This window comes from Salmo trutta, chromosome 13 (assembly GCF_901001165.1).
Source record: "Salmo trutta chromosome 13, fSalTru1.1, whole genome shotgun sequence".
Lineage (NCBI taxonomy): Eukaryota > Metazoa > Chordata > Actinopteri > Salmoniformes > Salmonidae > Salmo > Salmo trutta.
In genome coordinates, this window is record NC_042969.1 from 27,743,370 (window position 1) to 27,885,013 (window position 141,644).

Here is a 141,644-nt window from a genome sequence, read left to right on the forward strand (position 1 = left end):
GTATATTATCACAGCATATTACAGCTAGTATATTACCACTAGTACATTATCACAGTTTATTACAGCTAGTATATTACCACTTGTACATTACCACTAGTATATTACGACTAGTATATTACCACAGTATACTACCACTAATATATTACCACAGTATATTACCACTAGTATAGTACCACTAGTATATTACAGCTAGTATATTACCACAGTAAATCACCACTAGTATATTACCACAGTATATTACCGCAGTATAGTACCACTAGTATATTACCACTAGTATATTACAGCTAGTATGTTACCACAGTTTATTACCACTAGTATATTACCACTAGTATATTACAGCTAGTATGTTACCACAGTATATTACCACTAGTATATTACCACTAGTATAGTGGGGCTCCCAAGAGGCGCAGCGGTCTAAGGCACTGCATCTCAGTGCTTGAGGCGTCACTACAGACCCTGGTTCAATTCCAGGCTGTATCACAACCGGCCGTTATTGGGAGTCCCATAGGGCGGCCCAGCGTAGTCCGGGTTACGGTTTGGCCAGGGTAGGCCGTCATTGAAATAAGAATTTGTTCTTAACTGACTTGCCTAGTTAAAAAAATGATAACTCAAATAAAAAATAGTACCTCTAGTAAATTACATCTAGTATATTACAGCTAGTATATTTCCACTAGTATATTACCACTGGTATTTACCAGCTAGTATATTACCGCTAGTATATTACAACTAGTATATTACCACTAGTATATTTCCACACGTATATTACATCTAGTATATTACCACTAGTATATTACCACTAGTATATTACCACTAGTATATTTCCACTAGTATATTTCCACTAGTATATTACCACTAGTATTTACCAGCTAGTATATTACCGCTAGTATATTTCCACTGGTATTTACCAGCTAGTATATTACCGCTAGTATATTTCCACACGTATATTACATCTAGTATATTACCACTAGTATATTTCCACACGTATATTACATCTAGTATATTACCACTAGTATATTACCACTAGTATATTTCCACTAGTATATTACCACTAGTATATTTCCACTAGTATATTACCACTAGTATATTACCACTAGTATATTTCCACTAGTATATTACCACTAGTATTTACCAGCTAGTATATTACCACTAGTATTTACCAGCTAGTATATTACCGCTAGTATATTACCACTATTATATTGCCACTAGTATATTACAACTAGTATATTACCACAAGTATATTTCCACACGTATATTACATCTAGTATATTACCACTAGTATATTACCACTAGCATATTTCCACTAGTATATTACCACTAGTATTTACCAGCTAGTATATTACCACTAGTATATTTCCACTAGTATATTACCACTAGTATTTACCAGCTAGTATATTACCGCTAGTATATTACCACTATTATATTACCACTAGTATTTACCAGCTAGTATATTACCGCTAGTATATTACCACTAGTATTTACCAGCTAGTATATTACCACTAGTATTTACCAGCTAGTATATTACCGCTAGTATATTACCACTAGTATTTACCAGCTAGTATATTACCGCTAGTATATTACCACTAGTATTTACCAGCTAGTATATTACCACTAGTATATTTCCACTAGTATATTACCACTAGTATTTACCAGCTAGTATATTACCACTAGTATATTTCCACTAGTATATTACCACTAGTATTTACCAGCTAGTATATTACCACTAGTGTATTTCCACTAGTATATTACCACTAGTATTTACCAGCTAGTATATTACCGCTAGTATATTACCACTAGTATTTACCAGCTAGTATATTACCCCTAGTATATTACCACTATTATATTGCCACTAGTATATTACCACAGTATATTATCACTAGTATATTACCACTGGTATATTACCACTAGTATATTGCCACAGTATATTACCTCAGTATATTACCACTAGTATACTACCATAACTATTTATACTCTGAGTCTACCAAACATTAAGAACACCTTCCTAATATTGAGTTGCACTTGCACACTCCTTTAGCCCTCAGAACAGCCTCAATTCAATGGGGCATGGACTCTACAGGGTGTCGAAAGCGTTCCACAGGAATGCTGGACCATGTTGACTCCAACCACTCCCACAGTTGTGTCAAGTTGGTTGGATGTCCTTAGGGTGATGGACCATTCTTGATACACACGGAAAACTGTTAAGGGTGAAAAATACAAATCACTGCACATCTCCACAGCTGCGTCTGGCACCTACTACCAAACCCCGTTGAAAGGCACTTAAATATTTTATCTTGCCCATTCACCCTCTGAATGGCACACACACAATCCACATCTCAATTGTCTCAAGGCTTAAAAATCCTTCTTTAACCTGTCTCCTCCCCTTCATCTACACTGATTGAAGTGGATTTAACAGGTGACATCAATAAGGGATCATAGCTTTCACCTGGTCAGTCTATGTCATGGAAAGAGCAGGTGTTCTTAATATTTTGTACACTCAGTGTATAGTCCAGCTACCAGTCACTTTTCAGCCCTGTTTACATATCACGCCTACACTGACACTCTGGCACACACACTCACCACCACTTATGCTGCTGCCATACTGTTTACTATTATTTTTATTATTATTTATCCTGCTACCAGTCACTCCTAAACTCCCACCTACATGTAGATTTCTACTCAGTACTCTAGTATCTCTGCACATTGTAAATGTGGTATTTGCACTGACCCTGTCTATAGCTTCCTCTCTTATGTCTAATGTTTTCTTTATTAAACAGTGCATTTGGAAAGTATTCAGACCCCTTGACTTTTTCCAAATTTGTTTACGTTACAGCCTTATTCTAAAATCGATTACATTTTTTTTTTAAATAATCAATCTACACACAATACCCCATAATGACAAAGTGAAAACAGGTTTTTAGAAATGTTTGCAATTTTATTAAAAATAAAAAACAGAAATACCTTATTTACATAAGTATTCATACCCTTTGATATGAGACTCGAAATTGAGCTCAGGTGCATCCTATTTCCAATGATCATCCCTGAGATATTTCTAAAACTTGATTGGAGTCCACCTGTGGTATATTTAATTGATTGGACCTGATTTGGAAAGGCACACACCTGTCTATATAAGATCCCACAGTTGACAGTCCAACTGAGCAATCGGGGGACAAGGGCCTTGGTCAAGGAGGTGACCAAGAACCCAATGGTCACTGACAGAGCTCTAGAGTTGGGAGATGGGAGAACCTTCCAGAAGGACAACCATCTATGCAGCACTCCACCAATCAGGCCTTTATAGTAGAGTGGCCAGACGGAAGCCACTCCTTAGTAAAAGGCACATGACAGCCCACTAGGAGTTTGCCAAAAGGCACCTAAAGGAGAAACAAGATTCTCTGGTCTGATGAAACCAAGATTGAACAATTTTCCTTAACGCCGAGCGTCACATCTGGATGAAACCTGGCACCATCCCTATGATGAAGCATGGTGGTGGCAGCATCATGCTGTGGGTATGTTTTCAGCAGCAGGGACTGGGATACTAGTCAGGATCGAGGGAAAGATGAACGGAGCAAAGTACAGAGAGATCCTTGATGAAAACTTGCTCCAGAGCACTCAGGACCTCAGACTGGGGCGAATGTTCCCTTCCAACCGGACAATGACCCTAAGCACACAGCCAAGACAACGCAGGAGTGGCTTCGGGACAAGTCTCTGAATGTCCTTGAGTGGCCCAGCCAGAGCCCGGACTTGAACCCGATCGAACATCTCTGGAGAGACCTGAAAATAGCTGTGCAGTGACGCTCCCCATCCAACCTGACGGAGCTTGAGAGGATCTGCACAGAAGAATGGGAGAAACTCCCCAAATACAGGTGTGCCAAGCTTGTAGCGTCATACCCAAGAAGACTCGAGGCTGTAATTGCTGCCAAAGGTGCTTCAACAAAGTACTGAGTAAAGGGTCTGAATGCTTATGTAAATGTGATATTTCAGCTGTTGTGTTTTTATACATTTGCAAACATTTCTGCAAACGTGTTTTTGCTTTGTCATTATGGGGTATTGTGTGTATATTGATGAGGGAAAATGTTGTTTTAATACATTTTAGAATGAGGCTGTAAAGTAACAAATCGTGGAAAAAGTCAAGGGGTCTGAATACTTTCCGAATGCAATGTATCTGTGACCAACAGATGCATATCTGTATTCCCAGTCATGTGAAATCCATAGATTATGGCATAATGAATATATTTCAATTGACTGATTTCCTTTTATGAACTGCAACTCAGTAAAATCTTTGAAATTGTTGCATGTTGCGTTTATATTTTTATTCAGTGTAGTATATCCTCTTCGCTATAGGGGGCAGTATTTTCACGGCCAGATGAAAAACGTACCCAATTTAAACAGGTTACTACTCTGGCTCAGAAACTAGGATATGCATATTATTAGTAGATTTGGATAGAAAACACTCTGAAGTTTCTAAAACTGTTTGAATGGTGTCTGTGAGTATAACAGAACTCATATGGCTGGCAAAAACCTGAGAAAATTCCAAGCAGGAATTCCAAGCCTGTCTGAGAATGTGTAGTTCTTCTTTTGGTTCTCTATCGAAACTACAGTATCTGTGCTATTACGTAGCACTTTCTAAGGATTCCATTGGCTCTCTAAAGCCTTCAAAAAGCGGATTGAGGTGTCTCCTGTCTCTGGGCAGAGTATACTAGCACAGTTTGTCAGTGGTCTGCCTGGTGACTAAGAGATTGGATATGCGCATTCACGAGACCATGCTGTTTTTTCCTTTGAATGAATACACTATTGTCCGGTTGGAATATTATCGCTATTTTACGAGAAAAATACCATAAAAATTGATTTTAAACAGTGTTTGACATGCTTCTAAGTACGGTAAAGGAACATTTAGATTTTGTCTCGAAATGCGCTCGCGCGTTACCCTTTGGATAGTGACCTGAACGCATAAACAAAACGGAGGTATTTGGACATAGCTATGGATTATTTGGAACAAAAACAACATTTCTTGTGGAAGTAGCAGTCCTGGGAGTGCATTCTGACGAAGATCAGCAAAGGTAATAACATTTTTCTAATAGTAATTCTGAGTTTAGTGAGCCCCGAACTTGGCGGGTGTCAAAATAGCTAGCCGTGATGGCTGAGCTATGTACTCAGAATATTGCAAAATGTGCTTTCGCCGAAAAGCTATTTTAAAATCTGACATAGCGATTGCATAAAGGAGTTCTGTATCTATAATTCTTAAAATAATTGTTATGTATTTTGTCAACGTTTATGATGAGTAATTTAGTAAATTCACCGGAAGTTTTGGGTGGGAATGCATGTTCTGAACATCACATGCTAATGTAAAAAGCTGTTTTTGGCTATAAATATGAACTTGATTGAACAAAACATGCATGTATTGTATAACATAATGTCCTAGGAGTGTCATCTGATGAAGATCATCAAAGGTTAGTGCTTCATTTAGCTGTGTTTTGGGTTTTTGTGACATATATGCTTGCTTGGAAAAGGGCTGTGTGATTGTTTTTGTCTATGTACTCTCCTAACATAATCTAATGTTTTGCTTTCGCTGTAAAGCCTTTTTGAAATCGGACAATGTGGTTAGATTAACGAGAGTCTTGTCTTTAAAATGGTGTAAAATAGTCGTATGTTTGAAAATTTTTAATTATTGCATTTTTGAGGTATTTGTATTTCGCGCCACGTTCTTCCATTGGATATTGGCGCCGCGTTCCGCTAGCGGAACCCCTAGATGTAAGAAGATATTTAGTCTACACGTTTACTAGGCCTGTTTTTGTGAGTCTTCGGAAATGAAAGGTTCACATTATAGTTGCATCAATCACCTATTTGGGTTACAGTATGGGATAAGTTCTGTCCCTTTGGATCGGACAGGTGCACCTCCCCGTCTACTCTGCTGAAAACCACTCTGTTATGTCAACCTTCAATCAGCAGAGAGCAATCTTTGCCTACAGGTATACAAATGTGGTTCATTCCAAGAGCCGTTTTGGTTTAGGTCTACAGTAACTTCTTTGTTCTCTAGATCAATTCTATAATTCATGTTTTCTCACTGCACAACAAAGGTCAGAGTATTTCAAAGGGGATTGTTCTCTAATTGTGTAGGTGGAGCAACATTCTCCTGCCTAGAGAGCAAGATAAACAAACCCCTAAAGCGCCACTTTACCCCCTTGGGCTTTTCAAGGTGCATACAATTTAAGGGAGAGATAGAGTTGAAATGTAAACATTTTGAGTTTGCATCCCAATATTATTGTCACGTCCTGACCAGTAAAAGGGGTTATTTGTTATTGTAGTTTGGTCAGGGCGTGGCAGAGGGTGTTTGTTTTGTGTGTTTCTGTGTTTTTGGTTTATGTTCTATGTTATCTATTTCTATGTGTTTATCTAGTTTTCTAGTTCTATGTTGGGGTTTTGGCAATGACCTCCAATTAGAGGCAGCTGGTTGTCGTTGTCTCTAATTGGAGGCCATATTTAGTTGGGTTAGTTTTCTCTTGTGTTTTGTGGGTGGTTGTTTCCAGTATAGTCTGTGCACCTTACTGGACTGTTTTCGTTGTCAGTTTATTTTTGTTTAAGTGTTTTCGTTAATAAAGAAAGAAGATGAGCACTTTACCCGCTTTGGTCCAATCCTTACGACGCACAAGACAATTATACTTTATATACATCACAGAAGAATGAAATATAACAAAACCGTTTGACATAGAAACACTGGATTTTCTGAGGGTTTTTTAAAATGATGTTTATTAGTTATGAAATTATGAAAAATAGGAATCCATGAGGCCACTAGGTCGTTTGACTGCAGGAAAGAGCTATGGCCTCTAGAAGTGCCAATGATATAAAACACAAAATATTCACTAATATGCTGTAATGTTTGTAAACACTTTACCTAGCAGCCAACCTGCTTGCACCAATCCCTTGTAATTACAGTAAAATACTGTGAAATATAAACCTCCCCCTTCTACTAATTTCATTCAGTCATTCATTAATTGATTCATTCCAATTATGGTAGCATTTACTTTTTTACAGTATAATACAGTACATTGTACATTGTACACAGTACTTGCTTTGATACCATATTCATATTACAGGTGTACAGTAATATAAAATACAGAATTTTACTTGCCACCAAGCTGCCTGTAAGCTACTGTCAAAATCACAGTAACCCCTTCACAATGTATGTCCCCGATAATTACATGGTCAGCTCGAGCTGGCCATCAGTCCAGCCAAGGGTTAAAGAGGTGTGGTGTGTGTGTGTGTGTGTGTGTGTGTGTGTGTGTGTGTGTGTGTGTGTGTGTGTGTGTGTGTGTGTGTGTGTGTGTGTGTGTGTGTGTGTGTGTGTGTGTGTGTGTGTGTGTGTGTGTGCACAGAGGGAGGGAGGGAGTTAGAGAAAAGGAGAGAGATTGTGAAAACTTCAGAAACAACAAACTCATGCAGACAAACAATGGGCGCTGTGCAATGGTAGTGTATGTTCCATTCCCAATGCATAAATGATTCACACTCAGACTCCCATCATTCCAGAATGCTGCCCCCATATATCTGTTTTCAAATGTACCCTGTGTGTAATAAGAAACAGTCACAGTCACAGAGTAAAAATGTAGAAGTTTCATTTCATTCCTATGAAATATCAACATGTCCTGTTCATATCAAAAACATAATTATTTTATTGCGCATCCTTGAGTTAATTATTCAACAGTGAGCGTGTGAGCCCTCATGACAAAAACGTCTGAGATATGCTGTAAATGGTCTGAGATAACCAGTATGTGTAAAGTGGATCTGAACAAATAGTGAGGCCAGGGCTAATGCACATCAGATCCTTAGGACGGGGAGTGGGTCCAAGCTCTGTTTTGTAAGCATATTCCCATAGTTTAGCCACATATTGACCCCTCCCACGGCAGCCCGCCTTGATATAAAAGGCAGCTGTAAACAGTGAAGAGTTGGGCTTTGTGCCAACTTCAACCTGAGTGGACAGTCAGCCTGGGTCAAGGACCGCCGCGAGCGCAACAAGCAGCAAGCAGCCGCAGCAAGAAGCAAAACCACCCCGAGAAGAAAAATGCCTCCCCTTCGAGAAATCTATGGAGCTGATGCCTTTCAAGCTAAGAAAATACCTTGGTTGGTGCTTCTATTATAGTCTATTGTTCTATTCTATAGTCATTCTAGTGGTCTATAATAAAGTGGTAATGTTCTTCTGTTATGCTTTTTCGAGTTACAAGAAAACATGAAGTGTGCAGTATTTGTATTAAATTCCCAAACAAGTTACCTGTGAGTAATTTTGCTGCTCTTAACATTATGGTAAATTATTGCGTCCAATCAAATGCAAGGAATGTTAACATTTGTCTATTTGTGTGCTGTAACTGCAAAGGTGATCGTAGAGCGTTACCCCCATGAGATGACCCTTCACCTACTGGACAAGACCAAATTCCTGGTTCCATTCGAGCTGACCTTGGGTCAGTTCCTCTGTCTACTCAGGTGAGCACTGGTTGGGTGTGTATGAAAAAGGATGTGTATTATGAGGAAATCAAAGTGCATTTGTTGACAGTCTGTGTGTGTGTGTGTGTGTGTGTGTGTGTGTGTGTGTGTGTGTGTGTGTGTGTGTGTGTGTGTGTTTTCTGAGATTATTGTGTGTGCACATGGGATTGACCATGTCTTCATGGGAGCCCTGTGATAACCCGCTTCCTATCCTTAGGGCCAGATTAAGAAATCATAAATGACATTTCCAGATGCACACTGACACACCTAATGATGAAGATGAAGCCATAGGCTACTCACTGCGATGGCGGATGCGCTCGTCAAGGCAATAGCCTATCTCAAGATGATCTACTTTGAAAAACAGTGCTGCTGTTAGATACAATTTGGCAGTTGTTGAGAAAATATTTTTCTATTGGTTCTACAGACAGATTCGTCTTCTCTTTTCAGCAGTAGGCATTTGCTTACAATTGTATTTTGAAATCTGCAAAAGGCAAACTGACAGCCGCAACCAATCATAGAAATATAAACCATAGAGGGCAGTTTCCATTCAAGTCAGGACTGGCATCCATTGCTAGTTTAACAGTCATATTGCCAGGGTTAGAGGTTACAAAATCCTTCAATGGAATATTTGTCTATGATCATGAAGGAACAAGCTGTAGCCTATAGCTAGCATGCTGCCCAAGCTGCGGCCTTCCCAACTATAGACATACCGGAAACTGCCAAAATAAAGGAAACACTTGAGTTAACAAGGGATAGAAAGTATATGTTATGGTGTGGGGTGGGGTGCATTTTTCTGGCATGGTTTAGGTCCACTTGTAGAATCTATGCCAAGGCGCATTGAAGCTGTACTGGCAGCTGGTCATGGCGCAACACCCTTTTTAAGACACTTTATGTTGATGTTTCCTTAATTTCGGCAGATACCTGTATGTGCTTGTGATAAACTTAATTCACAGCAATTTTTTATAAACTATTGATCCTCTGTGGCTAAATGATGCTCTCTGGTGTATTTTGAACATTGAGAGTGGGCTCCTGTGGTTGGATAGAAAATGAGAATAAAACAAATAGCATCATTTGTATTTGTTTTGCCTCTTGGGCCCAGCCCCTGACTCACATAATTGACCAGTCACATTTATTTATTATGCAGTTTAATAAATAAAAAAATATGAATCAGTTTCCCAATCAAGGCAGTTACCCACGTGCCCCCCCTACCTCCTCTCCTCCCCCCATCAGATGATTAGCAGAGCGGCCGCAGGCTGCAGCAGGCTGTCTATACTCATTGATAGCGTGCTCCTGAGTCCTCCTGTGGTTGTCGGTTCAGTGAAAAAACTGAAATATATACTACATATATAATATATACAGTATATTTTTCCTAAATAATTAAGTGTTCATTTTTTTCTGTCTTTTGGGTCCTCCACGGTAAGCCCCTGCATTAAACAGGCCCTTTCTGTTCTCTACCTCTCCTCAGGAGTAAGATTGACTTGGAGTCCACCCAGGCTATGTATCTGTTGGTGTCGGAGAGGAGCATGTCCTGCATGTCGTCCAGTATGGGAGAGGTCTACTTCCTGTAACGTCTGCTTCCAACTCACACTCTCAAACACGTAGATCCCCTGAACACCGCTCACTCTCCAGATCCCAATCACCTGAATTCTAATCCCCTGTTCACACACCTGTATGTCATTATCACACACTATTTAGTTCAGTTCTTTGCACACCATCATTGTGAGGTATTGTTTGTTTTGTGACACACGTCTTTCAGAGCGCTGGTTTTCCCGTAATTTACTCCTCCCGTGTATGATAGTTTTTGCCTGCCTCACTAACGACGCCTTATGCCTATTCCCTGCCTGTACTTTAGCCTATCGGTTTTCCTGGTATCAACCTATTGTCTGATCTCCCGGATGACGTTACAAGCCTTTTCCCTGCCTGTACTGTTGCCTTTTTGGACCCTCTGTATATGACCTTCTGTCTGTCTCTGGACCCAGCTACCAGCCTCCTCCTTTGTATGACCTTCTGCCTGTCCCTGGACCCAGCTACCTGCCTCCTCCTGTGGTCCTTTACCAATAAACACCTGCTGTGCCCTGCGCTTGAAACCAGCTCTCTGTCTCCCATCATGTTCATTACACTCCCAGTACAGCGACCCAGATGGCGTCCTCTTCATCACCTACACCTCACAGGACATGTCCAGAGGGGATGCGGATGCTACCCATCCCCGCTGAGCCCAAACTATGGGCTCCTTCTTAACTGTCTGAAAAATCTGTCCTCTCCTTGCTTCCTCTCTTTCCCTGCAGTCCAGGTAATGATGAGCTTCCACCATATTGTTTTCACCTGTCAAGTCTTTGACGATAAAGTGACAGTGTAGGGGAGGAAAGGTTGGATTTTCAATCAACTGAGATGAAACTATGGGTTCTGTTCTCCCACCCTTCTACCTGATGAATGGCCTGTGAATCACTGTACTGCACCTCCGTCCTTCTCTTGGTTAATTTCTGACCACTTCCTGCTCTGCCGGAGTTGGACTGAGATGATTGGACTCTATTTGATTTATTCAATGAGATTTAAGAAATAGAAAGAAACCTCTATAATAACTCTGTAATAATTGAGCAAAATATCAATAGAGATCATTAGCGTAACAGCAGAGAGAAATAGGTTGAAGAGGGATGTCCTACCTTGTGGGTACTGACCCTGACATAAGTGAAATTCCACCTGTTGGGATTTTGTATCACCTCCAGGAACCACTGAGGTCTGTTGGGTGCTCTGGGGTCCCTCCCAAAGAAACATGTTGAAACTTGCATACTCCTTGTGTCCTTGCTCCTCGTCTCCGTCTCAAAACCCATTGGAAGAGAAGGTCAGAGGGGAGGGACTTCTGGCTTTAAAATTAAATAGGCTTTGAGAAGGAGATGAGGAAATAGGACGCGAGGAGTATGCAATTAAGATCTTCCCATAGTCTGGTATTACGTCTTAGCACTTAGCTCCTTTAAGCTCTTCTTTCTGTCTTCCTCATAAAACATTATCATTCCTTTTTGTCTTCCTCATAAAACATTATCATTCCTCTGTCTTCCTCATGAATCATAATCATTCCTTTCTGTCTTCCTCATAAAACATTATCATTCCTTTCTGTCTTCCTCATAAAACATTATCATTCCTCTGTCTTCCTCATGAATCATTATCATCCCTTTCTGTCTTCCTCATGAAACAGTATCATCTTCCTCGTGGAACGTTGTCATTCCTTTCTGTCTTCCTCTGTTATTACACACGTTACAAGTTCGACAAAGTGTTACATGTGTTATTAAAGACTTAGATGTTTTTATGTTGTATATCTGTGTTCGGTAATATCCAATATAATTTAAATTCCCAAATAAACTCCCTGTCCTTTTAGTGTATACTATGGTTAGATTTCTGGCTAGTCAAACAAGCTTGTCATTTATTATTCTCCATCCTAACAGCCGTGTGATCATGTAATAGCATGTCTTTTTTTGTTCAAGGACACAAAGTCATGACTTCACATGCATCACTCGAATCTCAGTAACTTCAGAGTCATATTAGTCATGCATGGGAAAGAGGGATACCTAGTCAGTTGTACAACTGAATGCCTTCAACTGAAATGTGTCTTAATCGGCACCCGGGAAACAGTGTGGTTAACTGCCTTGCTCAGAACTACAGATTTTTTTATCTTGTCAGCTTTGGGATTCGATCCAGCAACCTTTTTGGTTACTTGCACAATGCTCTAACCACTAGGCTACCTGCCGCCCGTATGGTTACAGGAACTAGAGATTATCTCTATCTCTATCTCTATCTCTATCTCTCTCTCTCTCTCTCTCTCTCTCTCTCTCTCTCTCTCTCTCTCTCTCTCTCTCTCTCTCTCTCTCTCTCTCTCTCTCTCTCTCTCTCTCTCTCTCTCTCTCTCTCTCTCTCTGTCTCTCTCTGTCTCTCTCTCTCTCTCTGTCTCTCTCTCTGTCTCTGTCTCTGTCTCTCTCTGTGTCTCTCTCACGCTCTCTGTCTCTCTCTCTCTCTCTGTCTCTGTCTCTCTCTGTGTCTCTCTCACGCTCTCTGTCTCTCTCTCTCTCTCGATCTCTCTCTGTGTTGCAGTTCATCTTTTGGGGCCCACACTGAGAGAAGGACAGAAATGGGCTCCAGTGAGAGTGAGCTCAAGGCTGATGCTGCCTGGCCTACCTGTCTCGAAGGGCATCCTGCCAGTGACTAAATATAGACGCCTGCACAAGATTAGGGGAACAGAGGGAGAGAGGGAGGAAGAGAGAGTGACTCATCCATCAGGAGACAAGGATTCATCTCTTCTGTTTTTGTTGTAAAAACGTTGTCTACTCTCTGAATATGCCCCAGAACCTTGTCATGTTGGTGAAGAGTAATATTGGAACTTACTGTGTCTGCTACGATGGTGATGCCCCTGAGAACCAATGACTTGTGATGTGTCCCTGAAACTCCTCATCCTCCTCCCTCTCTCTCTCTCTCTCTCCTCTCCTCTCTCTCTCTCTCTCTCTCTCTCTCTCTCTCTCTCTCTCTCTCTCTCTCTCTCTCTCTCTCTCTCTCTCTCTCTCTCTCTCCTCTCTCTCTCTCTCTCTCTCTCTCTCTCTCTCTCTCTCTCTCTCTCTCTCTCTCTCTCTCTCTCTCTCTCTCTCTCTCTCTCTCTCTCTCTCTCTCTCTCTCTCTCTCTCTCTCTCTCTCTGACATAGCACCTTTCTACATATAGCTGTGTTACAAAAACCCCTGGCTGCCTCTAGTGCCCAAAATCCTGTTTTAGCATGGGCAGCGCCATTGAGGACTTTCACCATTTTGAAGTAGTCAACTGGGTGGGATTTCATATGGGTTAAGGACGGATCACATAATTCCATCCAGGTCATCAGGAGGGATCAGCAAATGAATTATACTGGTGAGGAAACATTCCATAACTGCAGGTGGCAGTAAATCGCCAACCTTGGCTTTATACCTGTTCTAACAACACATTATAGATGGCAGTGGACCCTTTCAGTTGATTTGCCAACTCATAGAAGTAGTAGAAGAAGAAAATGTATTTCTTTCAAAATGGTGTGCAACATCAATGGCCTCAATGGCATTGCCCATGCTCTCACAGACGGCATAATGGGACAGATACAATGTTGCGATGTCTATCTAAGTCTATGGGGCCGAGGTATTTTCAGAGAAGCACAGAATGACAGTGACCCAGAAATGGACTGATGGAGGTAGAGAGAAAGAGATGGAGAGAGAGACAGGTATAAAAAGAAAGGGGAAGAGAGAGAGGCAGTCGGAGGATAAGGGTTGAGTTAAGAGGAAGATATGCACATCGACTCACTTCACACCACCGTGGCCATTCTAGCACCCTTTGCACAATGTGTTCTAAAACTGGAATACTGCTTTTGAAGAGGTTTAAACCGGACAACTGGTGGGTCTCTCTCGGCTGTACATTCAGGCCATGGTGGAGTCAGTGTTATGAGTGGCAAGGTTATTTTTGACATGCTGTACTGTGCAAGGCATGCAATCTGTTCTATTTAATCAAGTGTGTGAAAAACACAGAGCGATGCTAAGGAAGACGTGTGAAATGGCTAATTAGTGTCGTGTCACATGGCTTACATAATGTGCTGTTGGTTTACTTTAGAATACTGATAGCTTTATACTACTACTGATATTATGGTGACTTTGAAGTATGGAAGCAAGATCATTTGAGCTGTTAACAGATTGTTCTAGTTTGTGTGCTGTACAGATACTTTCAACACAGACATACAGTAGCCTATTACAAACACGCCACACAAGCACTGGATTGATGGAAACTTTTGAAACAGTATCTCACACATATCCATTACTCACAAGAGGAACTATAGCATTTACAGGTCAGTCAGTAGTACAGTAACATATTTACCGTGTGTAGGAATAACTCAAGAGATTGACCAAGTCCCAATCAAAATAAAAACAGGGTAAACCAGTTCAAACCTAATCCTGTCTCACCAGAGGCATGTTGTGGAGATCATGTGGAACAGGGTCAGCGCATGACAGAGTATCACACAGTCTGAGTTTCATGCTGGGCCCCTATCTGAGGGTTTGACACAATGCGTGTGTGTTTGATGCTAGCCAAAGATAACATAAACCCCAAAAATCAGGTTCTAAAGGGGATAAAGATGCAGACAAATTCCAAGCTGTCATGGAGACACAAAGGAAACATAGAAGAAATCAAGTGTCGTCATCATTGTGTAGTAGGTATAACCTTTGTGTGTACTAGGCATCAAGTTCAAATATTAAGAGGTGCAACAGAGCACAAAAACAAGCTTCAAGGTGTACAGACACATCTGCTTCGACAGATGTAAAACAACCCACATGCTGCATTCAAACAGCAGACGAGCCTGCTATACAGTAAACATGCATGCACAGACTAACACACAGGAAATCAGATCAGGGTACCTCTGCATAACTCACATTCCTGTCCCTGGCCTATTCTCCATTAGCTAGATGTCATTTGAGTGCCATGCATGAAGAGAAAGATCTATGATCACCATAGAGACAAGGCATTGGGGGAAAAACAACTAGGCGGGGTTGGGGGAGGCTGTCATCATAATGGTATGGGAGTTGTGAAAAAGCAAACATTGTCAAGTGCAATCAATCAAGTAAATAAATTCAGCAAAAAAAGAAACGTCCTCTCACTGTCAACTGCGTTTATTTTCAGAAAACTTAACGTGTAAATATTTGTATGAACATAAGATTCAACAACTGAAACATAAACTGAACAAGTTCCACAGACATGTGACTAACGGAAATTGAATAATGTGTCCCTGAAGAAAGGGGGGGTCAAAATCAAAACTAACAGTCAGTATTTGGTGTGGCCACCAGCTGCATTAAGTACTGCAGTACGCACAGAACGAGCAGTATGGCTGGTGGCATTGTCATGCTGGAGGGTCATGTCAGGATGAGCCTGCAAGAAGGGTACCACACGAGGGAGGAGGATGTCTTCCCTGTCACGCACAGCGCTGAGATCGCCTGCAATGACAAGCTCAGTCCGATGAAGCTGTGACCCCGCCCCAGAACATGACGGACCCTCCACCTCCAAATCGATCCCGCTCCAGAGTACAGGCCTTATTCATTCGACGATAAACGCGAATCCGACCATCACCCCTGGTGAGACAAAACCACGACTCGTAAGTGAAGAGCACTTTTTGCCAGTCCTGTCTGGTCCGATGGGTTTGTGCCCATTGGCAACGTTGTTGCCGGTGATGTCTGGTGAGGACCTGCCTTAGAACAGGCCTACAAGCCTTCAGTCCAGCCTCTCTCAGCCTATTGCGGACAGTCTGAGCACTGAGGGAGGGATTGTGCGTTCCTGGTGTAACTCGGGCAGTTGTTGTTGCTATCCTGTACCTGTCCCGCAGGTGTGATGTTCGGATGCACCGATCCTGTGCAGGTGTTGTTACACGTGGTCTGCCATTGCGAGGACGATCAGCTGTCCGTCGTCTCCCTGTATTGCTGTCTTAGGCGTCTCATAGTACAGACATTGCAATTTATTGTCCTGGCCACATCTGCAGTCCTCATGCCTCCTTGCAGCATGCCTAAGGCACGTTTACGCAGATGAGCAGGGACCCTGGGCATCTTTCTTTTGGTGTTTTTCCAGTCAGTAGAAAGGCCTCTTTAGTGTCCTAAGTTTTCATAACTGTGACCTTAATTGCCTACCGTCTGTAAGCTGTTAGTGTCTTAACGACCGTTCCACAGGTGCATGTTCATTAATTGTTTATGGTTCATTGAACAAGCATGGTAAGCAGTGTTCAAACCCTTTACAATGAAGATCTGAAGTTATTTGGATTTTTACAAATTATTTTTGAAAGACAAGGTCCTGAAAAAGGGACATTTCTTTTTTTGCTGAGTTTAGTTTGTTGAGTGGAAGTGTAAACATTTGGTTACTCTCGAGTGCTCGCAGTTTGAATCAAAGATATGGAAATAAGAGAATTTGAATTATGCTAAACTGGCACATCTAGACATGCCAACAATATCTGGGGTTGAGGTGAAACCAGTCTAGTAGTTTAAAACCTGCTTTTGAAAGCTTCAATAGTTTAAAAGTTCAACTCAACATGTTTGTCTCTCTTTATTATGTGTCAAAGTTCTGGAACTTTCTCAACTGTGCTTCCAGCATTCTAAATGATATCCACATGTTCACCATGGATGTTCCAGAATCTCATAATCACTTCCGTCTTTCTTGCAGTTCCTTCTTTCTCAGTCAGTATCTTCAGTAGGCCAGGTACAGCTGTATCTCTCCACCCTTGGTCAAAACATATTTAAAAAGCAGATACACAAGTGGAGTCCTGTCCTCAGGTGCTTGCGTCCAGCTCAGCTGACAGTAACCGGTTCTCACCTACAGGGGGCACTTATGTATTCAATTCAATTACAGGCAGACATTTCAAAATAAGAGTTTCCAACATACACTACTTAATTGGGATAAATATTACATTTTTATTAATCTGAGAAAATAATAAAACGGAAGAACTTGAAAACATCTCATAGTAAACAGACAGGAAATACAAAAATATAGATAAAACAATTCTAAGTTAGAATCTTTTTTCTCCAAAAAGAACAAGTTCATTAAGTTTCTTTGGATCAACATATGGACAGTATATTTTAAAATGTTTTTAACACGTTTCCCATCCCCTCACGCAGCATCAACACGTTGCATTAATGTCCATTCATCAGTTCCAACTCTCCACCTGCCCAACCCTCCCTCAGCAAATATTCAGAAACATTTCCCCCACAACTCAAAACAAGCCCTCCCTAACCCAGCCCTCTCCAGGTTCATCAGATTGCGTTTCCCCCCCTTCCTCCCAGCCCCACATCACTCTCCCATATCAATCTCCTGGTGGCGTTTAGAAGGTGGCACCAGGTGTTCCGGAAGCTTACCCGGCAGCTCATGTCCCTCCAGCTTCACTCTGATCAGGTGATTGGCCAACGCAAACTCCTCGTCGTCTAGGTAACCATCCTTATCCACGTCGGCCAGCTTCCAGATCTTGCCCAGGACCGTGTTGGGCAGCTTGGACTTCACCATCTCCTTCTTGGCTGCTGCGCCCGACACTTTACCGTTGATCGGTGACAGCGTGTAGAAGATCTCATCGTACGAGGGTTTGTCCCGGGCCACCACCCACTCCAGCTCGTCGATGCCTTCCCCGGCTCCCTCTCCGTAGCCATGACCGAAGGGGCCGGACATGGCGCCTTCGAAGGCACCTCCGTGTACAGCCTGGCTGGGCATGGCGGCTTCCTCCTGGCGGACCAGGGTCATGAGGCGAGCGATGTCGTTGGCCAACATGTCCTCCACAGCCTCCAGTAGCTTGGGCTTCATGGTAGGGAACTTCGAGAAGTCGTGGCCAGCCAGGAGCTCCTATAGAGACGAGGGAGAGGGGAGATGTATACTATGTTAAAGGTCTGAGGTCATTAACAATATGTTCATCATTGGATGGTCTTCATTACTTCAACAACATAATACAGAGGATGGGATAAGACTTCAGTTTGTAGAGTCACATTGATTAACCTCTGGTGTGGACGTGTGTATGGAAACTATTCCAGCAACATTTCTCTGAGGAGACAAAGGCTACACTAGATATGGATTCAGGGTCTCCATCTCACCTGCATCTTCTTGAGTTTAGGGAAGTCTCCAGGGGAGATCTGATGTTCCCTCTCTATCTTCAGGTACGTCTCTCCCAGGTTGGCGATCAGCTCCTTCTTCTTGTTCTCCTTCCCAAACACACTGGGCATCTCCTTCTTCAGAGAGATGATGATGTAGGCATGGACCTGGAGAAAGGTTCAAAGTTCACACAACCTTTAGAAACAAGCTATTGACCAGACTGATATTCTGTCATAATAAACCATCTAGTTGAGGATGTAGACATGGACAAGGGTTCAAACATCCTCGAGAAACTACCTGTTGGCCCACAACAAAATACTACTAGCTTTGACGCTGCTCCTCTCTGCTAAAGTGCCCTCTTGGATATTCCCTTATTCCTAGTCACATTCTTTTAATTTAGCTTAAATAGAACAGCGAGTTAATAATGGTGAGCGAGTGTTGCACCTTTTCAATAATACTTCCTCTTTTCCTATACCCCCATACCTTCCTACAAACATCTGGACCCTCCCCTCACCTTAGCCAGCCGTGCCCTTTTGATGAGGTCGTTGAGTTTCCGTATCGCTGCGTTCCGGGGCAGCCCCTGGATGTCCTGGAACAAGTCCTGTTCCTCAGCCTCAAACAGCTTCCTGTTGTCAGGGATCAGGAGAGGCTGGGCCCAGAACGACCCGATGTACACCCTGACCACCTAAGGATGACAATACACATAAATCGACAAAGACAAATAAATATATGGGCTCCTGAGTGGTGCAGCGGTCTAAGACACTGCATCTCAGTGCTAGAGGCGTCACTACAGACACCCTGGTTTGATTCCAGGCTGTATCACAACTGGCCATGATTGGGAGTCCCATAGGGTGGCGCACAATTGGCCCAGCGTCGTCCGGTTTAGGGTTTGACCGGGGTAGGCCGTCATTGTAAATAAGAATGTGTTCTTAACCGACTTGCCTAGTTAAATAAATCAAATATATATACACACACAGACCGTACAAGTCAAAAGTTGGACACACCTACTCATTCAAGTGTTTATTTTTACATTTTCTACATTGTAGAATAATAGTGAAGACATCAAAACTATGAAATAACAAATATAGAATAATGTAGTAACCAAAAAAAGTGTCAAATCAAAATATATTTTATATTCTTCAAAGTAGCCACCCTTTGCATTCTCTCAACCAGCTTCATGAGGTAGTCACCTGGAATGCATTTAAATTAACAGGTGTGCCTTGTTAAAAATTAATTTGTGGAATTTCTTTCCTTCTTAATGCGTTTCAGCCAATCAGTTGTGTTATGACAAGGTAGGGTTGGCATACAGAAGATAGCCCTAATTGATAAAAGACCAAGTCCACATTATGGTAAGGACAGCTCAAATAAGCGAATAAGAGAAATGACAGTCCATCATTACTTTAAGACATGAAGGTCAGTCAATCTGGTAAAATTTCAAGAACTTCGAAAGTTTCTTCAAGTGCAGTCACAAAAACCAAGCGCTATGATGAAACTGGCTCTCATGAGGACCGCTACAGGAAAAGAAGACCCAGAGTTACCTCTGCTACAGAGGATAAGTTCATTAGAGTTACCAGCCTCCGAAATTACAGCCCAAATAAATCCTTCAGAGTTGAAGTAACAGACCTCTGAACAGTTAATGTTGAGATGAGACTGCGTTAAATCAGGCCTTCATGGTCAAATTGCTGCAAAGAAACCACTACTAAAGGACACCAATATAAAGAGACTTGCTTGGGCCAAGAAACATGAGCAATGGACATTAGAGACAGGTGGAAATCTGTCCTTTGGGCTGATGAGTCTAAATTTGAGATTTTAGGTACCAACCAGTGTCTTTGTGAGACGCAGAGTAGGTGAACGGATGATCTCCGCATGTGTGGTTCCCACCGTGAAGCATGGAGGAGGTGGTGTGTGTGGGGGCTTTGCTAGTGACACTGAGGGTGATTTATTTAGAATTCAAGGCACACTTAACCAGCATAGCTACCACAGCATTCTGGTTTGCTTAGTGAGACTATCATTTGTTTTTCAACAGGACAATGACCCAACGCACCTCCAGGCTGTGTAAGGGCTATTTGACCAAGAAGGAGAGTGATGGAGTGCTGCATCAGATGACCTGACCTCCACAATCACCTGACCTCAACCCAATTGAGATAGTTTGGGATGAGTTGTACCACAGAGTGAAGGAAAAGCAGCCAACAAGTGCTCAGCATGTGGGAACTCCAAGACTGTTGGAAAAGCCTTCCTGGTGACTACTTCATGAAGCTGGTTGAGAGAATGCCTTGACAGTTTTGCACACTCTAGGCAAAGGGTGGCTACTTTGAAGAATCTAAAATATATTTTGATTTGTTTAACAGTTTTTTTGGTTACTACATGATTCCATGTGTTATTTCATAGTTTTGATGTCTTCACTACTATTCTACAAATGTAGAAAATAGTAAAAATAAAGAAAAACACTTGAATGACTAGGCGTGTCCAAACTTTTGACTGGTACTGTGTGTGTGTGTGTGTGTGTGTGTGTGTGTGTGTGTGTGTGTGAGATAGAGATATAAATAAGTACTCAGATCCAGACTCATTGAGAAGAAACTAACATCCATGGGTGTGGGGTAGCATTTGGCCGTAGCAAGGAGTCTGGGTAGCCAGGCACGGCCCCAGAAGGACCACAATGGAAATAAGTTGGTAGACTTTACGGTACACTTCACATCCTTAATGTTTATGCTGTAGTCTGATGACTAAGACAACTCTATATGCATTTTAAATTGTCTGCATCTGAAATGGCACCCTATTCCCAAAATAGTGCGCTAATTTTGACCATGGCAAAGTAGTGCACTATATAGGGAATAGGGTGCCATTTGAGAGGCCTATGTGGACCCTGTTTAAAATAAGTGCACTATATAGGGAATAGGGTGCCATTTGGGAAGCACATTTGTCAAAATGAATAAAATAATAATTCACCTCTGGGGTGTTAATGATCTTTCCCAGCGACCACATGAGGGCGCCGTAGACTCTCATCAGCTGCTGTGTGTTGATCTGGTCAGCCTTGTTCAGCACCACGCGCATCTTGTCCTCGTGGTTCTTCAGGGCGCGGATCACCTCAGAGAACTCGTCTGAGATGTCCAGCTTATGGGCGTCAAACAGGAGGATGATGCGGTCCACGCGTTCCGCAAACCACTCCAGTACCGCCGCAAAGTCATACCCTGGAGAAATGCAACGGGAGGGGGGTTATGGTGGATTTACACACACACACACACACACACACACACACACACACACACACACGCACACACACACGCACACACACACACACGTCTGGACTGTGTCTATCAGCAAGAATTATGTTGAGGAGGAACCCCAAATGAGACTGAGGAGGAAGATGAGACGGTGGAGAGAAAAAATAAAGAGGAAAAGTAGGTTTGGGGTTTTGGATTGTGGTGTATTCTGAGGGTTGGACACGAGCATGATCCTATAATTGACAATTACATACTGAAACTATAGACACTATGCAACGTGTTTCAAAACGTTGCTGACGCAGCGATGAGACAAGATCGTAATTGGGAGGGGAAAAAAATGGGGGTAAAATTCAACAAAACAAAAACAAAAAATATATATATATAAATAAATAACGTATTCAGTTCCATCCTCTTTAACCCACTTAAAAAAACAAACAGGAAACAGATGAGGCTGAAAAACAATTGGAACAGAGGCTTTTTGCTGTTCTGAACAGAAGCCTGCAGAGTTCTGGCACAGCGAGCCGAGGCTCTTTAAAAAGGAAAGAAAGATACAGAATGCTGGTTTTGATTAGTGCCGGTGTCATCTGAACGAAGAAGAATGCAGTCAGTGTCTAAAAATCTCATCTACGCGGCTGACCACACAATCAGCACCAGCTCTGCTGCACACGCATTGCAGGGGGAGACTTTGTGCGTGCGTGTCATGGGGGGGGACCAGGGAAAGAGTGTGTGGGAGACAGTCTATCAAGTGTCCCCACAATGACAACTACACAACTCTACAGTCCACCCATGTTCAGGCCTTCCCCACTATCGCCGCACAATGCCAAGTGTTGCTTCTAACCCAGTCCCCGGCACTGTCATACTGCTGATGAACAATACAGTCATCTCTGTGTGTGGAATCATAGCCGTCTGAGGTAGGGATGCAGTATCACATCTCCCCCCCCCCCCCTTAGGATCTCTGCCCAGCTCTCCCTCTCAACCTTTCACTTGTAGGGGGAAAAAACTGACCCAATAAAAGATGATTTTACAAAATATTAAAAATCAGCAGAATGAGCCAATAAGGAAAATATTGCCTGAGCATTATCAGAAGAATGTGCAAAATAGGGGTTATGGGGAGATTCACAGTCATCTCAGTTCTAGTCAGCTTCCCTTTCTAGGACCCCAAATGTCATACAAGACAGTTGGATTAGATGCACTTCTCTTGACAGGAAATATAAGTATTTCATACCATTCTCTCCTCTTTGGTGAGTTTTAAAAATGGCCTGTGTTACCTCTGACCCGCTTTGAGTGGTTGACAGTGTCAGGCTTAACACATTTATTGAGATAACGGTGATATATTCGTTTGTGTGTGGCTGACCTCTGCTTATCCTCTGTTTCTCTCCTGACAAGATTCCAGGGGTATCGATGATACTGATGCTCTCCAGGACTGGGTTGGGCATCTGAGCACACATAAATCTGCAAGGAGAGAGAGGGAGAGGCAGAGAGAGAGGTGAGGATGTTGAAACTAAGCTAGGCATTAATGTAGGCCCAAACAATGCTTCCAGTCAACCTGTCACAGCTGGAAATGGAAACTGAATGGTTTGACTGGAAGTGGAACAAAGCTCAATTCAAACAAGGAGAGAACTGTTTTCTGTGCAAGTTGAATGCTGCATAATTTCTTCAATTGTCCATAGAATAACCTTGACTCACTGTCCAAGCCCATACAACACATTATGTTGTCATCTTGCATTAGTCACCCCAAACATAAAGGTTTTTCAACAAAGTTGGAGCAAACCATGACAGACAGATAATCACGGTTTTTATCTGGAGAGAGAGGGCAAGGTCGGTCAAACAGAAAACAGCAGTTTCCTCAAGCAGGAACAAACGGGAATGTTACGCTTTACAATTTATATTCATTCTCAACCCAGAACTCTGCTGTCCCACCGCTCCCACGGGAACTAATATCCCGGACACCGCTCCCACGGGAACTAATATCCCGGACACCGCTCCCACGGGAACTAATATCCCGGACACCGCTCCCACGGGAACTAATATCCCGGACACCGCTCCCACGGGAACTAATATCCCGGACACCGCTCCCACGGGAACTAATATCCCGGACACCGCTCCCACGGGAACTAATATCCCGGACACCGCTCCCACGGGAACTAATATCCCGGACACCGCTCCCACGGGAACTAATATCCCGGACACCGCTCCCACGGGAACTAATATCCCGGAACACCGCTCCCACGGGAACTAATATCCCGGACACCGCTCCCACGGGAACTAATATCCCGGACACCGCTCCCACGGGAACTAATATCCCGGACACCGCTCCCACGGGAACTAATATCCCGGACACCGCTCCCACGGGAACTAATATCCCGGACACCGCTCCCACGGGAACTAATATCCCGGACACCGCTCCCACGGGAACTAATATCCCGGACACCGCTCCCACGGGAACTAATATCCCGGACACCGCTCCCACGGGAACTAATATCCCGGACACCGCTCCCACGGGAACTAATATCCCGGACACCGCTCCCACGGGAACTAATATCCCGGACACCGCTCCCACGGGAACTAATATCCCGGACACCGCTCCCACGGGAACTAATATCCCGGACACCGCTCCCCGGGAACTAATATCCCGGACACCGCTCCCCGGGAACTAATATCCCAGACATTATGCTACAGGCATTAGGTCACAAGACTACTAGAACTAATCTCTTAACTCACATTTTCCCAGGAGAGCAGATCTATCCTACAACTGGAGAGGGGGAGAAAGAGGACCTTTAAGGCCAAACAACAAGTCAAAGAAATAGGGGGGTGGGGGATCCTGTGGTAGAGTAGTATCATATTACAACGGGAATATTTGCCAAGTATAACAAAAACGTTCATTTTTCCACTTGGGCTTTTTGTATGTCATACATTCTGCGGCACTCTGTCCAAGCCTTCCCGTTTATCTAACATTTTCCACACAATTGGGCTCTCTCCATCACACACTCAAACAGTAACTCACATCCCGCTGTCCCCCTCTTCACCCCGAGCCCCCACCAGGCAGACCAACTTCCCAAAGTGATGAAATACTATCAGCATTGCCATTCATTGTATGAGCAATGGGGACATGGTGGAGTGCACTTCTGTGCAAGACAAGTAGGCCTACGAACTTTACAACACATTTCCCTTTGAGATGTTACTGGAAGCCCACATGCAGTAATGTGCAGTCAGTGTCCTGAAATAACAGGCTGAGTTCAACACAATCCCGCTGACTCTTACTACTCCCTCTCGGTTACAGTCATCAGTCTTGTTGTGAAACAGCCCATCTCATGGGCCTTGTGATGCCTTGTTCATCTCATCAAATAGCCTCTAATTATCAATTGACCCTCATTGACTTTCTCTGCTATGAGTCAACAAAAATCAATTGTACGTATGCATCCTGGGTAATGTAGTACCCTAGAACAGGGATGAGGAGTTTAATCCAGCATCAGTGTTGACCCATGCGTCTTGAGCTAGCATATGGCGGTGTGTGAGGCACCACAGCTAATCTGGGGTTGAGGAAATCCCCTATCGCCAGGTTGAGCACATGACTTCCTCTAAAACCTGTAGTCAGTCAGTCTGTGTCTCTCCAACATGGAGAGAGAGACAAGGCAAGGTTTATCGGACCATCTGTTTAAGTGCTGTGCATTGTGAGTGCCAGCCAAGCACTCACAGAGGGGAGATGGACCTTCTCTCTAGAGGATACTTCAGCAAAGGACACTACAATAAAACAACCTTGAAGGATTGTGTGTTTGAAGCCACAGAACAGACAGACTAATTGATTGCTGTCATAATGCCACGTTGAACTACTGACTGTGTTGTCAGACTGCGCCATAGAGCAGTCTGGATTGCTGAATCACTGATGTGTCATGATAATGAGTAACTGAACACACAAGAAGACCAGCTGGGTACTGAGTAGCCATAGCCTGGGTACTGACTGACTGCTGTCACACTACCATAAAGAACATACCAGCACTGCAATTTGACTAGGATTTCCTAATGCCTCAGAGCAGGCAGAAGCCTCAGCGAGAGTTGGCCAGCTGTTACTGATGTGGCTACTGTAGCCTGCCCTGGGGTGTGCAACTACGGAGAAGACATAACACACTTTTGCCTGGCTACTGAAAACACAATCCATTCTTTTCCATTTACCCTACAGTGCTGCTGCAGGCTAAACAATGCTGCCAGACGAGGACGTGAGGATAGTTTAGATTAGGTATTGTTACACTGTTCAAATAGCCAAGGGGAAAAGGATGACTCAACTTGGCAGGGTGACTTTCACAGGTGGGTTAACAACAGGTATGGTAGATGGAACACATACTACAGTCTGTGGTGATGAAATAACGGGGAATGACAGGAGGAACAGTAGGGATGGTTTTGTTTCAGAGTCCCTACATGCAGAGGCTTGTGAGGGAGGTATTGTGGAATGTTGAGAGGTGTTACCATAGAGATCCTATTAAATTCCTCATGTATGGGTGTCACCTGACAGGCATAAGCTCCCCTAGGGCCTGGGAATTTGGCGTGAGTATTTATTTACCTGTTGAGGAACGCGTTACCAAATGCGTTGAGTTTGCGGAAGGGTTTTTTGGGGTCAACAACCAAGGCGTTTCCAGGTATCATCCCGTCCTGGTCACCGTGCATCACGGCTATGAATGAGTCTGTCGTCGGCTCGGGCCCTATCCTCATACCGGGGAAGTCCTGCTCCATCAGGTGCCGAATAAAGGTGGTTTTCCCGGTCGAGTACTGACCGACCAAGAGAACCATGGGTTTGTTGTCGAAGTCCGCATCTTCGAGCGACGGTGAGTGAAAGTCGTGGAATTGGTAGGTGTCCTCCAGGGGAAAGAGTTTAGTCCGATATAGTTTTTTCAACCCTTGCGAAACATCCTGGAACGGTTCGGGCGTTTTTTTGTCCCTACTGCGGAACATGGTGGGCTGTTGAGCTGGTTTGACACAGCAGTGTCGCTTTCGATCTGAAAACAACAGAGAGAGATGGCGAAGTAGCTAGCGCAACTCTATCACATACAACAGTAGTAGAGTAACATTAGCTAGAGATGCTAAAGTAGGCGAGGTGTTGATCGTCCCTCCTTCCTGACTAGCCAAACACGCCCCAGCTAGTTATAACTAGTAGCCAATCAACCGCCAAGCACAAATCCCTCTCCATTAACTTGAGAATTAATGTATCTAGCCAGCTATCTTTTGTAGGAGTTGAGAGCGTAATTTCTCATAAACGTTGAATAATAAACACACTCTATCCGTTAAAAGGAGGAAAACATCACTTTTACCTGTCCGTTTGTGTTCCGAGGCCGCGTTCACCGGCTGGCTGACTGACACTTGCGTGTGTGTGAGACACGCAGGAAGTGGAATGTGAACTTCAAAATAAATGTCCCAGCGAAATAATGAAGTGCGTAGGCCTATGATCGCTCAAACTGTTTCAGATGATGGTGAGGAATCAAGATGAAGTAACAGCCAATTAATACCTGACTTCTCGTTATCTCACCCAGTCTTGTGACAGCTGCTGCACATTGCTGGTTTGGCCTCATTATTCTGCAATTCATTAAAAGATGGACTCAGCTCTATAGTGGCCCATCTGATAGCCAAAGAAAAATCTGCTGTGTGTATGATTGTGTGTGTGTTCATTGTTGGCCCAAATATGTGGTAGGCTGTGTTAAAGACCAGATACTGTGACAAGTACAGACAATTACCATAAATACCAGTATCTTTATTGTGAAAATAAACACTATACAAATACATGAGAATTGAAAGGCCTATTCAAGTACATAGACAACATCACATACAGTAGATTCAGGCCAACACCGTGCATCCAGGGTGACGACCAGAGGTGTCTCTCCGCCCATAACAGCAGCTCCACTGGAACCCTGAGCTATTCCATATGGAGATGCTGTTACAGCCAGCGACCACCAGACACTGGAGCTACACTGCACCTTATCACACAGCCATAAACCCACATGATTCAATAGTAAACCATTTAAGTACTGTATCACAAGTCTCAAGGAGTCATGTCATGTAGTGTGAGATTAGACTGCCTCCTGTTGGTCAAGGGGAATTACAACACAGAGCTTCAAAATTGATACATAGTTCATGTTGTTACTTATTGCTTATTTTCAGTACAGATTGTGTATCACTTATTATGGCAATAAAATCATGGTGATTATCTGAATGAAAGAGTATGACTAAAGGGCAAAGTGATTATCTGAATGAAAGAGTATGACTAAAAGGCAAAGTGATTATCTGAATGAAAGAGTATGACTAAAAGGCAAAGTGATTATCTGAATGAAAGAGTATGACTAAAAGGCAAAGTGATTATCTGAATGAAAGAGTATGACTAAAGGGCAAAGTGATTATCTGAATGAAAGAGTATGACTAAAAGGCAAAGTGATTATCTGAATGAAAGAGTATGACTAAAAGGCAAAGTGATTATCTGAATGAAAGAGTATGACTAAAAGGCAAAGTGATTATCTGAATGAAAGAGTATGACTAAAGGGCATGGTGATTATCTGAATGAAAGAGTATGACTAAAAGGCAAAGTGATTATCTGAATGAAAGAGTATGACTAAAGGGCATGGTGATTGTGCCCGCCAGCGCAATGTTCTCAAAGGGTTGGTATCGTTCAGCACATAGGTAGTCTGGGAGTCCTGCAAAGGGGGTTCAGTTATTCAACTTCAATCAATGAAATACTTTTTTATGCATTCATGATTGAATTTCAATTACATTTGTTGAATTGAGAGGATTTCAAACAGTATTGAACTTACTATTTACATTTACATTTAAGTCATTTAGCAGACGCTCTTATCCAGAGCGACTTACAAATTGATAAACATAGTATAAATCCTAGACCTTCTCTAGTTCCAAAATATTAGGCCTTCTCTTTTTTCGCTGTCCTTCCCAGAATCTCTCTAGACTTTGACTCACTGATCTTTACCCCCCACCCTTCCAGCTTTGCAAAACTAAAACAATAAAAAAAACTCATAAGAGAGTGACTTTGGACCCCTACTGCCTCCTTCAACTTTGTTCACCTTTCTGTCTTACATGTTGCTCTCTTTCTATATTTTTGCATTCATTTGAGTTTCTTTGTCTGATCAGTGAATTCACATATCACAAAATATAATCATGTAATCATTTAGAATTACAAGTACTTAATCCGTTAAATCAAGTACGGAAACAAGTTTGGAAATTAGTTGACTTTCTCTGTGCCTGTCAGTTACAAGAAGAGAAAACCACAAGATGAAAGGCTACCAGTGTCCTAAATAAAACTGACTATGGATGGAATGATCTATTGCACTTTACTACATTTCTTCATCTCATAATGTAGACAGGTTGAGATTTAAACATAAGAATTTGAAAACAAACTGAACTCACTCACCCTCAGGAACTGAAGTTCAGTAAAGGACTGGTCAAGGAAGTGAGTGAGGGCTGCTTAAGGCTGTAAGAGGGAGAGATAAATGAATAATTATATGTACAGTAAATATGTAACAGGCCCTGCCCATAAACTCTGCATCCTGTTTGAATACCAACAGGTATACAGTCATACAGTAAGACCTTAGCAAACACACAAAGCCTACACACACACACACACACACACACACACACACACACACACACACACACACACACACACACACACACACACACACACACACACACACACACCACAATCACACAATCACACACACCCTAAACCCAAATAGTATCAGTAAAAGCATGCTCAGGAATCAGATATAACTTTATATATAATACAGGGGGCAAACAAAAGTGGAGCTTACCCATAATGAAACTCTGTGTGTGTATAAATCACACAGTGTTCAGAAAAGGTTATAAAGACCCTGTTAGTGTAGGTTACCCCATTCACATCGCTCCAGCCAACTGTTTCTTCTCAGTGAAGAAGGTGTAAGGTCCACTAGACAGGGAAGGTGTAAGGTCCACTAGACAGGGAAGGTGTAAGGTCCACTAGACAGGGAAGCTGTAAGGTCCACTAGACAGGGAAGGTGTAAGGTCCACTAGACAGGGAAGGTGTAAGGTCCACTAGACAGGGAAGGTGTAAGGTCCACTAGACAGGGAAGGTGTAAGGTCCACTAGACAGGGAAGGTATAAGGTCCACTAGACAGGGAAGGTGTAAGGTCCACTAGACAGGGAAGGTATAAGGTCCACTAGACAGGGGAAGGTGTAAGGTCCACTAGACAGGGAAGGTGTAAGGTCCACTAGACAGGGAAGCTGTAAGGTCCACTAGACAGGGAAGGTATAAGGTCCACTAGACAGGGAAGGTGTAAGGTCCACTAGACAGGGAAGGTATAAGGTCCACTAGACAGGGAAGGTGTAAGGTCCACTAGACAGGGAAGGTGTAAGGTCCACTAGACAGGGAAGCTGTAAGGTCCACTAGACAGGGAAGGTGTAAGGTCCACTAGACAGGGAAGGTGTAAGGTCCACTAGACAGGGGAAGGTGTAAGGTCCACTAGACAGGGAAGGTGTAAGGTCCACTAGACAGGGAAGGTATAAGGTCCACTAGACAGGGAAGCTGTAAGGTCCACTAGACAGGGAAGGTGTAAGGTCCACTAGACAGGGAAGGTGTAAGGTCCACTAGACAGGGAAGGTGTAAGGTCCACTAGACAGGGAAGGTGTCAGGTCCACTAGACAGGGAAGGTATAAGGTCCACTAGACAGGGAAGGTATAAGGTCCACTAGACAGGGAAGGTGTAAGGTCCACTAGACAGGGAAGGTGTAAGGTCCACTAGACAGGGAAGGTGTAAGGTCCACTAGACAGGGAAGGTATAAGGTCCACTAGACAGGAAAGGTATAAGGTCCACTAGACAGGGAAGGTATAAGGTCCACTAGACAGGGAAGGTGTCAGGTCCACTAGACAGGGAAGGTGTAAGGTCCACTAGACAGGGAAGGTATAAGGTCCACTAGACAGGGAAGGTATAAGGTCCACTAGACAGGGAAGGTGTCAGGTCCACTAGACAGGGAAGGTATAAGGTCCACTAGACAGGGAAGGTGTCAGGTCCACTAGACAGGGAAGGTGTAAGGTCCACTAGACAGGGAAGGTGTAAGGTCCACTAGACAGGGAAGCTGTAAGGTCCACTAGACAGGGAAGGTGTCAGGTCCACTAGACAGGGAAGGTGTAAGGTCCACTAGACAGGGAAGGTGTCAGGTCCACTAGACAGGGAAGGTGTAAGGTCCACTAGACAGGGAAGGTATAAGGTCCACTAGACAGGGAAAGTGTAAGGTCCACTAGACAGGGAAGGTGTAAGGTCCACTAGACAGGGAAGGTATAAGGTCCACTAGACAGGGAAGGTGTAAGGTCCACTAGACAGGGAAGGTGTAAGGTCCACTAGACAGGGAAGGTGTAAGGTCCACTAGACAGGGAAGGTATAAGGTCCACTAGACAGGGAAGGTGTAAGGTCCACTAGACAGGGAAGGTATAAGGTCCACTAGACAGGGAAGTTGTAAGGTCCACTAGACAGGGAAGGTATAAGGTCCACTAGACAGGGAAGCTGTAAGGTCCACTAGACAGGGAAGGTGTAAGGTCCACTAGACAGGGAAGGTATAAGGTCCACTAGACAGGGAAGGTGTAAGGTCCACTAGACAGGGAAGGTATAAGGTCCACTAGACAGGGAAGGTATAAGGTCACTAGACAGGGAAGGTTGTAAGGTCCACTAGACAGGGAAGGTGTAAGGTCCACTAGACAGGGAAGGTGTAAGGTCCACTAGACAGGGAAGGTGTAAGGTCCACTAGACCGGGAAGGTGTAAGGTCCACTAGACAGGGAAGCTGTAAGGTCCACTAGACAGGGAAGGTGTAAGGTCCACTAGACAGGGAAGCTGTAAGGTCCACTAGACAGGGAAGGTGTAAGGTCCACTAGACAGGGAAGGTATAAGGTCCACTAGACAGGGAAGGTGTAAGGTCCACTAGACAGGGAAGGTGTAAGGTCCACTAGACAGGGAAGCTGTAAGGTCCACTAGACAGGGAAGGTGTAAGGTCCACTAGACAGGGAAGGTGTAAGGTCCACTAGACAGGGAAGGTGTAAGGTCCACTAGACAGGGAAGCTGTAAGGTCCACTAGACAGGAAGGTAAGGTCCACTAGACAGGGAAGTGTAAGGTCCACTAGACAGGGAAGGGTGTAAGGTCCACTAGACAGGGAAGGTGTAAGGTCCACTAGACAGGGAAGGTGTAAGGTCCACTAGACAGGGAAGGTATAAGGTCCACTAGACAGGGAAGGTGTAAGGTCCACTAGACAGGGAAGCTGTAAGGTCCACTAGACAGGGAAGGTGTAAGGTCCACTAGACAGGGAAGGTGTAAGGTCCACTAGACAGGGAAGGTTGTAAGGTCCACTAGACAGGGAAGGTGTAAGGTCCACTAGACAGGGAAGGTATAAGGTCCACTAGACAGGGAAGGTATAAGGTCCACTAGACAGGGAAGGTGTAAGGTCCACTAGACAGGAAAGGTGTAAGGTCCACTAGACAGGGAAGGTATAAGGTCCACTAGACAGGGAAGGTGTAAGGTCCACTAGACAGGGAAGGTATAAGGTCCACTAGACAGGGAAGGTGTAAGGTCCACTAGACAGGGAAGGTATAAGGTCCACTAGACAGGGAAGGTGTAAGGTCCACTAGACAGGGAAGGTGTCCCAAGGTTTCCACTAGACAGGGAAGGTATAGGTCCACTAGACAGGGAAGGTGTAAGGTCCACTAGACAGGGAAGGTGTAAGGTCCACTAGACAGGGAAGCTGTAAGGTCCACTAGACAGGGAAGGTGTAAGGTCCACTAGACAGGGAAGGTGTAAGGTCCACTAGACAGGGAAGGTGTAAGGTCCACTAGACAGGGAAGGTGTAAGGTCCACTAGACAGGGAAGGTATAAGGTCCACTAGACAGGGAAGGTATAAGGTCCACTAGACAGGGAAGGTGTAAGGTCCACTAGACAGGAAAGGTGTAAGGTCCACTAGACAGGGAAGGTATAAGGTCCACTAGACAGGGAAGGTGTAAGGTCCACTAGACAGGGAAGGTATAAGGTCCACTAGACAGGGAAGGTATAAGGTCCACTAGACAGGGAAGGTATAAGGTCCACTAGACAGGAGGTAAGGTCCAATAGAGGTAAGGTCCACTAGACAGGGAAGGTATAAGGTCCACTAGACAGGGAAGGTGTAAGGTCCACTAGACAGGGAAGGTGTAAGGTCCACTAGACAGGGAAGGTGTAAGGTCCACTAGACAGGGAAGGTGTAAGGTCCACTAGACAGGGAAGGTGTAAGGTCCACTAGACAGGGAAGGTGTAAGGTCCACTAGACAGGGAAGGTGTAAGGTCCACTAGACAGGGAAGGTGTCAGGTCCACTAGACAGGGAAGGTATAAGGTCCACTAGACAGGGAAGGTGTAAGGTCCACTAGACAGGGAAGGTATAAGGTCCACTAGACAGGGAAGGTGTCAGGTCCACTAGACAGGGAAGGTGTAAGGTCCACTAGACAGGGAAGGTGTAAGGTCCACTAGACAGGGAAGGTGTAAGGTCCACTAGACAGGGAAGGTGTAAGGTCCACTAGACAGGGAAGGTGTAAGGTCCACTAGAAAGGGAAGGTATAAGGTCCACTAGACAGGGAAGGTGTAAGGTCCACTAGACAGGGAAGGTGTAAGGTCCACTAGACAGGGAAGGTGTAAGGTCCACTAGACAGGGAAGGTGTAAGGTCCACTAGACAGGGAAGGTGTAAGGTCCACTAGACAGGGAAGGTATAAGGTCCACTAGACAGGGAAGGTGTAAGGTCCACTAGACAGGGAAGGTATAAGTTCCACTAGACAGGGAAGGTGTAAGGTCCACTAGACAGGGAAGGTGTAAGGTCCACTAGACAGGGAAGCTGTAAGGTCCACTAGACAGGGAAGGTATAAGGTCCACTAGACAGGGAAGGTGTAAGGTCCACTAGACAGGGAAGGTATAAGGTCCACTAGACAGGGAAGGTGTAAGGTCCACTAGACAGGGAAGGTGTAAGGTCCACTAGACAGGGAAGCTGTAAGGTCCACTAGACAGGGAAGGTGTAAGGTCCACTAGACAGGGAAGGTGTAAGGTCCACTAGACAGGGAAGGTGTAAGGTCCACTAGACAGGGACGGTGTAAGGTCCACTAGACAGGAAGGTGTAAGGTCCACTAGACAGGGAAGGTGTAAGGTCCACTAGGACAGGGAAGGTGTAAGGTCCACTAGACAGGAAAGGTGTAAGGTCCACTAGACAGGAAAGGTTGTAAGGTCCACTAGGACAGGGAAGGTGTAAGGTCCACTAGACAGGGAAGGTGTAAGGTCCACTAGACAGGGAAGGTGTCAGGTCCACTAGACAGGGAAGCTGTAAGGTCCACTAGACAGGGAAGGTGTAAGGTCCACTAGACAAGGAAGGTGTAAGGTCCACTAGACAGGGAAGGTGTAAGGTCCACTAGACAGGGAAGGTGTCAGGTCCACTAGACAGGGAAGGTGTCAGGTCCACTAGACAGGGAAGGTGTAAGGTCCACTAGACAGGGAAGGTGTAAGGTCCACTAGACAGGGAAGGTGTAAGGTCCACTAGACAGGGAAGGTGTAAGGTCCACTAGGACAGGGAAGGTATAAGGTCCACTAGACAGGGAAGCTGTAAGGTCCACTAGACAGGGAAGCTGTAAGGTCCATCTAGACAGGGAAGGTGTAAGGTCCACTAGACAGGGAAGGTGTAAGGTCCACTAGACAGGAAGGTGTCAGGTCCACTAGACAGGGAAGGTGTCAGGTCCACTAGACAGGGAAGGTGTAAGGTCCACTAGACAGGGAAGGTATAAGGTCCACTAGACAGGGAAGGTGTAAGGTCCACTAGACAGGGAAGGTGTAAGGTCCACTAGACAGGGAAGCTGTAAGGTCCACTAGACAGGGAAGGTATAAGGTCCACTAGACAGGGAAGGTATAAGGTCCACTAGACAGGGAAGGTATAAGGTCCACTAGACAGGGAAGGTATAAGGTCCACTAGACAGGGAAGGTGTCAGGTCCACTAGACAGGGAAGGTGTAAGGTCCACTAGACAGGGAAGGTATAAGGTCCACTAGACAGGGAAGGTATAAGGTCCACTAGACAGGGAAGGTGTCAGGTCCACTAGACAGGGAAGGTATAAGGTCCACTAGACAGGGAAGGTGTCAGGTCCACTAGACAGGGAAGGTGTAAGGTCCACTAGACAGGGAAGGTGTAAGGTCCACTAGACAGGGAAGCTGTAAGGTCCACTAGACAGGGAAGGTGTCAGGTCCACTAGACAGGGAAGGTGTAAGGTCCACTAGACAGGGAAGGTGTCAGGTCCACTAGACAGGGAAGGTGTAAGGTCCACTAGACAGGGAAGGTATAAGGTCCACTAGACAGGGAAGGTGTAAGGTCCACTAGACAGGGAAGGTATAAGGTCCACTAGACAGGGAAGGTATAAGGTCCACTAGACAGGGAAGGTGTAAGGTCCACTAGACAGGGAAGGTGTAAGGTCCACTAGACAGGGAAGGTGTAAGGTCCACTAGACAGGGAAGGTATAAGGTCCACTAGACAGGGAAGGTGTAAGGTCCACTAGACAGGGAAGGTATAAGGTCCACTAGACAGGGAAGGTGTAAGGTCCACTAGACAGGGAAGGGATAAGGTCCACTAGACAGGGAAGCTGTAAGGTCCACTAGACAGGAAGGTGTAAGGTCCACTAGACAGGGAAGGTGTAAGGTCCACTAGACAGGGAAGGTAGATCCCTAGAAGGGTAGGTGTAAGGTCCCCTAGACAGGGAAGGTGTAAGGTCCACTAGACAGGAAGTATAAGGTCCACTAGACAGGGAAGGTGTAAGGTCCACTAGACAGGGAAGGTGTAAGGTCCACTAGACAGGGAAGGTGTAAGGTCCACTAGACAGGGAAGGTGTAAGGTCCACTAGACAGGGAAGGTATAAGGTCCACTAGGACAGGGAAGGTGTAAGGTCCACTAGACAGGGAAGGTATAAGGTCCACTAGACAGGAAGGTGTAAGGTCCACTAGACAGGGAAGTGTAAGGTCCACTAGACAGGGAAACTGTAAGGTCCACTAGACAGGGAAGGTATAAGGTCCACTAGACAGGGAAGGTGTAAGGTCCACTAGACAGGGAAGGTGTAAGGTCCACTAGACAGGAAGGTGTAAGGTCCACTAGACAGGGAAGGTGTAAGGTCCACTAGACAGGGAAGGCTGTAAGGTCCACTAGACAGGGAAGGTGTAAGGTCCACTAGACAGGGAAGGTGTAAGGTCCACTAGACAGGGAAGGTATAAGGTCCACTAGACAGGGAAGGTGTAAGGTCCACTAGACAGGGAAGGTGTAAGGTCCACTAGACAGGAAAGGTGTAAGGTCCACTAGACAGGAAGGTGTAAGGTCCACTAGACAGGGAAGGTGTAAGGTCCACTAGACAGGGAAGGTGTCAGGTCCACTAGACAGGGAAGCTGTAAGGTCCACTAGACAGGGAAGGTGTAAGGTCCACTAGACAGGGAAGGTGTAAGGTCCACTAGACAGGGAAGGTGTAAGGTCCACTAGACAGGGAAGGTGTCAGGTCCACTAGACAGGGAAGGTGTCAGGTCCACTAGACAGGGAAGGCAGGAAGGTGTAAGGTCCACTAGACAGGAAGGTGTAAGGTCCACTAGACAGGGAAGGTGTAAGGTCCACTAGGACAGGGAAGGTGTAAGGTCCACTAGACAGGGAAGGTGTAAGGTCCACTAGACAGGGAAGGTGTAAGGTCACTAGACAGGGAAGCTGTAAGGTCCACTAGACAGGGAAGGTGTAAGGTCCACTAGACAGGGAAGGTGTAAGGTCCACTAGACAGGGAAGGTGTAGGTCCACTAGACAGGGAAGGTGTAAGGTCCACTAGACAGGGAAGGTATAAGGTCCACTAGACAGGGAAGGTATAAGGTCCACTAGACAGGGAAGGTATAAGGTCCACTAGACAGGGAAGGTGTCAGGTCCACTAGACAGGGAAGGTGTAAGGTCCACTAGACAGGGAAGGTATAAGGTCCACTAGACAGGGAAGGTATAAGGTCCACTAGACAGGGAAGGTGTCAGGTCCACTAGACAGGGAAGGTATAAGGTCCACTAGACAGGGAAGGTGTCAGGTCCACTAGACAGGGAAGGTGTAAGGTCCACTAGACAGGGAAGGTGTAAGGTCCACTAGACAGGGAAGGTGTAAGGTCCACTAGACAGGGAAGCTGTAAGGTCCCTAGACAGGGAAGCTGTAAGGTCCACTAGACAGGGAAGCTGTAAGGTCCACTAGACAGGGAAGCTGTAAGGTCCACTAGACAGGAAGGTAAGGTCCACTAGACAGGGAAGGTATAAGGTCCACTAGACAGGGAAGGTGTAAGGTCCACTAGACAGGGAAGGTATAAGGTCCACTAGACAGGGAAGCTGTAAGGTCCACTAGACAGGGAAGGTGTAAGGTCCACTAGACAGGGAAGGTGTAAGGTCCACTAGACAGGGAAGGTGTAAGGTCCACTAGACAGGGAAGGTGTAAGGTCCACTAGACAGGGAAGGTGTAAGGTCCACTAGACAGGGAAGGTGTAAGGTCCACTAGACAGGGAAGGTGTAAGGTCCACTAGACAGGGAAGGTGTAAGGTCCACTAGACAGGGAAGGTGTAAGGTCCACTAGACAGGGAAGGTGTAAGGTCCACTAGACAGGGAAGGTGTAAGGTCCACTAGACAGGGAAGCTGTAAGGTCCACTAGACAGGGAAGCTGTAAGGTCCACTAGACAGGGAAGGTATAAGGTCAACGTAGGACAGGGAAGGTGTAGGTCCACTAGACAGGGAAGCTGTAAGGTCCACTAGACAGGGAAAGTGTCAGGTCCACTAGACAGGAGGAAGGTATAAGGTCCACTAGACAGGGAAGCTGTAAGGTCCACTAGACAGGGAAGGTATAAGGTCCACTAGACAGGGAAGCTGTAAGGTCCACTAGACAGGAAGGTGTAAGGTCCACTAGACAGGGAAGCTGTAAGGTCCACTAGACAGGGAAGGTGTAAGGTCCACTAGACAGGGAAGGTGTAAGGTCCACTAGACAGGGAAGGTGTAAGGCCACTAGACAGGGAAGGTATAAGGTCCACTAGACAGGGAAGGTGTAAGGTCCACTAGACAGGGAAGGGGTAAGGTCCACTAGACAGGGGAAGGTGTAAGGTCCACTAGACAGGGAAGGTATAAGGTCCACTAGACAGGGAAGGTGTAAGGTCCACTAGACAGGGAAGGTGTCAGGTCCACTAGACAGGGAAGGTGTAAGGTCCACTAGACAGGGAAGGTGTAAGGTCCACTAGACAGGGAAGGTGTAAGGTCCACTAGACAGGGAAGGTATAAGGTCCACTAGACAGGGAAGGTATAAGGTCCACTAGACAGGGAAGGTATAAGGTCCACTAGACAGGGAAGGTGTAAGGTCCACTAGACAGGGAAGGTATAAGGTCCACTAGACAGGGAAGGTATAAGGTCCACTAGACAGGGAAGCTGTAAGGTCCACTAGACAGGGAAGGTGTAAGGTCCACTAGACAGGGAAGGTGTAAGGTCCACTAGACAGGGAAGGTGTAAGGTCCACTAGACAGGGAAGGTGTAAGGTCCACTAGAAAGGGAAGGTGGAAGGTCCACTAGACAGGGAAGGTGTCAGGTCCACTAGACAGGGAAGGTGTAAGGTCCACTAGACAGGGAAGGTGTAAGGTCCACTAGACAGGGAAGGTGTAAGGTCCACTAGACAGGGAAGGTGTAAGGTCCACTAGACAGGGAAGGTATAAGGTCCACTAGACAGGGAAGGTGTAAGGTCCACTAGACAGGGAAGCTGTAAGGTCCACTAGACAGGGAAGCTGTAAGGTCCACTAGACAGGGAAGGTATAAGGTCCACTAGACAGGGAAGGTATAAGGTCCACTAGACAGGGAAGGTATAAGGTCCACTAGACAGGGAAGGTATAAGGTCCACTAGACAGGGAAGGTGTCAGGTCCACTAGACAGGGAAGGTGTAAGGTCCACTAGACAGGGAAGGTATAAGGTCCACTAGACAGGGAAGGTATAAGGTCCACTAGACAGGGAAGGTGTCAGGTCCACTAGACAGGGAAGGTATAAGGTCCACTAGACAGGGAAGGTGTCAGGTCCACTAGACAGGGAAGGTGTAAGGTCCACTAGACAGGGAAGGTGTAAGGTCCACTAGACAGGGAAGGTGTAAGGTCCACTAGACAGGGAAGCTGTAAGGTCCACTAGACAGGGAAGCTGTAAGGTCCACTAGACAGGGAAGCTGTAAGGTCCACTAGACAGGGAAGGTGTAAGGTCAACTAGACAGGGAAGGTATAAGGTCCACTAGACAGGGAAGGTATAAGGTCCACTAGACAGGGAAGGTGTAAGGTCCACTAGACAGGGAAGGTATAAGGTCCACTAGACAGGGAAGCTGTAAGGTCCACTAGACAGGGAAGGTGTAAGGTCCACTAGACAGGGAAGGTGTAAGGTCCACTAGACAGGGAAGGTGTAAGGTCCACTAGACAGGGAAGGTGTAAGGTCCACTAGACAGGGAAGGTGTAAGGTCCACTAGACAGGGAAGGTGTAAGGTCCACTAGACAGGGAAGGTGTAAGGTCCACTAGACAGGGAAGGTGTCAGGTCCACTAGACAGGGAAGGTATAAGGTCCACTAGACAGGGAAGCTGTAAGGTCCACTAGACAGGGAAGGTGTAAGGTCCACTAGACAGGGAAGCTGTAAGGTCCACTAGACAGGGAAGGTGTAAGGTCCACTAGACAGGGAAGGTGTAAGGTCCACTAGACAGGGAAGCTGTAAGGTCCACTAGACAGGGAAAGTGTCAGGTCCACTAGACAGGGAAGGTATAAGGTCCACTAGACAGGGAAGCTGTAAGGTCCACTAGACAGGGAAGGTATAAGGTCCACTAGACAGGGAAGCTGTAAGGTCCACTAGACAGGGAAGGTGTAAGGTCCACTAGACAGGGAAGCTGTAAGGTCCACTAGACAGGGAAGGTGTAAGGTCCACTAGACAGGGAAGGTGTAAGGTCCACTAGACAGGGAAGGTGTAAGGTCCACTAGACAGGGAAGGTATAAGGTCCACTAGACAGGGAAGGTGTAAGGTCCACTAGACAGGGAAGGTGTAAGGTCCACTAGACAGGGAAGGTGTAAGGTCCACTAGACAGGGAAGGTATAAGGTCCACTAGACAGGGAAGGTGTAAGGTCCACTAGACAGGGAAGGTGTCAGGTCCACTAGACAGGGAAGGTGTAAGGTCCACTAGACAGGGAAGGTGTAAGGTCCACTAGACAGGGAAGGTGTAAGGTCCACTAGACAGGGAAGGTATAAGGTCCACTAGACAGGGAAGGTATAAGGTCCACTAGACAGGGAAGGTATAAGGTCCACTAGACAGGGAAGGTGTAAGGTCCACTAGACAGGGAAGGTATAAGGTCCACTAGACAGGGAAGGTATAAGGTCCACTAGACAGGGAAGCTGTAAGGTCCACTAGACAGGGAAGGTGTAAGGTCCACTAGACAGGGAAGGTGTAAGGTCCACTAGACAGGGAAGGTGTAAGGTCCACTAGACAGGGAAGGTGTAAGGTCCACTAGAAAGGGAAGGTGGAAGGTCCACTAGACAGGGAAGGTGTCAGGTCCACTAGACAGGGAAGGTGTAAGGTCCACTAGACAGGGAAGGTGTAAGGTCCACTAGACAGGGAAGGTGTAAGGTCCACTAGACAGGGAAGGTGTAAGGTCCACTAGACAGGGAAGGTATAAGGTCCACTAGACAGGGAAGGTGTAAGGTCCACTAGACAGGGAAGCTGTAAGGTCCACTAGACAGGGAAGCTGTAAGGTCCACTAGACAGGGAAGGTATAAGGTCCACTAGACAGGGAAGGTATAAGGTCCACTAGACAGGGAAGGTGTAAGGTCCACTAGACAGGGAAGGTATAAGGTCCACTAGACAGGGAAGGTATAAGGTCCACTAGACAGGGAAGGTGTAAGGTCCACTAGACAGGGAAGGTGTAAGGTCCACTAGACAGGGAAGGTATAAGGTCCACTAGACAGGGAAGCTGTAAGGTCCACTAGACAGGGAAGGTGTAAGGTCCACTAGACAGGGAAGGTGTAAGGTCCACTAGACAGGGAAGCTGTAAGGTCCACTAGACAGGGAAGGTGTAAGGTCCACTAGACAGGGAAGGTGTAAGGTCCACTAGACAGGGAAGGTGTAAGGTCCACTAGACAGGGAAGGTGTAAGGTCCACTAGACAGGGAAGGTGTAAGGTCCACTAGACAGGGAAGGTGTAAGGTCCACTAGACAGGGAAGGTGTAAGGTCCACTAGACAGGAAAGGTGTAAGGTCCACTAGACAGGAAAGGTGTAAGGTCCACTAGACAGGGAAGGTGTCAGGTCCACTAGACAGGGAAGGTGTAAGGTCCACTAGACAGGGAAGGTGTAAGGTCCACTAGACAGGGAAGGTGTAAGGTCCACTAGACAGGGAAGGTGTAAGGTCCACTAGACAGGGAAGGTGTCAGGTCCACTAGACAGGGAAGCTGTAAGGTCCACTAGACAGGGAAGGTGTAAGGTCCACTAGACAGGGAAGGTGTAAGGTCCACTAGACAGGGAAGGTGTAAGGTCCACTAGACAGGGAAGGTGTCAGGTCCACTAGACAGGGAAGGCGTCAGGTCCACTAGACAGGGAAGGTGTAAGGTCCACTAGACAGGGAAGGTGTAAGGTCCACTAGACAGGGAAGGTGTAAGGTCCACTAGACAGGGAAGGTGTAAGGTCCACTAGACAGGGAAGGTGTAAGGTCCACTAGACAGGGAAGCTGTAAGGTCCACTAGACAGGGAAGCTGTAAGGTCCACTAGACAGGGAAGGTGTAAGGTCCACTAGACAGGGAAGGTGTAAGGTCCACTAGACAGGGAAGGTGTAAGGTCCACTAGACAGGGAAGGTATAAGGTCCACTAGACAGGGAAGGTATAAGGTCCACTAGACAGGGAAGGTATAAGGTCCACTAGACAGGGAAGGTGTCAGGTCCACTAGACAGGGAAGGTGTAAGGTCCACTAGACAGGGAAGGTGTAAGGTCCACTAGACAGGGAAGGTATAAGGTCCACTAGACAGGGAAGGTGTCAGGTCCACTAGACAGGGAAGGTATAAGGTCCACTAGACAGGGAAGGTGTCAGGTCCACTAGACAGGGAAGGTGTAAGGTCCACTAGACAGGGAAGGTGTAAGGTCCACTAGACAGGGAAGGTGTAAGGTCCACTAGACAGGGAAGCTGTAAGGTCCACTAGACAGGGAAGCTGTAAGGTCCACTAGACAGGGAAGCTGTAAGGTCCACTAGACAGGGAAGGTGTAAGGTCAACTAGACAGGGAAGGTATAAGGTCCACTAGACAGGGAAGGTATAAGGTCCACTAGACAGGGAAGGTATAAGGTCCACTAGACATGGAAGGTATAAGGTCCACTAGACAGGGAAGCTGTAAGGTCCACTAGACAGGGAAGGTGTAAGGTCCACTAGACAGGGAAGGTGTAAGGTCCACTAGACAGGAAAGGTGTAAGGTCCACTAGACAGGAAAGGTGTAAGGTCCACTAGACAGGGAAGGTGTCAGGTCCACTAGACAGGGAAGGTGTAAGGTCCACTAGACAGGGAAGGTGTAAGGTCCACTAGACAGGGAAGGTGTAAGGTCCACTAGACAGGGAAGGTGTAAGGTCCACTAGACAGGGAAGGTGTCAGGTCCACTAGACAGGGAAGCTGTAAGGTCCACTAGACAGGGAAGGTGTAAGGTCCACTAGACAGGGAAGGTGTAAGGTCCACTAGACAGGGAAGGTGTAAGGTCCACTAGACAGGGAAGGCGTCAGGTCCACTAGACAGGGAAGGCGTCAGGTCCACTAGACAGGGAAGGTGTAAGGTCCACTAGACAGGGAAGGTGTAAGGTCCACTAGACAGGGAAGGTGTAAGGTCCACTAGACAGGGAAGGTGTAAGGTCCACTAGACAGGGAAGGTGTAAGGTCCACTAGACAGGGAAGCTGTAAGGTCCACTAGACAGGGAAGCTGTAAGGTCCACTAGACAGGGAAGGTGTAAGGTCCACTAGACAGGGAAGGTGTAAGGTCCACTAGACAGGGAAGGTGTAAGGTCCACTAGACAGGGAAGGTATAAGGTCCACTAGACAGGGAAGGTATAAGGTCCACTAGACAGGGAAGGTATAAGGTCCACTAGACAGGGAAGGTGTCAGGTCCACTAGACAGGGAAGGTGTAAGGTCCACTAGACAGGGAAGGTGTAAGGTCCACTAGACAGGGAAGGTATAAGGTCCACTAGACAGGGAAGGTGTCAGGTCCACTAGACAGGGAAGGTATAAGGTCCACTAGACAGGGAAGGTGTCAGGTCCACTAGACAGGGAAGGTGTAAGGTCCACTAGACAGGGAAGGTGTAAGGTCCACTAGACAGGGAAGGTGTAAGGTCCACTAGACAGGGAAGCTGTAAGGTCCACTAGACAGGGAAGCTGTAAGGTCCACTAGACAGGGAAGCTGTAAGGTCCACTAGACAGGGAAGGTGTAAGGTCAACTAGACAGGGAAGGTATAAGGTCCACTAGACAGGGAAGGTATAAGGTCCACTAGACAGGGAAGGTATAAGGTCCACTAGACATGGAAGGTATAAGGTCCACTAGACAGGGAAGCTGTAAGGTCCACTAGACAGGGAAGGTGTAAGGTCCACTAGACAGGGAAGGTGTAAGGTCCACTAGACAGGGAAGGTGTAAGGTCCACTAGACAGGGAAGGTGTAAGGTCCACTAGACAGGGAAGGTGTAAGGTCCACTAGACAGGGAAGGTGTAAGGTCCACTAGACAGGGAAGGTGTCAGGTCCACTAGACAGGGAAGGTGTAAGGTCCACTAGACAGGGAAGCTGTAAGGTCTACTAGACAGGGAAGGTGTAAGGTCCACTAGACAGGGAAGCTGTAAGGTCCACTAGACAGGGAAGGTGTAAGGTCCACTAGACAGGGAAGGTGTAAGGTCCACTAGACAGGGAAGCTGTAAGGTCCACTAGACAGGGAAAGTGTCAGGTCCACTAGACAGGGAAGGTGTAAGGTCCACTAGACAGGGAAGGTATAAGGTCCACTAGACAGGGAAGGTGTAAGGTCCACTAGACAGGGAAGGTGTAAGGTCCACTAGACAGGGAAGGTGTAAGGTCCACTAGACAGGGAAGGTATAAGGTCCACTAGACAGGGAAGGTGTAAGGTCCACTAGACAGGGAAGGTGTCAGGTCCACTAGACAGGGAAGGTGTAAGGTCCACTAGACAGGGAAGGTGTAAGGTCCACTAGACAGGGAAGGTGTAAGGTCCACTAGACAGGGAAGGTATAAGGTCCACTAGACAGGGAAGGTATAAGGTCCACTAGACAGGGAAGGTATAAGGTCCACTAGACAGGGAAGGTGTAAGGTCCACTAGACAGGGAAGGTATAAGGTCCACTAGACAGGGAAGGTATAAGGTCCACTAGACAGGGAAGCTGTAAGGTCCACTAGACAGGGAAGGTGTAAGGTCCACTAGACAGGGAAGGTGTAAGGTCCACTAGACAGGGAAGGTGTAAGGTCCACTAGACAGGGAAGGTGTCAGGTCCACTAGACAGGGAAGGTGTAAGGTCCACTAGACAGGGAAGGTGTAAGGTCCACTAGACAGGGAAGGTGTAAGGTCCACTAGACAGGGAAGGTGTAAGGTCCACTAGACAGGGAAGGTATAAGGTCCACTAGACAGGGAAGGTGTAAGGTCCACTAGACAGGGAAGCTGTAAGTTCCACTAGATAGGGAAGCTGTAAGGTCCACTAGACAGGGAAGGTATAAGGTCCACTAGACAGGGAAGGTATAAGGTCCACTAGACAGGGAAGGTGTAAGGTCCACTAGACAGGGAATGTATAAGGTCCACTAGACAGGGAAGGTATAAGGTCCACTAGACAGGGAAGGTATAAGGTCCACTAGACAGGGAAGTTGTAAGGTCCACTAGACAGGGAAGGTGTAAGGTCCACTAGACAGGGAAGGTGTAAGGTCCACTAGACAGGGAAGGTGTAAGGTCCACTAGACAGGGAAGGTGTAAGGTCCACTAGACAGGGAAGGTGTAAGGTCCACTAGACAGGAAAGGTGTAAGGTCCACTAGACAGGGAAGGTGTCAGGTCCACTAGACAGGGAAGGTGTAAGGTCCACTAGACAGGGAAGGTATAAGGTCCACTAGACAGGGAAGGTGTAAGGTCCACTAGACAGGGAAGGTGTAAGGTCCACTAGACAGGGAAGATTGTAAGGTCCACTAGACAGGGAAGGTATAAGGTCCACTAGACAGGGAAGGTGTAAGGTCCACTAGACAGGGAAGGTGTAAGGTCCACTAGACAGGGAAGCTGTAAGGTCCACTAGACAGGGAAGGTGTAAGGTCCACTAGACAGGGAAGGTGTAAGGTCCACTAGACAGGGAAGGTGTAAGGTCCACTAGACAGGGAAGGTGTAAGGTCCACTAGACAGGAAAGGTGTAAGGTCCACTAGACAGGGAAGGTGTAAGGTCCACTAGACAGGGAAGGTGTAAGGTCCACTAGACAGGGAAGGTGTAAGGTCCACTAGACAGGGAAGGTGTAAGGTCCACTAGACAGGGAAGGTGTCAGGTCCACTAGACAGGGAAGCTGTAAGGTCCACTAGACAGGGAAGGTGTAAGGTCCACTAGACAGGGAAGGTGTAAGGTCCACTAGACAGGGAAGGTATAAGGTCCACTAGACAGGGAAGGTATAAGGTCCACTAGACAGGGAAGGTATAAGGTCCACTAGACAGGGAAGGTATAAGGTCCACTAGACAGGGAAGGTGTAAGGTCCACTAGACAGGGACGGTGTAAGGTCCACTAGACAGGGAAGGTGTAAGGTCCACTAGACAGGGAAGGTGTAAGGTCCACTAGACAGGGAAGGTGTCAGGTCCACTAGACAGGGAAGGTGTAAGGTCCACTAGACAGGGAAGGTGTAAGGTCCACTAGACAGGGAAGGTGTAAGGTCCACTAGACAGGGAAGGTGTAAGGTCCACTAGACAGGGAAGGTATAAGGTCCACTAGACAGGGAAGGTGTAAGGTCCACTAGACAGGGAAGGTGTAAGGTCCACTAGACAGGGAAGGTGTAAGGTCCACTAGACAGGAGGTAAGGTCCACTAGACAGGAAGGTAAGGTCCACTAGACAGGGAAGGTGTAAGGTCCACTAGACAGGGAAGGTGTAAGGTCCACTAGACAGGGAAGGTGTAAGGTCCACTAGACAGGGAAGGTGTAAGGTCCACTAGACAGGAAGTGTAAGGTCCACTAGACAGGGAAGGTGTAAGGTCCACTAGACAGGGAAGGTGTAAGGTCCACTAGACAGGGAAGGTGTAAGGTCCACTAGACAGGGAAGTTGTAAGGTCCACTAGACAGGGAAGGTGTAAGGTCCACTAGACAGGGAAGCTGTAAGGTCCACTAGACAGGGAAGGTGTAAGGTCCACTAGACAGGGAAGGTGTAAGGTCCACTAGACAGGGAAGCTGTAAGGTCCACTAGATGGCAGAAATGTGCTGTGAATGAGAATGTTTGGAAAATGTGGTCTTTCTTTTTTCCTATCGGGCCTCCGTACTTGCATGTGGACTGTACGGTCAGAAAGCGGTGTTGTGGGTTGACTGATTCTGAATGTGAGTTGCTAACGTTAGCTAATGTTGCACAAATAAATAATGCTATTTAGTAAAATAACGTTTATGAAATGGTTGAGCGCCATCATTTTCACAAGTGCAATGTAATAGTCACCCTAGCTATATTTTACAGGCCATCATCAATTTACTCTGCAAACAGTGTTCTTGTTACAAGCTAACAGGAGAGGCTAACTGAAATTAGCCATCTCATTCCTCCATCATACTAGCTACCGTCAGTTTACAGCTAGTTAGCCGGCTAGCCAGCTATATGTGAACACAGATAATACGGAAAAGTTACTGGACAAATCTTTTTTGCTTTATGAATGATTTTCATGTGATGGTCTGTAGATACTAAAATGTTTCCTGCGGGAGGTTACCTAAGTGATGCTGCTTTGTTATCTTCATAGCTAGTCCAGTCCAGTCCAATACGTTAGCTAATTTAGCGTTACACGACTAGCTAGCCAGCACGTTCTGGACCTATGTAACTACCCATCTAACTAAAGTAGTTATACAGGTAGCATGTGGTTAAACCTGAATCTCAATCATATAGACATAACGATACATGTTTGTGGCCCTTGGATCTACTTCACATGCCCAGCTACTTGCTTACAGTATCAGACTACAAAGTGAAACTCTTCTTCACTTTCATGTTCTCAGCAAGATGGCAGAACAAACAACATTGGACAGCCTGCTGGAAATGGGCTTTGACAGAAACAGAGCGTAAGTAGCTAACTGAATTCATGTGGCTATTCTTCAAACTAAAGATCATGATAAGATGATGTGATCAACTCTGATCCTGTCCATCTTTCTTCTGCTTGCAGGGAAAAGGCTGTGGCACACACAGGAAACCAGGGCATAGAGCGGGCCATGGACTGGTAAGTCAACTGATAAGGGCATTGGTGAGCTAGTCTCTGAGGCTTTTACGTCCTCAGTTAAGTTATTCACATTGGATAACTGATTCATGATGTCTCTCTTCTATCATGCGTCTTCCACAGGTTGATGGAACATGAGGGTGACCCAGACATTGACGAGCCCTATGTACCTCCTGTGGGGAACGTGCTTGGAGGAAGTGACCCACAACTGCCCAGTCCAGCAGCCCAGCCCACAGCAGAGGGAGCAGACCCTGGTAAGTGATCAATTGTCGTGACAGCATTTTGTATTATGGTTACTTATATTGTTATGATCGAGTTATAACTATGGCTTCCCATTACTGGTTAACATGGTAGTTGGTTTACATTGTCTTCTTGTCCCTCACCTCTTATATGTTAACTCTACCTTTTAGCTACAGATGGGGGTGACCAGATGATCCATGACGGGGATACCAAACAACCAATGACAGAGGAGGAGAAACGTGAGCAGATAAAGAGGTCAGATAATTCACCTCTACCTCTGTTTACACACTTATGTTATTCTGTCAGAAACTGGGGTTTGGTCAAAAGATGTTACTCAATAAGATCAGCAAAAGGGTAGGCCTTCTGTTGGAAATACAAAGAGACGGCATACAATGAAACCTGTGCGTGTCTGCCTGCGTGTCTGCCTGCGTGTCTGCCTGCGTGTCTGCCTGCGTGTCTGCCTGCGTGTCTGCCTGCGTGTCTGCCTGCGTGTGTGTGTACCAGGCTAGAGGAGCTGATGCGGGTGAAGCAGGAGGAGCGGAGAGAGAGGGAGCGAGCGGAAGAGGTGGACAGAGAGAAGCAGAGGAGGAGGCAGGGCCAGGAGCTGCTGCAGGTCAAACAGAAACTGCAGGAGGATGAGATGAAGAAAATGGTTGACCTGCGCCGGAGAGAGAAGAACGACGACAAAATGGCCAAGTAAGCCATGAAGTCAATGGGCTTGTTAGTCATTTCAGCCAGCATTGCAGGCGACTGCCAATTAACTGATCTACAAAATACTTTGTGTATAAGTATTATTATTTTAGATCATTTAGTCAGTCACAATTTACCCACAATACATCACGGATGGATTTGATGCTTTCGACATGGCCAGTGGCTGTTGTCTCAAAGCGCATTGGAGGAGAGGATCCAAGGTCCCTCCCTCGAACCTCCTCCAATGAGCTTTGAGAGGAATTTAGGAAACAAAAATAGCTAGTAATGTTTTCAGACACAGCCAATAGTTGCTTCTTCGAAACGGCTTAGTGCAAATGAGGTCTATTCCCACTCCACAACTCTTCTCTTGCTCCCGAGTGACGCAGCGGTCTAAGGCACTGCATCTCAGTGCAAGAGGCGTCACTACAGTCCCTGGTACAAATCCAGGCTGTATCACATCCAGCCGTGTTTGGGAGTCCCATGGGGCGGCGCACAATTGGCCCAGCGTCATCCAGGTTTGGCCGGGGTAGGCCGTCATTGTAAATAAGAATTTGTTCTTAACTGACTTGCCTAGTTAAATATATATATATATTTTTTAATCCAATTACTGCTCTCTCTCTCAGGCAGCGGGTGCGAGACAAGATAGCACGCGACAGAGAGGAGAGAGCACTTAAGGTACTGACTGCACCTACAGCATCTGACCCGTATGCTGAACTGTTGCTAAATAACGTCTCCATATCTTTCATAGAAAGAGTTGAACGCACTAACCCATTCTACGCCTCTCTTCTCCAGTTTGGAGGTGGTTCTTCTAGTAGAGCTGTAACCTCCCCTTCAGCAGAGGGCCCTCCCTCCTCTCCGCCCAGTCAGGGCCCGCCTCCCGCCAAGAAGGACTATAACGAGTGCAGAATACAGGTAAGGGGCAATGGATGTCTATGGCCTAGTTCTCATTCTGTTCATACTCACAACTGATGTACAATGCATTTGACACAACAGATCTTTTTTATGAGTTTGTTTGCACAAGAATCCTTTGACAACCGTTGTTTGGTGTCTTAACAGTCAATAAAGTTTATTCATTCATCCTCCTGTCCGCAGGTGCGTATGCTTGACGGCTCGGCACTGACCTCCGTGTTCAAGGCCCAGGAGCCGCTGGCTGCCGTGCGTGTCTACATCCAGATGAATGGCGACGCCCCCGAGGGCCAGGACTTCACGCTGCTGTCCCCATACCCACGCCGCGTTTACACAGAACTGGACATGGAGAAACCCCTACAGGAGTTGGGTGAGCAGACAGGACGATGCCCCCCTCTTACTGGGCTTGTACAGTCACAATAGTCTAAAGTGGCTTTCTCTCCTTCATCCGCACTAATCTGAAAGGACTGGAGAGGTCAAAACCAGCCAAAGACATATTGCTTTCTTCTATGCTGTGTTGCAGTTATAGATTAATCTAATATGAGATTGAAGGTGTGTTCTAGTTTGTGTAGCGACCAATAACATTTGATACGGTCTTAACTGTTTTGTGTCATTGTTCAGGTTTGGTGCCTTCAGCTGTGCTGGTCGTTGCAAAGAAATAAGGACCTGAAGTAAAAAGATGCTTCATGAGCCAACATCATTTATCACCCCCAACAGGACAGAGACCAGGATGTCAACTATGGATTGATTCTCCTTCAACAAACACTTTGAACTTTAATCTGAACCTTTAATGGCAACACAAAATGGATGACTGTATTGACTCTCATGGGGCCTAAAGTTAGACATGGCTCGTTGACACTGACACTTTCCACTGCATTGCAAGTCGTAGTTTTTCAAAGTTAAATCATTTTACAGTGGTGTTATTGCATACTCACTCAAACTTGAATAAAACTTACTTGGAGAGTAATGTGGTGGACTGAACATACTTTCCACAGAGAATGCAACAACTCAAAACTTACAGGAATAACCTGTTTTTTTATGAAGCTGCACAATCCAAGGCTCCAAATCAGTTTAACAGATACTTAATATACATACACATTTCCAAGAATTCACATTAAGCTTCACTGAAATGGTTTATTGAGCAATGTTAAAAGTGAAGATTCAATAGTTACATTTTCAAAAACTGAGTGATAAAGGCAAAAGTTGTGGTGGTTTACGAGTGGATTTTTACAAACATTTAACAGATTCCTACTCCTAAAGTTTTACCAAACATGACCAATGCTGTTAGTTTTGGAAATGTCCATTAGGTACAGCATAGCGTACATCCACTTATTACGCCTTGCTTGACCAGAGGCACTGGTACCTGCATACAACAACATGGCTTCCCTATCTTCTGTCTGGAGGACTCGACTGGGCAGAAACTTGAATGGCGATCCACAAGCTTTGAATGAGGGACAATAGATTGATCTTAACCTGCTCGTATATGAAAAGAGCTCCGACTTCACACTATAAAACACCATTATGTACATTAGAAAAAAAGACTAGCCTATACTTCTGGAATGATGCAAGACTTTAAATAATACAGGACCTGTGGAGACGGGTTTGCTTAAAGTGAAAGGGGCTGCATGTAGAAGAGAATACAAAAATAGTTTATCATTAAAACAATGTACAGGAGCACATTTTCAAAGATCAAACAAGTAGTAGATGTCACACCCCTGTTCCTGATAAAAGATATGAGTTAAATCCCTAATGGCAACCTATTCCCTACAAAGTGCACTACTTTTGACCTGGGCCCTGGTCAAAGAGAGTGTACTACATAGGAAATAAGGTGCCATTTGGACTCATTCGTGGAGTTTAAACTGAGGTGGTGGTGAGTTCACTGAACAATGGTGTCACAGCATTTCTCTTCCCCCTTAGCTGGGAGGGTAGTAACCCTGATTGTAGTTCCAGGGTTGCTGGTAGCCTCCGTATCCCCCGTACTGTGGTTGCTGAAAGAGGAGAGGAAAACCATTAATCAACACTTGAGTGCAGGGGTATTCAAATGTTACCCTATGAGGTCCAAACTACTGCTGGTTTTCCCTTCTACCTGATAATTAATTGCACCCACCTGGTGTCTCAGGTCTAAATCAGTCTCTGATTAAAGGGGAAGAATGAAAGAAACACAGTGGAACTGTTTTCCAGGTCCAGATTTTGAATTTGAGGGCTTTCGTCTAATATCTGGCTAGATGGTACAGTAACAATCCCCGTCGTACCTGATACCAGCTTCCATAGCCTGCGTAGCCTGCATGAGCCGCACTCATGTCCCCACCCATCATGGGTGGAGGTGGTGTCGTCATGGGAACATGGGGCATTGTGGGAGGGGCCGGTGGTGGAGCGGGCACAGCGGAGCCATCTTCTCCTTTACTCATCTTTTCTGGGTCCTCGCCGTCTCTGCAGATCAATCAATACAACAACTACGTCAATAACCAATCCATCAACAGTTTATACATTTGCTTCTCAATGGTTGACTGTCAAATCTCAATATTGAGTCACTACATCACACTATTTTATTGGTTTTGATTTGATTTGATTTGACAGATGTGCTATAATCTCACCCATTCTCAGCCCTTCTCTTCTTGTTGCCGAGCTCTTTCAGCAGCTTCTGATGCTCTTCATAGACTGTTAGCACACTGCATGCCAGAGGACAGCAACAGTAACATTTAAAACATGGTAAAGTGATGCTCTTCATTGACTGTTAGAACTGCAGGCCAGAGGACAGCAAAAATAACATTTAAAACATGGTAAATTGCATTTCTCCCAGTTTCATTCATTCAATAAAATGCCTTGACATGTTTCTTTCTCTCTGGGTTCCTGATTGTATCTAAAAACAACAAACAATCCTGTGAGCCCTGACCTTTGCACAGAAGTCCCATAGTCCTCAGCGTACTGCAGGCCCCTCTGGGAAAAGAGAATCTTGGTCCGTGGGGAGAGGGGTGCGGCCAGCGCCCGAGTCACACACTGCTGCACCCCCTCGGGTGACCCTCTGGGGTCACCAGACACCTCCAGCTCCAGCAGGTTCAGGTGCAGCTTACCGTTATCCTGGGAAAGGGAGAGGATAGGTGGAGAGTAAGGGAGGAAAGAGAGGGACAGAGAGTTATAGCCTACTGCTTGGTCAAGAGATCATCAAGAAAGGGTGATCTGGCATCAAACCATAAGTGATATCTTCTCTGAGGTTTAGGTTAAGGCTTCATGTAAAAGTTAGAGCAAGTGATCTTCTTCCCCTCTGTACTAAAAGCTTCCAGCTTTGTTATTCCCTCAATCCCCCCTTCTCTCACCGGGCTAATCTCCAGTGCCTCCTGCAGGACTCCCCGGGCCTTGCTGGGGTTCTTGCAAAGCTTCAGCAACAGCCGGGCCAGTTTGATGGAGTAGAATGCATGGAGGTGAGGAGTCTCTTTGGCTTGGACCACCGCGTCCCTGAGCAGAGCTTCTGATTCATCTAGCCGGCCCGCCCGTCTCTCTAGCCCCGCCCTGCGCAGCCGGACCATGGCCAATCCTGGGATAGAGGTTTCCAGAGATTCTAGAACACGCCGTGCCTCTGTTAGATCACCTGGGAGGAGGAGGGGAGGAGGGCGTGAGTGAGCTACAACACTTGGTAATGATATCCTGTGTTTCATGTCTCTTCCTCTCTCACCATGCCTCTCCTCGAAGGTGGCCCACTGCAGGTGCATGGTGTGTTTGTGGGCCAGGTGGATCTCACAGGCTCGCCTGAACACTCCTCGTGCCTCGTACAGACTCTGAGGTTCCAGGTACTGAACATACTGAGAAATATGCATACAGTATACATTAGTTACACTGACATACAAACATGTTACTGACACACACACATGCGCACCCACACACACACCCCTGCAGCCCCTCCTTACCTTGGTCCAGAACTCCTCGTAGAGAGCGCAGGCAATCAGACAGCGCTCAAACAGGATCCGTACCCTCCGGTCACCCCCGGCAATGATCCCACTGCTCTTTGACCCCTCTTTTTGCTCCTCTTCCTGGCCCTCCATGGTGTCTGGTTCGGTCTCCACCTCCTTTTCATCCCCCCCTCCCAGCTGGGTGAGCTCCCAGTCCAGGTAGGAGTGCCAGGCTTTCAGCTGGGTCCGGTCCAGAGGCTTCACGTGGAAATAAGGACGCTTGATCTGGAATGGAGGGAGGAATGGGAACAGAAGAGAAGGTAAGTCAATGTTTCCAACCAATGAAAGTATCACACTTCAATCGTAACTTCTGAGTTGTACATAGAAGGGATATGTGTGTGTGTGTGTGTGTCTGTCAGGGGTAACTCACAGCTTCCTCAAAGTTCCACCTCTTCCTGACCTCTCCCTCCAGGTCCTGGTACACCTTCTCCCTGCGAGCCAATAGGAGTTCTCGCATCTTCGGAATCACCTCTTCCTGATTGGGTGAACCATAACATGACAGTTATAACGACAGACTTTTAAATCAGTTTAACAGAGTTAGATCCTACACCCTAACCTCACTCCACAACTTGAAATGTCTCCACTATCTGCTATTTTGGCAGCATCTGACATTCATGTTAAATCTTCTCCAACATTAGCAGGGATTTGTCATTTGTAAACCACCTCTGTAGGTTCCTTCTCTTCCCCAGGTGGTAACTCATCTTCCCCCTCAGCCAGCTCAGCCTTCTCAGTCTTGTGGATCTGTTTAGATTCTTCAAGCAACCCCTCATACTCCTCTGCTGAGAGGACGTCCTTGGGGGCATGAGCATTAAGATGAGTCTTGAATCTGTAAGAGAGAGAGGAGGGATAGAGAGAGTGGATAAGATTCACTAGGTCAGCAAATAAGAGGTCCCGATTAAGAAGTGAGCTTGATAATCATACGATTATCAAAATCTAGAATTTAATCAAATGTAAAAAATTCGTAGTTTTGACTGATTTGAAGCTCTACTGTTTCTCTTAGTAGAGAAAGTGTACTGTTTGTGAATGTGTATAGTCTCACTTCTCATAGTGGCTGCTGTACAGCTGAGTGGGGACTCTGAGGATTCTGTCGTAGACTCCAGTGGCAGCCTTCATGTCTCCCTGCTCCTTCTCCCACTCGATGTACAGCTCCCACAGACGGTCAGAGTGGAAGTCTAGTCCTGCCGCTGCCACCGCCTCTTCAAATGCACTGGGCAGATGAGACAAAAAATCAGTCAATCAGATTTATATAAAAATAGTTCGGGTTGTTAGAACATTACGTTGACAATAAGTACTGAATGGAAAAAGGTGGTGTTCTGGCTAGAGTTGAATGTAAAGCTGGCAAAAGAAGTAAACAAATGTGTATAAGTGTGACACTGAGTTTAAGAGTGTATACCTGCGAATGCAGTGAGAGGACTCTGGCAGGTTCATGTTGAGTGTGCCCAGTAGCAGGTTAATGTAGTGGATCCACAGATCTACACTCAGAGGGATGGCCTTCAGACCCTGAACACACACCTGGAACAACACAAAAACATTATGAAGCCATCATGTCACTTAGATCATTTCCTAGTGCCAAAGACTTTCAAAGAATGTAGCACTGCGGTATGTGCCCTTTGTTTAGTCAATGGCTATTAAACATAGCAGATGCTGGTTATTAAACAACTAATTGACCGACATCGGTTCAATTACTGGAATTCCATTTAGTAGAGAGAGAGAGAGAGACAGTTCGTGAAAGTATAGCTTACCTACTTTGAAAAACGAGTAAAATAATTGTCAGATAGCATACTTAGGCAGGCTAGTTAAATAGGATGACTACAGACAGTTCAGTATGGGGAGCACAGAGATAACGGTAGATGGTTGGCTGGCAGGATGCTACTGCCTGTGCAGAGATTAGTCAAATGTTTTATTTAACTAGGCAAGTCAGTTAAGAACAAATTCTTATTTACAATTACGGCCTACCCCGGCATAATCCGAACCAGAAAGATGCTGGGCCAATTGTGCGCCGCCCTATGGGACTCCCAATCATGGCCGGTTGTGATTGGGAGTCCCATAGTAATTTCCTTTTTTTCTATATGGACCTGACAGAGACAATGAATATTTTCAATGTTTTGGCAATTGAATGTTTGCTATTTTTGGCCTTCAAATTTCCATTAAATAGGTATTTCATAATGCATTTAATGTTTAAAAAAATTATTGAACAAGAAATCGAAAACAGTGATTATTTAAAAAACAATCTAACCAAAACAAACAAAAAAATCACTAATCGCTTAGCACTACAAGACCCACATCAGTGTCACTTTTACCAAACACTCTTCTTCATCATACCTCCTGAGCTTTGTTGGTGTAGCCTGCACGTCGCTCCAAGTCGGCAAACTTCTTCCAATATCCGTAGCACAGGGGGTAACGCGCCAGAAAGGCAACTAGCGCTCGACGTGATGCTGTCATGTGACTCTGGGGACCATTAGAAATCTGGGTTAGCTGCAAATTCACTAAGTAACAATGAGTTTAGTTGTCAGTTTAGTTTAAATCATTATTGATGTGAAGTGTTGGTTTCAACTTCAACACTGCATTCCTTAACAACAGTGGTATGGTTATCTACGCCTTTACTATTCACGCAGAGGATCTTTGGTTATGTCAAAATGCCAATAGGAATCTTGTCTGTCCCCTCAGCTCTCCTCACCTCTTGCTCACTGTACTGCAGCAGGTCAGTCCAGCTGGAGAAGTCCTGTGGATTGTCATGGGCCAGCTTCCAGAGTCGGTCAAAGTCCGCCGGCAACTCTCCGTCCTCTTCCTCCTCATTCTCCACCAGAGGCATGTTGTATGCTGTCGCAGCTGCTGCTTCTGAAGCCTCTTCTCCACCATTCCCCTCTGATACCTCTTCCATCTCTGTTGGAGGTTGGACAGCCTCCGTGGCTTCCGGAGCTTTCAAATGAGAAATTGAGAAAGTTACACAGGGAAGATGTTTTTAAATCTATAACACAAAGAAATGGCTGGCCTGCTCGATAATGCATAAGCAGATGTCATTTACAGACTAAATGTAAATGAATGCCATTATAAAGGAAATTTCAGTCACTGATGGTGTTTTTAGCCATTCATTCATTAGGATTTCAAGATACTACACAGAGATCATGACGTCGGCAATGTCAACAAACGGCATAAACTTCTGAAATTCTGCAGGGGAACAGCGATTTATGTCTGCTTCTACAGTCGTTAGATCAGATTAACATACCATAACAAAATACTCGGGCTAGCAAGTACTAGCTAGTTGATTTACTCTGGTACTAGCTGGGGGAAAGACAATTTCTGTTTCGCCAGTTTGCGCAACAGAAATTCATGTTAGCCATGTCGGCTAGTTAGAAAGCTAGCCATCGTTTCACATGCGTCGTTGCGACTGCTAGCTGACCTGCGAAGTTACAAACGACTATGCATATGATCTTTACGTCACTATTGAATAGCTTCATCAATATATTTGTATTATTTAATGTTTTTACAACCCGAAGGACCCTCCATTAGCCCGTTGCTGCTCAGGTCTTCTAAATCCGAGCCTTCGGCCGCCATGTTTGAAAATGACAGAAATTACGTCACTCCTATGCGACAAGTACCTACTTCAAGAGGTAGTCACTAGTTACCACAGCCACAAAGTCATAAACCCCACTTATTTCTAACCAAACCCTTTTTATCTTCTTTAAAAGTTTGATTTTAACCCTAACCACTCTGCTAACCTAATGACTAACCATAACTTTACATTTAGACGAAAAATGTTTATTTTCATGAACGTTGACGATATAGCGCATTTTCACTTTGTGGCTGTGGTAACATTGGTCCGTTCTATTCGGGGTCCTTGGGACGGCCATACCCTCCATTACTCCATTGAAGTTGACATTTAAAATTAGTTATGGTTAGAGTAGGTGTTAAAGTTACGGCACAAACCGTACAGTATGAATATAGGCTAAAACTGCTTATTCAATAGAAATCCCCGATCACACTTGTAGGCGATGTCATTGCGACGTTGGCTAGCAAAGCTCATGACGTCTACCACAAGGCTGCTGAAGAGAGACCGGCTCTTAATAATGGCTGGAATGGTATCAAACACATGGAAACTATGTGTTCGATACAATTCCATTTATTCCGTTCCAGCCAGTCCTATGAGCCCGTCTTCTCTAATGTCGGTACCACCGGCCACCTGTGGTGAAACAAGTAATCGGGTCTAACAGTCGTCTCCCGTCGAACTGCACATGTGCAAGCCGTCAAATCAAAACTCCTTCGATATAAAGTTGTTTTTGACGGAAATGAAAACATGTCACTTTCACGAGGTTGGAGAAATAACCTGTTCAACTACTTAATTGACTCGAATCTAGGTTGTGCTTTTAGATTTCGTGAAAAATATATTATCGAAGAATTTTTCACTTCATTCATTGACAACTCAAACACCAAACCCTGCCGTGGTCTGTTTAGTCTATTTTGCAAATGTTTTCGGAAGTCTCGCGATGTTGCATCTCTGGGTTACGGTTAAGGGTAGTACGTATGTTCCTGGGATCCCGAATAGCATTGACCGAAAAAAAATGCCACCGAGCGTTGATTTAGGGTCAGTTGGCATATTTCACAGAAAGTATTCATAGGAATAATATAAACCAGCCTTTCTTAAAAACGTCCGGTATTATTGTAGTCCAGATTCGTATTCTGCACAGACACAATTGTATTGAAAAGCGTTAGGTTTACCAAATATCTTTATATACAATAAATCAACAGGCATTTGATTGGGAATGTAGTTACTTTATTATCACCCCTATCTACGTAAGCTGCATGAATTCATATAATTAAAAACAATGCTCTCTCACATTTGGTCAAGTTTATTTTCACTTGGTCTGCCATCTTATCACATACAACTGGCCTCCTTCCTTCCTGGTTCCAACACCTAAGAACATGTGCTGAGAATGTTACAGTAAGATTTTAAAAAAACAAAACAAGAAAAACTATTCTAAAATGCTTTATCGCCAAGGACAGTAGGGAACGCAACAACCCCATAAAAAGATGCTATTATCAACCAGGACCGGTCCCATGTCTCCCGAGGTAACTGCATCTTTGTAAACTAACTAAATATATCATTACTTATTTTCTTAGTCACATTTAATACATTAACACATTTTATGAAAAATATTAAGAGCATGAGACACTCTGAAGACACTGGACCGTGAACCCCAACCCACAATCTAACCCCAATGCCTGACCCTAACTGCTTTGAGTTCAATCTGGACAAAAAGCTCTCACCTTCCTCTCTTCAAGTGCATTTGATAATTAAGTAAACAAATTGAATAAGTCAGAACAGAAACATGTTATTAGGATGAGTTTCCACAAAGTCAGTGGTCCTAACCCCTGAATAATTCCAATATGAGCAGACTTAAAAAGCCAAATCCTCTTCCATTAAGTTGTTGCTGACCATGTGTTTGTCTTTTACCACCAGTACATAAAAACATGGCATAGTAATGACTGATGTAAGTGCACACAATCTTATCAGAAACTAATTTGGGGATAAACTAAGAAGGAATGAGTAACCTTAAATTAGGGATATCAGAGGTAAGACTCAATACACCTTATGGCAATAAGAAGAGAAATGCCCATGACATTTACAGATCGTCTTGGATCAGTGCTGCATTGTTGCTTGGTGGAGTTTCTACTAAAACCTGAATAGAATGTGGCACGAGTTGAAAATAAAGGGAGCGGTTTGGCTTTCCGGTTGATTGCTCTTCAGTAATTACAGGGGGTAATGGAATGAAAACATGAAATAAGAAGAAATAAGAATTTAAAGTCAGAAGACATGGCCAGATATGGAATTAATAACACATACTAACTACACTACAGCCTCTGAATGAGTGTCTTAATTTTGTTGTCAGCAAACTTATTCAATGATCTCTTACATCTAAAGCATACTTGACGGAAAACCTAAAATAATCATCCATCAGACTTGAATGTCTTCGAGTACTTCCAAACATTCACTACAACATCATGATTTGAACTGTGAAGAATTTCCCTAAAATGCAACTAACAATAAATCTACCTAGCAACCCTTCAGTAAGTTGACCAACTGTCTGTTTGACTGAACGCAAGATGGACATGGAAGCGACACGGGTTAAGATCTACAGGCAGTGTTTGTATGCAAGCTTGGTATGAAATATTGTGTGTTTGGATAGTCCTCTATCCCCTGTCCAGTCCGTGTACCACATTAAAGCAGTTCGTCAAATATCTTGCTTGGTGCGTTACAACTGCAACCCGTGTCCACTAAGTCCCTCCATCTCTCGTTCAGTCCGGTTCAGTCATCGTCCTCCCCCATTGTTACTGAAGCACCACAGTCCAGTCCAGCCCTGCGTTGACACCCGGCTTGCGAAGGGTTAACACCGACATGGAGGTATCAAACTCAAACTCCAGCAGGCTCTCCTTGCCATCTACAGAGAAAAGACATCAGAATAGATCAATAAGTCATTTGAGACAGACCTGCCATTATACACACAGTAATCAATATCCACAAAGAATGACAGTTTATTGGCCAACTGTTTCCATCTCATAATTGCCTACTTGGGTGTGAAAACAGGAAACATTCAAACACAATGACTTACTGGCATCTTAACTTGGTACACATACCCATAGTATGAATAAGACACTGGAAAAACTCACCAGGAGTCTTCAGAGTGGCCTTGCTGGGCTTACTGGCCCCCAAAATGACAATCTTCTCAATCCAGGAAAAAGTGGTGAACTGCGAGCCAGGGGCCAGGTTCCTGCAGGGAGAGAGAATTCAGAGTTACATTCAACATAGACAAAAATCAAGGAGAGTAACAACGAAAATAAACATAATATGTGAGAGAAATTTTACAGACCTGGAGGACAGGGCATTATTGGCAAAGGAAAATCTTCTGTGGATGAACTGTTTCTGTTTGTCAAAGTTGAAGGTGTGGCCGTCGTCTATGTAGAGCTCACCCTGGGCAAATCGCTAACAGACATAACATTTGATAATGTTTAAAGGTCAAATCCTGAACCCATCCAAATGGGGGCAACAGTATAAGTGACAAGGTGTGTGTTTGTGTTACCTTGGGGCTGAGAGCAACGAATAAGGTATAGGGGTCGTGTTCCATGCATGATGATGACCTTCGAACCCGGGCCTTCCTGGGAATAATGGAACCACCGCGCTGGAATACCGGAATCTGGTAAGGAGAGAGAGTCAGTCAGGGAGTGTCTTTCCAATCTTACCCAGTTCTCTCAACAGAATCTTCAGGATATGGTCTTAACTGTATGAGACTGTTTAACTAAGCATGTAGCCCCCTGGGCATCACTGACTGGTTGTTAGTGAGTGTGTTGTAGAGTTTCTTACAGAGCTGATGGTGACAGGGATGTAGAGGTTCTGGGCTCCGTTGTGTTTCTGGAACGTGTGGACGTCAAACCAGACCTGAAGGACACAGAACAGAGCAGCTAGGAGAGTGTTTCAATTAGACTGCTGACATATAACCTACATAAGACTTATAATAGTAATATAACGTTATGACAGTTCCTGAGAGAGACTCACCTCTCCTTTTCCAGGCAGGTAGGCAGTAACACCCCTAGCCCCCTCCTCAGTCACAGGGTGCACCAGCAGATCTCTCCCTGAAACAGCAGCATAGAAGGAATGTGACTCAGTCATGTATCAGTCATAAAGGGTACGCAAAGACAGGAATATCTATTGACACTGAGCTATACTAGGGAATAACACAATCTCACTCACCAAGCAGGAACTGGTCATCCATGGAGAACGTGGCTGTATCCTGAGGATACTCCACCCACAGGGGTCTCATGACGGGCTGGCCAGAGTGGTGGGCGTGGTAGAACAACTGGTACCAGTAAGGCAGGAGGGCGTAGCGCTGGCGGACAGCCTCCCTGATCAGAGCAGTGTTCTCGGGGCCAAACAACCAGGGCTCCCTGCGGGGGGTGTCCAGATGGGCATGGGCCCGGAAGAAGGGCTGGTACGCCCCCGTCTGGTACCAACGCACCAGGAGCTCAGTACTGGGAGACTTGAAGAAGCCACCCACATCAGCTAGGAGAAGGGGAGAGAGGAGGATGAGGAGTGGTACAGAGATAACAATGTACAACGTGGTGAGGTGTAAACAAACAGGCAATGAACCATAATAATGTAATGTAAACAAGTCATGTAAAAAAAGCAGATAACGCAAAAATAAAATTTAGCAAAAATATTTCTGATGTATTAATTGCTAAGCTGTGGCTTTTAGTGGAGAGGAAAATAGTGGTATAAGACTGAGTCAGACTCACCTCCACAGAAAGAGACACCAACCAGGCCCAGACTGAGACACATGGGGATGGAGATCTTCAGATGGTCCCACTCAGCAGCGTTATCACCTGTCCACACAGCACCGTAGCGCTGGGAGCCAGCGAAGAAGGCTCTGGCCAGGACAAAAGGTCTCTCCACTCCCCCTGAGCGCTCAATCAGACCCTCTGCTGTGGCCCTTTGCTGAGGCAAAGAGAAGAGGTGGTTACTGCAAGTTCAAGCAGCAAAGCTCGGTAGAAACATTAACAGTAATTTCTTCAAGAAAAAGTAGAGGTAGCATGGAGCTCCTACTACTACAGAGGGAGCTTACTGGATATCCTGTCTAAAAACATTGACCCCTAGTGGTCTTAATATTGACTTTGATCTCAGGCCCTTCTCATGAACAATTATTCTCTCTTCTTTATGAACAAGTCTAATAAATTATTATAAAATTGGGTGGTTTGAACCCTGAATGCTGATTGGCTGACAGCCGTGGTATATCAGTATACCACGGTTATGATAAAAGTTATTTTTACATTGGTAACCAGTTTATAAAAGCAACAAGGCACCTCGGGGGTTTGTGATATATGGCCAATATACCACGGCTAAGGGCTGTCTCCAGGAACTCTGCGTTGCGTCGTGCAAATGAATAGCCCTTAGCCGTGGTATATTGGCCATATACCACATCGCCTCGGGCCTTATTGCTTAAAATGTATTCTTTCTACAGCTTATGAGCGTACACTCAATATGTTCCCCCTGTTGGTGATGCTTATTATGCATTATGGTTGAACCAAATGATTACATGGAACAAAAATGACATTGGAAACAATTAAATATATGTGAAATTAAATTAAACTATGTATGTTGATGCTAAAATTATGTAAAATATCTAATTATGGTTCCATATGATAACAGCCTAATATATTCTATATGCTGTAACCTATTGTCTTTTAAAAGTGTCACTCAATTCATTCTAATCAACCTAATAATTATGACACACCCCTCTCTATTGTCATTGGTTGCACTAATTGCATATTTTGTCTACATAACCTGAATCAAGCATTCATGACATCACCCTGAAGAAGGCAAAATGATGCCGAGACGGAGTTTCACCCAATAAATTACTGGGATAGATATATAATGTCTATTATTCAAGACAAAGTCTACCATTGCAAGTCCAAGTTCTACTAGAGTGAAGATGTGCACAAACACAAGCAAACACTCACCACGTAGAATCCATAGAGGTTGTGGAGGTCACGGTTCTCCCAGTTCCCATGCAGGGCGTCTTTATGCATGGTGACCTCTGGTCCATTAAACACTGACGGCTCGTTCATATCGTTCCATGTATACATGTTCTCCATGGAACCCTGAGATCAGAGATGGGGGAAGAGATATTTCATCAAAAGAACAACACATAGGTCAAACCCGGGCAGAAGGGACTTACCTCATACTGATCATAGGCAAACATACTGGCCCACCAAGCTCTCATCTCAGGGTTGGTAAAGTCTGGGTAACCAGAATTACCTACAATAGAAAGAGGAAAGATTAGAGATGTTGAGTAATTGCAATGTGTTTTTAAGCAATGTGTAGCTTCAATTAATTTCCTTCCCTTTCTTTGATTGTGGGTCAGACCAATTTCGCCATCTCTTACCAGGCCAGCACCAGCCCTCATAGTCTCCGCCATCTTTGCTTTTTACGTAGAAGCCTTTGGAGCGGATCTCATTGTGGATCTTGTAGCTGCTGTCCACCTTGATGTGGGGGTCCACAATGGTCACCATCTAAATTGTACAGGGAGAACACGAGGGAGAAGGAAAATAGCAAAAATGAAACGAGACGACTTGTCCAAGTGTCTCAGAACCTTTTACTTTCTCCATTCATCCTGTCGACAGAACCCAGAAACGTCTACTACAAGGGAGCCCTGGCCAGACAGCTGTAACACATGAAGGTGCTCACCTTGCGTCTCTTGTCTAACAGACCCTGCAGCATGTCTTTGGGCTGGGGGAACTTGTGAGGGTCCCAGGTGAAGTAGCGCTTGCCGTCCGTGTGCTCTATGTCCAGCCAGATGAAGTCGTAGGGGATGTCGTGGTCGTCGAAGCCCTGGTCCACCGCCGCCACATCCTCCTGGTCGTTGTAGTTCCAGCGGCACTGGTGGTAGGCCAGCGCAGACAGGGGAGGGAAGGCCTGGGTACCTGGTGGGGGGAGAGAGCTGGGTGGTCATATACAGACAGTTGTATTATGAGGGACCCTGGTGGCAGGCCAGCGCAGACAGGGGAGGGAAGGCCTGGGTACCTGGTGGGGGGAGAGAGCTGGGTGGTCATATACAGACAGTTGTATTATGAGGGACCCTGGTGGCAGGCCAGCGCAGACAGGGGAGGGAAGGCCTGGGTACCTGGTGGGGGGAGAGAGCTGGGTGGTCATATACAGACAGTTGTATTATGAGGGACCCTGGTGGCAGGCCAGCGCAGACAGGGAAGGGAAGGCCTGGGTACCTATATGCAAAGGCACAAGGCCTGGGGAGGATGTCAGGTTCTCTGACATTTGAAAATGGGAGAAAAATATTCTGGGGAGTGGCCTCCTAAGATGTTGGTTGACGTTTATTGGGATAAATCTTGTCCTGAAGGCAGAGTTGAGCGGTTTCCACTAGATGGGCCAGTGGCAAGTTAAGAAGTCATATATATTTATAGTAACAATTCCTGACAACACAAATTAGCTTTTTTGGTCTTAATTTAATGTTAGGCATAACAGTATGAATGGGCTGTTCCTAGGCCGTCATTGAAAACAAGAATTTGTTCTTAACTGACTTGCCTATTTAAATAAAAGGTTAACAAATAACAATACTTTTTAAAAACTACCCTGCAGAGCTGCCTCCAGTACATGAGTCATCTCAACAAATGCCAATCTGCTCTTCAGATAGACAACTCTCCCAACAAATCACGAGTTTGGGTATGCGGGCCTTGAAATGCGGGTGGGAATTATGCAAATGTTTTAGCTAGGGCAACAAGCAGATACGGCAGCGACGTTACTGGTGACGCGTCCCATTTCCGACTGGTCCTCTCGGTCCCAATTGACGCCAGAACTTTTAGCTGGAACGTTGATACATTGCCGGAAGCAAACCGTCTGCCTAGAGAGACTAGGTGTGTGATGGTGATGAGGGAAGTGGAAATAGACTGGTGGACTGGGAATACGAACTGGGTTTCTGTAGTGGGAGTCTGACCTGTGAGTGAGGCGTACTGGGAGAAGACATCAGTGGGAGTGGGTCCCAGCATGATGAAGACGTCGATGATGCCGCTCTCTGAGATCCAACGCACGTCTGTCTGTGGCGTCTCACTGGAGCCCTGAACGTAGTCCAGCATCTGGCCAAACACTGTCTGCACAACCAGAGAGAACCAGAGTAGGGGTAAGAGGGTGTGTGTTCTCTCTGACTGTACCCTTCAATGTCTATAGACAGGGTGGCTCAGATATGTTTGTCTCACTCAGAACCTGGAGAAAGAGGATTGACTGACTGTGTGTGTGTGGGGGTCTTACCTTGCCGGCAGTGTTGGAGCTGATGTCCACCCAGGTCTCAGCAGCGTTGAGCCAGAAGATGCCCATGGTGCGCTGTGCACTGTGAGACAGCATGACAGGGATGGCACCGTACAGGGCCATAGGGTTGAACACCTCATACTGGAACACGTCTAGGTTAAACAACCGGTAAGGATCCCCTCCACTGAAAAAAGCATATATATATAAATACATCAATTATTGTATTGTCATATAGTCGGTCATTTCGTATCATTTAAAAATCTTCAACCCACAATGTTGAAAAAGATCAAATCAAATGCATAAGGATGTCCTGCACTGTTAGAAAATACATATACTAGATAACCATCTGAAAACATGCAGTACGTCTTAGTTAACTACTGTCTCAATTTTTTATTTCACCTTTATTTAACCAGGTAGGCCAGTTGAGAACAAGTTCTCATTTACAACTGCGACCTGGTCAAGATAAAGCAAAACAGTGCGACACAACAGAGTTAACCATGGAATAAACAAAATGTACAGTCAATAACACAATAGAAAAGTCTATATACAGTGTGTGCAAATGAGGTAAGATTAGGGAGGTAAGGCAATAAATAGGCCATAGTGGCAAAGTAATTACAATTTAGCAATTAAACATTGGAGTGATAGATGTGCAGAAGATGAATGTGCAAGTGGAGATACTGGGGTGCAAAGGAGCAAAAAAACTAAATAACAGTAAGGGGATGAGGTAGTTGAATGGGTTATTTACAGATGGGCTATGTACAGGTGCAGTGATCTGTGAGCTGCTCTGACAGTTGGTGCTTAAAGTTAATGAGAGAGATATGAGTCTCCAGCTTCAGTGATTTTTGCAATTCGTTCCAGTCATTGGCAGCAGAGAACTGGAAGGCGGCCAAAGGAGGAATTGGCTTTGGGGGTGACCAGTGAATGCTGGAGCGTGTGCTACGGGTGGGTGCTGCTATGGTGACCAGTGAGCTGAGATAAGGCGGGGCTTTACCTAGCAAAGACTTAGATGACCTGGAGCCAGTGGGTTTGACGACGAATATGAAGCGAGGGCCAGCCAACGAGAGCATACAGGTCACAGTGGTGGGTAGTATATGGGGCTTTGGTGACAAAAATGGATGGCACTGTGATAGACTACATCCAGTTTGAGTAGAGTGTTGGAGGCTATTTTGTAAATGACATCGCCAAAGTCAAGGATCGGTAGGATAGTCAGTTTTACGAAGGTATGTTTGGCAGCATGAGTGAAGAACGCTTTGTTGCGAAATAGGATGCCGATTCTAGATTTAATTTTGGATTGGAGATGCTTAATGTGAGTCTGGAAGGAGAGTTTACAGTCTAACCAGACACCTACGTATTTGTAGTTGTCCACATATTCTAAGTCAGAACCGTCCAGAGTAGTGATGCTAGACGGGCGGGCAGGTGCAGGCAGCGATCGGTTGAAGAGCATGCATTTAGTTTTACTTGCATTTAAGAGCAGTTGGAGGCCACGGAAGGAGAGTTGTATGGCATTGAAGCTCGTCTGGAGGTTAGTTAACACAGTGTCCAAAGAAGGGCCAGATGTATACATTATGGTGTCGTCTGCGTAGAGGTGGATCAGAGAATCACCAGCAGCAAGAGCAACATCATTGACGTATACAGAGAAAATAGTCGGCCCGAGAATTGAACCCTGTGGCACCCCCATAGAGACTGCCAGAGGTCCGGACAACAGGCCCTCCGATTTGACACACTGAACTCTAAGAAGTAGTTGGTGAACCAGGCGAGGCAATCATTTGAGAAACCAAGGCTGTTGAGTCTGCCGATGAGAATGTGGTGATTGACAGAGTCGAAAACCTAGGCCAGGTCGATGAATACGGCTGCACAGTATTGTCTTTTATCGATGGCGGATTAACCAATGTCATGGCTTATGTCAGTCACTTACTCAGTGGCTTTGAGTTTGAGGCTGTCTGCGTGTTCTGGGATGCCGTAGACGTTCTCCACCCCTGGCAGAGAGAAGTCTAGACTGATGGAGGAAGGGCCTAAGAGAAACAACAGCCAATCAAGATACACTAAAAAACAAAACAACACTGACTGGTCACTGTGCCTAAAGCAAGTCATAAAACTCATCCAATCATAAAATAGTATCTCCAGGAGATGAGCGGTGAGTACTCAGGATCAGAATACCAAGTATTCAACTGCAAGCTGCCTCTCACCTGTCAATTGAAATTACGGGTCCACAGAAAAGTATACGTACCATTGGGTTTGCTGTCTGTGTGCGACTTGAATGTCTCCTCCCACATTCCATCTTCCACTTTCTCATCCTCCTTCGCCTTCTGGGAAGGAAGGAACAAAAGTGGAGACAAGATGGAAATAATTGCAGAGGAGCATTGTGGTGCGAGAGAATGGGAAAAGCAACAAGGGGTTTGATTTCAGCCCAGTGGCAGTAATGTTATAACTAGGGATGAAATGGTTACCGGCTTCACAATAAACCATGGTAAAATTCCCGAAGGTTAGTATTACCGTTTCAAATAATCATTAAAACAGTGTTTGATTACCGCTGTCCAACATCAACCAAAGTTAGCAACAGTCTGGCGCAGCTGCAACGTGGGTTTTGTTTGTGTGAAAACATGGCGGAAGGCGGCGACGGCGCTCGGGAGGACCAAATCTGAAGTGTGGTCGTATTTTGGGTTTTACAAGAGTGTTGAGGGAAACTTAATCTAAGATGGTCACCCTGTCTGCAGAATATGCAACAACAAAAAAAATGCATATAAGGGGGCAACAATTTAAATCTCTTTAAGTTAACTTATAGCTCAATGCATGATGTAGGGACTTCGGAATGGGGGAAAATGTCATGGTTTGTCTGTCTAACTTGCTAATAGCTTGTCAATAATGTAAACTGAAAATGTCAGTGTTACCTACTCTGGTAAAAACACTACACGTTGTTCTGCTGCTGTATGCGTCATGTGTCTGCAGACTATTCACCCATTGCACACGATAACACGTTACGCAGTTTAACCACCCAACCAACATATTTTGTTCAAATAAAATCCGTCAGTCATCGACTTGGTTGTAAGTGTTCCAAAAGGAGAAACACTATATACTCCTGTACAAGACTCCTGTATTTATGTCATTTGTTGGGATCACTGTCTTCTTATGTCACTGTCTTCTTAAGACTCAAATTGTATTTATGTAAATTGTGGATGAGGTCATTGCATATACTCAAATGCAACACAGAAGATAGACTGTGTGAATAATAATGTAACACCAATAATAATAATACATTTGCTATTCCCTTGTTTACAGAGTGGGCGTGCAGCAGGTAAACCCAGTGATGCTACTGGTCCCTCCTCATCTACAGTTGTGACAGACACTGAGCAAGCATTTAAAAAAGGCAGGCTGCTTATGCACCCACATCAAAACATGCTCAAGACCTCACTTCAGCCCTTTCATATTACATTGAAAAGGACATGATGCAATTTCAAATTGTTGAGAGGCCTGGCTTTCTGAGGCTGATGAAGGTTGCCGTGCCTCACTACAACGTGCCATCACGAACATTCTTTTCCAAGACTGAAATCCCAAACCTGTACAACCAGGTTAAAGCTGCTGTTGGAAAAAGTTTGGCTCAAGGCACATGGTTTTCTGCAACTACTGACCTCTGGACCAGTGAAATCCAGGGTGGTCAAACATACATCAGCTTCATTATCCATTACCTCATCCCAGACTGGCAACTGGAATCAAAACTGCCTGGAAACACAATTCTTCCCAGAAGATCACTCGACTCAGAGTTTTTTGAGAATATGCTGGAAGAGTGGGGGATCAACAAGAAAGACCTGGTCTGCATAACCACAGACAACGCAACAAACATGACCAAGGCATTTGAAGAGTTCCCAGATCTGTGGCTTGGGTGCTTTGGCCATAATTTGAACCTGGCCATCTCAAAGGCTCAGAAAATTCAGAGAGTTAACACAACAGTCAAGGCCTGCCGTCATCTGGTCCAAGGCTTCTCACGGAGCTGGAAGAAGAGAACTGAGAGAAAAGCAAGCTGCCCTCAACATGCCACAGAAGCCTCTGATCCATGATGTGGTGACCCGATGGGGATCTACACACAAGATGCTTGAGCGTTTCCTCAGCCAACAGCAGCCAGTCTGTGCGTCACTAGCCGGAGAAAGAGGAACATGGCACCTGATGCCCAAGGATGCCGACATAAGTGTCATGGGAGCAACTGTGCCAGCTCCTTGAACCTCTGAGCAAGTTTACAGATGCACTTGCCTCAGAGACATGAGTGACACCGTCTGCCATCAAGCCTGTCCTGGACCACATCACCCGTGATGTTCTGGTGGAAAAGGATATGGATCCATCCCTAACCAAGGAGATGAAAAGGGTAATGAGAGAAGACCTTAACAACAGATACACATTAGGCAAAGAGTCATGCACATGGCTTGTTTCATTGACCCCCACTTCAAAGGGAGCTTTTTAGATGAGCCTGAGGCTGCAAAAGTTGACACTGACAGCTGTGTCCAGGAGGCCTTGAAGCTGGCAGCTGCACAAGTCAGGGAAGAACCACAAAGCACCAGCAGCACCTCCACCACCAACACAGCGGCATCAGAGGGGAAAGGCCTGGCTGGGTTGCTGAGAAAGATTACCTCAAGGCAGCAGAAAGGTGAAGAGGGTCAGATTCCAACCACCCCAGAAGAGAGTGAAAGAAGAGATCAAGGTCTACCTGTCTCTGCCACCCATTAGAGCAGAAGAGGATCCACTGGTGTGGTGGAGTGGCCCCACCCATTAGAGCAGAAGAGGATCCACTGGTGTGGTGGAGTGGCCCCACCCATTAGAGCAGAAGAGGATCCACTGGTGTGGTGGAGTGGCCCCACCCATTAGAGCAGAAGAGGATCCACTGGTGTGGTGGAGTGGCCCCACCCATTAGAGCAGAAGAGGATCCACTGGTGTGGTGGAGTGGCCCCACCCATTAGAGCAGAAGAGGATCCACTGGTGTGGTGGAGTTGCCCCACCCATTAGAGCAGAAGAGGATCCACTGGTGTGGTGGAGTTGCCATGCATCAGCACTGCCTCACCTTGCCAGGGTTGCCAGCTAGCTTTTGTACATCCCAGCAACCAGCGTGCCATCAGAGAGTGTTCAGTGCCAGCGGGCACATCGTCTCCCCTCGCAGATCACTACTTAAACCAGACAGTAAATATGCTGACATTTTTACATTTCAATCTCAAGTGAACAACGGCGCATACATACAGGATGTTAGGCCAGCAGCACCTTGTTTCTTTATGAAGGAGAGAACATACATACAGGATGTTAGACCAGCAGCACCTTGTTTCTTTATGAAGGAGAGAACGTACATACAGGATGTTAGGCCAGCAGCACCTTGTTTCTTTATGAAAGAGAGAACATACATACAGGATGTTAGGCCAGCAGCACCTTGTTTCTTTATGAAAGAGAGAACATACATACAGGATTAGGCCAGCAGCACTTTGTTTCTTTATGGAGAGAACATACATACAGGATGTTAGGCCAGCAGCACCTTGTTTCTTTATGGAGAGAACATACATACAGGATGTTAGGCCAGCAGCACCTTGTTTCTTTATGAAAGAGAGAACATACATACAGGATGTTAGGCCAGCAGCACCTTGTTTCTTTATGGAGAGAACATACATACAGGATGTTAGGCCAGCAGCACCTTGTTTCTTTATGAAGGAGAGAACATACATACAGGATATTAGGCCAGTAGCACCTTGTTTCTTTATGGAGAGAACGGACATACAATCAGTGCTGTTCATTTGATTTGTTTACATATTTTGTGTTGTTATTTTAATGTCAACACCTGCACATTGGATTTGTTTACATATGGTTGTATTATTCTTACATGCACATTGCTTTACTTGTGTTGCTTTTATATGCACATTTGATTTGCTTACTTAAGGTTATGTTCATTAAAACCTACACTAGGGAAACTTACCTCATGGCCACATTGTGCCATATTTAATGTTAATGATATTATTTTAACGTTTATGCACACAAAAAGTGCATAGTGCTGCTAATTCATTGTTTGTTAGTTTTCAATATAAAACTTGGTGAAATGATTTCAGTGTGTGTGTGTGTGTGTGCGCATCAGTACTTTCTGAACATTTCCAGCACATTTTATCAACACTGCGATAATACTGATAACCGTGATAATTTTGGTCACTATAATCGTGATATGAAATTCTCATACCATTTCATCTCTAGTTACAACAGAAAGGGGTTTGATTTCAGCCCAGGGGCAGTAATGTCACAACAGAAAGGAGTTGATTTCAGCCCAGGGGCAGTAATGTTACAACAGAAAGGAGTTGATTTCAGCCCAGGGGCAGTAATGTTACAACAGAAAGGAGTTGATTTCAGCCCAAAGGCAGTAATGTTACAACAGAAAGGAGGTGATTTCAGCCCAGGGGCAGTAATGTTACAACAGAAAGGAGTTGATTTCAGCCCAGGGGCAGTAATGTTACAACAGAAAGGAGTTGATTTCAGCCCAGGGGCAGTAATGTTACAACAGAAAGGAGTTGATTTCAGCCCAGGGGCAGTAATGTTACAACAGAAAGGAGTTGACTTCAGCCCAGGGGCAGTAATGTTACAACAGAAAGGAGTTGATTTCAGCCCAGGGGCAGTAATGTTACAACAGAAAGGAGTTGATTTCAGCCCAGTGGCAGGGCAGTAAAGTTGCAACAGAAAGCAGTGTTAAAAAACCCTTTAACTGCATCTTTTGTTCAGTTTACTGATCCTAATCAAAAGCCTGGGGGAAACCTTCGTTACAGTGTTACCTCCCCTTCTCCCATACCTCCTCTCCTTCTGCCGGTTCGTTGGCAGCCTCAGTTTCTTCTTTATTCTCAGTTCCTTCTGGGTCTACCTTACTGTGGGAGAGAGAGAAACAGACACACAACTTGCTGACAACTGAGTAAATAAAAATCCCAAACGGTACAAGAGGCACACATGGAAAAGGGAACAGAAGGAAAATCATGACCCTACACAGCCTTCTCACTAGAATCAAAATAGTGTTAGTGTCAACCTACTTAACCTTTTAAGATTTCACTCTAATGACAAAGGGGAACAAGAGGAGAACAATTCCCTACCTTGTGGTTATTTTGAGGTAAACACCAAGGGACTAACCCCCAAGTGACTACCGGTACCCTGCCTTACAGACTTCCTCAGCGAACACATACTACCCCTGTGAAAGCACACACTGACCGGAATGAACGAGCCTTGAGGGGGAGACATCGTGGTCTACTCAGTGCTATGGGATTAGACTAGGCCGCCTCTACATATCACATGACTATTGGGTCAACAGTGTGGTGAAATGGCTGTATCATGAAGACATTTGAAGTCAAGAGAAATGTGGGAGGAAAAAGGCGTGTGAACATCTCCTCTGAAGACAGGTAAAGAGCAGACCAAATGGTAGTGAGCCTAGAACTGGCCTTCATGCCTAGACAGGAAAATATGTCAGAAAATGCTACCAGCCCAAGTCACCACATCCTTGAGCCATTTGGGCATGCCATTTTTGGATGTCTAAACTACAACTCAACTCCATACTCCTACATTGCCAGCAAAGACAAATACAAACCTACAAAGGTGAAGGAATTTACCTAGAGAATACCCACTTGATGTTTTCCCACATGCTATTAACTTTGGTTTTCATCTTATAGGAGATGCTGAGAGGTAGAAGAGAAGAACGGGACAGAATGGAGGAAAATAATGATGAAATGCAGAACACAATAGCAAGCAGTGAAAAAGCAAGAAAACAAAGAAACATGTATAATAAGGGGTGTGTGGGATGTGAGGGTGTGTGGGATGTGAGGGTGCGTGGGATGTGAGGGTGCGTGGGATGTGAGGGTGCGTGGGATGTGAGGGTGCGTGGGATGTGAGGGTGCGTGGGATGCGAGGGTGCGTGGGATGCGAGGGTGCGTGGGATGCGAGGGTGCGTGGGATGCGTGGGATGCGTGGGTGCGTGGGATGCGAGGGTGCGTGGGGTGTGTGGGGTGCGTCGGATGTGAGGGTGCGTGGGATGTGAGGGTGCGTGGGATGCGAGGGTGCGTGGGGTGTGTCGGATGTGAGGGTGCGTGGGATGCGAGGGTGCGTGGGATGCGAGGGTGCGTGGGATGCGAGGGTGCGTGGGGTGTGTGGGGTGCGTGGGGTGTGTGGGATGCGAGGGTGCGTGGGATGCGAGGGTGCGTGGGATGCGAGGGTGCGTGGGATGTGAGGGTGCGTGGGATGCGAGGGTGCGTGGGATGCGAGGGTGCGTGGGATGTGAGGGTGACTCACGTATCCTTGCGGATCCGGAGGTGCTCGAAGGCCAGCAGGCCACGGGAGTTAAGTGACAGAAGAACCTCCCGCCCCTCCATGATGTCCAATCGGAACGGCTTAGCGCTGACGATCAGCCGCTGAGAGTCTGCCCCCAAAGACAGAACCACCCCGTTCTCATCCCGAGACAGGAGTGACAAACTGAGGAAGGAGAGGGAGAACGAGGTGTGAAATAGGTAAATTGATGAGTGGAAGAAACAGAAAACACCCAACAAATTAATTATTCTGTGCCATCTTGTCCATTCACGCAGATGTATATCAGTTGATAATGTTATAACCTCCAGCACCAAGAGAGAATACACCACTTGCTGAGAGCCAGGCAATTTATCTACTGCATGCCCTCAGGTAGTGCTTTCCTGCTTCCTCCACTAACTACATTTCCTTTTAACTCCATTGCTGGTCTCTGTCCTAACCAATTCTTTAATTCTCCCCATCCACATGGCTCAATGTCACTCATCCACTACTCCAGATGGCTCCCTATGAGGCTTACGGCTCTGTGGGAGGGTCATTGATGAGCACATCGGGGACCTCAAAACGAGGCTTCAGTGGCTTCAATTCATTTATCTTCACCCTGGTCATGTTGCCCTGGAGACGATAGAGCTCAAGCAGCAGACGCACCTGAGGGAGAGGGGGAGAGGTGATGATGGGGGGGGGGGGTTAAAAAGACAAGACCAGGACCCAAAGGGGTTTCAGCACACCTGTTAATACATGTATGGACAATAACATATTACATAATCTGTGAATTAAAGTCTGTGTGTGTGTCTAACAAACCTTGTTATTGTCATTGATGAGCTGCAGTGTGAGTTTGGTGTTGGTGAGCTCCAGGGTCTCCAGCAGCGCTCTGTATGGGGACTGGCCAGGCTTCAACGCTCGCTGACGCCTGAGTGCACAAACACACATTGAGTTAAAACGTGTTTATTAGGGTTTGTGTTATGTGAATGTAGAAGTACATATTGTTAACACTGGACCATAAGTGTGGAAGAGAATGGGGGTAGACTTGAGGACTTACACGTTACCATCAGTTACTGAGACTGACAGTCTACTCTCATTGACTGTGTACAATCTCTATGAAGGTGCTAAGTGGTGAAGCTGCGTATCATCTAGAACTCACTTGCAGAACGCACTCTGGTCACAGGTTTTGAAGTTCCCCCGGTCCACTGCCCAGGTCCCACTGAGGCAGACAGCCAGCCACAACACTAACAGAGGCCCCATCTTGAGAGGGCTGATGAGAGAAATAGAGAATTGGAAGTAAATGTTAAGTGGAGAAATACTACATACATTCAGCTCTGTAACGTTACAGTGATAAATAACGCTGACAAGTCATAAACATTTTCCAACTGAGATCCTCGAGTACTCCCAACAGCACACGTCTGTTGTGCCCCAAGACATGCATACCTGATTCTACTGGTGCACCCGATTAGACTACAATCATCACATTATAAGGAGGAAATCATCATAGCAATCACACCCTTCACAACATGAATGTTGTACCCCACATGTGAGGTAGGCGTTATCCTTGAAGTGATTCAGACAAGTTGAATCAAGTGTTTTTGTCTGGGGCTACAACAAAAATATATGCTGTACTCAAGGACACGAAGTTGCTGCTTCCGGGTACCATATCCTGTTGTTGATTAACCTCGTCTAAATGTTTTATGAATCACTAACGTTATAGCTAGTTAGCTATATATGTTAATTAGCTAGTATGCATGGGTAATAGAAAGGCCACCTTTGGCAAACTATTATCTGGCTAACATGGCTCCTTGCCATTTGCGCTCGCTGTGTCCTAAAATGCTGGAAGAGCTATTCAGCTGGCTAGCTAACGTTAACCGCTAACGTCGACTTGGTCCTGTCAAATCTGGCTAGTTAGCCAACACCGGTTGCTAGCTACCTAAATCCCCGTCGTAATACAAGACTTAGGACACAAAAGACAGAGATACGCACATATATTTCACCGATCGAAATAGTTACCAATGTATGTCCATCATTATCTAGCTAGATAGATCATCATCCTGAAAGGTTAACGTTAGCTGCTTAGAGAGCGCTGTCAGGCCGCTGTTTCAATTAAAGGCTCGAACTTCTTGATATTGACTCCTGCTATCTAGAGACAGTAAAAAGATAACTCGACCTGTCTACTCTCGGATATTGCAAGATAATCACTGTGCATGCGAAATATTTTTCGAAACCACTAGTTAAATGTATAATTTAACCGCCGAAATGCTTTGTCTTACCTTACTACGAAGGCGGCCATCTTGGTTTAGTTTCAACCTTGGCCCACCCCCGTTTCACTCAAACTAACAAATATCTTGGAGTAACACTATTTTTTTGTAGTCTTTAAATATGTACGACGAAATTCGATATTGGTGGATTATTTTCAGTATTTATTGATTATATATATATATATTCAATTTTCATCGGCAATTAGATTCGAAACTGTTATTTTGTATTTATGAGTCTTCCGGAATTATTCACCCTGTTTATCCCCTCCTAGTATTTCTTTATCCTCTCAGACAAGGACACGTCAGCTTGAGGTGGTCAGTTCTGGAGCAATTCTCTGTGATTATTTTGTACTATGGTTGCACTACACTTGCTTATTTTTCCTTCAAGGACAAACACACTTACAGGCTCTACCAATATAAACCTACATTGTGAAACATTTGCACAGAGCATATGGAAGTCAGAGACAATGATCTTTTACAGATATGTACAGCTCTGTTTAGAATGGCATGCACATTTGGGGTCAATTCAGATTAATTAAAATAAAATTAATGAATTGAAAATTGCCCATTAAGTGTCAAAGGTGTAGTGTTGATAGAATTCCCCTCTAGGATGACAAAATAACAGTCTCAGCTTTGCTGCACTCTTGTACATTTATTAAGAGATCTGGTTCAAACATAAATTGTGCTGTATGTAAAGAAGGAATATTTGTTTGATTCATCATGTACCTGCAGGCTGTGTTAGTTGATGTAAAATGATTACATTATCATTGATGTACCTTCTCATTACGAAGTTGTACTTCTGTTTCAATTCGAGAAAAAATAAGTTGAATTGAAATTCAGAACGCAGAACTGCTGTAACTCGAAATGTAGACAGTCAAGTTCAAAGGCCAGATATTTGAAACAAAATTATGATCACTCCTTTTTCTGCTAATTTATTTATGGTATACTGCATGTTTTTATCCCCCTACAGTAACAGCTACATACAAAATTCTACTTAATCTATAAAATGATACAAAACAGGAGAAAGATAAACAGATCTAGATTCAAGTTAGAGCAACAAACAAGAAAACAGCAAAGCAACATCTCCACAATTCCCTATCACCAACTACCCCTATCCTCATCTTTCACAAACAATCCCAACTGTCCCACTTCTTGCACCTTTTTCCTCTCCATCCCTCCACCCATTCCTCTATCAGTTCTCTCCTTCCCTTGTTCAGAGCTGGAAACGCCAGCATAGATGCCCCAGCCGGTCAATGTTCTTATGCAGGACACTGTGAATGGGTGCTACGTATCTCGCCACGTCTCCGTCCCGCGAGAAATCCCGGCAGAACAGGCCCTTCTCGGCACTGAAGACAAACTTCTGTGGCATGGGGCCGTTACCCCTTACATATTCCCACACAGCCAGGAGGAGAAGCCTCACTTCGAACGGCGTCAGGTAGGGGAAAGCCTCGTGGACGTTGCCCAGCACAGGGGGCAGCAGCTGGCCCTCGCCCATACAGGACACCAGCATGCAGGAGGCCTGGAGGTGCCACGGGGAGTCCATCGCCAAAGCCTCCCTCGAAGCCTCCCAGTGGGCTAGAAGAGTGGCCAGCAGGCCCCGGAGCACCGCAGAACAGTAACAGAGAGCAGGACGACCGGCAGCCACAACATGGAGTAAAGGGAAGAGGACAGGGTGGGCCTCGAAGCAGCGACGGATGTGTATGTCTCGTTCTACAGTTGTGCGTGCATGTTCTTCTGGCGGCCATGACAGTTCCCCGTTGGCCACGTCGGGGCAGATATACTCCACCAGCGTCACTGCCATCATTTTGGCCGCCTCAGCGTTGATGGGTGGCGGCTCGTCTGGAACGGAGGGCTGGTGTCGGGTGCCTCCACCGTTGCCGCCATTCCCGGATGGTGCGCTGCAGCACTGGACGGTGACAGCCAGCAGAGTCTGGACGTTTTGTATGACACTGGCGGCATCGAGGTGTGGCGTAGCGCTGCGCTGCTTCAGACCCTTCCCTATCACCCCAGCATGGAACACAGACCACACACTGCCAGAGAAGTTGACCGTGGTGCCGAACCTGCAGTTGATGTCCAGCAAGGAGCCCACCCGGTCAGGGGCCAGGGACGGGGAGATGGGGGTGTCCCCTCCAATGTCCTCACTCTGCCCTCCGAACAGGTCAGTGTTTCCTTTATGTAGAGCTCCCTCCACCAGCTGCTGCAGGACACATTTGAGGGTTAGAGGGGAGAAACCTACCAGACGGGACAGGAGTAGCACCGAACAGTTCACCGCCTCTCCTCCCTGGCCTTCGTCTCTCCCCTTCCCTGTCTCTCCTCTCCTCCGCAGCGCCAGAAAGAAGTGTGTGACGGCAGCTCGACAAACAAGCAATAGGTGGGAAGGCAGGGCAGCACGGGGGAGGGGGCTGCGAGACAGGAGCCGCACGGCAGCGTGGGATACCGCCGGGTCACCGTGGAGCAGCAGAGGACAGAAGTCATGGAGGTGTCCTGAGACCGCTGCTCCAACCTGCACTGCCATGGAGGACTGAGGACTAGCACCTCCTCCTCCCATGCCTCCTCCTGGACCCCTCCTCTCCTCCTCCTGTACACTCTGCATGGCAGAGCCCAGGTTGAGAAGGAGTTGGCAGAGCTGCCTGGGTCCCAGGGTGTGTGTATGGATCTGGGCCACGCAGCGGGTCACTGCGGCAGGGATGAGGCCCGGCAGGCAGGCGGACAGTGGGGTGTGGAGCTGCCAGGCCAGGGCCAGCTGGTCTGGGTTCCGGGCCAGGGTGAGCAGCTGACAGAGGGCCTCCGTGGCCACGCTAGGGCCCCCGTATACAGACAGCAGACACAGCAGACACAGCAGCTGGTGCAGCCAGAGATGACGCTTCCTCTCCAGTCTCAGCGTCTCAGCACAGAGCTCTCCCACGTGGGACTGCAGCTCCTCCAGGAAAGGGACCACACGGGGCGCCTGGGAGGAGGGAGAGTGGGGGCGGCTGTAGTAGCCGTCGTCCCCCTCTGAGCGGGTGTAGACCAGCTTGTGGAGGTGCAGCAGGAGCATCTGGAGGAGGAGGTCGCAGGCCTCCCGGACCCCCTCGTGAGGGGAAGACGTGGGGCCGGAGATGATGACAGAGGCGGGGGTGGCCGTGTCAGCTAGGAAGCGGAGGATGCGTGCCCCTCCAGCAGGGCTCTGGGAGATGAGGTGGACAGCCAGCCCCAGCATGTTGTCAAGCTCGTCCCTGGGAAGGCCCTGTAGAACAGCCTGGAGCTGGAGCAAGACTGGAGGCCGTAGAGACTCCACCAGCTCTGTAGATACGGCGCCCAGAAGAGAAGGAGACAGCGCCGCCAGCTGGAGAAGGAAGGGCACTGTGGCTCTGCGGAGCTGGGCTGAGTGCTCCAAGGAGGTGGACCCAGAGCTGGGGGGTATAGTCGGGGGACTGAGGCTCTCCTGGAACATCCTCAGCAGCTCCCGCCGGATGCTGTCAGAGTGCCGTGCCGCCAGGTGGCCCAGGATCCCCACCACAGAGCCGATCTTAGGCACTCGGCTGCTCTTGTCTCCCTGACACTTGTCAGCCGTCCCGTGGGAGCAGAAGTCTTTAAGGCCACAGGCCAGGACACGGCTGATGATGGTGCCCGGGAAGGAGGATCCGATGTGGGCCACCACCCAGTCGAAGTGGGGGGAGTGCTGCACGGAGGTGTCCAGGAGAGCGTCCACACATTGGTCAGGACACCAGGCTATCATGGCCGCCAGGCACTGGGTATAGGCCTCCATGAGGGAGCGTGTAGCCGCACAGGACATCCACAGCTGCAGCAGCTCGTTGAGGCTGGAGGAGTGGGGAGCTGCCCTGCGGCCAGCATGCTTGGAGCTCAGCTGCCCCAGCAGGTCTACAGCCCAGGTTGAGACAAGGGGAGCCCAGGCTCGGGGGTTGAGCTTAATGAACTCCGCCAGGACGCCATGGACCTCCGTGATGACATCCTCCAGGTTGGAGTCCCCGTCGCCATCGCCGTTCGTCTCTAGATTGTGAAGAAAGGCTGAGACGTGCTCGTTGTACACGCCCCTTAGGTGCTCGAGGACCGCCCCGCGACAGGCTGGCACAGACCGTAGTAGACGCACGGCACAGCGGGCATGCTCGCGGACGCTGAGTTTACGACCCTGGGTCTGGTCCACGCCACTGATGAAGGATTTTATCTCCTGTGACAGTTCCTGGGGGCTAAACACACGACAAAAGTTAAGTTTCTCTCTAAAAACAATTGGTATCAATTGTATTTTCTCTCAGACTATAATATTTCATAAATATGCTTGAAAAATGCTGACCACTGCATCTAACCTTAGCACAATAACAGCCTTAGAACTTGTTGGTACAGTAGGGAAGCAGCCACATAGCTACAACTACTGGATAGCTAGCATGCTAGCTAGCTATGCTAACCAACTCACCTAAATGCATTCTGCGGTGTGTGAGTGAGAGAGGTCTGCATGGTGACTGTCAGGGAAGTCCTGTCAAACACGGCACACATCGTTCAACTTCCCAAACTGAAAATAGAACCATAAGAACGCTCCCCTTATATCATCATATTTGACGTGTAGAGCTGATTATTCGTAGCTTGTTACAAGTGCGCTCCAAAACCGGAAGTCTTTATTTTCTTATTCTATCGTTGTCTTTCGAGGGGTAATTTATTGCCATCTACTGGCCTGACACTGTACTTGGAAACTACGTCAGCACGCACGCTGCCAGGAGATACGCCCTCGGATTTGTTAGCTTTTTTTCGAGTCAGCTGATCGTTGACGTCAAACGTTATTTCTGTGTTCGATGTAAAGCAATCAACATCGTAGCCACGACACCGAACTTACAGTAAGTTATAAGAAGGTACAAGTATTTAGTGATTATCTGGACTAAAGTACTTGTGAGAATTACAAATATCTAGCTTGCTAAATGGGATCGAAAGTCTTGACAGCATGCAAACATAGTCTATGTCGTGTGCCGTTTGTGGTCAGTTACAGTAACGTAGCTACAGTAGCTAGCTATTTCCTTGCAAAATTAATGTTTTTTTACAGTAGCGGTGCGTGGGTAAAATCACTGAGGAAGCCAGAAAAAAAGCCATATTACAACCTATGTGTTGTGATAATTGTGTTGTTTGCTCTATAACCTGTTAAGTAATATGTTGTCACAGTGATATATAGGCCTAAAGCCCGAGACAATAAGACAGTTGCAGAATAAATTCACCCAAACCGTTGTTTTATCACAAGACCGGATAGCAACCTCTTCGGTTTAGTCCACATAGCATATTGCATGTAATAGACAGTTACATGACCTCAAGCAAGTTAATGTTTCCGACATTTTTGGACCACTAAACAACTATTGATTTAGAACCACAGATATTTACCACAAGTTGCAAAGAAAACAGGAGCTGCCTCCACTATTCCAACACCATTTCAATTTCAACATCATCAAATCACCTCTGCTTAGTCTAATACAGTGACAACTAAAAGATACCAAAAACAATTTAGTCCAATCAGCGTAAGATAAATATGATGTTTTTTATTTATTTAACTTTTATTTAACTAGGCAAGTCAGTTAACAACAAATTCTTATTTACAATGACAGCCTACAAAAAGGCAAAAGGCCTCCTGCGGGGACGAGGGCTGGGATTCAAAATACAAAATAAAATAAAAATATAGGACAAAACACACATCACGACATGAGACACCACAACACTACATAAAGAGAGACCTAAGCCGACAGCAGCATGGCAGCAACACAAAAGCACAGCATGGTAGCAACACAACATGACAACAACATGGCGGCAGCACAACATGGTAGCAGCTGTCGTGACGTGACTCTCATTAATGTGATGACTGTTATATATCGAATAATTACCTACTATGTGTAATTGTTACCAGATTAAATTAATCATGTAACAATTAACTCATTAGGGCTTTGGTACACCGCGGGAGAAATTGTTTAACGAGTTACCATCTCCCGAATTAACTCAAAGATATACAGTGGGGGAAAAAAGTATTTGATCCCCTGCTGATTTTGTACGTTTGCCCACTTACAAAGAAATTATCAGTCTATAATTTTAATAGTAGGTTTATTTTGAATAGTTTATTTGAATTCCAGCCTTGTGTAGGTCTACAATCTTGTCCCTGACATCCTTGGAGAGCTCTTTGGTCTTGGCCATGGTGGAGAATTTGGAATCTGATTGATTGATTGCTTCTGTGGACAGGTGTCTTTTTTACAGGTAGCAAGCTGCGGTTAGGAGCACTCCCTTTAAGAGTGTGCTCCTAATCTCAGCTCGTTACCTGTATAAAAGACACCTGGGAGCCAGGAATCTTTCTGATTGAGAGGGGGTCAAATACTTATTTCCCTCATTAAAATGCAAATCAATTTCTAACATTTTTGACATGTGTTTTTCTGGATTTTTTGTTGTTGTTATTCTGTCTCTCACTGTTCAAATAAACCTACCATTAAAATTATAGACTGATCCTTTCTTTGTCAGTGGGCAAATGTACAAAATCAGCAGGGGATCAAATACTTTTTCCCCCCACTGTATCTATCGATAACAGTCACTTATTAATCATTACCTCATATCAGTCTCATTCTGAACGTCGCAGACCTCTGGAATCTGCACAAACCTGAGTCTTACTGATCATTTTTTACCACACAAATGTATTTCATTATTTATTTACTAACAAACTAAAGATAACACAGGATACACACACACACACAGTATAGGTCATTGATTAGAAACTTAATATGATGACAACAGGTCCCTGGCAGACTAACACAATATGACAGTTGTTACAAAAGATGGAGAGTTAAAGAGAGAGAGAGAGAGAGAAAGAGAGACAACACTTGGATAATTTGGGGAACTACGCTCACAGTAACCCTAATACTTTGCCCCGAACTGCTGCCCCTTTGGGTAAGAAGTAATGCATGTATTTACGTGTTGAAGGTCTTTGTCGTGTATCTCTGTTGCACCCAGGCCTTTGTGAAAAGGGTTCGATTGGGCCTTCTCCTTCGGATGGGCCTTCTCCTTCGTTCTCAGGTGTAAGGCTCTGATTGTCCACAACAGGTCACAATGTCCTTCTTAGTTGTCTGTTTACTTGCACTCGTTCTGGATGAGTGGTCTTCTGAGGACGGCTAATCAGCCGTGTCGATGATCCCAAGTGGTGATGAAAGCAGTGTAGTCGGCCATGATTTGAAAAGAGTAACCAGATGTTCCTACTCAAATTCCCTTTCTTAGATACAGCTACTCAACCGTAACATTGACTGTTAGAGGCTACTTCGTCTTCTTCAACATCATGTTGATTTTCATTGGTTGTGACCTAGCTGCAGCTTATGGTCTGTTTAGTCTGGTATGTTAATTCTTAACTCAATCTTTTATACCCTCTGGGTAAAAGGGGCATTTTCATCATGATGACATGCTCGCTGGGCTCCCTGGGGCGTGGCTAGTTAAGAGGCAAAGTATTATAATTACTATGATCTTGTTAGAGAACTAAAATCACAATTCTATCGTCACAAAAACATTCTCTTCATCCTTGATATTTTCTACACCACGTAAAGGATGTAAACCTGATATACACAGTGTAAAAGCTCCTCAAGTTACAATTCTTTTGTTATAACGTGTTTATACCATTTTTAATGACATCACAAAATAGACATTCATTTTCCAAATTCCATCTTTCATCATTCCCAACATTCAGATGTTGAAATATATTGTCCCAGTGTTCCTTGTTGGATGTTGTGGGTGGCAAAATCATCTGTAACAAAGAGACATTCCATTCACCCATACTAGAGACCAAAAGGAGTCGACTGCTGCCTACAATTTACGATCGACGTGAGTTGTCATAAAACCCCCCACATCAATCCCTTCCCCCCTCTTGTGGGCGAGAGGGCTCTGTAGACGCTGATCTTTGGATCCTCAAAGGAGAGTCATGACACAGCACAAACCATGGTACAAACATTATTGGGCACAGACAACACCACAAAGGGCAAGAAGGTGGAGACAACAATACATCACGCGAACTGTCAGTAAGAGTGTCCATGATTGAGTCTTTGAATGAAGAGATGTAGACAAAACGGTCCAGTTTGAGTGTTTTTTGCAGCTCGTTCCAGTCCTTAGCTGCAGAGAACTGAAAAGAGGAGCGACCCAGGGATCTGTGTGCTTTGGGAACCTTTATCAGAATGTGACTGGCAGAATGTGTGTTGTATGTTGGAGGATGAGGACTGCAGTAGGTATCTCAGATAGGGGGGACTGAGGCCTAAGAGGGTTTTATAAATAAGCATCAACCAGTGGGCCTTGAGACGGGTATACAGAGATGGCCAGTTTACAGAGTAGTATAGAGTGCAGTGATGTGTCCTATAAGGAGCATTGGTGGCAAATCTGATGGCCGAATGGTAAAGAACATCTAGCCGCTCGAGAGCACTCTTACCTGCCGATCTATAAATCACGTCTCCGTAGTCTAGCATGGGTAGGATGGTCATCTGAATCAGGGTTAGTTTGGCAGCTGTGGTGAAAGAGGAGCGATTACAATAGAGGAAACCAAGTCTAGATTTAACCTTAGCCTGCAGCTTTGATATGTGCTGAGAGAAGGACAGTGTACCATCTAGCCATACTCCCAAGTACTTGTATGAGGTGACTACCTCAAGCTCTAAACCCTCAGAGGTAGTAATCACACTGGTGGGGAGAGGGGACTTCTTGCTACTAAACCACATGACCTTTGTTTTAGAGTTGTTCAGAACAAGGTTAAGGACAGAGAAAGCTTGTTGGATACTAAGAAAGCTTTGTTGTAGAGCGTTTAACACAAAATCCGGGGAGGGGCCAGCTGAGTATTAGACTGTATCATCTGCATATAAATGGATGAGAGAGCTCCCTACTGCTTGAGCCGTGTTGTTGATGTAAATTGAGAAGAGCGTGGGGCCTAGGATCAAGCCTTGGGGGTACTCCCTTGGTGACAGACAGTGGCTGAGACAGCAGATGTTCTGACTTTATACACTCCACTCTTTGAGAGAGGTAGTTAGCAAACCAGGCCAAAGACCCCTCAGAGACACCAATACTCCTTAGCCGGCCCACAAGAATGGAATGGTCTAGCGTATCAAATGCTTTGGCCAAGTCAATAAAAATAGCAGCACAACACTGCTTAGAATCAAGGGCAATGGTGACATCATTGAGGACCTTTAAGGTTGCAGTGACACATCCATAACCTAAGTGGAAACCAGATTGCGTACCCGAGAGAATACTATAGACGTCAAGAAAGCCAGTCAGTTGATTTTTGACAAGTTTTTCCAACACTTTTGATAAACAGGGCAAAATAGAAATAGGCCTATAACAGTTAGGATCAGCTTGGTCTCCCCCTTTAAATAAAGGACGAACCGTGGCTGCCTTCCAAGCAATGGGAACCTCCCCAGAGAGGAGTGACAGGCTTGGCGATGATAGGGGCAGCAAACTTAAAGAAGAAAGCGTCTAAACCATCCGAACCAGATGTTTTTTTTGAGTCAAGTTTAAGGAGCTCCTCTAGCACCTTGGACTCAGTGACCGCCTGCAGGGAGAAACTTTGTAGCGGGGCAGGGGAAAAAGATGGAGCACCATCAGGGATAGTCGCATTACAAGGGGTGGGATATGATGAAACGTTGAACGGTTCAAGGAGTCATGGCAGAGTCAAATAGGAATCCTGACTTAATGAAGTGGTGATTAAAGAGCTCAGCCATGTGCTCCTTGTCAGTAACAACCACATCATCAACATTAAGGGACATGGGCAGCTGTGAGGAGGAGGGTTTATTCTCCAGGTCTTTAAATGTTTTCCAGAACTTCTTGCTGTTAGACCCACAGAGAGAGAACTGCTCCTTAAAGTAACTAACTTTGGCCTTCTTGATAGCCTGAGTGCACTTATTTCTAATTTGCCTGAATGAGAGCCAGTCAGCCTGAGTATGCGTGTGCCGAGCGATTTGCCAAATAGAATTCTTGAGGTGGAGTAACTCTGACAGATCACGGTCGAACCAGGGACTGAACCTGTTTTTAATTATCATTTTCTTTTTGGGTGCGTGTTTGTTAACGATACCACTGAAAATATCAAAAAAGATGGTCCAGGTGTCTTCGAGGTGGCCGATAACACCCAGCAACAGTCAACAAAGAGTTATTTGAAAGTTTGATGCGTAAAACCAGCAAATCGAATTGTTTGGGGAAACTCTCCTGCCATTGTTAGGCTCAAGAGTTTTCAGTCTTCTCAATTCACACTTCTGTGCGAATTTCAGTCAGTTTCTTTCCTAGCAGCTTGGTAGCTTCGTAGCCTTATTTATTAAGCTTTATAGAACAAAATGACCTAGAGATTGTCTTTTCATTTTTGGCTTCAGAAGTAAGTTCAGACTGAACATTACTCACCTAGTTTTGTGTTGGATGGTATTTCCATGTTCCGCTGTGTTTCTTATGCAGGTTTTGGTTTGTTAGAAGTTTTTTTTCTTCTTGATAATCCTTGGTAGTAATAGTCCATTCATGTAATTTTGTTCAAAATTAAGGTTTTAGGTATTGAATTATGATTTGGAATGAGGGTTTTGATGTTTTGATGTCCCAGCAAAAAAATGCAAGTTTATTTACATTTATCGAACTCTCTTTTTGCAGAAGAACTCAAGAGCCCATGCTCTCTGTGTCTGTTCGCTCTCTCTATATATATATTTAAGATGCGGCTGTCCATGGTTATGATTTCTGTGTGTGCATTTGTGCAAGTAGAAAAATATGTTGACACCCTACTTGTAGAGAAACTCCAATGCCATCCTCCTCTCTTTCATGTTGACAAAACGGTCTATCACTCTGTCATACAGTACAGGCTTTTATTTCTTGTTGTCCTAGGCTACCTTGCTAAAATGGTTGTTTGCTAGCCTAACTTCCATTCATGGGCAAAGTTAGCTCGTTAACATTACCCTTCTACATCTAGCTACATATTGAACTTCCATCCTCTCAGGCCAGATGCACAACAATGTATGAATTAATGGTTGGATCAGAATCACCGTTATAATCATTAGCCAGTAAGGAGAATTAAGTAAAACCACATGTCCAAATCCCTATCTCCATCCATGGCTAATTTAGGAAAGGGACAATTTTAGCTAGCTAGCTAGCTAGCCACCGGAGGACAACAACAAAACAAGATGCAACAATTCAAGTTGTTTCTGTCAATGACGTATTTGATAGGAGTGACACCAAAATCCAAGCTGGCTTCCCTTGACACTTTCTTTTGGTGCGCCAAGACCATTCACAGTTGAGCTCGCTCAGTTTAGATCAACGCTGATTGGCAAATGTTTTATACTTTTCATCAAGGTAGGCCAAATGCACGCATGCTTCCCTTGCATTCCATTCAATGCTATGGGCGGCAACAATGTCATACTCGTTTGGATCAGACAGCATCAGATAGATGGCCTACTCATAAAGAGACAGAGGGGCACTCACATGCTTTCTCCGGTGAGATACATATGGAGCCAGATAGCTGCCAAAAGGTTGAACGTATGAATCGTTAGGATCGTAAGAAAATCCATACGTAAATTGTTAGGATCGTAAGAAAAGCCATGCGTGAAACATGAAATTTCATTTGTGAACATACAAACACCATGTTATGATTATGGACAAAACTTTTAGTCTTGAACAAATCTTGTGTTGCAATTCTGATGTACAATAATACCTTTCCGACTTTTGGCAATTTCATCTCACCAACAATAAAAACTTGTGAGGAGTACTATGAGAACAAGCATTACACAGTATAAAAAAAACGGAAGTCGGGGAAACCGGAAAGAGGTATCCTGCACGTTTTCAAGTTAAAAGTCTCCATTCTATATTACTAATAATTCAATGTTTAATTTAGGCCTATCCACAAACTTGTAGGCATTGCAATTTAGGCTATCATTTTGGGTACTGGTGTCTTGCAGAATAATTGTAGAACTCTATTTGTGTTTTATTACTGTTTTTATTATAGGCCTCCCCTTAAAAAGAGACCCCAGCTCACAGGCATCTAAATATAGCCTCTAAATACATTTGAAACTAAATAGTTGAAGAAGCACATGCTGATAGGATGGGGAAAGCCAATCTGGCAATAAGAATATGCTATTCATAGTCTTGACCATTTGGGACCCCTTGGCTATTTAGCTCAGGACAGGTTATAGCCAAGACTTAATAAATATTTCTTGAATCTAATTTATTGATATGGATATAGCCTCTGTGTGATGGGGTTGTGCAATGCAAATGGCTATAAGCCTACATACAGAGTGGAATTTGCAAATACAACAGTCAAAATGCTTAGTATAAGGCCTACAGTCCGTGCTCCCAAATACTGGAAAAAGTGTACATGGTCACCACAGTAGCCCCCACGCGGCTATAAAAATAAATTATGCAATTATATGACTGTTAAATAACAAACAACAGTATATTTAGATAGTGGAATAGGCCTAAATCATATTTACTTTCTATTTTGCAGCTCAGGCGGTTACTCTAGACAAGGCTCTTCTGTGTCTTTATAATATAATATAAGTAATTTGCTGAAGGCCCAAGCCTGTATTACGTCATCTACTGTTATAACGTCGTTATCGAATGCCGTTCTAAAACAAGCTCTAGACTTTTTTATTCTGGAAATGAAACCGGAAGCTGCAAATCAACTATAACGTTTTGGCTAGAGTTGCTTGATTGACTAGCTATCTTTGACTAGCTACATTCGGCTCATGTCCTTTGCAGATGTCACATTCCTGACAAAAGTTTGTGCGTATAAAAAAAGATCTGTAACCGAGTAAAGGGAGACGTAAAGTAAGAATTGAACGTGTAAAGGTTCATTCATAGTCGTAACATACGTTTACAGATCTAATTTAACGGTTACGTTTTCTGTTTCACACATGGATTTTCTTACGATCCTTACGATACGTACGTTTAACCTTTTGGCAGCTATCTTGCTCCATAGATACATTCAGCCTCTTGGGAATTGAAGAAAAATTCTGAAACAGAGAGACAAAAGTCATTGAAAAATTATATATATATATTTTTTTGTAGCCTGGCTCCCCTTGGCATCCATGAATACACTCCACTGATTTTCTATAGACACCAGAACATAGTGAAATTAGATCAGTATCTAGTTTATTAGCCTATAGATTGCCTAATATTTTGTTAGCTAATGTCTTAGGAAAACAGGCCTCCTAATTATAACCCATAGATTTTGTTCTGACTTTACAGGGTTGAGATAAAAGCTCAGGAAATAGGAAACGTAAAGTTATTTACAAGCAGAAGGGAAATCAAAGCTGTGAAAAGGAAATAACGGTAACCATGGCTCCGACATTGGTAAGTAAAGTCCAATCCAAATGTTGATTGTGTCCACTGTCTCTGTGTAGTCTGTTTTTATGCAAATATTTACATTTTGTTTGTACAAAGTAGTGTTTGCACGACGAAGAACTTAGCTTTGTTCCCTGATCTGAGCACTTTCCCTTTCAGAACGGCATACTTGGCAGTTGGTTGGTGGTTGCATACTTTAACAAGAGGGTGTCTAGCAACAACACCCCTGTATGTGGCAATACACAGATTTGCTAAATCATACTTATTATTTCTTCCTTGACAGTACGATGAGAAGCCAGAGCCAGGGGACCTGATTGAGATATTCAGAGGGAATTTCCAGCACTGGACTTTGTACGTTGGTGACGGTTTTGTCATTCACCTGGCCCCACCCTGTGAGTTATACAGAGTATGATCAAATCTTTATTTTAGAAGATATAGTGCACTCAACAATTTATATACAGTAGCCTACATACAGTGGCTTGCGAAAGTATTCACCCCCTTGGCATTTTTCCTATTTTGTTGCCTTACAGCCTGGAATTAAAATGTATTTTTTGGGGTTTTGTATCATTTGATTTAAACAACATGCCTACTACTTTGAAGATGCTAAATATTTTTTATTTTGAAACAAACTAGAAATAAGACAAAAAAAACAGAACTTGAGCGTGCATAACTATTCACCCCCCTAAAGTCAATACTTTGTAGAGCCACCTTTTGCAGCAATTACAGCTGCAAGTCGCTTGGGGTATGTCTCTATAAGATTGGCACATCTAGCCACTGGGATTTTTGCCCATTCTTCAAGGCAAACTGCTCCAGCTCCTTCAAGTTGGATGGGTTCCGCTGGTGTACAGCAATCTTTAAATCATACCACAGATTCTCAATTGGATTGAGGTCTGGGCTTTGACTAGGCCATACCAAAACATTTAAATCCAAAACGTTTAGCAGTATGCTTAGGGTCATTGTCCTGCTGGAAGGTGGATCTCCGTCCCAGTCTTCAAGTCTCTGAAAGACTGAAACAGGTTTCCCTCTAGAATTTCCCTATATTAAGCGCCGCCCATCATTCCTTCAATTCTGACCAGTTTCCCAGTCCATGCCGACGAAAAACATCCCCACAGCATGATGCTGCCACCACCATGCTTCACTGTGGGGATGGTGTTCTCGGGGTGATGAGAGGTGTTGGGTTTGTGCCAGACAAAGAGTTTTCCTTGATGGCCAAAAATATAAATGTTAGTCTCATCTTACCAGAGTACCTTCTTCCATATGTTTGGCGAACACCAAACGTGTTTGCCTATTTTCTTCTTTAAGCAATGGCTTTTTTCTGGCCACTCTTCCGTAAAGCCCAGCTCTGTGCAGTGTACTGCTTAAAGTGGTCCTATGGACAGATACTCCAATCTCCGCTGTGGAGCTTTGCAGCTCTTTCAGTGTTATCTTTGGTCTCTTTGTTGCCTCTCTGATTAATGCCCTCCTTGCCTGGTCTGTGAGTTTTGGTGGGCGGCCCACTCTTGGCAGGTTTGTTGTGGTGCCATATTCTTTCCATTTTTTGAATAATGGATTTAATGGTGCTCCGTGGGATGTTCAAAGTTTCAGATATTTTTTTATAACCCAATCCTGATCTGTACTTCTCCAGAACTTTGTCCCTGACCTTTTTGGAGAGCTCCTTGGTCTTCATAGTGCCGCTTGCTTGGTGGTGCCCCTTGCTTAGGAGTGTTGCAGACTCTGGGGCCTTTCAGAACCGATGTATATATACTGAGATCATGTGACAGATCATGTGACACTTAGATTGCACACAGGTGGACTTTATTTAACTAATTATGTGACTTCTGAAGGTAATTGGTTGCACCAGGTCTTATTTAGGGGCTTCATAGTGAAGGGTGCGAATACATATACACACACCACTTTTCCGTTTTTTATTTTCCAGAATTATTTTAAACAAGGCTTTTTTTTTTCACTTCACCAATTTTGTCTTTTTTGTCTATGTCCATTACATGAAATCCAAATAAAAATCTATTTAAATTACAGGTTATAATGAAACAAAATAGGAAAAACGCCAAGGGGGCAAGAATACTTTTGCAAGGCACTGTAGATATAGAGTACAGACAATGGCTTCAGAAAGTACTTTTTCCAAATTTTGTGGTTACAAAGTGGGATTAAAATGGATTTAATTATCATTTTCTTTCAAGAATCTACACAAAATACTCTAATGTCAAAGTGGAATTAAAACTAATTGAGTTAATGGAAAATAAAACACTAATATACAGTGCATTCGTAAAGTATTCAGACCCCTTGACTTTTTCCACATTTTGTTACGTTACAGCCTTATTCCAAAACTGAGTAAATAGTTTTTTCCCCTCATCAATCTACATACAATACCCCATAATGACAAAGCAAAAACAGTTTTTTTATAAATGTTTGAAAATTGAAAGAAAATACAAAACTGAAATATCTCATTTACCATAAAGGCCTGATTGGTGGAGTGCTGCAGAGATGGTTGTCCTTTTGGGAGATTCTCTCATCTCCACAGAGGAACTCTGGAGCTCTGTCAGAGTGACCATCGGGTTCTTGGTCACCTCCCTGACCAAGACCCTTCTCCCCCGATTGCTCAGTTTGTTCAGGCGGCCAGCTCTAGGAAGAGTCTTAGTGGTTCTAAACTTCTTCCATTTAAGAATGATGGAGGCCGCTATGTTCTTGGGGACCTTCAATGCTGCAGAAATGTGTTGGCACCCTTCCCAAGATGTGTGCCTCAACACAATCCTGTTTTGGAGCCCTACTGACAATTCCTTTAACCTCATGGCTTGGTTTTTGCTCTGACATGCACTGTCAACTGTGGGACCATATATGGAGAGGTGTGTGCCTTTCCAAATCATATGCAATCAATTGAATTTACCACTGGTGGACTCCAATCAAGTTGTAGAAACATCTCAAGGATGATCAATGGAAACAGGATGCACCTGAGCTCAATTTTGAGTCTCATAGCAAAGGGTCTGAATACTTATGTAAATAAGGTATTTCCGTTTTTATTTGTATACATTTGCTAGCATTTCTAAAAACCTGTTTTTGCTTTGCTATTAACAAAATGTGGAAAAGTCAAGGGGTCTGAATACTTTCTGAATGCACTTTTTCTTGATTAGATAAGTTTTCAACCCCCAGAGTCAATGTTAGAAACACATTTGGCAGCGATTACAGCTGTGAGTCTTTCTGGGTAAGTCTCTAAGAGATATTGTACACTTGGATTGTACAATATTTGCTCATTTTTCTTAAAAAAAATCTTCAAGCTCTGTCAAGTTGGTTGTTGATTATTGCTAGACAGCTATTTTCAAGTTTTTCCATAGATTTTCAAGACAATTTAAGTCAAAACTGCTACTAGGCCACTCAGGAACATTCATTGTCACCTTGGTAAGCAACTCCAGTGTATATTTGGCCCTGTGTTTTAGAATATTGTTCTGCTGAAAGGTGAAGAAAAAAAATGTTTTATGTGACTTGTTAAGCACATGTTTACCCCTGAACGTATTTAGGCTTGTCATAACAAAGGGGTTGAATACTTATTGACTGAAGACATTTCAGATTTTCATTTTTAATTCATTTTTACACATTTTGAAAACCATCATTCCACTTTGGCATTATGGGTTATTGTGTGTAGGCCAAAGACACAACATCTCAATTTCTTCCATTTTAAATTCAGGCTGTAACGCAACAAACAATTGGAAAATGTCAAGGGGTGTGAATACTTTCTGACAAAAACTAATGTGACAAAACTCAACTTTAAACTCATCTTTGGCACTGATGATATGTTTTATGACATGTTTTGTCTGTGCACCCCCTCCCTTGGAACTTTTCCCTCTCCTTCTCCCATGTCTCTTTGCTCCCCAGCCGAGGTCCCTGGAGCCAGTTCCAACATCCTGATGTCTGTGCTCAGTGACAAAGCTAAGGTGAAGAAGGAAGAGATCTGGGACGTGGTGGGTCATGATCGGTGGTGCATCAACAACCAGCTGGATCAGGATTACCAGGTCAGTACCAGTAAGTACAGTATGGTTGCGACCCAAAATAGCACCCCATGGGGCCCTGGTCAAACATAGTGCACTATGTAGGGAATAAGCAGTGCTGTAAAGTACTTAAGTAAAAATACTTTGAAGTACTACTTAAGTATTTTTGGGGGTATCTGTACTTTACTATTTATATTTTTGCCAACTTTTACTTTTACTTCACTACGTTCCTAAAAAAAAATATGTACTTTTTACTCCATACATTTTCCCTGACACCCAAAAGTACTCGTTACATTTTTACAGAAAAATGGTCCAGTTCACACACTTATCAAGAGAACATCCCTGGTCATCCCTACTGCCTCTGATCTGGCAGACTCACTAAACAGAGAACATCCCTGGTCATCCCTACCGCCTGTGATCTGGTGGACTCACTAAACAGAGAACATCCCTGGTCATCCCTACTGCCTCTGATCTGGCAGACTCACTAAACAGAGAACATCCCTGGTCATCCCTACTGCCTCTGATCTGGCAGACTCACTAAACAGAGAACATCCCTGGTCATCCCTACTGCCTCTGCCCTGGCAGACTCACTAAACAGAGAACATCCCTGGTCATCCCTACTGCCTCTGCCCTGGCAGACTCACTAAACAGAGAACATCCCTGGTCATCCCTACTGCCTCTGCCCTGGCAGACTCACTAAACAGAGAACATCCCTGGTCATCCCTACTGCCTCTGCCCTGGCAGACTCACTAAACAGAGAACATCCCTGGTCATCCCTACTGCCTCTGCCCTGGCAGACTCACTAAACACAAATGCTTCATTTCTAAATGATGTCTAAGTGTTGGAGTGTGCCCTTGGCTCTCTGCCAATAAATAAATAAAAGAAAATGATTCTGTCTGGTTTATTTAATATAAGGAATTTGAAATGGTTTATACTTTTACTTTTGATACTTAAGTACATTTTAGCAATTCCTTTTACTTTTGATACTTAAGTACATTTAAAACCAAATACTTTTAGATTTTTACTCAAGTAGTATTTTACTGGGTGACTTTCACTTTTACTTGAGGCATTTTCTATTAAGGTATCTTTACTTTTACTCAAGTATGACAATTGAGTACTTTTTCCACCGCTGGGAATAAGGTGCCAGCCTGTGTGATCCTATGTGGCTCAGTTGATAGAGCATGGTGCTTGCAATGAGAGAATAGTGTTTTGATTCCCGCTGGGGCCACCCAAATGAAAATGTATGCATGCACTAGTGTAAGTTCGCTTAAGATAAAAACGTCTGCTAAATGGCATAAATTGCTTAGCATAAAATTATCTGCTAAATGTCATGCATTATATTATTATAGGTCAGACCCATCTGTGAGATACTGAAGGAAGCCCAGGCCTATGTGGACCAGGAGCTGCCCTTCTGTGTCTTCAAGGGGAACTGTGAGCACTTTGTCACAGAGCTGAGATATGGGAAGGCTGAGTCTCGACAGGTAGGTACAATGGACTGGTGCTCGTCAATAGGTGTACTGTGCTCAGCATAGATTTATCTTGTGAGCCATAATGACATTCTGAAGCTATGAATGTGTGTCAAGAGAGTGTAGAGTAACTGGATTACTTGTTGTTATACATTCAAAGCAGCTATGACTATTTCTGAATCAGTCATTCAAATTAATGTTTTTTTCTGCCAGGTTCGGCGGGCTGTGGAAACAGTGGGAATTGCCGCAATGGTGGGCTTCGGAGTCCTTGCTGTTGCAGGTGTCGCGGCGGCCATCTTTGGAGGTGGAAGCAAAAAGAAGAATAAAGGAGGAGAATATAAGTGAGCACCTGTCTGATAGCTTCCTGAGCAGCCAATCACCAATAAGCCTGATAGAGATTAATTATTCAACTACAGTACTACTGCCCTCGTCACTTGAATAATTCTGTGGTTTTCAGAAGGGAGGATGAGTATTTCCGTACATCTTTTTTTTTTTACTTTTACAATTACACAGACGTGATTTGAAAGCACAAAGGAAACGAGGAACAGTGTCTTGTTATAATTCCAAGGTTTAAAGCCTTGAAGGTGTCATAGCCTTGCTAGCTGATTTAACAAAAAAATGGTCAGTTACTTATAAGCTATGAAGTTTCCCTACTAAAGTTTCAACATATTTATGTAGACTGAGATCTGTTTATAATGGGATAAAATGGTATTCCACTGAAGTTCTGATATTTCTATAATGAAGTCAATTGTCTTTAGGACCCACAGAACTACTCCTGGTTATGGTCGGAGTGGATACATCCAGTGGGCTGTCTTGAGACCCACCTGTTTAGCTAATAAAAAAATCAAATATATATATATTTAAAAAATGTGTGCCTGTTTTGCATGTTATTTTGGCATTAAAACGTGTCACATATCAGTTTGCAGACATTGTAAAAATAAAAAATAAAAAATCATTGAGTTAATAAAACAAAATACAAACATGGTCTCTTTTTTGTTTTCTTGAGTAAGGCAGCTCCAACATGCAGGTGTTTCAGCCTAGTTCAGTGCTTTCTGTGGTGGAGGGGCAGCCAGTGGAAAATACGGAGCGTAGGGGTTGGTAATGTTCTCTAGTTGCGCTGTGATTGGCTCAGTGTTTTGTCACTCATGGGGACACTACATCACTGCAAAATCTACAGCTAGAGCTTGAAAATTCAAACCCCTTGGGTGCTGCCATAGAGTTACATTGGAAGTGCCCATCCAAGAACCTCAAGGTCATTGGCCACAGATAAAAATGATGTAAAATCACGTTATATCTACCGTAGCTTTGATTGGACTGATCATGACAACATCATACTTTAAAAATCTTAGCTAGCAAGCTAGACAAGCAGTCATCGTCATGAATTATGTAGACAATCTACTGGAAAATCCTTTTCAATCCTTGTCATATGAAGAGAAATTATAGATAAAACGTATTGGTGCTCATCGGCCATTGGACATGAACATTACACAACAAGTTGGAAATCACAAATTCAACAATGAGTGGTTTGGAAGGAATCAGTGACTAACTACAAGCGTTGCAAAGCAATCACTAGCCTGCTATTCAGTGGAGTGGGTGTGTGGTCCAAGTCTGGGTTTAAGGGTCTCTTTTCCAAGCTTAAAATAATAAACATTCAACACCATGGGCCAGAAAAGTTGTAGTACATTGGCCATACTCTCAATCCAGCATGACTTCTGCCACGTTCAAAACAACTGGAAACTCAGAACTGGGAATTCTCAGACTTCGGTGAGTTCAAGAGAACTGGGAACTCTGGGGGAAAAAACTAGCTCTGACTGGGAAAATACGTTTTTAACAGTCTTCTAACTTGTAATTCCAAGTCAGGAACTCTGGCCTCTTTCTAGAGCTCCACCCTGAAGATCACTGAAGTCATGATTCAGCCTTGTTTTTTCCCAGAGTTCCCAGTTGTCTTGAAAGCACTATAAATCCAGAGAATGCCAGACTTTGATGACAAAATTTTCCCACAAGGACCGCCGCGCCAACTTCCTGTTCAAGTGAACACAGCACAATAAGGTGAGTCCAAAAATGTATTGTATGCAGCTGCATAAATGATGTAATATGCCAGGGAGATATGTATACTGTAGCTAAGAAAGTAATACTAAGTGTATGTTGTGTAGTAACCTGTTAGCAGCCCATGTGCCTCACCTTAATAATTTGGTCCCTTTCCCCCTCATAACTTAGCCTACTGTTCTGACTTGGAGGTGTACATGTAGCCTATAGCCTGTAAGAACAGCCCGTGTTCTAAATTCTGTCGCTGTACATTTCAAAAGTGCAGAACAAATAGTTATGCTGACTATGTCCATCCTAGCTCGCTCATTAATATCTTAATAGAAATGACAGATTTCCTCTTATCCGCTCGTCGTCCCCTTCTGCCATAGTTTGTACATCTCAATTGTCAGTAGAAACCACATTTGTTTAAGCAAGTCAGCCATGTTTTTTTAAAAGGCAGTAAATGAGGCTGAATGAACTGCTTTGCTGCTAAACAAGGCTCCGCTGATAACCAGGTGTAGCAGCGGTAATGATTCACTCCATGGTGCTGAAAAGAAAGCTCTGCTGTTGGGACAGCTTTATGTAGGCCCTAACAGTTTGTCACAGTTATAGTGTTTAGTGTTGTGGCTTTGCTGGCATGCATCTAAAATATTTTGGGGGAGTTTGCCCCACTGGATACATCTAATGCTCCTTATATCGCCTTGAAATGACTGACAAAAATCTAAATCTTTATTCATGAGTATACTAGCAATTTCTAGATGTTGGATTGAAAATATTTAATCTTAACCTGTGTTTGATCTGTAAACTTGTTTGCACATGAATTAAGTTTAAATATATTGATAATGAATAAACTGAACCTGGTCATTTTAGATTAGTTGATCTGGTCTTGACATGCTCTGTATTGTAAGTTTGTACATTTTCAATAAACATTATTTGGTCTGTAGGTTTGTGGTCTGATTAACATACTTCTCTTAGTAAACAGAAACTGCTCTGTTGTCCCACAAGGAATTTTCCAGTGGATTTGGATGTTGGCAGAAGTAGAAATTGTTCTGAATATATATTTGTAAAACAGTTCACACCCTTTCGCATAACACTTTGTCATGGTTTTATTTGGGGAATTGTTCATAGTACACAAGATTCCATCTCTATAAAACAACGCATCTGATTTCACTGGACTTCCCTCCCTCGCCACCCAGAACATGTTTAAAAATCACAGTTCATCTGACCACCTAACCCCAGTAAACAGTGCTGCCATCAAATAAAAGGCACAAACAGAACCTTCTCTTTCCCTTGACCCACCCAACACTACCAATCTGACAAGATAGTTGATGGGCAGAATTCTTGCACTTTATGATTTGATTTTAAATAGCTAAGTGTGACTCCATAAATATATAGGAGGAATCTACAGGTAAAATTGCATGATAACACCGTCCATGCTGAATACGAAGGCTTCAAGTCAGTCAACCCACCACCACTAATGATAACTGATTGGCTCCGAGGGGATGTAGGCCAGGTGTAATTATTCATCTGCGTACAGTGAGGTACCGTTAATCAACAGAGACACATTCAGTTGGCAAACGAAGATCGAAATATCATGAATAGACTTGACATGATCCCTTATTCTATGTGAGAGGAATGTTTGTTCTACATAACATATTTCTATCAGACTGTTACACAACATTGTGCCCTGCTGAATGTGTCCCAGCATTACCCTTCAGGGAAGTACTGTATGCCATCTGGTAGGTCACTCATATACAGACCCACGCATGCAGACTATCAGTCTTATTTCTGCAGTGTGACTGACAGCTTATCTAAAACATTCATAACCCATTTATGCGTATATGTGAACATTCAGCATATACACATTTTATATCAATATAATAAAAAAAAAACGTTTTCAGACAAATGCACCAACTATGTACATTTCTTTACATCTTTGTTTTTATATAAAAACAATATTTGCGTTGTAATGTGAATGCAATGTTTAAACCCCGTAATAGTCTGGATGAGACATGTCTCAGCCTCTGGCACTCTGATCCCCTCTCAGCCAATGAGCAGGTTGCACAGTCGTCAAGTTCACAGTGTCTCTTCTTCAATCTTTTTTTCATTATGGAATGTTGAACCTTCCATACATTCCACCCCCTCTGTGGGAGTCAGGGGAAAGTCATCATAGCACTCGGTCTGCTTCGCTTCCTGTCTTCCGCCAGCCCTCCTCTTCCTTCCAGTCAGTCCAATTTCCGAGCACCCAGTTTGAGAGGACCCTTCGCTGCCTTGCGTTCTGCCCGTTTGGCCTCCAGTTCTTTCCTCCTCTCCTCACGTTTCTTCTTGGCCAGCTCTGCCTTGCTTAGGCCTGCTTAGGAAACAAAAAGAGACAGCTGTTATCATTTGACTTGAGCCTTATAACATGAATAACATCTCATTAAAAGGACTCCCTGGTTTCAGATCATTGAGAGAGATGCAGTATAGAAAGGTTAGAGCAGGTTGAGACTCACCTTGACTTCCGTCCACAGACTCCCAGCTCTCCTCGGCTCCCCAGTCTCCAGCAGGCTCTGCACTCCAGCCATCACCAGCCTAGCATGAACCAGAAAACACATGCACAGCGCACATTAAAACATGCATTGCCCTTCCATTTCCACCTCAAATGTTCCCCCACTTATCAACACATAACTTCTACCTCCACTTCGACAAGCCTGTTTGTCAGTTCTTCAAAACACAAAGCCTACTCCTGTCAAATGTTTATTTATAAAGCCCCCCCCCCCTCCTCTCTTCACCGTAGTAATGGGGGTCGGCATTGCTCTCTGAGACACGTTGGCAAGGAAGTCCGTCTGCGTGGCTCCCTTACTGTCCCAGTCATACTCGCTGGCTAACCGAACCCCCTCCGGCAGAGCAGCACTCTTAGTGGCCGGAGCAGTCGTTCCCTCCTCCTCCCAGTCATTTCCCCACGCCTCCTCTCCTGGTGAACTCTGACCCTGGCCGTCAGCCTCCTTCTCATTGGACCAGCTGTCATCGGCATCCCAGCCCGAGCTGCTCCAATCAGAGCTCTGCTTTTTCACTGCCTCAGAAGTTGCTAGACCCACCTGGATGGAGACAGCAATGAATGAATATTACCCATGAAGTTTCAGCACTCACACGGTTTTAAATCATGGACCATTGTTCAGTAGGTTGGAACTTTCAGGAAATTGCAGACAGGAATGTATTTACAAATTAGTAATTTAGCAGATGCTCTTATCCAGAGAGAAGACAGCTATGCGAGACAACCACATCTCTCAGTCATAGTAAGTACATTTTTCCTCAATTAAGTATATATATCTCAACAAAGCCAGAGCTAGTAAGAAAAGACAAGTGTGAGTGTTACTTACTTTACAGAAATAGCATGACTATGCAATGTGCCATTATCTTTGACTATTTAAACATTCTGCCTCCCTGAATAACCCTCTGGTCTAAATAAAACCAGATACGTACTCCTCTTAAACTGGCCTTCTTTTTGACAGAAGACATTCCTGACCAATCAGAAGAGTTCCAGTCATCTGGGTCTGCTGCCTGTACCTTCTCTGGGTCCTGTGGGGGGGAGAGAGAGCGAGAGTAGGTGAATGAGTTAACTGATCAAATAGAAGATGCCTCTCCAATACAAACATCACTGTTTCCCATGTTCCATGACAGTTGACGTCCCAACTGTCAAATCCCACCCCAAAACCATTCCATGTCAATTACCTCCAAACTTCCCCAATCCTCGTCATCCCACCGGTCTCCGATTGGCTCCTCGTTCTTTTCTGTCACCTTAGGAGAGTCTGATTGGGTAGCAAGGCCAGAAGCAATGGGTAGAGTCATGGAGACCGGCAGTGGTTTAACTTCAGAGCCTGGAGGAATGAGGAGAACGGTGAGGTGAAAGGTGGATGTAAATAGCGGATGCCATTAACTGACGGATACAGCTTTGCCGGCTCTTCCTATGTTTCTATGGGGGATGCCACCCTTATGTATAGAATGACCAAAAATCTAATCAAAATGTTATTTGTCACATGTGCCAAATACAACAGGTGTAGACCTTACTGTGAAATGCTTACTTACAAGCCCTTAACCAACAATGCAGTTAAGAAAATAGAGTTAAGAAAATATTTACTAAATAAACTAAAGTAAAAAACGTTTTAAAAAGTTAGAATAAAACAACAATAACGAGGCTATATACAGGGGGTACCAGTACAATGTGCGGGGGTACAGATTAGGCGAGGTAATTTGTACATGTAGGGAACGGTAAAGCGACTACGCATAGATAATAAACAGCAAGTAGCAGCAGTGTAAAAACAAGTGTGGGGGGGGGGTCAATGCAAATAGTCTGGATGGCCATTTGATTAACAGTCTTATGGCTTGAAGTTGTTAAGGAGCCTTTTGGACCTAGACTTGGCGCTCCGGTACCGCTTGCCGTGCGGTAGCAGAGAGAACAGTCTACGACTTGGGTGACTGGAGTCTGACAATTTTTTGGGACACCGCCTAGTATATAGGTCCTGGATGGCAGGAAACTTGATGTACTAGGCTGTAGGCACTACCCTCTGTAGCGCCTTACGGTCGGATGCTGAGCAGTTGCCATACCAGGCAGTGATGCAACCAGTCAGGATGTTCTCAATGGTGCAGCTGTATAACATTGAGGATCTGGGGACCCATGCCAAATCAAACAGAAACATATCTAAGATCTGAGTAATCCTGCAAATAAGTTAGTTCCTTACCCCCGGGTACTCCATCTATCGCAGAGTTCCCGGCACAAGGAGATGCAGTACCACCACCACCAACAGGGGTGTTCTCGGCCGGGCTGCCGCCCTCTGTCCCCGGGCCGGTCCGGATGAGCTTGGAGGTCAGAGAGGACACCCCCGTCACTGCCCAGCCTGCCCAACTGGCCGCTGCCCCAGCCGGCTGGGCTGATGACATCACATCCTTTTCTAGGTTGAGAAGGAGATAAGTAATATTAGACACTCAAAGGCTGCAAAAAGATTCCTTATAAGGGATAGTTTGGGATTTTGGCAATGAAGGAAGTTACAGGTATACCACATGACCAAGAGTGTGGACAGCTGCTCGTCAAACATCTCATTCCAAACTCATGGGTATTAATATGGAGTTGATCCCCCCTACTATAACAGCCTTCTGGGAAGGCTTTCCACTAGATGTTGGAACATTGCTGCAGGGACTTGCTATCAGCCACAAGAGCATTAGTGAGGTCGGGCACTGATGTTGGGCGATTAGGCCTGGCTCGTAGTCAGCGTTCCAATTCATCCCAAAGGTGTTCGATGGGGTTGAGATCAAGGTAGTCAATTTCTTCCACACCGATCTCGACAAACCATTTCTGTATGGACCTCGCTTTGTGCACGGGGGCATTGTCATTCTGAAACAGGAAAGGACCTTCCCCAAACTTGCCATCTAGTTGGAAGCAAAGAATCATCTAGAATGTTGTATACTGTGGCGCCAAGATTTCCCCTTCACTGGAACTAAGGGTTCTAGCCCGAACCATGAAAAACAGCCCCAGACCATTATTCCTCCTCCAAACTTTACAGTTGGCACTAAGTAGCGTTCTCCTGGCATCCGCCAAACCCAGACTCATCCATCGGACTGCCAGATGGTGAAGCGTGATTCATCACTCCAGAGAACGCGTTTCCACTGCTCCAGAGTCCAATGACGGCAAGCTTTACACCACTCCAGTCGCCGCTTGGCATTGCGCATGGTGATCTTAAGCTTGTGTGCGGCTGCTCGGCCATTTGAAACCAATTTCGTGAAGCTCCTAGACGTATCCACTTCACAATAACAGCACTTACAGTTGATCGGGGCAGCTCTAACATGGCAGAAATTTGACGAACTGACTTGTAGGAACGGTGGCATCCTTTGATGGTGCCACGTTGAAGTCACTGAGCTCTTCAGTAAGGCCATTCTACTGCAAATGTTTGTCTATGGAGATCGCATGGCTGTGTGCTTGATTTTAAAACCCTTGTAATCAACAGGTGTGGCTGAAATAGTCAAATCCACTAATTTGAAGGGGTGTCCACATACATTTGTGTGTCTGTGTGTTACATATTTATATAGTGTAGTTTTGCGAGCAAATGATACCGAGCTTAGCGCAATGACTGGAAGTCCTTGGGTACAGCTAACGCTAGTTAGCATTGGCTCACAAAACTACCTCTAATTACTTCATACTGGACACAGAGAAAAAAAATGTATCCACGAGATCATCGGACTCTGGGGAAGCAGATAAAGGACTTCATTGCCAACATTCCGTACTATCCCTTTAATGTGAGATCAGTGCTTGAGGCTTTGTTGTCTTTGGCGACCTGGAGGTTTGCGATTGGGTACAGACCTATTTCAGCCAGCTTGGTTGGATCTTCAGAAACAGTCTCCAGCTTCGTCAAGAAACTCTTTATGGCTTTAAATGCCTGAGGGACAGAAAAAGAACAATGTTTCACAAGCTAGGTTTCTATCCAAATTGGCAACAAATTTTCATGCGAATATATATATAAATACAAAAATAAAAAAATAAAATAAATCAATAAATGTAAAAAAAAAAAAGGCATTAAATACAATTATGCTAATTTTCTCACCAGATATGCGTTTCCACAAAATGTACTTGTTGTGACCAAAAGTGTGTGATAACGTAGCGCACATAAAAATAACTTTTGCATTTAATTCCCATAAAAATACAAAGTTAAAATGGATTTCCATCGCAATCAACTCTACTGATGGTTTCGGCAACAGAAATGTTGCGCTATATAGCTAAATATACCCACTCTGGTGTTGGCACTGCCCTCTAGCTGGCACTGCCCTCTAGCTGGCACTGCCCTCTAGCTGGCACTGCCCTCTAGCTGGCACTGCCCTCTAGCTGGCACTGCCCTCTAGCGAACTGCTTGCAGACACAGTGCAGGTATACCCTACATGATGACATTATTATGGACAAAGGAGCAAAATCATTTTTTGCTTGTCAAATGGAAGCCAAGCGTCGATCATGTCACCAGAATAAGACCCTGGATATTTATTGGAAAGGAGCATCAAGCTCATCACGTTGTACTGTCACCACCCTGTGAAGTTCATCATTACTTATTTCATCTGTAGCCTAACAAACTGCATGCTTTCTCCAGTTGTAGTGGGAGGACCACACAACATATCATCTCGTGATGATAAGTTTACTTCCATATGTTGGTTATTATATCAATATTTGCGCATAAAAGCGTTTCCACTGCCATTTCTCGCATAATACATTTTACAGACACAAAAAGATCCCACCTTGTCTAGCGTATTTTGTTTTTTCGACATTTGGAAAGTTTACTGCCCGTCGTGGCATTTTTTATACTTCACGCTCATAAAAAGGTTGGATGGAACCTTCTTACAGATGGAATGTTGCAATGTGAAATGAGAGAGTAGGTAAAAACAGATTTTCATATGCAGATGGAGTGTTCAGGGTGAAATATTTCTAAACATAATGCAAGCTAAATGTACTAGTGCAGTTATTTCAATGTGTAAGGTGTTTGTAGTGCTTCTCACCTGATCTCTAACGTTCTTGTCAGGGTCAACAGTGAGGGTACAGAGTGTTGGTAGTACCCGTGCTGCACTCTCTGTCACACTGTAGTAGTTGTGGGTCGCTGCAAAGCCCAGAACCCCGGCCGCCCGAGAGGCGGGAAAGGGGTCCTTAGTGGCCCGAGAGAACGCCGAGATCAACACTCGTTGCCGTGTCTGTGGAGGAAAGGAGAGAGGTATGAATAAGACCACGAACGAGGGGGGAGAGTGAGAGCGAGAAAGGGGGAGACGGGAAGAGAAAGGGGGAGAGAGAGAGCAAGGAGCGAGCTAAACAGAGAGCGCGCGAGAGAGAGTTGCTCAACATGCTCTGCTCACACCTACAGTAATGGTCCGAACCTAAACCACACTAGACAGTAAGTAAAAGCTTCATTTTCCAATCTCATGCTGGAATATACAAGGCCTGAGGTCATCTGCCTTTGGACTAAAGAGCAAGAACCCAGACTTCAAAGAAATTGGAAATACAGACATTGTCATCCCACAAGAAACATGGAAAAGAGGAGACGGACTCACGCGTTGCCCTCTAGGTTACAGAGAGCTGGTAGTCCCATCCCCCAAACTACCAGGTGTGAAACAGGGAAGAGACTCAAGGGGTATGTTAATTTGGTAGAGCAGACCTATCCCACTCTATTCAATTAGTCAAAACAGGAACAAATGAATAAGGAAATGATCTCAACAGAGAAAAATGTCCTCATGTGTGCTACCTATATCCCCCCTACAGTATCCATGTACTTTAACGATGACAGCTTCTCCATCCTAGAGGGGGAGATCAACCATTTCCAGGCCCAGGGACATGTACTGGTCTGTGGCGAACTACATGCCAGAACACAACACCCTCAGCACACAGGGGGACAAACACCTACCTGGAGGTGACAGCATTCCCTCCCTAATATGCCCTCCTAGACACAACTATGACAAGCATGGAGCTCTGTCGCACGCTGGGTCTGTACATAGTCAATGGTAGGCTTCAAGGGGACTTCTATGGTAGGTACACCTATATCTCATCTCTTGGCAGTAGTACTGTACACTACTTTATCACTGACCTCAACCCAGAGTCTCTCAGAACGTTCAGTCAGCCCACTGACACCCCTTCTCATGCTTTTTTGATAAGAAAACAAAAAAAAAGCTCGACTCTGGCATGAGGGTCTGCTATACAAATTGATGGAAAGGAGTGTTGGGGGAAAAACATACCACTTTATAAAACAACATGTATACAACAAGTGCACAGTTAAAATTGGTAACAAAAAAAAACATTTATTTCCACAGGGCCGTGGGTTGAGACAGGGAGTGAGCTTGAACCCCACTTTCTTCAACATACTGTACAGTTGAAGTCGGAAGTTTTCATACACCTTAGCCAAATACATTTAAGCAAAGTTTTTCAGTTCCTGACATTTAATCCTAGTACAAATTCCATGTCTTAGGTCAGTTAGGATCATCACTATTTTAAGAATGTAAAATGTCAGAATAATAGTAGAGAGAATGTTTCATTTCAGCTTTTATTTCTATCATCACATTCCCAGTGGGTCAGTAGTTAACATACACTCAATTAGTATTTGGTAGCATTGCCTTTAAATTGTTTAACTTGGGTCAAACGTTTTGGGTAGCCTTCCACAAGCTTCCCGCAATAAGTTGGGTGAATTTTGGCCCATTCCTCCTGACAGAGCTGGTGTAACTGAGTCAGGTTTGTAGGCCTCCTTGCTCACACATGCTTTTTCAGTTCTGCCCACAAATGTTCTATAGGGTTGAAGTCAGGACTTTGTGAAGGCCACTCCAATACCTTGACTTTGTTGTCCTGGATAGGGAGTGTCGTTGCACAGCTATTTTCAGGTCTCTCCAGAAATGTTCGATCAAGTTCAAGTCCGGGCTCTGTTTGGGCCACTCAAGGACATTCTGAGACTTGTCCCAAAGCCAGTTCTGCATTGTCTTGGCTGTGTGCTTACGGTCATTGTCCTGTTGGAAGGTGAACCTTCGCCCCAGTCTAAGGTCCTCAGCACGTTTTCATAAAGGATCTCTGTACTTTGCTCCATACATCTTTCCCTTGATCCTGACTAGCCTCCCAGTCCCTTCTGCTGAAAGACATCCCCACAGCATGATGCTGCCTTCACCGTAGAGAAGGTATTGGCCAAGTGATGAGCGGTGCCTGGTTTCCTCCAGACGTGACGCTTGGCATTCAGGCCAAAGAGTTCAATCTTGGTTTCATCAGACCAGAGAATCTGGCAAACTCCAAGTGGGATGTCATGTGCCTTTTACTGAGGAGTGCCTTCCCCAGATCTGTGCCTCGACACAATCCTGTCTCTGAGCTCTACGGACAATTCCTTCGATCTCATGGCTTGGTTTTTGCTCTGACATGCACTCTAAAACAATGCACCCTAAAAAAAAAAATCCAGGCCTTTTGTGGCCAGTGGCCGTAGTGCCCTTCTCCCTGAGTGCTCCATCACGTGGTTGGGTCTTTCACACAGGCTACAAGTGAAGACAGACACAACTGTGCATGTCCTTGTCGAATTACGAGGTGCATATTGAAGATTTTGGAAGAACTGTACACATTTACTTTTGGTCAGCCAACAGATGAGTAGGCCTAACGAACAGTTTAACAGCAAAAGCACTAGCATATGTCAATCTACTCTCCTCCATAGTACAAAGGTCGACCTATTCTATTCTGAGCGATAAATAAATATTCCAAACCGTTTGGGACAGTTGTGGGATGCGATAGATCCCAAATTATTACAACCACTAGCATAAAAAAAATTATGTTTACGCAATGTGGCTGACGCAACAGATCTGAACGTTAATCTTAAAATGTTGAAACTATTCTAATATTTCTTCACCTTATAAGAGCAGCAATGCACATTTGGTAGTAGTCTAAGTGCAAATGGTCAATTAGCAGAAAACACCATTATTAAAAGTGACCGCAAATGCAATTATGCATGTAATACTTTTATAATAAAGGTGCATTTTTATGGTGAAAATCCATCTTCCCCAAACTTTAAACTCACGCGGTGCTTATGTTAGGCTCTACACCCCTTGTAAAGTGGATTAATGTTCTTAATTTTAAGAAGTTATTTGGCCACTTTAGTTGTGATACAAACATATAGGCCTATGGGCTAGGTTACATGAGGTGTGCGACTATGATTCGAAAAAGTTGCAAAAAAGGCTTGGTTTCTTATGCTGGGCATCATTCACAAGTGATATATACACTGCTCAAAAAAATAAAGGGAACACTAAAACAACACATCCTAGATCTGAATGAATTAAATAATCTTATTAAATACTTTTCTTTACATAGTTGAATGTGCTGACAACAAAATCACACAAAAATAATCAATGGAAATCCAATTTATCAACCCATGGAGGTCTGGATTTGGAGTCACACTCAAAATTAAAGTGGAAAACCACACTACAGGCTGATCCAACTTTGATGTAATGTCCTTAAAACTAGTCAGTCAAAATGAGGCTCAGTAGTGTGTGTGGCCTCCACGTGCCTGTATGACCTCCCTACAACGCCTGGGCATGCTCCTGATGAGGTGGCGGATGGTCTCCTGAGGGATCTCCTCCCAGACCTGGACTAAAGCATCCGCCAACTCCTGGACAGTCTGTGGTGCAACGTGGCGTTGGTGGATGGAGCGAGACATGATGTCCCAGATGTGCTCAATTGGATTCAGGTCTGGGGAACGGGCGGGCCAGTCCATAGCATCAATGCCTTCCTCTTGCAGGAACTGCTGACACACTCCAGCCACATGAGGTCTAGCATTGTCTTGCATTAGGAGGAACCCAGGGCCAACCGCACCAGCATATGGTCTCACAAGGGGTCTGAGGATCTCATCTCGGTACCTAATGGCAGTCAGGCTACCTCTGGCGAGCACATGGAGGGCTGTGCGGCCCCCCAAAGAAATGCTACCCCACACCATGACTGACCCACCGCCAAACCGGTCATGCTGGAGGATGTTGCAGGCAGCAGAACGTTCTCCACGGCATCTCCAGACTCTGTCACGTGCTCAGTGTGAACCTGCTTTCATCTGTGAAGAGCACAGGGCGCCAGTGGCGAATTTGCCAATCTTGGTGTTCTCTGGCAAATGCCAAACGTCCTGCACAGTGTTGGGCTGTAAGCACAACCCCCACCTGTGGACGTCGGGCCCTCATACCACCCTCATGGAGTCTGTTTCTGACCGTTTGAGCAGACACATGCACATTTGTGGCCTGCTGGAGGTCATTTTGCAGGGCTCTGGCAGTGCTTCTCCTGCTCTTCCTTGCACAAAGGCGGAGGTAGCGGTCCTGCTGCTGGGTTGTTGCCCTCCTTCAGCCTCCTCCACGTCTCCTGATGTACTGGCCTGTCTCCTGGTAGCGCCTCCATGCTCTGGACACTACGCTGACAGACACAGCAAACCTTCTTGCCACAGCTCACATTGATGTGCCATCCTGGATGAGCTGCACTACCTGAGCCACTTGTGTGGGTTGTAAACTCCATCTCATGCTACCACTAGAGTGAAAGCACCGCCAGCATTCAAAAGTGACCAAAACATCAGCCAGGAAGCATAGGAACTGAGAAGTGGTCTGTGGTCACCACCTGCAGAACCACTCCTTTATTGGGGGTGTCTTGCTAATTGCCTATAATTTCCACCTGTTGTCTATTCCATTTGCACAACAGCATGTCAAATTTATTGTCAATCAGTGTTGCTTCCAAAGTGGACAGTTTGATTTCACAGAAGTGTGATTGACTTGGAGTTACATTGTGTTGTTTAAGTGTTCCCTTTATTTTTTTGAGCAGTGTAATTCACAAGTGATAGGCTATATATTCTTGATTTAATCTTGTCTTTACATATATTATTTAGTGTATGTGTGAAATTAACTTGGATTTAGAATGGACCATTATCCTGCACAACAGGGGCAACTGGAAAAAATACATGTCATCAATGCACTTAAATTGCGAATGGAGGACGCTTTCCCGTGGTTTATTTTAATGCCAGCCTGGTTGGTTATATTTACAACAGGAATATAGCCTGTGCTTAATATTAGGAAAGCTGATTAATAAATATAGTAGGCCTAGCCTATAGAAAACTGATCTTCTTGTAACTAGAGGCCATCACTCTGTTTTCTCACGCATAGCCTATTGAAATGTTGCGCAACAAATCAAATCACATTTTATTGCCCACATATATATTAGCAGATGTTAATGCAAGTGTAGCGAAATGATTGTGCTTCTAGTTCCGACAGTGCAGTAATATCTAACAAGTAATCTAACAATTTCCCAACAACTACCTAATACACACAAATCTAAAAAGTGGTGAATGAGAATATGTACATATAATTATATGGATGAGCGATGACCGAGCACCATAGGCAAGGTGCAATAGATGGTATAAAATACAGTATATACATATGAGTAATCTAAGATATGTAAACATTATTAAAGTGGCATTGTTTAAAGTGACTAGTGATCCATTTATTAAAGTGGCCAGTGATTGGGTCTCAATGCAGGCAGCAGCCTCTCTGTGTTAGTGATGGCTATTTAACAGTCTGATGGCCTTGAGATAGAAGCTGTTTTTCAATCTCTCGGTCCCAGCTTTGATGCACCTGTACTGACCTGGCCTTCTGGGTGGTAGTGGTGTGAACAGGCAGTGGCTCGGGTGGTTGTTATCCTTGATGATCTTTTTAGCCTTCCTGTGACGTCAGGTGATGTAGGTGTCATGGAGGGCAGGTAGTTTGCCCCCGGTGATGCGTTGTGCAGACCGCAACAACCTCTGGAGAGCCTTGAGGTTGAGGGCGCTGCAGTTGCCATACTAGGCGGTGATACAGCCTGACAGGATGCTCTCGATTGTGCATCTATAAAAGTTAGTCAGGGTTTTGGGTGACAAGCCAAATTTATTCAGCCTCCTGAGGTTGAAGAGGCGCTATTGCGCCTTCTTCACCACAATGTCTGTGTGGGTGGACCATTTCAGTTTAACTCTGATGTGTATACCGAGGAACTTAAAACTTTCCACCTTCTCCACTGCTGTCTCATCAATGTGGATAGGCGGGTGCTCCCTCTGCTGTTTCCTGAAGTCCATGATCATGTCCTTTGTTTTGTTGACGCTGAGTGAGAGGTTGTTTTCCTGACACCACACTCCGAGTGCCCTCAGCTCTCATCGTTGTTGGTAATCAAGCCCACTACTGTTGTGTCATCTGCAAACTTGATGACTGAGTTGGAGGCGTGCATGGCCAAGTAGTCATGAGTGAACTGGGAGTACAGGAGGGGGCTGAGCATACACCCTTGTGGGGGCCCAGTGTTGAGGATCAGCAAAGTGGAGATGTTGTTTCCTACCTTCACCACCTGGCGGAGGCCCATCAGAAAGTCCAGGACCCAATTGCACAGGGTGGGGTTGAGACCCAGGGCCTCCAGCTTGATGATGAGCTTGGAGGGCACTATGGTGTTGAATGCTGAGCTGTAGTCAATGAACAGCATTCTTACATAGGTATTCCTCATCCAGATGGGATAGGGCAGTGTGCTGGCGATTGCATCATCTGTGGACCTATTGGGGCGGTATGCAAACTGAAGTGGGTCTAGGGTGGCCGGTAAGGTGGAGGTGGTATGATCCTTGACTAGTCTCTCAAAGCACTTCATGATGACAGAAGTGAGTGCTACAGGGCGGTAGTCACTTAGTTCAGTTATCTTTGCCTTCTTGGGTACAGGAACAATGGTGGCCATCTTGAAGCATATGAGGACAGCAGACTGGGATAGGGAGCGATTGAATATGTCCGTATACACACCAGCCATCTGGTCTGCGCATGCTCTGAGGACGCGGCTAGAGATGCCGCCTGGGCCAGCAGCCTCGCGAGGGTTAACACGTTTAAAGGTTTTACTCATGCCGGCCACGGAGAAGGAGCGTAGTCCTTGTTAGCGGGCCGTGACAGTGGCACTGTGTTATCATCAAAGTGGACAAAGAAGGTGTTTAGTTTGTCTGGAAGCGTGACGGTGTCCGTAACGTGGCTGGTTTTCCTTTTGTAGTCCGTGATTTCCTGTAGACCCTGTCACATACGTCTCGTGTCTGAGCCGTTGAATTGCGACTCCACTTTGTCCCTGTACCGGCATTTCGCTTGTTCAATTGCCTTGCGGAGGGAATAACTACACTGTTTATATTCAGCCATATTCCCAGACCTCTTTCCATGGTTAAATGCAGTGCTTCGCGCTTTCAGTTTTGTGCAAATGCTGCCATCCATCCATGGTTTCTGGTTAGGGTAGGTTTTAATAGTCACAATCTCCAATGCACGTTCTTTATAAACTCACTCACCGAATCTGCGCATAGATCGATGTTGTTCTCTGAGGCTGACCGGAACATATCCCAGTCCACGTGATCAAAACGACATGAGCTCTCATGAAGTGTTTGATTAGATTTTCGACTACATTTGCATTGATGTCAGAGCGATTTAGAGGGACAATAGATTGCTGAGTACCAGGCAGTTAGCAAGTTTGGTTGGCTACCAATGACCAGCAGCAGTATCAGAGCTTGGAGAAGCCTAACTACCGTGACTAAACTGTCACGTGGAATTTGACTGCCTTCATGACTCGTGACTGCCTGTGTGGCGGTAATACGGTCACCGCAACAACCCTAGTCCTGGGGCCCTGTTCACAAACAGACCCCACAGAGCCCCAGGACAGCAACACAATTAGACCCAACCAAATCATAAGAAAACAAAAAAATTATTCCTTGACACATTGGAAAGAATTTACGAAAAATCTGAGCAAACTAGAATGCTATTTGGCCCTAAACAGAGAGTACACTGTGGCAGAATACCTGACCACTGTGACTGACCCGAACTTAATTAAGGATAGCTTTGACTATGTACAGACTCCGTGAGCATAGCCTTGTAGGCAGACCTGGCTCTCAAGAGAAGACAGGCTATGTGCACACTGCCCACAAAATGAGGTGGAAACTGAGCCGCACTTCCTAACCTCCTGCCAAATGTATGACCATATTAGAGACACATATTTCCCTCAGATTACACAGACGCACAAATTTGAAAACAAATCAAATTTTGATAAACCATATCTATTGGGTGAAATACCATAGTGTGCCATCACAACAGCAAGATTTGTTGCCACAAGAAAAGGACAACCAGTGAAGAACAAACACCATTGTAAATAAACCATTCTATCTAAAGACCTATGGAGAGAGAGAGAAAGCAGGTGAGTTACCCCAGCGTTGAGGTAGGGGGCGATCTTTCCCAGGCACACGGTGGTGTTGCAGCGGATTGGTCCCTGCTCGTCTCTCGCCTGCAGCCGTGCAAAGTGCCTCATCAGCTCCTGATTCAGATTGCTCTCATTCAGCTTGGGAGCCAGCAGCAGCATGGACTGGGAGAAGGAGAGAAAAGAAAGAGGCATAAAAACCATTTAACAACAAGAACAGACCTTTGGGAACACCATTAACCACAGGGAAGGTACACTTTCAGTTACACTTGAATAAAGGAGTGAGTGAAGCCACCTGGTCTTGTGAGCATAAGTCTGACAGAGTTGGTGAGCCAGTTATACCTTGACAGTCTGTTCTCTGATGGCTGGGTTTGTGTCTGTGAAACCGTGAACGACATGAGGGAAGATCTGCGAGTTCACCGCTGCATCGTTTAGATACTGAACAAACTGCTCCATCTGAAGGAAAGAGAGATGAGGACGGGGTTGGAAAGAGGAATAAAACATGGGTTCTGCAGCAAACACTCATTCTGGTGTAATGGCCGCCTCTGTACTCTGACGTGTTGGTACACTGTACCTGTTGAAGCAGTCGTATCCTCATGGCCCGGTCTGTAGAGGAGAACATCTTCACAATGACAGGAATGATCTTCTGCTGGTACTCCTCCGGAGATAGGAACTTCCCCACCTGACAGACACAGAAAGAACGAGACATAGAAAAAGGAGTGATTTTCTGCCCTCTCTGGATCGTGAGGTGGGTTAGTGGTCTGTTGACATCCCCTTGGTGGCGTGGGGGGCTGCGCTTTGGAAAAGTGGGTGGGGTTATATTCTGCCTGGTTATCTGTTGTGTCAACTACTGATGTAAAAAAAGGCTTTACAAAATACATTTGATTGATTGGAGGGTGGGAGATGATTAGTTGCCAAAAGCATGTTTCCCCATGAAGAAATGCCTTTAAAAGCCGTTTCTAATGATTATGCTTTACATAGATATGACATAGTTTTCCGACTTCTGCATAACAGAGAGGAGCAATTAAATGCCAGGCCGGTGATCCATTCTCCTATCTGAATCCCTCCTCTCTGCCTCCACAGCACACATACCTTAAACAGAGGTGTGAGGACGACAGCACCGGCGTTGCCAAACTCAAAGGCAGTGAGTAGCTGTGGCAGCACCTTGTGCTTACAGAAGTCCTCTGGGAATGAGTCCAGGTTCTCACTCAGGTCCTGAAAGAACTGCTGCTTCTCTGCTGGGTCTTTGATCTGGATCAGATTGAATAGATAAGATAGATTTCACTGAAGAAAATATTTAATCGGTAAGTCAATGAGAGCTGTGTCATCTCTAATGTGTCAAGCTTTTTCTATAGCAGGGATAGGGGTCAGGAATCACACCTGGATCTCCTCTAGGAAAAGGTTGCTCTCAACGAAGCTGTTGCTAAGGAATCCTCCGGGAGCTCTGCAGTTTTGCAGGAAGCGGGCTGGGTTAGGCCGGGCCCTGGCATTGGCCCCCACCAGCTCACAGTAGTGTGGCACCAATGCTTTAGGGATCTGAGGGACAACAAACCATAATACATTTCACATCACTTCCAATTAATTCATGACCTTTGATTTTATTTGACAGGAGGACATTAGAAATACTTTAGGATTTTCTTAAAATGTGTGATGCTCTGGTAAAATGTTAGAAGGTAAAGGGTGGGGGAGGAGGCTACCTTTCCGAGGGAGCGTAGGGAGGAGGCTCGGGGAAGTGGACCATTGAACACTTCCCAGATCAGACAGCCCAGCCGCCACACATCCCCAGCCCTGGAGGACAGAGAGATGGACTCAGACAATACAAGCACTGAACTAAAACCTTTGTATGTGAGATCCCAGGAACACAATTTTTCATGAAATCAGTCTTTCATTCTTAACTCATTCTCTGTCCGCCTCACCATTTCTCTCCACTGTTTGGTGATTCAGGGGCGTCGTATTTGTCCATGTCAGGGTGAACAGCTTTGGCGGAGGGTAGTGATGTGGAGGCGTCCCCGTTCTCTGGGGTCATGTGGTCCAGACCGCCAAGCTTCCATTCTCCGGCTCGGTCCACAAACACAGCCCAGATACCCAGGTTGTTGTGGAGGAGGTGGCAGTCATTCACCAGGAAACTAAGGGCTTTCTACAGGGGGGAAATAGAGTGTCTGAGAGAGAATCAAATAATTCCCCATAACAATGGACAAATTATTTGCCTGAATTTGATTAGGTATAGATTGATATGTAATAAACATGATTTTAAGTGTGGGAAGACTCAGACAGATGCATTCCTTTGAGGAAAGTTAGTCTAGAATTATCTGTTGTAACTGAGTACTGATGCTCTACCTTTGACCTGTTTAACTGCCAGCATCAATGTCTGCCAGTGTTGAATGGTATGGTTAAAGTTTGACCCATTCTGGGCCGGGGACACACTTATAACGTATCAGTGAACCTGTTTGACTCTGTAGCAGCTGATGTGACTTCCTACGAGCCTTTCGGGCTGGTGTTTAGAGAACATTCAGTACTGTGTGATTAATATATAAGTGCCTTCTTAGACAAGATGGAGTCATCTTTCCATTGAGTAAGAAAGAGATTGATAGAGAGGAAGGAGGATAATGGAGTAGAGGTGAAAGAGGATTGAAAAAGGACAAGCAGCACTCAACATAAAGAAACACATCAGGAAATCAGAGCACTCATCTCCCCTCCAGTCTACTGACCACAGTCTGATGCAGGCCCCAGGACACCTCCAGCTCCCCAGAACCCCCCCTCTCTGACTGGGCCTTCAGGTGGGCTGCCAGGGGGGTGACCTGCTCTGTGACCAGGTACAGGCTCTTCTCTGTCTGCAACACACCAGAAAGAGACAACATTAATGCATTCACAATAACATTGTTAAAATGTGCATTAGTCTTTTAAGTATGGTTCTATTATACAGTTAGTACACTAACGACTAGCACACTAGCTACTGCTTCTCTCTAGAAGAGAGACAGGGGAACTAACTGATTCAGTCCTTGATACTCACCACACTCTGCATGAAAAACAATTACAAGAAAAACAAATACAGAAGACTGAGAAAATGGTGACAGAATGATTGTTGTACAATACTGTTGTTTGTCTTTTAAATATCAACTAAATTGTGATGTTATTTGCATTTGCTGTGAAATACACACAGACACACACCTCCAATCCATCTACATAGGCCAGGATGTTGGGATGTCGGAGGGTCTTCATACGTTTGAACGCTGCCTTGGCTAGCTGGGTCTGTTCCTCTGTCCCCGTTGACACCTCGTACACAAACACCGATAGTGGTTCCCCACCCGTCTAAGGAGATGTTAAAATGTGACAATGTCATGATCCATCATTAGTATGAGAAGAGATGTCATTGTGATTTAGGGGAGATTAAGTTACAGTCTCCCTGATGAGGCCAGAACTCAATCACAGGAGTGGTGTTGTTCGATCCTGTTCCTTGCAATAAGGGTTGTTGTCATGTCACCATACAATTTGTCTCAGTCAACTAGCTACCTATTTAAGGTGAAACACAACACGACACCTACACAAGTACGTCAAAGGTTCCACCATTGCATCTGCATGACATTGAACAATAAGTAAAAGGAACAAACAACGCTAAGCGGAACCTTTGACAAATTAGCCGATAACGTTAGCAGTTAGCTAACAGTCAAAACAAGAATGACAGTGTGCTAACGACATCATTATTTGTCGTGACAGTTTGTCGAAATACATTTTGCATGAGCATGTAACGTTAACTAGCTGACGTTTCTAGCTCGTTATAGGTGACACCAGTGGCTAGATAGCTAACGTTCGCTAGCTAATAACTGTAGCAGAGATTGACGTGGCGATAATACGTGTCCCTGCATAAACAAAACATAGCCAACATGAACTATGCTAGCCTACAAGTAACCTTCGCTAACCGTGCTGTTTTAACTAGGCGATAAATATCTGGACAACGCCATCTATATAGTAGACCTACATCGTGATAATCATGTATGGCAATTTAACACTCAATTTCATCCCATAAATAAGAATGGTGTCCTGCCTTGAACTCAGTCATAGCTAGCTAGCGAGGCCTTGCCTTGTATCAGCTAGCTAGCAAGCTAACAAGACATCTGTCAAATATATTTCTGCCCCCACTATTGTATTTACCTTTCGCTTGCCCCGATGCAGTGTCCATATTCCGGACGTGTCTTGAGTGTCCGGTAAAATTTCATAATTAAAGTCTTTGACTGGATCCCGAGCGAAAAAGGACCACATCGCTCCTACATCAAGCAAACAACTACGTAGCTATGGCGAACCGCAGCCTGCTAGCAAGCTAGCTACTCCGGATAGATCAGATCCTTCCCTGTCGTTGATTCCACCACTGGGGGGGAAGCAGAGTGCCAGACTGGCGAGTGTTCTTCTTCTTCTATAGTATTTTGGCGATCACACAATTTAATGTGCATCCCGCCACCTATTTTTTTTTATAAATAAAAAATGTTGGTTAAAAATAAACAGATCTGATCCCTACAGTCTCAAGGGAAACCTGGGATGGCGTGTCTTACCGGCGTCAGTACCCCTTGCCAGTATTTCGATGTAAAATCCTTCAGTCCCATAAACCTTTCTACTGCAGCCACAATAATGTCTTGTTTCTTCGACTTCTTTGAGACTTGTGCTGTACAGTTTCTAACTGTGGAAATGAACTCAACAAAATCAATTTATAACACACAGGGTATCTTTTGTTTGGCAGCTAACATTTACCACAGGCTGTGGTGTATCAACTACCATCTCTTCACTAACATTACTTGTTTTCCCAATTATTTTAATCGCCCCCGTTTAGGGAATTCGATTGACCGCTCCAACTTTTGTTTACCTCAATTTACCCTTACAGGGCACTCCAGGAACTCAGGATCATGATCCCCACTACAATTGCGACGCCGTCGTCCTTCTACACACCTGTCTCCAGTATACTCTGTTCGTCTGCACCCACAATTCTTACACTGCAGTGGTTTGGGGACGAAAGCTCTTACTGCGTATGTTACATAAACAAGCTTCACATGTGTAGGTATTTGCTCTTTATAAAACAACAGGACCGCCAGAGTTTCTTATTTTTCTCCATTCACCCAGCGGGTCATACGCCAGTCACCAATCACACCAGGAATTCTCTTCAGGTATTCAACCTGAACATCCGTCTTCACCCCTGAGATTATCCCTTTGAAGGGTATTCTGCTCCGAAATTCAAAACACAACACCTCTGTTGTCCGGGTTCATTTGAGGCCCACTGGGCGGTGCACAACGGTCCCAGCGTCATTCGGGTTAGGCCGTTATTCTAAAGAAGAATTTGCTCTTAACTGACTTGCCTAGTTAAATAAATAAAGGTTACATAAAAAATAAAAACATGTGGGAGACCCATTTGAGGTGTCGAAAATGGTGAAGAATGCGCTTGGAAGCACAGTAGTAATAATAATGTAACGACCCTGGGTTTATAAGCGCGGATATCGACTCTGCCGCTCGAGCATAATTTTGGGGCACAGTCGATAGCACGCTGGACTTCGGGCTAGAAGGTCGAGGGTTCGAGGCCTGCTCCCTGCCTGTTTCATTACATAATAACGACAATACATTTTTTTTTAATGAGTACTCTATGCGAAAAAGATAGTTCAAATATATAAGTCAACATGAGTACATATCCATAATCACAGTGAACTGTTATAATAATAGGAGGGAAAAAATGTATAATAATATGACTGAATGTGCCTCCATGAAGAATCCCCTCCCCAATAGGTCCCTTCGCCCTCAATAGGACACCTCCGCCATCCCCATCAGCCTCCCCCCACCCCTTAAAACCACAATAATGATAGTAATAATAGAAATTAAAATAAAAAAAGATATATACCAAGATATATATACAGTACATATACATAAACATATTCACAGGACACTCAACTTATCTATTTTCCTACATCAGATACACAGGTGACATTTCCATCTGGATGACATCACATAAACAGAGAAGCTCTTCATCCCGAGGGAACGCCTGCCCATTCGCAGATGTTAGATAATCCCCGATGATCACATGTCATTTACATTCCAGCCCTTGTCAGCTCCAGATTTGACTACTTCACCTCACACCCTGCTGGAATCCCTGCATTCTCAGATTCCCCTCTGTTATTAATCTCTATATTGTAATCAATAAAGTGTTTCAAAATGCTGTACTTTTATTAACATATATGTTCATTCCTGAGAGAGAAGGTGTTTAATATCTCCAGATGGGTGTGTGGTGCCCTTCCTCACCCATGTTGACAAGATGTTACTTCTTGTGGGGTCTTTGCCTTGAAAGTAAGTATGAGAGCATAAGTAATGTACAATTAACCTACTGAAAGAATACAGACTAAAAGGCATGACCATAGTAAAAGTCAACGTGACCACTGAGTCACAGTAATCTCCTTATGCACTCAGGACATGTATTGGTAGTATTCAACTCGCCACTGGCTTGCTGCTCAGGGCTCTATTGGCCTTCTAACCACTAACATCAATGCAACTGAAAATCACAAACACTTATCAAAACAGTATCGTACTTTTAAAACTCACCTCACTGCGATTGATCAATTTGAAGAAAGTTCAACAGGTTGAAAACAAGTGGAAAACATTGTCATTGCGGCTGTTGTTTCAAAGCCTAACAATGAAATGGACAGCGTTTTCTAAGGTTATTAATTCAAAACACCCATATGCATATTAGATCTTATGCATATGCACAGGCCTATAGTGGCTTGCGAAAGTATTCACCCCCCTTGGCATGTTTCCTATTTTGTTGCCTTACAACCTGGAATTCAAATAGATTTTTGGGGGGTTTGTATCATTTGATTTACACACCATGCCTACCACTTGAAGATGCAAAGAAATAAGACCAAAAAACGGAAAACTTGAGCGTGCACAAATACTCACCCCCCCAAAGTCAGTACTTTGTAGAGCCACCTTCTGCAGATTACAGCTCAAGTCTCTTGGGGTATGTCTAAAAGCTTGGCACATCTAGCCACTGGGATTCTGCCCATTCTTCAAGGCAAAACAGCTCCAGCTCCTTCAAGTTGGATGGGTTCCGCTGGTGTACAGCAATCTTTAAGTCATACCACAGATTCTCAATTGGATTTAAGTCTGGGCTTTGACTAGGCCATTCCAAGATATTTAAATGCTTCCCCTTAAAACCTGTTTAGGATAGGAGGCAGTATTTTTACGGCTGGATAAAAAACGTACCCGATTTAATCTGGTTATTACTCCTGCCCAGAAACTAGAATATGCATATAATTAGTAGATGTGGGTAGAAAACACCCTAAAGTTTCTAAAACTGTTTGAATGGTGTCTGTGAGTATAACAGAACTCATATGGCAGGCCAAAACCTGAGAAGATTCCATACAGGAAGTGCCCTCTCTGACCATTTCTTGTCCTTCTATAGCCTCTTTATGGAAAATAGAGGATCTCTGCTGTATCGTGACATTTTCTAAGGCTCCCATAGGCTCTCAGAAGGCGCCAGAACGGGGAATGATGACTCTGCAGTCCCTGGGCGAAAAACAGTAGGGCATTTGGAAAGTGGTCGATCTGAGAACAATGACACGGGTGCGCGCGTGCATGTGAAGAGTCCATTTTACATTTTCAGTGTTTGAACGAAAACAAGGTCTCCCGGTCGGAATATTATCGCTATTTTACGAGAAAAATCGCATAAAAATTGATTTTAAACAGCGTTTGACATGCTTCGAAGTACGGTAATGGAATATTTTGAATTTTTTTGTCACGATACGCGCCGGCGCGTCACCCTTCGGATAGTGTCTTGAACGCAAGAACAAACGCAGCTATTTGGATATAACTATGGATTATTTGGAACCAAAACAACATTGGGTGTTGAAGTAGAAGTCCTGGGAGTGCATTCTGACGAAGAACAGCAAAGGTAATCCAATTTTTCTTATAGTAAATCTGAGTTTGATGAGTGCCAAACTTGGTGGGTGTCAAAATAGCTAGCCATGATGGCCGGGCTATCTACTCAGAATATTGCAAAATGTGCTTTCACCGAAAAGCTATTTTAAAATCGGACACCGCGATTGCATAAAGGAGTTCTGTATCTATAATTCTTAAAATAATTGTTATGTTTTGTGTGAACGTTTATCGTGAGTAATTTAGTAAATTCACCGGATGTTTTCGTGGGTATGCTAGTTCTGAACGTCACATGCTAACGTAAAAAGCTGGTTTTTGATATAAATATGAACTTGATTGATCAAAACATGCATGTATTGTATAACATAATGTCCTAGGAGTGTCATCTGATGAAGATCAAAGGTTAGTGCTGCATTTAGCTGTGGTTTTGGTTTTTGTGACATTATATGCTAGCTTGAAAAATGGGTGTGTGATTATTTCTGGCTGGGTACTCTCCTAACATAATCTAATGTTTTGCTTTCGTTGTAAATCATTTTTGAAATCAGACAATGTGGTTAGATAAAGGAGAGTCTTGTCTTTAAAATGGTGTAAAATAGTCATATGTTTGAAAAATGGAAGTTTTTGGATTTTTGAGGAGTTTGTAATTCGCGCCATGCTCTATCATTGGATATTGGCGAGGCTTTCCGCTAGCGGAACATCTAGATGTAAGAGGTTAAACCACTCGAGTGTTGCTTTAGCAGTATGCTTAGGGTCATTTTCCTACTGGAAGGTGAACCTCCGTCCCAGTCTCAAATCACTGGAAGAGGTTTCCCTCAAGAATTTCCCTGTATTTAGCACCATCCATCATTCCTTCAATTCTGACCATTTTCTCAGTCCCTGCCAATGAAAAACATCCCCACAGAATGATGCTGCCAACACCATGCTTCACTGTGAGGATGGTGTTCTCAGGGTGATGAGAGATGTTGGGTTTGCGCCAGACATAGTGTTTTCCTTGATTGCCAAAAAGCTACATTTTAGTCTCATCTGACCAGAGTACCTTCATCCATGTTTGGGGAGTCTACCACATGCCTTTTGGCGAACACCAAACGTGGTGACGGTAAGTTGGTGGTTGTAGACATCCCTCTAGTGGTGTGGGGGCTGTGCTTTGGCAAAGTGGGTGGGGTTATATCCTGCCTGTTTGGCCCTGTCCGGGGGTATCATCGGATGGGGCCACAGTGTCTTCTGATCCCTCCTGTCTCAGCCTCCAGTATTTATGCTGCAATAGTTTATGTGTCGGGGGGCTAGGGTCAGTCTGTTACATCTGGAGTATTCTCTTGTCTTATCCGGTGTCCTGTGTGAATTTAAATATGCTCTCTCTAATTCTCTCTTTCTCTCTTTCTTTCTTTCTCTTGGAGGACCTGAGCCCTAGGACCATTCCTCGGGACTACCTGGCATGATGACTCCTTGCTGTCCCCAGTCCACCTGGCCATGCTGCTGCTCCAGTTTCAACTGTTCTGCCTGCGGCTACGGAACCCTGACCTGTTCACCGGACGTGCTTGTTGCACCCTCGACAACTACTATGATTATTATTATTTGACCATGCTGGTCATTTATGAACATTTTAACATCTTGACCATGTTCTGTTATAATATCCACCCGGCACAGCCAGAAGAGGACTGGCCACCCCTCATAGCCTGGTTCCTCTCTAGGTTTCTTCCTAGGTTTTTGGCCTTTCTAGGGCGTTTTTCCTAGGGAGTTTTTCCTAGCCACCGTGCTTCTTTCACATGCATTGCTTGCTGTTTGGGGCTTTAGGCTGGGTTTTTGTACAGCACTTTGAGATTTCAGCTGATATACGAAGGGCTATATAAATACATTTGATTTGATTTAGTGCCATATTCTTTCAATTTTTTAATAATTAATTTAAATGGTGCTCCATGCGATGTTCAAAGTTATATACAGTCGTATAAAAAAGTTTGGGCACCCCTCTGGGGCTGCATAATAATTTACTCTGTCGTCACAGAAAATGATCACAGTGGCATGCCTTTCATTTTCTAATAAAAGCTGAGTACTGGGGTATTGTCCAGACAAATATTTTTAGTGTAGCAATATTAAGTTGTATGAAATTAAATCAGATGTGAAAAATAGGCTATGCAAACATTTGGGCACCCTTGTCATTCTGTTGATTTGAATACCTGTAACTACTTAGCACTGATTAATTGGAACACACAATTGGTTTGGTGAGCTCATTAAACCTTGAACTTCATAGACAAGTGCATCCAATCATGAGAAAAGGTATTTAAGTTGGCCAATTGCAAGTTGTTGTTCTCTTTGACTCTCCTCTGAAGAGTGGCAACGTGGGGGCCTCAAAACAACTCTCAAATGACCTGAAAACAAAGATTGTTCAACATTATGGTTTAGAGGAAGGCTACAAAAAGCTATCGCAGAGATGTAAGCTGTGTCCACTGTGAGGAACATAGTGAGGAAATGGAAGACCACAGGCACAGTTCTTGTTAAGGCCAGTAGTGGCAGGCCAAGTAAAATATCGGTGAGGCAAAGGCAAAGGATGGTGAGAACGGTCAAAAACAGCCCACAGACCACCTCCAAAGACCTACAACATCATCTTGCTGCAGATGGTGTCACTGTGCATCGTTCAACAATTCAGCGCACTTTGCACAAGGAGAAGCTGTATGGGAGAGTGATGCGGAAGAAGCCTTTTCTGCAGACACGCCACAAACAGAGTCGCTTGAGGTATGCAAACGCACATTTGGAAAAGCCAGCTTCATTTTGGAATAAGGTGCTGTGGACTGATGAAACAAAGATTGAGTTATTTGGTCATAAGGGACGGTATGCATGGCGGCAAAAGAACACAGCGTTCCAAGAAAAACACTTGCTACCCACAGTAAAATTTGGTGGGGGTTCCATCATGCTGCGTGGCTGTGTGGCCAGTGCGGGTACTGGGAATCTTGTTAAAGTTGAGGGTCGCATGGATTCCACTCAATATCAGCAGATTCTTGGGAATGATGTTGAAGAATCAGTCACAAAGTTGAAGTTACGCCGGGGCTGGATATTTCAACAAGACAACGACCCAAACACTGCTCAAAATCTACCCGGGCATTTATGCAGAGGAACAAGTACAATGTTCTGGAATGGCCGTCCCAGTCCCCAGACCTGAATATCATTGTGAATCTGTGGGATGATTTGAAGCGGGCTGTCCATGCTCGGTAACCATCAAACCTAACTGAACTGGAGATGTTTTGGAAGGAGGAATGGTCCAAAATGCCTTCATCCAGAATCCAGACACTCATTAGAGGCTATAGGAAGCGTCTAGAGGCTGTTATTTTAGCAAAAGGAGGCTCTACTAAATATTGATGTGCCCATATTTATGCACCTGTCTAATTTTGTTTTGATGCATATTGCACATTTTCTGTTAATCCAATAAACATAATTTCACTACTGAAATATTACTGTGTCCATCAGTTATTTGATAGATCAAAATGAAATTGCTGATCCAAACACCCAATTATTTATAAATGGAAATCATGGAAATTGTCAGGGGTGCCCAAACTTTTTCATACGACTGTATATATTTTTAGAACCCAACCCTGATCTGTACTTCTCCAGAACTTTGTCCCTGACCTGTTAGGAGAGCTCCTTGGTCTTCATGGTGCTGCTTGCTTGGTGGTGCCCCTTGCCTATTGTTGTTGCAGACTCTCGTGCCTTTCAGAACAGGTGTAATGTAATATAATATATATATATACACACTGAGAACATGTGACATGTCAAGTGACATTTAAAAAAAGTCCACCTGTATGGAATCTAACTAATTATGTGACTTCTGAAGGTAATTGGTTGCACCAGATCTTATTTAGGGGCTTCTTAGCAAACGGGTGAATACATATGCACGCACCAATTTTCCGTTTTATAATTTGAAACAAGTTACTTTTTTTCATTTCACCAATTTGGACTATTTTGTGTATGTCCATTACATGAAATCCAAATAAAAAGAAATTTAAATTACAGGTTGTAATGCAACAAAATGATAAAAATGCCAAGGGGGATGAATACTTTTGCAAGGCACTGTGCGTGTGTGTATATGAGCCCACACTTAAAAAACCTCTTACGACGCCAATCCCGTTAGCGGGATTGAGTTTGACAATAGCCAGTGAAAAATCAGAGCGCCATATTCAAAACCACAAATCTAATAATTTCTATTTCTCAAACATAGGACTATTTTACACCATTTTATAGATACACTTCTCCTGAATCGAACCACGTTGTCCGATTTCAAAAAGGCTTTACAGCGAAAGCAAAACATTAGATTATGTTTGGAGAGTACATCGACACAAATAACCACACAGCCATTTTCCAAGCAACTAGCATGCATCACAAATACCCAAAACACAGCTAAATGCAGCACTAACCTTTGACGATCATCAGATGACACCTCTAGGACATCATGTTACACAATACATGCATTTTTTTGTTCGATAAAGTTCATATTTATATATAAAAACAGCATTTTACATTGGCGCGTGACGTTCAGAAAATATTTTCCCTCAAATACTGCCGGTGAATCAGCGCCACAATTTACAAAAATACTTGTCATAAACGTTGATAAAATATTAAACTGTCATTCAAAGAATTATAGATGAACATCTCCTTTATGCAAACGCTATGATAGATTTCAAAAAAGCTTCACGAGGAAAGCACTCTGCAATAATCTGAGTACTGAGCTCAGAAAAATACACTAGGCTATACAGATAGCCACCATCTTGGAGTCATCTAAAATCATAAATTGCATTAGAAATATTCCCTTACCTTTGATGATCTTCATCAGAAGGCACTTCCAGGAATCCCAGGTCCACAATACATTTTGTTTTGTTCGATAAAGTTCATAATTTATGTCCAAATAACTCCTTGTTGTTCGCATGTTCAGTTCAGCTACTCCAAATGAAGGAAGCGCGCGGACAATGTCACGACGAAAAGTTAAAAAAAGTTGTATTTACTTTCGTTCAAACATGTCAAACGTTGTAAAACATCAATCTTTAGGGCCTTTAGAACGTGAAGATTCAGTAATATTTCAACTGGACGGTTCCTGTGTCTTGAAAAACGTTTTGGAACGGAGGATCCACCCTCGTGAACGCGCACCAATGAAGTGATGTCATTCCCTGGCTCACCAACTTCCCCACCTTCTCATTCGGTCTCTGTTCATCATAGACGCCTCAAACAACTTTGTAAAGACTGTTGACATCCAGTGGAAGCCTTAGGAAGTGCACAATTATTACTACGTCACTGTGTATTCAATAGGAAACGACTTGAAGAGAGCCCATGCATCCAGATTTCCACTTCCTGGTAGGATTTTTTTCAGGTTTTTGCTTGCCATATGAGTTCTGTTATACTCACAGACATCATTCAAACAGTTTTAGAAACTTCAGAGTGTGTTCTATCCAAATCTACTAATAATATGCATATCCTAGCTTCTGAGTTTGAGTAGGAGGCAGTTTAATATGGGCACATATTTTTATCCAAAATTGTCAATACTGCCCCCTATCCTTAAAGAGCTGTAAGAAGTAAAAAAATAAAATAATGATTCTGCCATTATAAAATACATAGCCTACCACATTATGCACGTCAGAAAAACATGAATCACCTTTGAGTGTGGACTGTATAATCATCGATACTGGATGGACTGGTTACCTTATGCTACGCGCCAAACTCCCCATCTAGGAGTCTGGGAGAGAAAGTGTAGGCCTAGCAGTTGGTTCATTGGTTGTGCAGCGCAGCTTAGTTATCCTACAATTATAGGGAGTTTGTATTTGATTAGCCTAGTAATAGGGAATTTTTTATATTTTCATAATTAATAGGCTGACATTACCATTAGCTACAGAATAGCTCACCAATGAGTTTCCATCTCCTACCCCCTCTCTTCATTCCCTTCTCAAGCACACACAGAAGGGCTGTCAGTTTAATGACATGTTTCATGGTGAAAACATCAATGTTGATGTTCCCAAACAGATTTCACTTGGTTTCCTGCTGGAACAGTGTTGGAGAGACCCTGGCATACAGAATTTGGGCAGAATATCACCCGTTGCGCAGCGAGAGGCTGCATGCTCCTCAAACAGTGTCTGAGTGAGTGAAATAACCAGAGTCGTCTACTGGCAAAATTGAAAAACCAAACAAGGCCATCAGACTTAAATAGCCATCACTCAGCAGCTTCCACCCGGTTAAGTAACCCTGTACCTTAGAGGCTGCTGCCCCATATACAGACTTTAAATCACTGGCCACTTTAATAAGGGAACACCTGTCACTTCATTAATGCTTACATATTTTTTGGTTGATTAATTTCACATGTTTATACACAATGCATTCTAGTCAGTCACTCCAACATTGCTCTTCCTAATATTTATATATATTCATTAATTCCATTCTTTCAGCTTGTGTGTATTGTTTGATACTATTGCACTGTTGGAGCTAGAAACAAGCATTTCACTACACCCGCTATAACGTGTGTATATGACAAATAAAATTTGATTTGAAACAGGTGGGAAAGCAGCCTCCAGTCACTTTTTGAGTGCATAGGCTACAGATGACACGTCTTTTTGCCCCCGTTCCTGCCCATGTGATAATTGACCACTCCAAATTAAAACTAATTGTACTTATTAGTAAAGACCAGATTCAATTTAGAATAGTTTGACGTGTGAAAATATGATCACTTGACAACAGCATGTGCAGCCTGACGCAAAGGAACAAAGCACAAGTTTTTATTGCGACTTTCAAATCAATGCAGCCCATATATGTTTTAATTTAAGACATTAAGGTTAATCACTCAACTAAAGTTGCAAGAAAAACTCTAGCGTAGCCTAATAGGACCTGTTTCAAATGATCACTTTCAACACTTCATATACGCACTCACCTCAGGAATGGGAAAAAATATCCTTTCCATTTTATTCTACTCTTCTTTTAATAAAGATAACACACTGAACAAAAATATAAAACGCAACATGAAATATAAGAGCCCATAAATTTAATACACAAAGCTGCTCTACAATTCTGTGCACAAATTAGTTTACATCCATGTTAGTGAGTATTTCTCCTTTGCCAAGATATCAATATGACTAAAACGCATGATCAGTACACAGGTGCACCTTGTGCTGGGGAGTCTCCAATTCTCTGCTGCCAATGACTGGAACAAACTGCAAAAAAATTTAAATAGTAAAATCACTGAAGCTGGAGACTCATATCTCCCTCAACAGCTTTAAGCACTAGCTCACAGATCACTGCACCTGTACAAAGCCCATCCAACTACCTCATCCCCATACTGTATTTATCTTGCTCCTTTGCATCCCAGTATATCTACTTGCACATCTACCATTCCAGCGTTTTAATTGCTATATTGTAATTACTTTGCCACCATGGCCTATTTATTGCCTTACCTCCCTTATCCTACCTCATTTGCACATGCTGTATATTGACTTTTTCTACTGTATGTTTGTTTATTCCATGTGCAACTGTGTTGTTGTATGTGTCGAACTGCTTTGCTTTATCTTGGCAAGGTCGCAGTTGCAAATGAGAACTTGTTCTCAACTAGCCTACCTGGTTAAATAAAAGGTTAAATACATTTTAAAAAATGTGTATGTGTCATGTGGGTGAGCGGTTTGCTAATGCCAACATTGTGAACAAAGTGCCCCATGGTGGCAGTGTGGTTATGGTATGGGCAAGCATAAGCTACGGACAACAATTGCATTTTAGCGAAGGTAAGTTGAATGCACAATGATACTGTGATGAGGCCCATTGTCATGCCACTTATCCACCGCCATCACATGATAATGATAATGCACAGCCCCGTGTCACAATTCCTGGAAGCTGAAAATGTCCCAGTTCTTCATGGCCTGCATACTCAGACATGTCACACATTGAGCATGTTTGGGATTCACTGGATGACGTGTACAACAGCGTGTTCCAGTTCCCTCTAATATCCAGCAACTTTGCACTGCCATTGAAGAGAAGTGGGACAACATTCCACAATCAGCCTGATCAACTCGATGCGAAGGACCTGTGCATGAGGCAAATGGTGGTCATAACAGACCCTGACTGATTCTCTGATCCACACCCCTACGTTTAAGGTATGTGACTAACAGATGCATATCTGTATTCCCAGTCATGTGAAATCCATAGATTAGGGACTAATTAACTTACTTCAATTGACTGATTTTGTTATATGAACTCTAACTCAGTAAAATCTTAAATTGTTGCATGTATATTTTTGTTCATTATAATAAAATAGTACAGGACATCAGAATATATTGTCTGTTAAATGAACAAGCCTACCCATTGTAAATAAGAATTTGTTCTTAACCAACTTGCCTAGTTAAATAAAATTACAGTCTATGGCACGGCCAGATAACATACAGTAGGCCAACTCATATTCTGCTCATATGCTTCTTTAGACCTGCCTAAAATAAATTCATTTATTGTGATGTGGATATTAAATTGATTTAGTCGACTTTTATAAAATGTAGATGTTCCAAAGGCTCGCACGTGTGGAGGCCTGGAGATGCTAAACGTGTTTAGTAATGGTCAATTACTATCAGACCGGTAGTCTTCTGCATGACATTAACCGGCTTACAAAATATCATTACCGCCACCGCCCTAGTTGACCACCCTTGATGTATAACATTGCAACCAAATAAATTGCCCTTCGAAAAAATGTAATTCAAAGATCAACTGGCTATAAATATTTATGAATTGGGTGGTTCTTGCCCTGATTGGCTGAAAGCAGTTGTATTCTAAACCCTGTACCAGTTATGACAAAACATTTATTTGTACTTCTAATTACATTGTTACAGTTTATAATACTGTAAGGCATGGGGGGGTTGTGGTATATGGCCAATATACCACCGCTAACGGTGTTGCGTAGTGCTTAAACAGCCCTTAGCTGTGGTATTTTGGCCATATACCACACCCTTTGGCCTTAATGCTTAAATATGCAGCTGAAGCATAATCAAAGTCAAGAAATGTACCTTTTCTAGTCCAGTCATGTTTATCTTAGCTACCTTAGAAGTGCTTACTTTGCAGGCTATTGAGTTGAAGTCCAATGACCAAATAAACAGGAAGTATCTACAATGTTGATATTTTTATTCACATCACCCCGATTGAACCAAATCTCAGCTAATACAATGGCAATGTGAATCAAAGAATTGTTTAAATGACTCATTTAAGAAGTTCTTTATTATTAACTTCACATGGCCTTATTCGAGTGTCAATGGAACAGTTTCAGACATGACGCAAACATTAATACATGCTAATAATAGCTAAACAGTTAACTACAGGGTACAATATTTCTGAATTGGCTACGTAATTAGTCATTAGCCTGTCCTCTATCATATTTTACAGGCTAGGCCTACCTGTTGCTGCAATGTCCGACTGTCTTCCTCTCCTTGAGCAACCGCCCACTCGTCTTGCACACATGCAGGCAATGAGCGCAAACACCGACGAGTTAAAGTGGCATTCTGATCCTGGCCGATATGTTGATTTTTATTTGTACAAAAAGCCTAAATTACACTTAGTTATGAATTATGAACTTAATTTCTACAACTTCTCCAAAACTTTAGGGATTTGATCCTTTCCCAGGACTGGAAAACATCCATTTAAAAATTCCATGACTTTTACAGGATATTCAGACCCTATTAACCTATTTAATCCCATCAGTCACAATAGTAACCGTAAAAATCGTTTCCTGTTATAAGGCTCTAAAAGCTTTACTGAATGATATATCAATGCATTTCCTGCAAATATTGAAATAAGGGTATGAAATATGTACAGTGTCACATGTTTAGTGTAAATTGTCACATGACCAGAGCCGTTTACTTCCTGGTTGCACCATGAGAAGACGATGGCTGCATTAAAGCGTCCAAACAAAAGGTTAGTAAAGTATGTTAACATTCAGATAGGACAAATATTTTCGGTACACGTCATCTTTAAGGTGTCTAGTATTGATATGCATTTGCAATTACTCAACTTTGTTCAGTGTGGTCATAGAATGAGTAAACATGTTGACGGCAACAACAGTGACCGGCGGGATAACTGTGCATCTAGGTATACAGTTATTGTTCTACTCATCATCCTACTCTGTTCTCTTAGTTTCACTTTGAGTCAAGTTCTGGATATGTTGAATCTAGGTGACTGCTCAGACAAGGCGTGCAACATTGTAGTTATCCCTCAGATTGTGATGGGTCAGATATGGACTCAGGGGGAGACAGGCCATTTGCCAGTCAGGCTGTTGAATGTACATGCTGAACTTATGCAAACTGATCAGGAACAACGTTCAGTGATGACCTACCCCTCACTTTCCTTCCTGAAACTGGGTTGGGTCATGGACCCAGTGTCGTTCTTGGTGTTGCAGAGCAATTCCAGGTGCCTCAAGGTTGCAAGTTCCTTCATGGCACTCCTCGATGAAATGACAAGAGGATATGGGAGCTCTGGTACGATGAGGCAAAATCATCTGTTTGATGTCCCATTCAAGCCACAGAAGGACTTCATGAAGTTAGTCTAGGGAACCTCTGGTTCTGACCCAAGGCGATAAGTTGCTGGTCTGTTAGAAAGACAATAACATTGTCAGTGGCAACAAACATGGAGAAATACAGTGAGACCTCTTGTCAAGAGAGAGAACAAGGAGCGACGTGCCTTCTACAAAGTCCCACAAACGATACAATGAGCACATGGGTGGTGTTGAACTTCACAACCTACAGGTTTCAAGATACCATATCTCCATCGGGTCTAAGTGGTGGCCCATCTTTGCATGGTCTCAACAGTGCACTCGTAAAAAAACATTTATTTTACAGAGATGTTATGGGAGGTGCATTGTGTTGATTGGCCAGTGAGCTTTGTCATATCTTGCTCCTGCTCCCCTTCTCATGGATAGTGGCAGTCTATTATGCAAAAGTTTGGCACGAAACCACAGGAGAGCTACTGGCTACTATTGAAGATCAGGCAAGATATAACAAGCTTCTCACTGGCCAATCAACACGATGCACCGGTTCCATAGACGTCGTCGTTGTGACAAACGCACCACCTATCCACATTGAGTGCTTCAAGATGGTTGTTTTATTTTACCTTTATTTAACTAGGCAAGTCAGTTAAGAACAAATTCTTATTTTCAATGACTGCCTAGGAACAGTGGGTTAACTGCCTTGTTCAGGGGCAGAACGACAGATTTGTACCTTCTCAGCTCAGGGATTCGATCTTGCAACCTTTCAGTTACAAGTCCAACGCGCTAACCACTAGGCTATGCTGCCGCCCCATGGACAGAAAAGGAGATGAGAGAATGAAAAAGGGCTGAAAAAGCAAATAAGTCAATAAAGTGTGAGGAGAAGCAGTACAATGGACTCTAGGACGAAGTCAACAAAAAAATTTGAAAAAGACAATGACTGAAATGTTTTTGGAACAGAGGATCAATTGAGTCAAGACATACTGTATTACAGTATCTGACTGATCGTAGTTCAAAATAATGTATATAAATAGAGGTAGGCTTTAGAACCATGTGCACGATTAGTTTGTGCATTACTATTTTGAACTACGATCTGTCAGATACTGTAATACAAAAATATATTTCTATTATTTTGTTCAGTGTAGGCCTCTACTTGAATGCATGTTCTACAGGCTACCTAACCTAAATGTTACCTTTATGTTCAATGTGAATGAATAACAACTGCTATAAAGTTAGTGAATGTTGCACTAAAATGTCACAATGACAATGTTAAAATGAATGTTGCACAAGTTCAAATGTTACAATACTAATGTTAATACATGTTGCACTAAAGTAACAATGTTGAAATACGTTGATTTGTTTTTGCTCTCAGTATTCATATCAGTGTTGTATAAAAGGTTTTCAATATGTCAAAATAGTCCCACTAGAATGTGATGGGGCATTCTAGTAGCAATGCTGGGGACTGCCAGTGAGTTTTACATGTGTTAATAACTGGGCTGGGATATAAGCATTTTCATTACTGCATATGTTAATTCAGTATACATCACATTATCCCACGTCACAATTGTGACCAACCATAACACAATTTTTACCTACTTTTCCATGAAAACAAAGTATGATTGATTATTTCAAAGGCTTACTAATGACACAAGATATGGATATTTTCATGTCTGGGAACAAGTCGGGATTTAATGGGTTAACAGCCTCAAGACAGGTTGATTGTTCAGCAACGTAACTAACCCATGCGCAACTACGGGGCAAACCAGACTAGGTTGGCTTAGATTGTTGACATGTCGAATATATTTAGTCTCCAATGTTAAATTGAAAACAATTACATTTGCACTAGTCTCAAATACATCGTTAGTGGGTTAGCAAGCAAATTTGTCATACTAGCATTGACATTACATCAGTCAAAACAAGACGTGGTATCAAGAAGAAATAAGTCACTTATGAGTCAGACATGGCAGATTGTCATTGTTAGTAGCACCTGGCCATCCAGAATCACAACTTTGGCCACATTGACGTTGTCAGCTAACCCATCTATAAACGACAGATTATTCAATACTTTAATTTAAAATCGCACTAAAACTTAAAGTACCTAGGTTCCCCGGTTTAACTATTCCCTGGCTCAGCAGCAGGTTGAAAAAAGCAAAGACTTCGCAGGGAATTGAACCCCATCCTGAGGAATCAGGAGTGCCACCACCGGAGTCTTTTGCTTTTTTTGTTGCGTAAGGACAAAAAGCAAAACCTGGAGGAACAAAAACCAAATGGTTTGTTCTCCCAGGAAAAGAAAAACCCTTACTACCTGCTGCTCTACACGAACCAGAGGACTTTAGCTTCGTCGCGTGCCTGAAACTAGAGGAAAATTAAAGGTCTACCCCCCCCCCAAAAAGACACTACATTGGTGCACTAAATGCCATAAGAAATATTCCACAACATTACCAAGTTCAGCCATGATACATGAAACTAGATTACTGACACTGGTCCAGATTCAGAGGTTAGTCAAACTTGCGAGGATCAACCGCTTAAATTTGAAGCTGTAAGAGACAATTACCACCCCCCCACTCCCCTCAACGCAAAACCTGATATTCTCTGAAATTGACATCCTTGGACATTTACTGTGACTGACCGAAACAGTACAAACCGCACCCAGACAGTTTCCACACTGACACTCAACTTCCCAGAACTGGATCAAACCAAGACAGACCAACTTCCTGTGACTCTGCAGCTGTGAGCTGTCCCAGTGCGCCGTAGAAACAGAAGTTGACTCAAGAGACATCTGAAAGGAAGAAAGAAATGTTGCCCCCCACCCTCCTTGCGTCCACCCAAACTACTGGAATGTGCCCATTTTACGCAATAGCTACATGGAACATTTAGGTTATGCATTTTTAAAAATCTTATGTTATGTAGAGCTGTTGTGCATGCAGACAAAGGGTTGAATTACACAGCCATAGTGTGTTCAAAGTTAAATGGGAACCAAAATGACTTAACTTAGTAAACAAGAAACTGAAGAGATGCTCAATTAGCAGCAAGACAAGCTTGTGGCTCTTCATCTGAAAGTGACTGGGTTCTCAGTGTTCCATTACGCAGTTACGGGGCGGATCAGATGCCAATTCAAGACCATTTTACTTCAGATTGAGAAATAGTCACCTGAGAAACCAAAAGGGGGAAAGGAAAGGAACAAACAGAGCACAGAGGGAGAGGAGACGGTGAAGAACATCGGGCGGGGCTGACTTTAAGCTCAAGCCAATAGAGGGAGAGATGGTAGGTACTTCATTCAGGGGGCACACTCATTTGCTGACAGTTCCCGGCGGCTGATACATTCAGATGCAGGAGGCGCAATCGTAGCGGACAGTGAAACGAGAGAATGATCTGAAACGAAGAGGTGTCGACACAAACATTCTCCCACCACAGTACTCACAACACCTACATGACGTTTCTTAACTTAGTTAAAGATGCAAAGCTGTAGGGCTCTGGGCCAAAGGGGGTGAGGTATATGCAGCTAAAAGCATTGCTTGACTATGGTTATTAACAGAAATCCAGTTCAAGATGTCCATTGAATCAAACTAAAACATGACAGGGGTCTTAAATGAATAGTGAAAGAGGTAAACACCTTCCTACATGTTCCAGGTTAGAAGACATCATACGTGCTTGCGCCAGGCTCACTGATTTCTGTAGAGAAAAAGTGCATAATTCCCCTCCCAAGCCCAACAAATACCAATCCAAAAGCAACACATTTGCGCTGCACTCAGTTCAAATTACAGCTGCACAGTTGCGCAGTGTTCCTCAGCTACCTTCATTTGGGAAAGCTGTCACACAGTTGCGCGACTGCTGCAAAATAATTAAACCAAATGCTATACAGTTCAAAAGCTACTATGATACAACTGACTGTGTCCTTGAACAGTTGCACAAGAGCTGGTAGCTGAGGAGATCTAATAGGTAAAGCTAGAAATGGCCTTGAATGTAACAAACGTGCTCAAACTGTCCTGCCTGTGTTGAGACGAGGTCAAAGGACGGTGCGATTCCTGTGGTCACGTCACTGGTAGATGGCATTCTCCGGTAGGGCTTTTGCAATTCTGCAAGATCAAAAGCAGACAACCAACACCCCTATACCCACCCTCACCAGAACCCACATGTTACCCACATAGCCAAAGTATGCTTTATAGTCGACATAAAATTAAGGGTTTCCACCAAATCTTCCTGTTGGAACAGAAGAGATTTGCACCCATAGGGAAAGCACAGCAGTGCAACTTCTACATATCACAAGTAGTGCTGAGACGTTGCATTGCTAGGTAGATGCTTCTCTATTCAAGAATAACTGAGGCCGCAATAATGCCCATTCAGACAGCCATGTTCCATATCTTGATTTTCCCCCATATTCAGACACGGATATGAGCTGGATTGAACTTATCTGAAACCTTCACTTTCCACCATGTAAGAGCTGCCATCAAGCCCAGGTCACTTCCATGCTCTAAAAGCACCAAGCTAAGACATACCTGGAAAAAGCACAAGAAAAGCCCCCCAGACAAGATTCCCCCAAAGAACAAATGCATAACAAAAATGTCTTCAATCACAATAAGCTATGCATTTATTACCAATTATGAATCCTTTACAGATAGCTCTGTTGCATCAATACAAAACATTAACTAATTTGCAAAGGGAGTTCAATTTATGCGTTGCCAAATGTTATACTAATGAAATATTTAAAAGGGAAATGTTAACACATTTGTAAGTGACCTTACTTGAGACCTTGCGAGGCATTTTGAAGTGATAGAAAACCTTTACATACAATGAGTTAGGGGTGTTCCTGTTGGTCTTGAGTATTGAAAACGCAGGACACAGCACACTGAAAAATGCAGAAGGGAAAACAAGCCTTCCACCATTCCCACCCACACATACAAACCCAAACAGTAACCAACCAAGACAATTACAGTATCAAATTGTATTAACAGTTGCTAATATACAATGAAAATATCCGAATTTGGAGAAATACCAAATCATTAACTTTCCACACAAAAAACTTTAAAATACCACTGGCCTCTGCGTCACCGTTTCTCCTTAAGACACACCGGGGTAGACGTGGACCTCTAGTTGTTCTTTCATTGAACGGTTGGGTCACATAATAATCTGGAAAAGTCACAATTAAGCAGTCCCCTGACCCCAGAAACCCCCAAATGCAACTTCATACTCCATGACATAGAATGTGTCAATCTAAAGGTGACCATTACCACACTCCCTGGGAGAATACGAGTCGACTTCCCAAAACGTGGCCCGCCACTTGCTAGACCCTTGTAGACACCGAGGAATCTCTACACCAGAAGTCAAAACGGACACCCGAAAGATGTGGACCACCCGGTTGATTCCTTGCTCCCCAAACCTCAATGCTAGCCATTTGGATCTTTAAATGCTGCTTTACACGAAGCTGTGTGAAAGAATTCTAGGAAGAAATTTGGATTAACACCCCCCACAACCCTCCCAGGACCCAAATGATATGTCTGCCCAGTTAAAATGCATTGGAAGAAAAACACTTAACATAAGTATGGTAGTACATATTCAAATGTGATCAACTCACTACAGAAAACTAGCACAAAATACCTTCCTACATCACTTTAACGCCAGAGGTGTCACTTGATCCATCCTTAGAACTATCGTTTACATGACGTCCAACTCTTTTTGATTAATGTGGTAGGTAGTACTAAAGAGGGACTCCCTTGGATGGTCAGCTTTGCTTTAAGGGCCGAGCCTGTGAAAAGAAGAACTCGGGAAAACGTCCCCCCCCATCCACAAAGGCACTACAGTTCGACCAATAACACCAGACTAAACACAAATTCAGGGATAATCCCCCAGTTACCAATACGAAGGCAAATGTAAATTTGATTTCAATATTTAGCTAGGGGAATAGTTACTCCGCACGTGATCATATCATGCATTTAAACTCACTGCTCACTTTAACCAGCAGATGTAGCTGCTCAGCACCAAAGGGGCGTTGTGGTACGGACGTACAGAAGACCTCCCACTCAACACACTCCCATGTAGACCACATCTTGGGGCGTAGACCTATTGAACTCAATGACAGGAGAAACTCCGCCACGGGGGCACTACATCTGTGCTGCAGGAGGGTGAAATCCTTTTAAGACGGTCCTCCTTTCACCAGCCCACTCTACCAAGAAGGCCAAGGGGGACTCATCACAGCAGACACGCAGGCACACAGGAAAGGGTTGTGACCAGGAAAATAAACGCTTTACCACACCATTACCTGCAAGAGGAAGAAACAAAACTTCGCGAGCAACTGTGTTCTTGACAGATTTAAAAAGTGACTTTTAAATAAAGACTCTTGGCCTAGTTAAACGTTACCACTGCCCATCATACAAACCAAATGCTTTTCCTGTGACTTGCGAAGCTAGTTGACCCTTTCACACGTATGCTCTTTAACACGTCTGCCTCATTGCTGCTGGGACCCATTGGCTGGCTAAGGGCAACACTCGACCCGGGACTGCTCCGCTCTCGGCTCACTGCAAGGCTCGCTACCCTGCCATCTGGCTCGTTCCCTCTGATGAACACCCGGCTGCTTCCCACGTCTGGCTCCAATCTGCTCCTCCCTCGATCCCCCTGGGTCCTGCCTGGCTCCCCGCTGGTCCTCCCAGTTTGCCCTTGGCCTGGTTCCTCCCTCTGATCCTGAAAGAGTCCTTCCTCAAACTGCTAACTAGCTAAGTCCTTCCCCCCACAACTCAAACTCAGTCCATTCTCAGGAAAAAAACAAAAGCCTTCTTTTCTTCGCTAGAGCCAATGGTTTTGAAAAAGTTAATAAAATCTGAGGCATGACAACGCAAGGTCACATTTGAGCCTGCGATTCCTTGAATTACAGCACGTTCTCTTAATGCAACCACTTCACTTGGATACTTAATCAGCAGCACATCTTTGTCATTTTATGTTTGAAAGATTTTTAATTCTTGAAGTAGCTCAAATGACTGATACAGGCGCCGTCAGCCCAAATTCTCTTCCAATACTTTGCTTGCTATTCAAATGAATAAGGATTCACAACGTTTCATATCGTTCAAGTTTAGTAGCTTTTTTCTTTCACTTTACCTATACAGATTTTTTCCCTGACAAGTAGACAACAATCAGAACTTGTTCTTCAGGTCAAGTAAAAACAAAAACGTCTTGAAGTTACTAAAACACATCTGATAAATGGGCCTCGCCCAACTTTCATTCTTCAATTTGTTGTTGGCTATTCTCAAAAGGCATCATAGCTTTTCACAAGGTATTAGTCTTGAAACTTGCTTCCTTCATTAACTTTTTTTTAACGATTGTCCATATGTAATCAACTATCAGCAGCTCCACTTGTTCGTCATTTTAGGCTTAAAATAAAACCGCTTAAATGCATCTGATATTCACCCAACTTCTATTGCTGAATCTTATTCGGTATAAAATGTACTTCATGATATGTGAGCAACTTGCGACACCACTTGAAGTTAGCTAAACTGTCTGAGACCGCTGCCCAACATCTACTATTCAAACATTTAGCTGGCTATTCTTATGACGTCACAACTCTTCACAAGATTATCTAGTAACTTGCATATTAGCTTCGTATTCACAAGGCTTCATATGGTTATTTTCTTGTAACGCATTGTTCATTTTAGGAAAACGGAAAAAATAAACGCATTGAAGTAACTATACTGCCTCGGATAAATGGAACGTCGTTCCATCTTTCATACGTTTATTGAATTGTAACTTGGTTCTTTCGATAACGCTTCTTATACAACCTGATTTTCTGATCTTCGAAAATAACAGTAGCTTGGAATTCAGATAACTGCACCAGTTGTTCTCAGCACTGAATCCCCAGGACATCCATTTCTACCTAATCGCCATTTTGAGTCGGGCCTACAAGTGCGCCACAAGACGCATCTTTTGTTTGGCAAACTCTTAAAAAAAAACATTTTTCGCTACGTTACTTGGCTTATAATTACTACCGAGATGCCAATTCAGTTGAAATAAGCATACTTTTGAGGTAAATGACGTAACCGCCGCTGCTAAAAATAAGACCCTGCCACCTAACGTTAATCTCGTTCTTGTGACTATCATCTTGACTTTTGTCAACTGACACGTCAGAATTAAAAAATGTCCTTAGCTAGCGAGTTGCTATGACTTAACGTCACCTTGTTTGTTTTTAGTTGGAACACAAAATGTACAATATGTCGCTAGAAAGCTATATATAGCAACACATCTAGGCGTCGAATGACGTTAGCTACAGTAGCATACCTACATTATCTGGTCAACTTCAACTATTTTCACACTACACTGCTACTATTAAACCTGTTATACTACAGTTAACGCTATCATTACGCACTTCTCAAATAAAAGAAGCCCAATAAGCGAGTCGGAAAATTTAAATAAAATCACAACGACCGGACCTCAAAAGGCACACGACGAAATCGCATCGACGCAGTGTTAAGAAGGGGAGGTTTGCTGACTGAATTTATAGTCTAGTTGTGATGCGGCTAACGTCACAATGCGAATACCTCCGACCTAGTGATTCTACGAAATAGGCCCAACATGGTCGAGCCTTTATGAAATGACTACGTACTTTTACTTACACTTTGTTACTTCACCATGAAACATAAGCTTACAAACCTACTCATTTTGATTTATGGTCACGAAAAAAGGGGTTCGGAAGAAAGTAACTATGGGAGCCTATCAAAATGTGCACTTTGCTTTCATCTCATCCATGAACCAACCTATCTATATAAACAGTTTCAAACTTGCCAACCATAATACAGTACTGTAAATGTTGCCATTCTTTATTATAAAGTCTACTCATTCCGTTGGTCACAGACGCTGCAGTTGGAAGAGTGAGTCAGTCATTCGACATTTTCAAATAACAACAGCTGACGTCAAACATTTGGTGATCGGATGAATACAGAGCTAGATGTGAACAGTCCTTACAAACCGGATGAAACTGGAATTCACTAGTTCATTCTACCGGGTCTACTTCTCTTATACTGCATTGCTGAAGTTGGATTTGGCTGATGTCGAATATTGTGTCACACATGTCTTTGATTGTGTAGCCTACCAACCAAGGACTCTCACCCATCTTTGAAACAATATAACAACTACACATTTGCAGAAGAGCTAGATGACAACTGTGTGGGAGAGCAAACCAGTTTAATTTTCCTTTAACAAAAATAGTCAGACGAGCTGTAACATGACTCATCAGTGACATTCAAAATATTACATCAGAACAAAACTCTAAATGGCTGCAGTAGCCCAGAACAAACCTGTGTGGATTATATGCTGGAAAAGTGGTGATTATTCATGAGGCCAACATTGGCAGCAGCCAAACCACATCCATTAGCAGGTTTATTTGTGTCTTATAATCAGTTTTTTTAATATGATATCTTGGCACAACAATCCGATTAAATAAAAGGGAGATTTTTTTTTAGAAATTATTGAATTATCTGGGTCTATCTGTCCATTTAGACACCCAGTGATCAATATCTGCTAGCCAAGGACATTTTGTGTCTTCAATCTAGAAGATAAAGCTGGAATCTTGAGAATCCAACAAAAGGCTCAGTTTGTGTCTGTGTGGAAAACTACTGCCTGGACTCTGGAAGGCAGAGGAATGAGTTTGCATTCACCACCAGATGGCGCAAAGCTAATTCACAAAACCTCCTGCGAGTGAAGTGTCATAATGAAGATCAAACTAGGAAAGGAATAGGAAGATCATCTCTAAAAGCGAACAGTAGGCCCAGATGGCGCAGAGCCTATATTTGGTTCTGAGTAGCATTCAGTCTCAATCACACTGACGTCATCATCGCAATGACATCAAGGGACAAACCAGATTAATGTAGGAGGTTGATGAAGGGGAGTAGACTAAATAGGAAATATTATTGCCTGGGCCTATATAATAGAGAAGATATAAGCAGACGTAGGCCTGACATGTACTACACAAAAATACAAAACAACAAGTCCAAAGGTCCTGGAAGAACTGCTGCTTCTCTGCAAGGTTCTTTGAACTAGATCACACACAATACAATAGAACAGGCATTCATTTGGGTGGTCTCTGAACATGTACATTTCGAATGGCACAATCTGTCCTTATCAGTCGCTCCAGGCAAAAACACTATCAGTCATTGTGTTTTTATTTTTCAAGAACAGGGCTGGGTAGCCTGCTGCTATCACCATTGATTATGAGTGTTGCCAGCCTTCCTTTAGGCAACGAATCTAATGATCGGTGAGAGCAGGGAGTGGAGTTCGGTCATCTGGATGTTGCTAGTTTCAGCCTCTCATGACCTCAACAGATTTAATGTAATCATATCTTGTCTGGTGGGGGTTTAAACAGGATATAGTGTTTGTTTAGGCTTTGTTTAGTTATATGCCTCTATTTACAGTAGCCTAATGTCACAGTATAGTGACTGCCTCAACAGCATTGCATGTGAATTCACTTCTGTTACACATACCCTTGTTGGGAGTACAAGTCTGGGCTCACATTCAACCAGATGGCAGGCTACAAAATGGCCCCCATTCTGCATGTGCTTAATTTGTTTATTGGGAGGTGCCGGAACAAAAAGTGAGCAAGAGAGGGTGGTGACCTGGGAAGCTCTTGAGGTACCGGAACGCATGAGGAAAAGCAGTAGACTAAAGGCACACATGGGGAACATTTTAGTAGCCTCAGGTAAATGCTGCCATATTATAAACACATTTAATCCAATTCATCATTGTGTTACATGACGAGACTTTGGCAGAATATTTTTTAATACCGTACAAATGATCGAAATGACATGCTACTTTGACACAGACAAACTGAGAATCTCAGATCAAACTGAGAATCTTGAATCCATCAATAGTAGGCCTAGGTGTGTGGAGACATATTGTAGGCTACAATATGAGGAGGACATTTCAGTCCTGAACATACTTGACAGTTTCACTGACTCACCCAATGATGTGCAGCTCACTCGGAGATAATGGCGATGAATTCGTGCCAAAAGCCTATATCTCGCTATTGTTTTACATTGGGGTTTTTTCTTCATCATTTTTTAAATTCACCGTTATTTAACCAGGTAGGCTAGTTGAGAACAAGTTCTCATTTACAACTGCGACCTGGCCAATATAAAGCAATGCAGTTTCACACATACAACAACACAAGAGTTACACATGGAATAAACAAACATACAGTCAATAATATAGTAGAAAAAAGTCTATATACAGTGTGTGCAAATGAGATAAGATAAGGGAGGTAAGGCAATAAATAGGCCATGGTGGCGAAGTAATTACAATATATCAATTAAACACTGGAGTGATAGATGTGCAGAAGATGAATGTGCAAGTAGAGATACTGGGGTGCAAAGGAGCAAGATAAATAAATAAATACAGTATGGGGATGAGGTAGTTGGATGGGCTATTTACAGATGGGCTATGTACAGGTGCAGTGATCTGTGAGCTGCTCTAACAGCTGGTGCTTAAAGTTAGTGAGGGAGATATGAGTCTCCACCTTCAGTGATTTTTGCAGTTCGTTCCAGTCATTGGCAGCAGAGAACTGTAAGGAAAGGCTTCCAAAGGAGGAATTGGCTTTGGGGGTGACCAGTGATATATACCTGCTGGAGTGCGTGCTACGGGTGGGTGCTGCTATGGTGACCAGTGAGCTGAGATAAGGCGGAGCTTTACCTAGCAAAGACTTGTAGATGACCTGGAGCCAGTGGGTTTGGCGACGAGTATGAAGCAAGGGCCAGCCAACGAGAGCATACAGGTCGCAGTGGTGGGTAGTATATGGGGCTTTGGTGACAAAACGGATGGCACTGTGATAGACTGCATCCAATTTGTTGAGTAGAGTGTTGGAGGCTATTTTGTAAATGACATCGCCGAAGTCGAGGATCTGTAGGATGGTCAGTTTTACGAGGGTATATTTGGCAGCATGAGTGAAGGATGCTTTGTTTTGTGAAATAGGAAGCCGATTCTAGATTTCATCTTGGATTGGAGATGCCTAATGTGAGTCTGGAAGGA

At 44.2% G+C, this 141,644-nt stretch overlaps 8 protein-coding genes across 17 annotated transcripts; 3 read left to right on the top strand and 5 right to left on the bottom strand.

Annotated features, from left to right (window-relative positions):
• Positions 1-7,853: 7,853 nt before the first annotated feature.
• LOC115204894 (microtubule-associated proteins 1A/1B light chain 3C-like) lies at positions 7,854-10,077 on the top strand. 3 transcript variants are annotated; one of them, XM_029770491.1, is made up of 3 exons: positions 7,854-8,256; positions 8,357-8,463; positions 9,929-10,077. In XM_029770491.1, the coding sequence occupies exons 1-3, from the start codon at positions 8,188-8,190 to the stop codon at positions 10,029-10,031; spliced, it is 279 nt and encodes a 92-aa protein (XP_029626351.1). In that variant the 5' UTR covers positions 7,854-8,187; the 3' UTR covers positions 10,032-10,077. The 3 variants fall into 3 exon arrangements, 2 of the variants coding, with proteins under 2 accessions (XP_029626351.1, XP_029626352.1); XM_029770492.1 differs by having other exon boundaries at positions 7,854-8,106; positions 8,367-8,463; XR_003880512.1 differs by lacking the exon at positions 9,929-10,077 and having other exon boundaries at positions 7,854-8,106; positions 8,357-8,594.
• A 6,792-nt stretch (positions 10,078-16,869) lies between these two features.
• Positions 16,870-26,670, bottom strand: LOC115205578 (EH domain-containing protein 1-like). Its single transcript, XM_029771713.1, has 7 exons — positions 26,574-26,670; positions 25,829-26,261; positions 22,628-22,725; positions 20,999-21,240; positions 18,567-18,737; positions 18,055-18,219; positions 16,870-17,809 (listed from the first exon to the last, which is right to left on the bottom strand). The coding sequence occupies exons 2-7, from the start codon at positions 26,215-26,217 to the stop codon at positions 17,270-17,272; spliced, it is 1,605 nt and encodes a 534-aa protein (XP_029627573.1). The 5' UTR covers positions 26,218-26,261; positions 26,574-26,670; the 3' UTR covers positions 16,870-17,269.
• A 19,102-nt stretch (positions 26,671-45,772) lies between these two features.
• On the top strand, positions 45,773-49,540 carry LOC115205580 (UBX domain-containing protein 1). The gene is made up of 10 exons (XM_029771715.1): positions 45,773-45,868; positions 46,523-46,585; positions 46,687-46,740; positions 46,861-46,991; positions 47,148-47,232; positions 47,482-47,673; positions 48,291-48,342; positions 48,460-48,579; positions 48,760-48,943; positions 49,195-49,540. The coding sequence occupies exons 2-10, from the start codon at positions 46,527-46,529 to the stop codon at positions 49,233-49,235; spliced, it is 918 nt and encodes a 305-aa protein (XP_029627575.1). The 5' UTR covers positions 45,773-45,868; positions 46,523-46,526; the 3' UTR covers positions 49,236-49,540.
• Positions 49,541-49,687: 147 nt separating this feature from the next.
• On the bottom strand, positions 49,688-56,113 carry LOC115205579 (pre-mRNA-processing factor 39). Its single transcript, XM_029771714.1, has 14 exons — positions 56,009-56,113; positions 55,195-55,436; positions 54,840-54,965; positions 53,911-54,029; positions 53,557-53,724; positions 53,181-53,343; positions 52,888-52,992; positions 52,476-52,742; positions 52,244-52,370; positions 51,888-52,159; positions 51,467-51,651; positions 51,168-51,242; positions 50,826-51,003; positions 49,688-50,561 (listed from the first exon to the last, which is right to left on the bottom strand). The coding sequence occupies exons 1-14, from the start codon at positions 56,070-56,072 to the stop codon at positions 50,487-50,489; spliced, it is 2,166 nt and encodes a 721-aa protein (XP_029627574.1). The 5' UTR covers positions 56,073-56,113; the 3' UTR covers positions 49,688-50,486.
• A 1,153-nt stretch (positions 56,114-57,266) lies between these two features.
• On the bottom strand, positions 57,267-82,213 carry LOC115205583 (neutral alpha-glucosidase AB). Of its 5 annotated transcripts, none has more exons than XM_029771717.1 (22): positions 74,859-74,956; positions 73,742-73,852; positions 73,402-73,510; positions 73,121-73,248; positions 72,592-72,771; positions 71,114-71,186; positions 66,548-66,626; positions 66,236-66,332; positions 64,324-64,504; positions 64,013-64,166; positions 62,752-62,987; positions 62,450-62,576; positions 62,243-62,322; positions 62,025-62,165; positions 60,804-61,002; positions 60,262-60,570; positions 60,067-60,143; positions 59,875-59,949; positions 59,594-59,707; positions 59,384-59,496; positions 59,184-59,284; positions 57,267-58,954 (listed from the first exon to the last, which is right to left on the bottom strand). In XM_029771717.1, exons 1-22 carry the CDS (start codon positions 74,876-74,878, stop codon positions 58,845-58,847), a joined length of 2,814 nt encoding a protein of 937 aa, XP_029627577.1. In that variant the 5' UTR covers positions 74,879-74,956; the 3' UTR covers positions 57,267-58,844. The 5 variants fall into 5 exon arrangements, with proteins under 5 accessions (XP_029627577.1, XP_029627579.1, XP_029627578.1 ...); XM_029771719.1 differs by lacking the exon at positions 74,859-74,956 and adding an exon at positions 81,768-82,213 and having other exon boundaries at positions 58,845-58,954; XM_029771718.1 differs by having other exon boundaries at positions 58,845-58,954; positions 66,548-66,623; positions 74,859-75,191.
• Positions 75,479-79,466, bottom strand: LOC115205582 (integrator complex subunit 5). Its single transcript, XM_029771716.1, has 2 exons — positions 79,258-79,466; positions 75,479-79,033 (listed from the first exon to the last, which is right to left on the bottom strand). Exons 1-2 carry the CDS (start codon positions 79,335-79,337, stop codon positions 76,060-76,062), a joined length of 3,054 nt encoding a protein of 1,017 aa, XP_029627576.1. The 5' UTR covers positions 79,338-79,466; the 3' UTR covers positions 75,479-76,059.
• On the top strand, positions 79,541-94,425 carry LOC115205584 (phospholipase A and acyltransferase 4). Of its 2 annotated transcripts, none has more exons than XM_029771723.1 (6): positions 79,541-79,672; positions 88,023-88,127; positions 88,402-88,510; positions 91,983-92,119; positions 93,445-93,576; positions 93,775-94,425. In XM_029771723.1, exons 2-6 carry the CDS (start codon positions 88,113-88,115, stop codon positions 93,904-93,906), a joined length of 525 nt encoding a protein of 174 aa, XP_029627583.1. In that variant the 5' UTR covers positions 79,541-79,672; positions 88,023-88,112; the 3' UTR covers positions 93,907-94,425. The 2 variants fall into 2 exon arrangements, with proteins under 2 accessions (XP_029627583.1, XP_029627584.1); XM_029771724.1 differs by having other exon boundaries at positions 79,593-79,687.
• A 2,246-nt stretch (positions 94,426-96,671) lies between these two features.
• LOC115205585 (N-terminal kinase-like protein) lies at positions 96,672-116,753 on the bottom strand. Of its 3 annotated transcripts, XM_029771726.1 has the most exons (20): positions 116,136-116,753; positions 115,828-115,952; positions 115,433-115,736; positions 114,452-114,592; positions 113,992-114,114; positions 113,200-113,420; positions 112,981-113,071; positions 112,664-112,819; positions 112,376-112,534; positions 111,858-111,965; positions 111,626-111,739; positions 111,293-111,448; positions 103,096-103,284; positions 101,918-101,993; positions 100,305-100,514; positions 99,298-99,443; positions 99,049-99,144; positions 98,358-98,663; positions 98,079-98,157; positions 96,672-97,939 (listed from the first exon to the last, which is right to left on the bottom strand). In XM_029771726.1, exons 3-20 carry the CDS (start codon positions 115,538-115,540, stop codon positions 97,812-97,814), a joined length of 2,607 nt encoding a protein of 868 aa, XP_029627586.1. In that variant the 5' UTR covers positions 115,541-115,736; positions 115,828-115,952; positions 116,136-116,753; the 3' UTR covers positions 96,672-97,811. The 3 variants fall into 3 exon arrangements, with proteins under 3 accessions (XP_029627586.1, XP_029627585.1, XP_029627587.1); XM_029771725.1 differs by having other exon boundaries at positions 115,433-115,952; XM_029771727.1 differs by having other exon boundaries at positions 96,672-97,936; positions 115,433-116,753.
• Positions 116,754-141,644: the final 24,891 nt, after the last annotated feature.

What these genes read in the sequence shown, in the direction of transcription:
- LOC115205584 (XM_029771723.1), top strand. An exon ending in CATTCACCTGGCCCCACCCT is followed by an intron (nt 88,511 to 91,982) that starts GTGAGTTATACA and finishes TTTGCTCCCCAG; the next exon opens with CCGAGGTCCCTGGAGCCAGT. An exon ending in GGAAGGCTGAGTCTCGACAG is followed by an intron (nt 93,577 to 93,774) that starts GTAGGTACAATG and finishes TTTTTCTGCCAG; the next exon opens with GTTCGGCGGGCTGTGGAAAC.
- LOC115205580 (XM_029771715.1), top strand. Translation starts at nt 46,527, where the DNA reads ATGGCAGAACAAACAACATTGGACAGCCTGCTGGAAATGGGCTTTGAC. An exon ending in AGCAGAGGGAGCAGACCCTG is followed by an intron (nt 46,992 to 47,147) that starts GTAAGTGATCAA and finishes TCTACCTTTTAG; the next exon opens with CTACAGATGGGGGTGACCAG. An exon ending in GAAACCCCTACAGGAGTTGG is followed by an intron (nt 48,944 to 49,194) that starts GTGAGCAGACAG and finishes GTCATTGTTCAG; the next exon opens with GTTTGGTGCCTTCAGCTGTG.
- LOC115205578 (XM_029771713.1), bottom strand. Translation starts at nt 26,217, where the DNA reads ATGTTCCGCAGTAGGGACAAAAAAACGCCCGAACCGTTCCAGGATGTT. An exon ending in GAAACAGAGGATAAGCAGAG is followed by an intron (nt 21,241 to 22,627) that starts GTCAGCCACACA and finishes GCATTTCTCCAG; the next exon opens with GGTATGACTTTGCGGCGGTA. An exon ending in AGATCATTAACACCCCAGAG is followed by an intron (nt 18,738 to 20,998) that starts GTGAATTATTAT and finishes TGTCATCCTTAG; the next exon opens with GTGGTCAGGGTGTACATCGG.
- LOC115205579 (XM_029771714.1), bottom strand. Translation starts at nt 56,072, where the DNA reads ATGGCGGCCGAAGGCTCGGATTTAGAAGACCTGAGCAGCAACGGGCTA. An exon ending in TACAGCAGCCACTATGAGAA is followed by an intron (nt 53,344 to 53,556) that starts GTGAGACTATAC and finishes TCTCTCTTACAG; the next exon opens with ATTCAAGACTCATCTTAATG. An exon ending in AAGAGAAGGAACCTACAGAG is followed by an intron (nt 52,993 to 53,180) that starts GTGGTTTACAAA and finishes TCACCCAATCAG; the next exon opens with GAAGAGGTGATTCCGAAGAT.
- LOC115205582 (XM_029771716.1), bottom strand. Translation starts at nt 79,337, where the DNA reads ATGTGTGCCGTGTTTGACAGGACTTCCCTGACAGTCACCATGCAGACC. An exon ending in ACACCGCAGAATGCATTTAG is followed by an intron (nt 79,034 to 79,257) that starts GTGAGTTGGTTA and finishes TCGTGTGTTTAG; the next exon opens with CCCCCAGGAACTGTCACAGG.
- LOC115205585 (XM_029771726.1), bottom strand. Translation starts at nt 115,540, where the DNA reads ATGTGGTCCTTTTTCGCTCGGGATCCAGTCAAAGACTTTAATTATGAA. An exon ending in TGCCGACCCCCATTACTACG is followed by an intron (nt 98,158 to 98,357) that starts GTGAAGAGAGGA and finishes GGTTCATGCTAG; the next exon opens with GCTGGTGATGGCTGGAGTGC. An exon ending in GTCTGTGGACGGAAGTCAAG is followed by an intron (nt 97,940 to 98,078) that starts GTGAGTCTCAAC and finishes TTGTTTCCTAAG; the next exon opens with CAGGCCTAAGCAAGGCAGAG.
- LOC115204894 (XM_029770491.1), top strand. Translation starts at nt 8,188, where the DNA reads ATGCTTTTTCGAGTTACAAGAAAACATGAAGTGTGCAGTATTTGTATT. An exon ending in AATTCCCAAACAAGTTACCT is followed by an intron (nt 8,257 to 8,356) that starts GTGAGTAATTTT and finishes GTAACTGCAAAG; the next exon opens with GTGATCGTAGAGCGTTACCC. An exon ending in CAGTTCCTCTGTCTACTCAG is followed by an intron (nt 8,464 to 9,928) that starts GTGAGCACTGGT and finishes ACCTCTCCTCAG; the next exon opens with GAGTAAGATTGACTTGGAGT.
- LOC115205583 (XM_029771717.1), bottom strand. Translation starts at nt 74,878, where the DNA reads ATGGCCGCCTTCGTAGTAAG. An exon ending in GACCAGAGTGCGTTCTGCAA is followed by an intron (nt 73,511 to 73,741) that starts GTGAGTTCTAGA and finishes TTGTGCACTCAG; the next exon opens with GCGTCAGCGAGCGTTGAAGC. An exon ending in TGTTAGACAAGAGACGCAAG is followed by an intron (nt 62,577 to 62,751) that starts GTGAGCACCTTC and finishes TGTACAATTTAG; the next exon opens with ATGGTGACCATTGTGGACCC.